A 144,179-nucleotide genomic window follows, 5' to 3' on the forward strand; every position below is an offset into this window, starting at 1 on the left:
AGGTAAGGATGATAAACTTATCCATATTTTGATCCAATTACAATCCATATTTTGAAACACAAGTGCTGGAAGAATATTAACTACATAAGTGTTAAATGTTTGATCACATGCATATGTTTGTATGATATAAAAATACACACATTATATGGATTTGATAGATACAGTACAGTAGATAGACAGATAGACAGATAGATAGACAGATAGATGATAAAGTTTTTTTCGCTCTCTTTCTCTCTCTCTGAATGTTTTAATGTTCATGTTATATTTGTTTCAGGGTTCATCTGGAAAATGAATGAACTAAACATGTCTGGATTGTTGGAGTTTCCAAGAAAACGTAATATACTCCAACCAGAAGAGATGCTGTTTTCATATTACTGATTTTATTTTATTTTATTTTATTTTATTTTATTTTATTTTATTTTATTTTATTTTATTTTATTTTATTTTATTTTAATGCCTATTTCTCTCCTTCTTTTTTTATTTCTAAGTGTTTATCTCAATGAAAGCCTGCAGATACTTCAGATCAGATTAATCATAAAATCTACTTTTTGATTATATATTATTCTTTTGCTTGTTTCCTTGCTACTGTATTTAGTGTTCATTTGATATAATTCTAAAAGAGACTTCACCGAGGTCAATATAATTCATTATTCTTCACTATAAAATCTACTGTATGTTGTGTTTAAATAAATTTGTTTTACACTTTAATAAAATGAAATCTAACACATTATCCGCAAAGAAAATTCTCATTTATTTTTTAGTGACATTTTTCATCAGTTAGCTATTTTGATAGCTTTTATTTTTGCTGTAGATCATTCGATAGAGCGTATGGCATTAGTTGTCAGATTTGATTCCCAGGGAACATAAATAAACTGTATACCTTGAACTGCTTTGAATAAAAGCATCTGCAAAATGCATAAATGTAATAGTCAACAATAACTTTCTTAGGACTGACAATGATCTCCCAACTGCTTTCAATCATGTAACAACATGGTAACTGATGTATCTAGTTGGTTATATCCTGTAGCTTAAGTGGTCTTTATATTCTCAGAGAGGCCCCCTGGTGAATACACAGCTGTTTCTAATCACTAAAACATTGTTATTAATTCTTTAATTGTACTGTTCTATCAGCTGAATAAAAATGAAGCAATAGAAATCTCATTGCGAGGGGCGTCGGACTGGGGGGTAAAACCAGTACTGATTACCGGGCCCCAAATGATGAGTGGGCCCTTGGAAAGTCTGGAATATATATTTTCAAGAGGGGGGGGGCATTAGGACTGGCTATGCATTTTGCCTATGCCCCTGCTCATTGCGCATATAGATTATCATTTATTGACTCCCATCGCTTAAATAATTGTATACACCAATCAACCCTTTTTCTTATAAATAAATGAATTTTGCAGAACTGTACCTGAACACCTATTTCTTGAAAAAAAAAAAAAAAAAAAAAAATATATATATATATATATATATATATATATATATATATATCCCAAAAAGCACCTCATATATATAATATAACTTAAACAATACATTGTTTAAAATAAAAATACAATGTTTTTAACCACTGCCAAATTAAAGTACAATTAATGAATAACTACACATATTGGATGTTAATTGTTTAAAAGTAATTACAGAAATGATAAGAGCAGTGAGGTTAGTTCTCAGAAAATCTCTACAGCTGTCTGCAGATGATATGTGGTTTGATATTTCATCATCCTTTTTTCTGTTTTGATTGTTTTTGGGGCCAAATTTGCCTATTTAATTATTATTATTTTTTTGTTAATTTTAATTACTGTAAAGATCAAAATGCACAATTAAATGCACAAAAATGCCCCTCAAAACAACTGAATTTCGGTCTGCTATACCTGCTGCTCAGCAGAGGCCTCTCTGGGTAACAGCTGGGAGGCCGCTATGGCTTTCAAGGTCTCAAACTGAAAAGGGGCCCCCAAAAACAGTGTACCATTGCCCATTATTAGCTGCTAGTTGTTGAGGTTTGGGTAATGAGATAAAACATCGTGTACTAGCTACACAAAACTAGAATTTGGAGAAGGTACCAAACTGACGGTTCTGGGTAAGTCTGATTTTTTTAAATTCAGAAATTGTAGTAGTAGATATGATGACTTGTTTGATTTGTGAAATGCAATAAAATGGGTCATATTATACGGGGAATTGAAAAATGGATTGAATACAGAAAACAAGAAGTGCATGGGCCATACAAAATTAGCTATGTAAAATGTTTATTTATTAGTTAATAAGTTAATGTTTATTTATTCAATAAAATAATTTGTTATTAAGCATGTGCTAATTCCCAATCTATTTTCAATGAAAAAATAAGGTAACATTTCAGAAGCAACAAATTAAGTCAACAAGTATGTACTTAAAGGTAAAAATAGAAGTATTTAAAATAAGTTACAGGTGTACAACTACAGAAAAACACAAACCAAAGCATTTAAACATTTAAATGTAGGTTTAAAAAAAGCAGCTTTATATAAGTTGTTCTGTGCATTTCTTTCAATGGAGACAGTATTCATCCACATACAGTATTGGCATAAAACATCCTTTTATTTCAAAATGCGTGAGAGTAACAATTCATGAAAGTGTTGCCGTGGTGTTTGCAATCATTGCAAATGTATGAATAAATAAATAAATCCATCAGCCTTTGCTGTGACTGACCAATCGAAATAAAGCATTTCATTAACACATGTTATAATTACAAGGGTAATTACATAGTAATTGATGCAAATTCATCATCCTAATTTTCCGCTTTCCTTCTCAAGCTGCAAACGTCACTCTACCTAAAGTCAAGATCCTACCACCGTCTCCAAAAGAGATCTGTTCCCAGGACAAGTCAAATGATAAAGGTTTAACTTTAGTGTGTGTGGCCTCAGGCTTTTATCCCGATCATGTGAGTGTGTTTTGGAAAGTGAATGGCGTAGAGAGACAGGACAGTGTATCAACTGACACCTCAGCCCAACAGGACAAGACAACATTAATGTACCATATCAGCAGCAGAATAAAAGTCAATGAAACTGACTGGATGGATCCCAAGAGTAGCTTCACCTGTACCATCAAATTCTTCAACGGAAAGGAATATGTCAATGTCACGAACACCATAACCGGTCAAAAAGGTTTGTGAAAGTGCACCAAATGTTCTAATCAGGTTCAATAACTGCATAAAGTTTGATAACAAGTGTGATTCAGCGATAATCAGCTCCAGCTCTGAAGACAGTAGATATCAGTAAACATATAGAATAATACTTTTGCAGATGACACTTTCTTTAAGATATTTATATGTTGAAGTGCAACTGATCGTGCCTTAATAGTATTAGTCTGAGACAGCAGATTACTGATAATTTAGTTGTCTAATTTGATAGTCTTTGTATTCATGTCTTTAAGTGCTGTATCTGACATGCTTGTTTGTCTGTGTTTTTAGTGAAGCCAAAAGGATTGAAACTGCTTGGCTTTGGCTACATCCTATTCCTCAGCAAAAGCCTGCTGTATGCGCTGGCTGTGGCTGGTATGGTGTGCAAACTAAAGGTAATCCTCATAACTATTATGCGCATCTCACATATCAAATATGCATATACAGTATATTAATATATAAATATAACTGATATAATAGATCATGTAACATGATGTGAATTTATTATCCTACAGCGAATTAAGAAGAAACAATTACCAGAAGACTGAGATACGTTGAAAATTTGTCACAGGCCAGAAGTGACTTTCTTTATTATTTACAAGCTGTGTAAAATATCTGTGTATTGCCAGTTTCCTAGATTCATGTGTCTTATATATAAAAATATATATATATTTTCAAAGCTTTAAAAGGGGTTAGTGACTTGTCCAGGATTGTACAACTAACAATAAAATGCAAATTATGTAGAATGATATAAACAGTTTCGGGTTCTGTTTTTGTGCTATGACTAAAACATTCTACATTTACGTAATTCTGAGGCCTTTGGTTTATGAGAAACAGGATATTTGCATGTTTTTTTTTTTCAGTGGAAAATCAGCACCTTTGGAAAGTGTGTGGGTTGTTATCTCAGTTATGTAAGAATCTTCCACTGCAATAAGAAAAATAAGACTTTTAATGTGAGACCTCTACATTTCTCATAATGAGTTTTGAAGCTTTTCTACAATTCCTGGAACAAGGCATTTATAAAGTACTGCAACTGAACAATGTGACTGCACCTCCAAATAACAGCACTGTCTTGATTTTGTTAATGCATTTAAAAAAAATTTTTTAATAAATAAATAATAACATGTGTTTGTTTTCTGCTTGAAAATGTGAAGTGTTATTCTACTTTGAATGGTGTATGGATCATTTTAAGTGCTGTACTGCTGCAGGTTGCTGTAGCTGAAAGCAGGATGTGGTGGTGGAGGTGTTGGGGAGGATGTGGTCAGAACGTTCTCGAGATGTTCGAGCTCCATCCTGCATCTTTCACACACCTGCTGCTGCACACAAGCCTCAAAGCTCATACACATCTTCAGACGAAGCCAATAAGAGCAAAAAGAGCTGTTGAAAACTGGTGCAGAAACGGGTGATTCATTCGAGACGCATGTTTGCAGGTTATTCTGTCAACAGTCTGCACCACACACCCCCACATCTGTACTGTTTTTCTGGAACGTTGAACGCATGCATCATGAATCAGTTGCTCAGTCTGAGTAATCTAACACATTAAAATGTTGTTAGTTTTTCCAGTAAATGATATAAAGCAATATCTAATTTTAAAATCTAATTCTGTTATTTCCTTGTTTGATAACAAGGAAAAGCTCCTGTTAATCCTCATGAAATATGTAAAAAAAAAAAAATTCATTCTTAACATTTTAGAAATGATTTCATTACTTTTATCTCATTGTAATGAGAACTGATTATAACAAAATGTCAACATGTTTCAAAAGTCCTTCTTTCGCTGCAAGATGCCAAATGTATATTTTTGTATAATGTATTTTGTACACTGGGGTCGAATGTATAAAAATTCTGAAAAAAATAAATAAAATTTATTATATATATATATATATATATATATATATATATATATATATATATATATATATAGTGGTGACTGTCAGTTAATGTACATATGACAGAAATGTAAATATACTTATATAAAAACATTAAACTCAATCTTCAACACAAGGGATACATTTTACAGATCATTTTCACACCTCTTTCAATCAAGCAGCTTCTAACAGGGCCTCAAATGAACCGATCTAGCCTTCAAATGAACTCAAAAAGCAGTTTTGGTCCCTGAGTGTTTTTGTACAGCTTTCACTGTTGTCTGTTATACTGTGGGGACTGGCTGCACAGAACCAAACAACAGAACCAACATCTGTTACACTCTTGGACTCCAGTACTATCAGAAGAAGCCCTGGTCTGTTAGATGAAAAATCCCCCACTTTTTCTGGATCCACATTTCCTCTACCGATAGAAGTGAACATCAGCTTGAAACCATCTGTCGGGGTCCAACGGTACCAGTAGAGGTTTGGGTTATCCGTGCCTGTGATGGAGCAGACAACCTTCAGTGCTTCACCTGGTTGAAGAATAAGCTCTAAAGGGTTTTGGTTTACCTGAAGACCTGCGATGAAAATAAATGTTATGAGTAATTTAGGACTTAAAACATTGTAAACCTGGTTTTTAGCAAATCAGCAGCTTACACATAGTGGCAGGCCATTGTAAAGATGCAAACAAAATAGCAAAATACAACTCCATCATGAATAGCTGAACTTAGCAAAGTTTTGAGACTTAAATAATAGTGGTGTGCCTCTGGAGGAGGGGTTGGGTGGTGTAGCTCACTGGATAAAGATCTAGGTTGGTAACCAAATGGTTGTAGGTTTTCACCTAACGGGGGAAATCCATCAACTATGAGAACTTGAGAAAGATATTATACAACTAATAAGAGTGTAGTTGTTTTATTAACTAACTAACTAACTAACTAAGTTAAACAGAGGCATCTAGCATGTTCTACTGCTTAGCCTAAGCAGTTATTTTGTCATGTTACTTTGGTTATATGTTTCAGAAATAAATAAATGCAGGTGTCCAAACACCATATATGCAATAATCATAAATGTGTCATAACAATCCATGATAGGTAATGTGCCATAATAATAATAATCCATGACTAGATAAAGAACGCAGGACACAAGCCATGTTTGCTTTCAGTGGTTTGGAGAGGAATAATGGTTAAGACTGGATAGAACTGGATCCATGAGGTTACAAAAAAATCATGTGACACTATGTTTCTTCAAGTAAGACGTTAAAGAGACATTCGAGGTCTGAGAGCTGCCGGCGTGCTTATTATATCCGTAATATTATAAGCTAGTGCCATCTGCTGGGTTCATGTTTGTATTACAGTAATTACTAAGTGATATTTCAAATAAACCTTCATGGTTGATATGCATGATTACATCTATCTATCTATCTATCTATCTATCTATCTATCTATCTATCTATCTATCTATCTATCTATCTATCTATCTATCTATCTATCTATCTATCTATCTGTCTGTCTATCTGTCTGTCTGTCTGTCTGTCTGTCTGTCCGTCCGTCCGTCCGTCCGTCCGTCCGTCTTTCTGTCTGTATGTCTGTCTGTCTGTCTGTCTTTCTGTCTGTCTGTCTGTCTGTCTGTCTGTCTGTCTGTCCGTCTTTTTGTCTAGATGTGGAGTTGGGTGGTTTGGATTTGGGTTAGGGTTTGAGTTAGTGGTGGAAGATCTTGTAACTTTATTATAAGCATATTGTGTTTTTGTGTAAAACACTAAACCTTGACTGCTCAATAAAGAACTGTCTATTGAAAAAGTGTTTTACTGTACGTCACTTTAGATGAAATTCGGAGGAAAAACAAGTATCTAAACGTTGAGATAAATCTCTCTCATGGCATTTATTTATTATTAAGAGATTTAGTTTTTCTTTCTTACTGTTTGCTATGTCACACTATAGGACACATTTATTATAAAGTTCAGTAAAAATAAAAAACAAAAAAAAAACAAAAAGAAAAAAACACATTTTGGTGAAGTTAGTGACCATTTATATTTCTCAAAGATAGGACTTCACACTACAAAAATATATGCATTTCTTCTTTAAAAGTTTAATTTGATAAAATAAGCATTTTTAATGGCTATTTGTCAACCCATAGACATCATGTACAATATTAACTCCAAAACTGATGTAACCTGAAGTATGTTGCAGAATAATCAGTTTAAAGAATATATGTATAATGATGTTTGTTCTCTGACTAGATTAATAATGTCATAATAGGAAAGAAATATAAATACAACAGAATACAAATGTCAAATACAGAAAGAAAGTAATGCGCACTATAATGGTGAGGCACAGGAAGTGACATCACAATGACATCACTCTTTATAATAATAATAATTAATGACAGATTAACATACAATATTTATTGCAAATTCAGTTTAAATGTAAATCTTAAACATAGTAGCAAGCAATCTTAGTGATACATCATGAATAGCTTAAAAAGAGAGTTTTGAGAGTGTAAACGTGTGGCTAGATGTGGAGTTTGGTTGGTTTAGTCTAGTGGAGAAAGATCTTATATATTATATATTTATATATTGACCTCCCCCACCCTACAGGAGGTAATACATAAAGTATAAGCACATCGTGCCCTCGAGAAAAACTCTTAACTTTAACTGATTGACTGCCTGCGACTTTAGATGAAAAAAAAAAAAAACTAATTATGCAACAAAATTCATTAAGGAAGTTTAGGAAGTTAGGGTTTTTGCACAGCAGCACAGTCAGTCTGTGTCACTGTGTTTACTCACTGCACAGAAATACACACCACTGTCTTCAGGCTGCAGCTTCTTCACTGTGAAAGATCCACTCTCAGCTATAGTCTTTTCAGCTGAGTATTTATCATCAGAAAAGTCACCAAATTCTGGGTTGACATTTGGCCTTGTGAAGGCAATGAGTCTCATTGTTTCTCCCTGCCGCTGTCGAAACCAATACATATACAAAAAGAATCCACCTTTAGTATGACTGCACTCCATTCTTGCAGATTCACCCTGTGAAACCCATAATGTTCCTGTCTGTGTAACATCACTGGATTCTGCAAGAAAATAATATTAGTTACATATTTTTTCCAGTTAAGTCCAAAACAATAATATACATTACGAACAGATATCTTACCTGAAATATGTTGCAGAATTATCAGTTTGATGATTATTAGTATAAACATGTTAATTCTCTGGCTAAAGTAGACGTGCCATAAATGCAGAAGCAAACCATGAAAGCTTTAATGATGGAGCACAGGATGTGATATCACTATGACATCGTGTAATGTTAAGTTGACATCATATTACTCATGTCATGTACACCAACCAACCAACCAAATGTTTATGCAGAAATTATAAATATATTATAATAATGATAGCTGATGGTGGGTCACCAGTTACAGAGTCACATGACCCTGGTGTTCATTTAGTCAATGGCTTGATCAGGAACAGCTGAATATATATATTTAGAATTTAAAGAGAATTGTGGCACCAAAAGCCAAACCTACAGTAGCTGTATGTACACATAAAGGGTCCACAAGGTTACTTTCACTTGACTCTGTTTGATGAAAGATCACAATCGTACTGTCACACAGTATGTGAGACACTTCTCCTGTAATATACTATACATGTTAGCCTTTATCACCATCTGCTGGATTAATTTACTATTGTAGCTCAACCCTAGTCTACTGTGTTGTTCAGTGCTGCAACAGCTTTTTGTAAATGCTTTTTTGAAATTGTTTTTATCAGTGAAGCAAAAACAGATAATGTGTATTACATTTAAGTCACTAAATATTAATTCTGATTATTAAACTGTTTGTGGAGTCATGCTACCTCCACTGAGTCCTGCAAATAAGGAATTACAGTAGCTGGATTGTGTGATATTGATTATAGTAGTACTAAAATATGGCCATAATGCACCCTTGTGAAAGTGATATTGCTTTTCTAATATTAATAAAGTGATTTTGAGTGTAATTTAACATAAAATTGTTACTATGATGAGTATTTTGTTCCTGAAATATTCAGTGCTTTTGAACAAATCAGTTAAGTAAATGATTCAGTGACTCGTTTATAAACATAGCTGTTGCCATGGAATTTGCGGAAAGAGTCACTACCAGATTATTTTTGAAAATAAGATAAGGAATTACAATATTTATATGGAGTTGTAAAAAAAAATTAAACATCATTTCAACAAAATTTCTTAATCTTTATTAACACCTGTCATAGCACCTGTTCTGTGTTTACGTGTTTAGGTTTTTGTACAGCAGCACAGTCAGTCTGTGTCACTGTGTTTACTCACTGCACAGAAATACACACCACTGTCTTCAGGCTGCAGCTTCTTCACTGTGAAAGATCCACTCTCAGCTATAGTCTTTTCAGCTGAGTATTTATCTCCAGAAAATTCACCGAAGTCTGGCTTCTCATTTTTCATTATATAAACAATGAGTCTCATGCTTTCTCCCTGCCGTTGTCGAAACCAATACATATACCAATAGTCTGGACCCTTAGTATGACTGCAGTCCATTACTGCGACTTCACCCTGTTCAACCAATAGTCTTGATGTCTGTGTAACATCACTGGATTCTGCTAAAAATAAATAAATAAAATGAGTTAGATTTGTTCATTAGTTACAACAAGTCCAAAACAATAATATACAGTATGAACTTAAATCTTAACCTGAAATATGCTGCAGAATTGTCAGTTTGATGATTATTAGTATAATAATGTTAGTTCTTTGCCTAGATCTGACATGGCATGAGTGCAGAAACTGTCAAGGCTTTAATGGAGAAGCACAGGATGTGACATCATTATGACGTTCGACTGTGTGATGCATGGCATTCCATTTCATTTGCCATTATTTTTCCAATCAACTCAGTTGGTTTAGCATGTTAATTGCTTAATGTATTAGTCTTGGCAGGCTAGATCTGCTACATAGCATGTAAGGACTTGCAACTACCAATGGAGTTATTTTTTTTTATTTATTTTTTTTACCTTACTGAATTTGCATTTATCTGAGTTTCCCTTTCAGATGCACAATTTTTGGGAGGAGATTATTGAACGTCCAAAAAAGCTTATTGTAAACTATTTTGCGCTTGAAATTGCAGAAATTATTGTTGATAGGAGGAGGCACCACAGAGAACAGAAAGTGCGTGGTAGAGGGGAGAGGATTTTTCCACACATATTAATTTATTTTGAATGCCAGAAGAACACATTGTCGAAAACATATAGTTTGTCAAGAAATTTTATTTTTAAATTTGCTTCAGAAAATAAAAGACTTGAAACTCTCAACTAGGAGTAACGCAATTCCAGGTCTATCAAAGCTTCTAGCAAACCAAAATTTGTTGTCCTCCGGTTCTTTTCAACGTGTTGTGGCTTCTTTATTTCTTTACAATTTTTTTTGCAACTACGCTAATTTGTGTTGCGCATGGTATATTGGATTAGTTTGTATGTAAATGAGATGTTGCATCTGTGTTCATTAATTTGCTCCTTGTTAGTGAATCACTCGCAATATTTCCCCTCCCATTGGCACTTGTTTGGAATTGCGCTCTAGCTAATTTGTCCTGAAAGACAGAAAGACAATTACAGTCTTTTCAGCTGAGTATTTATCATTAGAATATTCACCAAAGTCTGGACTGTGTTTTACTAATACCAAAGCAATGAGTTTAATTTACTTTTGTTGTTGTTGTCGGAATCAATACATCTAGAAATAGGTTACTCCCTTAGCATAACTGCAGTCCACTTGTACAGATTCACCCTGTGGAACCCATAATGTTGGTGTTTGTGTAATATAAGTCTTCTGCAAAACAATCATAAAACAATTAACATCAAACTATGTGCATAGCTTTGACTATATAGACCCTATACCATCTAAGCTACTAAAAGATGTGCTTTCAGAAGTCATAGATCCTCTTCTGAATATTATTAATTTGTCATTATGAAATTACCCAAAAACCAGTGTTTGACCCTAAAATTTGGTTAATTATATGCCTCCTTTTCTGTCAAAGATATTAGAAATTGTAGTATTTCTTAGAGAAAAAAATTATCTGTGAGGATTTCCAGTCAGGATTTAGACTGTATCATAGTACTGAGACACAGTTTCAAATTACTTATCATCCAGTCGTGGTTGTATCTCTCTCTGAGTACTAATGGAACTGCTACTGGCGCGGTGTTCAACATTATTAACCACAACATTCTTTTAAATAGACTAGAAAGTTATGTTGGCAGTACTGGAAGTGCATTGGCATGGTTTAAATTTTAAATATCTGACTGTCATCAATTCATGGTAGTGAATGATGAGGTATCACACCGATCACAAGTGCATTATGGAGTACCTCAAGGCTCAGTACTAGGACTGTTGCTTTTGACTCTTTACATGTTACCCTTGGGAGATACAGTATCATCAGAAAACATGGGGTTAGCTTTCACTGTTATGCTGATGATACACAGCTTGTGTGTCATTAATTACTTAATTTGTTCTCAGGTGTGTCCTATTATGACATGTGTTTAAATAATGTTCCCTGTGTTGAGTTCCTGCATCTCCTCACTCTTTCCCGAGTATAACATGACAGAACAGCAGACCCCACTGTAAGCAGTACCCTCTCTCCTTGTTTATTTTCTGTTTTTTTGAATGGTGTTTTGGTTTTGTTTTCCTGTGCGCTCCTCCACATCCCCTAATGGAAGAACGAGCAGTGTTCATCTCACTGGCTTATGCATTCCCGAACCCTCGTGGTACTGTTCTGGATTGGGATAACTTACCATCATCCCGCGGAACTCCCAGCCACCACCAACCTCAGCTGGAAGGAGGCAATCATCCGGTTTCTGGAGAGTTTCTGATCCTGAACCAGTCAACCAGCATTTACCAAGTTCAGTCATCCGGAAGTTCCCAATCCATTGTTCAGCCCTGGAGGGGCTCCCAATCCACAGTTTAGCCCAGGAAGGGCTCCCGTTCTTGATTGTAGACCACGGAGGGTTCACGATCCCCAGTTCGTCCCAGGAGGGGCTCCCATTCCAGAGTCAAGACCAGGATGGGCTCCTGTTCCCTATTAAGCCCAGGGAGGCCTCCAGATCCCGAGTTCTACCCAGGAAGGGCTCCAGATCTCCAGTCAGCCCCAGAGCTCGCCCCAGTGTCGGCTCCAGTGCCAGTGTTGGCTCCAGCCCCAGAGTGCCCATCAAGATATCTAGTTTTCCCCAAGAAGATTTTTTTTAGGGGAGGGGCGGCCGCATGACCTTGGCTGAACTGGCTAAGGCCACGGAGGATCCGACATGGCCTCCCAAGTCTCCTGATCCGCCCTGGCAACCCGAACTGCCTGCTCCGCCATGGCTTCCTAATCTGCCCTGGAGGTACACCAGCACAACCCTCTGTGTATGCCTGTTGATGGTGAAATGCTATATTTTGAAGAATTCTCCTGTGTCTCCTCACTCCTTCCTGAGATTACCGTGACACCTATCCTTTTTAATGTCAAATTCAGGAATTTTAATGTTTTCATGACCTCAAGGTTAGATTATTTTAACACTTTATTGGGTGGTTGCCCTGCATGCTTAATAAACAAACTGATTGGTTTAGCTCGTCAGCACTTGAGTGACCTCTTATCGCATTATAGTCCTCCCATGTCTACTGCATTCTCAAAACCCTGGTCATTTGATAATACCTAGAATATTAAAAACAACTGACCATTTAAACTCTGATAATTTGATACGTCCAATGTGTTCTCAGAAATCTAGTCATCTGATAACACCTAGAATGTCAAAATCATCTACAGATGGCAGATCATTTTCCTATTTAGCGCCCAAACTCTAATCTAATTTAAAAAAAGATTAACTTTAATCCAATGTAAAATTTAGATTTATAGACCCACCTCTTTAACCTGGTTTACACAGAACACACCAACACATATCTATTAATCAAATCCATTAAGTGACTGTTAGGGTGCATAAATTAAGTCAACTAGAACAAGGTAAATTTCCCATGACACCTGATGTACTTGTTACATCGTAAGAAGAATGGCATCTATGCTAATATTAGTTTGCTTAATTCTTGTTCCATGGTCACCGTAGCCACCCGATACAGTCTGTATCCAGATCAGATGGTCACTGCAGTCACCCGGATCCAGTCCTTATTCAGTTCAGATGGTGGATCAGCACCTAGAGACAACCTGTCACGGTTCATGAATTCACTGTCTCTCTCTCGTCTAGTGTGCTGTTGTGTGTGTCTGTGGGCGTGGTCACTGATCAGTGGTGATCAGTAGCGCCAGCTGGATTCTATTGTTTGTTCCCTTTATAAGTTCAGTAACCAGTGTCTCATGTTGTCAGATCGTTGTGCTTCCCGGTGTGTTCCTGTACCTGTTCCTGTGTCTGTCTAGTTGGATTGGATTCCCTGTGTCGTCGTGTTCTTCCCCGGATTATTACTCAGCACTGATTCACCGAGCACCACCACGAGGGTTTACTACACTGACCGGAATACCATTCAAGGGATCATCACTGGACTGAGCACCTTCACCAGTTGTCCACCAAGGTCCCTGCATCACAGTTCCATCCTGCGTTGTGTCCGCCCGCCTGTTCGGCTGTGCTGAGATCTTCATTGTGCTATATTCTGACTATTGTGCTGAGTACTAATAAACAGCGTAATTGCATTTACATCCTGTTTCTGTCTTCCGTAACACAACCAGGACAGTCCTGAAAGTCAGTGGAGACCATGACAACTAGATGACCACCAGAGACAGATCCCTAGGAAGGATATTTTTGCTCTAGATGTCCATCGGCACAAAGCCACAGGACCCAGATGAGTCTTCTGCACAATCTGACTTTGTTGAAGCCTGGAAACAAACTGCTGGTTTAATCTGGCCAGAGGAGAACGATGGAGAACCACAACTCCATCGTTCTCCTCTGGCCAGATTAAACCAGCAGTTTGTTCAACACCTTCAGCACTCTATTTTCCTGTTTAATACTGACACAATCTTTATTGTAAAAAGCGCTATATAATGATGACTGTTTACAGTAGGAGTGCTTATTGCACTGAAGTACACTGCATTGTCACTCGTTAAGGATTAGAGACCAATACTAGCATGAAACTCTTTTTAGTTAATTTTGTTTAAATTTGGTCTTTTTGCATTTAGCACACTTAGTGAGATATCTAAACATTTGCTTGGACTGAGTAGTGTTGAGCAAAAGCTTCATTCATAAAGCATCAGCTTTAAATTTGACCAGATTGGCTGCTATAGACAAGAATGTAGAAAATCTGGGAGACTGCTGCCCAATATTCTACATTAGTTTGCGGTTCAATGTTGCAATATTTTACAATATATCGTGAGCTCCCCCTATCTTTTTCTTTTAAAATTATAAGTGTTTTTAGTAGTAGGGGAAATTATTTGCAAGGAAAAACAAAATAGAGCACTACCACTACTACTGTAAGTCATGGAGCTTTGATGTATTTAACAAAAATGTGCAGCAATCTAGGACAAACATACAGTATATCCAATTTATTACAGATATGAACTGGTTGGGATTTTTGAATAAGGTTTTAGTTTTGTTTTCCTATTGTTTTCCTACTTGCTGAAGGAAATAACTGAAATTGACCAATAGCATGCAGGCATTGTACATAATCAGCATAATCATGGCATCCAAAACATAATGTACAAGGACTGTACTGAGCACTTCAAGTGTAGAAGAAATCCAAAACATCAAGAAGCAGAAATCCCGGGCAGGGCATATCCAGGAAAAGAGGATGTGTGGTCACCCTACGTACCCTAAGAAACAGCACACAAAGAGTATCCCACAATTTGGAATAATAATGTTATTGACAACTGAACTGGTAATACAGGCACAACTCTTTCTTTACTTAATTATGTAATTGTTATATGTGACACGTTTTACAGTACTATGTCAGGTGATTGCCTGCATATTTTAATTAGATAATTAGATATAACAAGCATATGACTAAGTGACAGAATATCCTCGCGAAATCTGAAAGTTTCAAATGGTTCTCATTACAGGACTATGAGGGACTTTTAAGAAACACAGCTATATTTTACAGGTCTACTTAATTGAGCTGTAAAACTCTGTGGCTTCTTTCGAGTGCATTTCATTTTTCCACCATGAAGAGTGCGTTTGTCTTAATATTATTTTTTTATGGGTTCTGCTAACAAGAAACTCTCTCTGTTCTTGTAATCTTCTAATTACCTCATAGTCAACATGAAACAAGAAATCAATTCCAAGATTTTCCTTGGAGTTCACAAGATGTCCTCAATGTCATGTCCTTAATATTCTCTTTTACAAAGGCTGTAATGAAATTCACCTGACCTTTCCATTTTTTAGGGACTCTGGATGTTTATAATTTTGTTAAGAAAGAAAGGAAAATAAAATGAAATAAAAACAATGAGAGAGACGAATTAGAGCAATATGTCGCACTACTTGCTGAAGTGAAACAAAATGCTGTAATGCTACTACTTTTATTTTATGTTTACAATCATATTCACGTTCTATCACCATTTAAATGAGAAATGAATTAAAGAAAAATTAAGCATACTGCAAATGTCTCAGGCAATGTTTATACAGTGAACACAGATTGCATGGTTTTACTTACAAATGACTCCAAAGTACTGTAGTTTCACTGTTAATATACCTCTCAATGTAGTCAGTCAAGTTGTTTGGTAGTATGTTACCTTAAACTTGGCTTGCAGCTTCTATCATAGATATCTGGCAAGAGTCTACAAACCAGAGAGTTGTGAGCTTTCACAGTGTGATAAAAACTTGCAAAGTTGCGAAGACTCAACAAGGTTGTGCTTTTTCAAAATAAATGTTAAAGGTTAACATTTGTATGAGTTATTCTATGCAGGGTCCTTAATACTCTTCATTGGTTTTGTAAACACACCAGTTGCATTTGAGTTGATCACTGTTGGTCTTGTTAACCCAAAAGCCGAGCGAGATCAGGGAAATGTGTTAAATGTGGTCTTGTTATGTAGTGGAATGCCCTCAGCCCCACGGAACTCAGCCACAATGTCATCAAAAGTGCGTCCCTTGGTCTCAGGAAGACGAAACATGGTGTAGGTAAAGGCAATCAAGGCCATACACATGAAGAGGAGGTAGACATAGGCCCCACACATGTTCTGCAAACAAGAATTTGATGCATTAAAGTGAACTATATTATACCACATAAATGCTCAAAATAGATCTTGTGTTGATCTTCATGTTCTAAAAACAAGAGATGCACATACCAGAAGAGGTGGAAAGAGCATTGCTAGTAAAAACTTCCCTCCCCAGTTAAGCATGCTAGTGAAGGCCATAGCAATGGGACGGGCTGACTGGTCAAAAAGCTCAGCGGCAATGAACCAAGAAATTGGCCCAGGCCCCACTTCATAAGCTGAGATCAGGACGAAAATCACCAGTACCTGCATATTGCGAATGTCTGGAACTATGTCCTGGAAGGAGAAAAGAGAGAAGAAAGGAGAGGAGATGTAGAGAATAGTAAGGAATTTGGACCTCATTTCTGGAGTATGAAAAAGAATATTCATTTGCACCATAATGGAATATGTGATGGTCATAAGTAGGTTGCAGAGAGCTAGTGACAGAAATCCAGCAAGCAACAGTTTCCTGCGTCCTGCTCTCTCCACCAAAAAGAACTGTGGAGAAAAGAGAGAAAAACAAATAAAATTTTAGTTCACTAATAAAAGTCTTGTAAAAAAAAAAAAAAAGTACACAAAGTAACCTTATCCTCAATAAAAAGGAGAAGCAAACATCTATTTTCATGTATGTGAGAGACCTAGAAATTGTTTTTATTCTAAAGTGGATAATCTGAATCTGCCTCTTATTTGTTTTACTCGCATGTACAGTAAATGACTGTGTAGACCAGTACTAAAAAAAATTAAAAATAAACCTTTGAACAAATTCAAATATTAACATATAACACTGACTAGACTGAACATGAACATCATATAAGGAATACTCACTGCTACTATGGTGAATGCCACATTAACGGCCCCCACCCCTAGTGTCAGATATTTGGCTTCATCAAAATTGGATTGGGCAAACATTTTTGTTGAATAATTTATGATCTGGAGGAAAAAAATAAGAGACATGGTAAAGTGTAACCAGGCAGTGTTGTATTCACAAATCATTATAGAGGAAGCACATTTATCCTGTTATAACATGATATTTTTTTTTTTTTTGGTGTTAAAAGTAGTGGTGGCAAACTTTAATTATGTCTATGTTAAATACAAGTATTTGTTCATTTATGCCAATGGAGAAAGGACCCCCTGACTGAGCTTGGTTTTGTCACGGTTGGTAAACTGTGGCCTCGGCTTTGCACTATGTGGGTGGAGTTTGTGTGTGTCTCGCGTCAGCACTGATTGTTTCATGTGGGCGTCTCCGTTAATTGTTCATCTACACCAGCTGCAACTCATTACCCGATCCCTACTTATTGCCCTGTCATTCATTTTGTGTTTGTCAGTGCATTGTATGCAGTCCCTGTGTTTAATCCTGGTCTCTCGTTCCTGTTCTCTGTATTCTTCTTGTCGTTGGATCGTCTTTGTCTTCGGAACCCCATCCACTCCTCACCTTCCACGGATATCACCTTTCACCTCCACGGCTCGCTCATCTCAGTTCCTGTTTCACGCTCTCATGCTGCCTCTCCTCACCACCACTTCCTGGATCACCATCGGACATTTTCATTACCAGGATCACTATCAGACTTTGTCACACCTACCTATCATCCTGTCTTCATGTTACTTGTTTGTTTGACTGCTCATTAAATTATCATTTAACTTGCACTTGCTTCCTCCCCTTCTTCCACCATTACAGAACGCTCTGACCCAACACGGAAGCACCAAGTTCCACGTCACTCTAAGATTTCATTCTCCACAGCATCTCCAGCATGGATCAGCAGCAGGAGAGCATTGTCAACACTGGACGCACTGTCCAAGCGCTGGTGACACAGGTGTCCAAGCTCACCCAGCAGATCCAACAGCTGGCAACTCCCACTGTGCCACCCGCACCGTCCATCCCCCGGGCCATCCCCGAGAACCACTACCGGCCGGAACCATGCCTTCCGGTGCCGGAGAACTACTCTGGTGAGCCCAAATACTGCAGAACATTCTTGACTAAATGTTCCATGCATTTCTCTCTGCAGCCTCGCACCTTTGAGACTGAGGAGTCCAAGGTGGCGTTCGTTCTGACTTTACTCTCCGGAAGAGCCGCCCTGTGGGGGATGGCGGTGTAGGAGAACCGAGACCAATGCTGCGCCTCGTTCCACTTCCTCTCTGAAGAGATGAAGAGAGTGTTTGACCGGGCCGTGGCCGGCAAGGAGGCGGCCCGAGAGCTCGCGGACATTAAGCTGGGAAATTCACTCCGTGGCGGACTATTCCATCCAGTTTCGCACCTTGGCGGCTGCGTGCAAGTGGAACGAGGAGGCGCAGTGGGATATGTTCCTGCATGGGTTGGCCGACCGTGTGTACAAGGAGATCTACCTTCTCGAGTTGCCAATCAGCCTCAACGGACTTATCGACCTGGCGCTCCGCGTGGATGCTCGCCTTGACCGACTGGGGGCGCAGGCCGGTCACACACGTCTTCCAGGCATCCCTGGGAGAACACGGTCTGTCCTGTGGACTATGCCTGTATTGCGTTGGCTCTGGACATCCTCTGCTTTCCTGCCCGGTAAAAGAGTAAGCCCGGTAGTAAGATTGAGGCTACTATCGGGTGGGATCTCCGCCGGGAAGTCCTCAACATCATCAACTCTTCTTCCGGTGAAACTGAGGTTGGCCAAAAATACTCACACCTGTCACGCCATTCTGGATTCAGAAGGTTACTTCATGGACACCACCCTTGCACAACACCTGAGACTTCCTATCACTCCCCTTTCACATCAGATCACATCACCGTCAGTGCACTCAATGGCCAGGAACTGCCCCACATCACCCATGCCACAGGACCCATAACTCTCCTCACCTCCGGCAACTACACCGAAACCCTTCCCTTCCTCCTCATGGATTCCCCTGTGGCACCCATCGTCTTAGGTCACCCCTGGCTAGTCAAACACAACCCACGAGTGGATTGGGGTTCCAACACCATCACTTTGTGGAGTGAACGTTGTCATAAGTCTTGTCTGGTTTCTGCTTGTCCTGCTGTGTCTGTTTCTGTTTTTCAGGAGGAGGCTACGGTTCGGTCAAACGTGCCCATGGAGTACCTGGACCTGAACGAACTGTTCAGTAAGTCTCTTGCTGCTTCTCTCCCTCCGCATCGTCCCTGTGACTGTGCCATAGAGTTAGTTTCAGGTAAGTCCCCACCTAAAGGCAAGCTTTACTCTCTTTCTGTTCTGGAGAGGGAGGCCATGGAGAAATATATTTCTGATTCTCTGGCATCGAGGTTCATCCACCCTTCCTCTTCTCCAGCGGGGGCGGGATTCTTTTTTGTTGGTAAGAAGGATGGTTCCTTGTATTGATTACCGAGAGCTGAACAACATCACGGTAAAGAAAATATCCTTTGCTGTTGATGTCTTCAGCTTTCGAGAGGTCACAGGGAGCATCCGTCTTCACAAAACTGGATTTACGCAACGCTTATCTTTGGGTCCGCATTAGGAATGGGGATGAGTGGAAAACCACTTTTAACACCCCTAGAGGGCACTTTGAATAATTGGTGATGCTGTTCGGGCTCTCCAACTCGCCAGGGGTTTCCAAGTACTCGTTAATGACGTGTTGAGAGACATGGTTGATCAGTTCATATATGTTTACCTGGATGACATACTGATTTTTTCCTTGTCTCTCCAGGAACATGTGCAACATGTCAGACGAGTGCTCCAGAGATTACTAGAGAATGGGCTTTTTGTCAAGGCGGAGAAATGCGTACTTCATGCACAGTCTGTTCCCTTCCTAGGTTACATCGTCTCATCTGAGGAAGTACGTATGGATCCTGACAAAGTTAAGGCTGTGATAGATTGGCCAAGTCCAGATTCCCGTAAGGCCCTACAGTGGTTTCTGTGGTTCGCCAATTTTTAACGGCGTTTTATTCGCAACTTCAGCCAACTATTCTCACCTCTGACCGCCTTGACCTCCCCCAGTACTGCGTTCAGGTGGTCTAATACAGCCGAAACTGAAATTTTCCAACCTCAAGAGCCGCTTCATTTAGGCTCCCATCTTAATAGCCCCTGATCCCACACGTCAGTTCGTGGTGGTCAGAGGTGGGAGTAGCTGCAGTTCTTTCCCAACGTGCTACCTCAGACGACAAGATGCATCCGTGCGTGTTCTTTTCTCATCGTTTATCTCCTGCCAAACGTAATTATGACATTGGTAAAAGAGAGTTGTTGGGCGTCAAATTATCATTGGAGGAGTGGCGTCATTGGTTGGAGGGGTCGGGGGTACCTTTCATCATCTGGACCAATCATAAGAACTTAGAATATATTAGAACTGTCAAAAGACTCAACTCCAGGCAGGCTAGGTGGGCACTTTCTTTCGGTCGCTTAGATTTTTCCTTATCGAACCACCCGGGTTCCAAAAACGTCAAACCCGATTCTTTGTCACGTCTTTTTGATCCTTCCGAACGCCCAGTGACTCCCGAGTGTATTTTACCTGAGAATATAGTCATTTCTTCACTCATATGGGAGGTCGAGTCGAAGGTCAAGATGGCCTCAGAAGGGGTAACGCCTCCGCCCGGGTGCCCACCGAATCAGTTGTTCATTCTGGAGGAGTTATGGTCCGATGTTATTCAGTGGGGTCACTGCTCCAATGTTGCTTGTCATCCAGGGATAAGCCGCACCAAGTGCTTAGTAAAGCAATGATTCTGGTGGCCACTTATGGCTCGCGACATCCACAATTTTGTTTTGGCCTGCTCAGTTTGCGCCAATGGTAAGACGTCTAACTGACCTCCGGATGGGTTATTTCAACCACTGTCTGTCCCTTCGAGACCCTGGTCCCACATCGTTCTAGATTTTGTTACCGCCCTCCTGCCCTCTAATGGCATGACGGTCATTTTGACCGTAGTGGACCGATTCTCGAAGGTGGCACATTTAATTCCCTTGCCCAAATTACCCTCAGCCAAGGAGACAGCGGTTACTGTAATTGATCACGCATTTTGGTTACATGGCCTCCCGGTAGATGTGGTTTCTGACAGAGGATCCCAATTTGTGTCCAAATTTTGGAAAGAGTTTTGTAAATTATTAGGAGTGACGGTTAGCCTGTCTTCAGGTTATCATCCACAGAGCAACAGTCAGTCTGAGCGGGCCAAAGAGGATTTAGAGAGAACGTTTGGATGTTTAGTCTCCAAGAATCCTTCTTCCTGGAGTCAACAACTCTCTATGGTTGAGTACGCTCATAACTCGCTACCAGTGTCAGCCACAGGCCTCTTCCCATTTGAGTGTAGCACAAGTTACCAGCTACCTATCCTAGTTTGGAATCTGAAGTTGCGGTCCCCTCCGCCCACGCTTTTGTCAAGAGGTGCCACCGCACGTGGACCACAGCCCGCGAGACTCTGCTCCAGGTGAGGGCGTGCACCAAGGCCAAGGCTGATCGCCACTGGTCTAAGACTCCTGTATACATCGTGGGTCAAAAAGTGTGGCTTTCTACCAACAACATTCCGCTCCGTTCCATTTCTAATAAGATAGCTCCCAAATTTATTGGCCCGTTCCCTGTCACCAAGATTATTAGTATGGTGATAGTTCACCTCAAATTACCCCCGCCTTCCATGTGTCCAAAATTAAACCTGTGTTTTATTCACAAATTAACCCCTCCCACCCCGGTTCCCACACCGCTGCGACTCATAGATGGGGAACCCACCTATTTGGTCAATCGTATACTGTACTCGAGATGGAGGGGGTGAGGATTCCAGTACTTGGAAGACTGGGAGGGTGACGGTCCGGAGGAGAGGAGTTGGGTACCTGCTAGGGACATACTGGATCACTCCCTGATTGATGATTACAATCGACAGGTAGGGTCGTCTGGGAATGCCAGGAGGCGTTCCTAGAGGGGAGGGTACTATCACGGTTGGTAAACCATGGCCTTGGGCTTTGCACTATGTGGGTGGAGTTTGTGTGATTGTTTCATGTGGGCGTCTAAGTTAATTGTTCATCTACACCAGCTGCTACTCATTACCCGATCCCTACTTATTGCCCTGTCTTTTGTCTTGTGTTTGTCAGAGCGTTGTATGCAGTCCCTATGTTTAATCCTGGTCTCTCGTTCCTGTTGTCTGTGTTCTTCTCATCATTGGATCATCTTTGTCTTCTGAACCCCATCCAGTCCTCACCTTCCATGGATATCACCCTTCACCTCCACGGCTTGCTCATCTCAGTTCCTGTGTCATGCTCTCCTGCTGCCTCTCCTCACCACCACTTCCTGGATCACCATCGGACATTGTCATTACCCGGATCACTATCAGACTTCGTCGCACCTACCTATCATCCTGTCTTCATGTTACTTGTATGTTTGACTGCTCATTAAATTATCATTTAACTTCCTCCCTTTCTTCCGCCGTTACAGGTTTCCCTCAAGGTTTTTTCTTTCTTTTGTTATTTGTGTCATCTGATTGATTTTGGCTTCCTTGTCACTGTCAGTTTTTGTTTGCTTAGTTAGGGTTTAAATGTGAATTACTATTCAGTACTGCTAACGATTTGAAATGAACAGAGCTGAATGATTCCACTATTGTCTTATATAGAGCTAAGTTGAATTTGTTTCATAATTTATGAATTTTGCAATCTTGCAATGTTATTGTGTAACATGAAGTCAGAGGCGTTCGGATCCATATGCAGTATGTTGTAATAAGAGAATAGTCAAACAGGCAGAGATCAGAAAACAGCGTCAGGTATGTCAGGGAATATCCAGAATCAGTATCAGTACAAGGCAGAGGTCATGGGAGGCGGCAGAGAATCACAGGTGCTAACACAATCCAAAATCAAACACGGAAAGAACAAACACTAGGGAAATGCTCGGAAATGCCAGACAGAACTAAACACGTCTTCGCAATCATTGAGAGTCCAAACACAGTATATATATAGGGGAGTGGTAATGGGGAACACCTGCTGGTAATTAGCCCTAAGCACGGGATTATGGGGAAATGGAGTAGGGAATGGAAATGGACACCAAATACAAGAGTCCTGAGTGGAGTGCCCTCTACTGGAGTTCATGGGCACTCCAGCTGATGATTGTGACATATTGAAATAAATCAACATTTGAGCTAAATAATAAAACAATAGACTTCTGTGGAGCTGCTTATAGCTTGAATTGAAATGGTTTCAGAACTGATGCACTTTGTGCTTATTTAACTGATTTTAGCTCAATAATGAAACTATTTTCATTATTATGACACTATTGAATGTTGTCACATTCTCACTCACCAGCCCTCTTACCAGCTCAGTTACCAGCCCAGAAGAACTACATTTCCTAGGAGCCTGTCTGGTTCATACCTATACCCTGTCCTTAATCAGCACACCTGTTACTGATCACCTCATTTCCCCATGAAATATAAACAGTCACCAGTCACATCACAATTGTCTGTTCTTGTTGCAATTTTTCCAGTTCTTCAACACTGCGTTTGTTCACTTCACCAGTCTACCTACCTGCCAAATACATTATGTATGGATGGTGAAGTTTTATTTCTTCTGGAGTTTTGGTGAACCTCAACCTGTCTACTCATCTGAAGTACTTACCTAGGATTCCCCTGCTTGCCCTTTTCATCTGTCCTCATATTTACCTGCAAGGGAAAAGGAACCCAATTATCATGAAGTCATTTGAACTCTTTATGAAATATGGACACTTACCTGAGTTGCTGTTTGAAATTCCCAATTGGATCTTTCTGTTTGACTATCCTGCTAAAGCAACGACTGTCTAAGCTGTTTTCCTTTAAGTTATGTGATAAATGTCCAGTTTGAACGTACCAGTCTCAGTTTGCTTCTGCTAAATGAACAAACACATCCCAGTTCACTTACCTGTGCTTCTCCCGGTTTGTTTTGTGACAGAAGACAAGACCATAACTTCACAGCATGAATAAAGACCTGGCATTCATCAATCTGCCTCCTCAGGGTGGCGGTCACAACCAGTCGAGAATCAACACATTCATTTTTCAGAAAGACTTGAGAACTCGAACTCGAGAACTATGTCCAATTGACTACATTCCCTGGGTGGCTGGGGATGACCTCATTTTAATGGAGGGCTTTTGGATCTGGCTTGCTATGCCCATGGCTGATTTCATGTTGGATGCTGGAGTCCTTTATCAACTCCATCCTCTGGATAATTTAATCATAATTCACCATAGATGAAGTGGCCGCTGACCTTGAGTCATCACCCATCATGGCCACGAGTATTAAGTCATCACCACCCATTGCTGCTGGTCCTACATCCTCGCTCATCAAGTCTGCTGATCCCAAGTTATCACCTGTCATGGCCACCGACAAAGAACCTTCTCAGAAACTAACCACTGTCCGTCGATTTCATTCTAATTTGGCTGCCTCTCTAGAGACCATTCCAGGTTGTCCTTTCACTACAGAATCAACTTCTTTGTGTAATCCTGACCCAAAGCTCATTCAAGTCCCTGTGTCAGTTCCTGAAACTTTTCCAATCCCAAGTTTGCTCTTTGCTTTATTTCTAACTTACAGGAAGTACAGGAGTACAGGAAGCTAGTCAAAAATTTTTCACTGGTGTCACAAATTTCTCCAGTTCTCAAATTTCTCCAGTTCTTTAACCTTGCATTTGTTAACTTCACCAGTCTACCTACCTGCCAAATACATTATGTATGGATGGTGAAGTTTTATGACTTCTGTTTTTTTTTTTTTTTTTTTTGGTGAACATCAACCTGTCTACTCATCTGAACTAGGATAGGCATCCCCTACCTGCCCTTCTGCCATCGGCAGTTCATCCGTCCTCATGTCCTTATACCTGCAAGGGAAAAGGAAACCAATTATCATGAAGTCATTTGAACTCTTTATGAAATCTGAACACTTACCTGAGTTGCTGTCTGAAATTCCTCATTGGATCTTTCTGTTTGACTATCCTGCTAAAGCAAAGACTGTCTAAGGTGTTTTCCTTTAAGTTGTGTGATGAATGTCCAGTCTGAAATTACCCACCTCAGTTTGCTTCTGCTGTATGGATAAACATATCCCAGTTCACTTACCTGGTTTCTCTCGGTGTGTTTTGTGACAAATGTTAATTTGTCCCATATTTGACTGAATTGTCATCATTGATTCTGTTATTTTCCACCTTTATTAATGCGAAACTGCTTCTTTATTATGTGAAGCACTAGAAAAAGATAACTTGAATGCAGTAATGGTAGTAATGCCTTACAAGTTATGTAATCAGATTACATTTTGAAATTAACTAGTGAAATAACTTACAATGAAATATGAGATTTTTTTTATTAAATAAATAAGCAAGCCAGGTCCAGATGACAAAAGTATAAAAAAATGAAAGCAATGCATTACTTTTCATAAAGAGTTACTAAGTAACATAATTAGTAATTTTTTTTATGGAGTAATGCAATAGTGGATTACTTTTAAAAGTAACGTTACTAAACACTTTCCCCATCTTTTGAATTGTCACTACCATCATGAAAATACAGAAATATTTTTTCAGTTGAAACACCAACCGCATTGAATCCAGATAACTGGCTTCCCAAGTTTATGATAAGCACAAGTATTATCGGCTGCCGGTAGCGTCGCTTCCTGAGGAATTCTCTCACAGTCACTCCTGTTTCACTGTGGGCTGCTTCCTCTCTCATCTCCTCCATCTCTTTTGTCACCATCTCTGGATTTCCCCGAAGTCTTTTCAGGGCTGTAATGTAAAGAAAGATGCTGGATCAAACTCCTTGACACAGTACGTTTTACATCATTGAGTCATAAGTCAACGTTCTATCCCAATAATGTTCTTTAACTCACCCGCCTCTGCTTCTTTTTCTTTTCCCCTGTTTATGAAGAGGTAGCGTGGGCTTTCAGGGCAAAAAGGAAGGCTCATATACTGGAGTGTTGCAGGGATTAGGGACAGAGACAACATCAGGGACCAGTATTTCTCTGTGCCCAATACCGTTTCCAACCCCACCACCTGAGATATACACAGAACAAACCATCAGGCATGAGATCAAGGCCTCAGTTTTTTAGGATTTCCAGAACTACGGACAAAGTTGGAAAAGGATTGGGAGCAAGTATGTCTCACCATGCCCAGCAGAATGCCTGAGGCGAATGACACCTGGTTCAGAGTTGCAAAGGCACCGCGGAGGTTTGTAGGCGAGACGCCTTGGATGTACAGAGGGTTCAGGCTCATCACCAGGCCACAGAACAAGCCAAAGATCAGCCGACCCACAATAAGTACTTCAAATGATGCTGTGATTTTGCTCATGAACATCAGAGAGGCACCAACCACTGATAAGACATTCACTATCAGAATAGCATTACGCCTGAAAGGAAATGTATTGATAGAATTAATGGCCCAACTCTGTATTAGGTGGCCTTAACTACTACGTACTATCATCAAAAAGTAAATACAAGGTACACTTTTGTTGCTGTTGAGGTGGGACACGGGTAAGGTTATGGACAGGTTTGGAGTTATGGGTAGGTTTAATGGTAGGTTAAAGTGTAGATGGGTCAACAGTGCAATTATAAATGTAATTACAGAAATTAATTACAGATGTAATTACATACAGGTATTTTTTAAATATAAGTACAATAAGTGCAATTTAAATATAAGTACATAGTAGTTATTCCCACCTAATATAAAGTAACTGGGTGGGACACTTTTAGGAATAAGTGCTGCTTTCAAAACTATTAATAAGCTTTTCATGTTTAATATTTCTGATAACATATTGAAGAACATATTATTAAAGTGTCTTTAAATACAAAGAAAAATTATCTTTTCATAAGTTCGTATTTTACATAGCTTGTGTCCGTTCATCCATTTATTCGTTCGTTCATTCATTCACTCATTCATTTACAGAAAATACAAACATACTGTGTATATATATATATATATATATATATATATATATAGTAAATAATGTCACATAGAGTATCAATACAGTGATGCAGTGCAATTTTCTAGTTATTTACCTAAAGAAAAAAACATTTTAATATGGTTATTTATTAATTAATTCTTAAAAATATTTTAAGTTAAATGTTGCAGTGCATATATAACAGTGTGGTTGATAACAGTATAATCATAATAATAATTAATACACCCCAAAAAGCTAAACAAACAAACAAACAAACAAACAATAAAAAAAAATAAAAAATAAATTAATAAATGGCATTTTGTGTGGACTGGGCATCTGTGATATAAAAATAAATTTCTCACCTCCCGAAGGTGTCAGCAAGACCTTTGACCCCCAGTGATCCAAGCAATGCTCCAAAGTCCTTAATACTAACAGAGAGGGACCACAGGAAAGTGAGGCTGTGGTCTGGTATTGACTGATTGTGTCTGGATCTCCATGTCATGTTGAAAAACTCCTCAATGACCTCATTGAAGAAAAATAAAAGAATATTAATCATGCTCACATAAGCAGTTTATTATAATAGATATACATCGCAAACTCCCAAGGTCATACTTGTCTCAGAAAAACTGTTCTCCACAGCCATTAAATAAAGCCATTCAGGTTTAAAAATATGAACTGCATCTTAATTTGAGTCTGAGTAATGACTAAATGAGTCAGTAATTTCAGACACTACAACACTACATCAACAAACAAACAAACAAACAGCATACATAATGCTAATGTGGCCTCAGAGCAGCCTGTAATTTTAATACTTTACTCTGAAAATACATTTCACCAGCTTGAAAGACATGACTAATATCTTGAGACCAGTCCCAATGTTTTCATATTGAAAAACTGACCGGAGGGAACTGGACTATATCCACAGACAGACGATAAATCAACACAACCTAGACATCATAGCTACCTGTGCGAAAATATGAAGCCTTCCAAATCCAGCGCTGGCTGAAGAGAAATATTCTCTGACTTGGTAAAGTTTATTCAGTGTTTTATGAGGGCCCTGAGAAGTTTGAATGTAAACTGAGAAACCATGCTAACCAGTGCCTGGCCCCCAAAGTCAACTCTACTCACTCGGGCAGGGGCGTTGATGTTGCCTGTGTGGTATCCTATCTGGAGCGAGCCGAGCACCGCCGCCACGATGGAGGTCAGCAGCGGGACGGTCAGCTGATTCTGAGTGCAATGACGTGTTGCAGTTAACCAATTCAAAAGGGCAATCACATAAGGCTTGCTCAGTGTTCAAACTGTATAGCTATATTGTATATACACAACAATATGCAAATATTTTGTTTACAGTGTATGATGAAGGATGAAAGAATGGAATAACGGAGCTGCTGATATGCACTAACCTCCTTCAAAGTCATTGCCCTTGAATGAATCTTAACACCTGAGTGAAGGGAAAAAGATGTTTTTACATAGATTTTTTGTAAAGAATTTATTCACTTGCTTTATACAATTTTAATGAATTGCCTTTGAAACTGTTGAACCAATTTTATGTTTCTCAAGTGTTCAGTGTGTGCTGAAATATATATATATATATATAAACTAAACCATTTTTTTTACATGTCATGCGACATGTAACATGAGCATCAAGAGCACTGTGTAGTCAGTACAGTTTCAAACTATTCAAACGACTAATATCACTGTACTATATAATATATAGATGCTGTATTTTATTCTAACAATGATCAAGTGAAGTATCTGGCCAGTTCTCTTCAATAACAGAATGACATATCACTTACCGGTATATAATAGTCAGGAACAGTTGCCAACTGCTCTGCTCAGAAGTGTCTGACGGCGGCTCAAAAATGTCCTCACTGTTCCCTGGCACCTCTTGTGAATGCCTTGACTTCATCCATGAAATTACACCTCACTGTTCACTAGCACCATCAGAGACCGGCGTTCTGCAGAATGGCATCCATCTATCCCAAACTGTCTCTGAAACCCCCCACACCCAACACATTCCCACGACTTCTCATTTTCCTCCCCTTTCACCTACTCTGAGCCGTCCCTCACACCCCTGCACCTACCAGGACTCACACCAACGTCTCTGGGACCCCTGGGAGCCACGCTGAACTCACACTGGCCTGGTGAATTTGAGCTGGGTCTGATGGAATTGCAGCGATGAGCTTTTGCTGCTCAATGAGCTCTGGGCCTTTTACCAGGGGCCAGCATAAGAGATATTTTCCCATAGAATTCATTTGATGTATTTTAGTGTATTTATCACTGGTTTCCTTTCACTGGTTTGCACTCTATCTGCCATGTGCTTTGTACTGCTTTATTTAATTCTTTGTATGCATGTGCTGTACATGTGGAAGAATTGACAATAAAGCAGACTTTGACTTTGACTTATCAGTATTACATTCAAATGCATTGTTAACATAGATAACACCACTTAACACACAAACCTCAAACATTAACATAAATAAGTACAATAAATAACTAACCCTTGAAAAAACTACAGCATAAATAAAGTCAGAAAACATAAATAGATATTACTACTAAAAAAAATTAAAGAAAGAAAAACTGTCACGCACACATTACATTTTCATGCTACAGTGCATGCTACAGTTCATGCAGGGAGTGTTATTATCAGCAATATTGTTTTGTGTGGAGAGACAGAATCTATTAGTTGGGGTCTAATGTTCTTTTGCTCAAAATAAAGTTACATTTCATGTATGTGTCATTTAAATGTTTATTTAACTTTATTCAATGCAATGAAATAGAGACAAAATAATGGAATTTAAAAACCTGATGATATGACTTTATAACTTACAACAGTTAATTTTTAAAACCTAATTAATTATTATTATTACAGTATTATTATTATATATTTTTTTTATTTAAATCGGAAAAAGATGACTTTAAAAAAGTTAACATTTTATTTTAAGCAAACTAAATCATTTACTTAAGCGAATCAAATTTGTGACCAATTGTGTTTAAATAAAAAAAGTCAGTCAAATAAACAAACAAACAAATGAAAGAATGAACAAACATACATACAAATAAATACAAGTTTTATTTGAATATTCTTATGTGCTGTATAACATAGATCATCATTTTTTTTTGTTGTTGTTGCTAACATTAAAAGTAGTCATGTAATAATAAATTATAATATAATATAATAATTTCAAGTAGTATAATTTTTAATTGCATGTACATACATGTATAATGCATTTATATAATACATATGTAAATATAATGATGTAGATAATAATATAATAAGCATTTTATTAGTGCCAGACATTTTCATACATTATGTGTGTGTGAATGCAAGATATTGTCAATGGTTGGCTCATATTGCTTAGTGCAAAAGAACTGACATGGCTGTTTGAATCTTCCTTTTCTAGAAAAGGCAGTATCCCCCAATTATGTTCCTTCTTAGAGAATGTGAGAAGTGAATTAGCATGGTTCAAATCATATGTATCTGACCACCATCAACCTGTATCAGTGAATGAAGAGATATCATATCTATCAAAAGTGCAGTATGGAGTACCTCAAGGCTCAGTACTTGGGCCAATACTTTTAATGCTTTAAATGTTACCCCTGGGAGATATCATCAAGACACACAATGTTAGCTTTCACTTTTATGCTAATGACACTCAGCTTTATATAACTTCGGGGCCCGGCAAAACATAGCAATTTTAAAAACTAATGGAATGCATAGTTGATATAAACAACTGGATGACAAGTAATTTCTTACAGCTAAATTAAAAAACTGAGTTGTTAATAATCGGACCTAAAACCTCTACCTAGAACACTATCTAACACTTTTGGGCTGCTCTGTCAATTCTTTGTCATTAGATAGAAACCTAGGTTTGTTATAGCAATCTTTCCTTTGAAAGCCACATTTCTAGTACTGCATTTTTCCATCTCAAAAATGTATCTAAATTATGACATTTGCTCTCAATGTCAAATGCAGAAACGTTAATTAATGTGTTCATGATCTCAAGGTTAGATTATTGTAATGCTTTATTGGGTAGTTGTTCTGCATGCTTAATAAACAAACTCCAGCTAGTCCAAAATGCATCCGCTAGAGCTTCTTACTAGAACCAGGAAGTATGACCATATAAGCCCGTTTCTGTCAACACTGCACTGGCTCCCTATTAAACATTGTACAGATTTGAAAATCTTGCTTATTACTTATAAAGCCTTGAGTGGTTTAGCACCTCAGTATTTGAATGAGCTCACTGACACACTATTTTCCTATTTAATACTGTAAAGTGCTTTGACACAATCTGAATTGTTAAAAGCACTATATAAATAAAGGTGAAATGGTTCCGTTTAGCATTGCTGTAGCAACTACATCACACTCAGCGAGGAGAGCTGTATGGTTAGTGCATATGCATTATCCTGTGTGAGTGAGTCAGCCCAGGTCTAACACATTTCACAGGAACATGTAACAATTCACAACCTTTAGGGTATACTGTGGTTCAGTTTATGTGTGAGTGTTTGAACGGCTTCAGTATATGCAAATGTTTCAAAGCTGCTTTCAATTTAATGCAGAGTGTTTCAAATTTAAGCACCATTAAAGTGCTAAATTAAATGTCAATAGCATCAATTCATGTTGACTAATCTCTCCGTTTTTAATTAGCTGCAGTTCTAGACAGATGAAGTTCTAGTTATGCATTACCAATGTATTTCCTGTGGGTGGAGTTTGCTCCTTGTACACAGTACTTTACCATATTCTGTCCCTTTTTTGTATTTTTGCCCATATCAAGTGAAAATTTGTGAATTTACCAGTAGAATTATTGGATTATAATTTTCTATAGTATGCAACAGTGATATTAATCTTATTATTAAAGCGATAAATAAAAGAAAGACATTCTAAATTTTTTAAAATAAAGGTTCTTTTATATTATATTTTGTAAAATGTTCTTGGTTATTTTAGGAACTGTTCACTGAAAGGTTATTTTGGGAACCAGAATGGTTCTTCTATGGCATCACTGCAAAAACACCCTTGTGGAACCTTTATTTTTAAGAGTGTAAAGCCAATTTTGTATGTTACAACTGACTGGATCATAACAATTTGAAGGTGATTAATAGTAAATGTAAAGTAATGCACCACAAAAAGGTCAAAGATATTGTGTATTTAGTATGAACTGTAAATGGAAAAGAGCCATATGAAGATTGTACAAAAACTCATTTTGTGTTCACGTAAAAAAAAAAAAAAAAAAAAAGGATATGGAACAACATATTTTCTGTAACCAGCAGTACTTGTTGACAGTGAAATAGATTCAAATTAAAACAACAATTTCAGATTTAATGAATTTAATACATAATAATAATAATAATAATAATAATAATAATAATAATAATAAAAAAAGTATTAATAATGAGTAATAACAAGGCTCAAAGTTCAAGGCTCTTTGTATAATAAAAGAGAAACATGTTTTCAAATGCATGAATTTACAAACTTTGATCTCATTCTACACTTTTACTGGTCCCACTTTTACCATTTAATTAAATTTTAAATATAAGACAAGCAATCCTCTCAGGGAGCTACAGTGTAAAACATACTTCTACAGAGAACAAAACAATTTAAAGTGAACATGTGGGCTGTTTCAACTGTAGCCAGATTTACCTACTCATTAAGACTTCAGAACATGATTTACTGTACACTTCATTTGCACTGAGGTGAAGCCAATTGGGAGGCAAAGAATTCCCAGGGTAGTTTACTTCATATGTGCAGCCAATCCAAGGGAATAAAAAGGGGAGTGGAGTAATGAACAGAGGTGAAGAGGCATTCCTGCGCACAGACCACATCACAAGTGGGCAGAAAACAGCAAAACAATAAAACTGGGTAAAAACACTTTAAAGTTAAAGTGTCCTCTGTGTGCCCTCGGGCCTGCTGAGTTCCAGGTAAACCAGGCCGCATTGCAGCTCTCCTCACTCAAGTATGTGACTTATTGCTTTTAGCGCAGAAACAACGTCATTTGGCTGTTTCAATGTGTTTAGATCACTTGAAATTAAATTCAGATTAAACTGTCTCACCGATTTCATTTCAAGGGTTTTTAAGAAAGCTGGTATTTTAGCGCAACATTACGTTGAATTTATTCTCCTGTCACAGGCCAACAGTAAAATTGGACTCATGTTTTTTCAATTGTTGCCCAGCAGGGGGCCCTCGTTCACACAGAATGACTTACCCTTCGATAAATACTGGCATGGATGTACAGTAAAGGTTGCTGTTGTTTAATTTTAATAGACCATACATGCATTATATTAATTGGCTTTTCTTATTTATGAGCTTTAACTATAAAAACTAAACCCCAAACAATTATGAATGTATGACTTTAATCTAGAATTTTTTGTAGTACTCGTAGTTAGAATGAGGCTTGTGGTTAATGATTTGCAAAGAAAGGGGATTACGTGAACAAAAACTTCTGGCCATATACCCAATATATCTTTTTTTTTACAACAGAAATGACTGAAATTCACAAGCAGGAAACTTTTCCCTTACTTTCCAAACTGGCAGCGCTGGTGAAATTGTTGATCCATAGCCATAAATGGGGAGTTAGGAGTCAATCAGAATACAGTCTCTTTGAATCCAAACTTTAATAAAATACAGATGTTCTGAAGCTGATTCCAAAGGAGCATGAAGTCCCAAGTGAGTTTGCATTAAATGTACAAAATTAGCTCTCCATCAAAATCAGATAATTTCTTACCCACATTATATTTATAAGACAGAGAGAGCTTTAGTCTTGTACACTAAAGTAAAGTACTTAAAGTACACTGTCCAGAGTATGCAAAATTATTTATACATATACACTAATGCCAACTACCAAACGCATAAGATCAAAAATACAGTTATATTGTGAAATATTATTACAGTAGCTGTGTTCTGTTTATATATATATATATAAACAGAACACAGCTACTGTAATAATATTTCACAATATAACTGTATTTTTGATCTTATGCGTTTGGTAGTTGGTCATTAGTGTATATGTATTTGACCTATATATATATATATATATATAGGTGTGAGATTAGTTAAATACCAAAATGTAATATTATATTCAACTTGACCTTTTATTTTCATTGTGATGAATGAATCAAAGAATTAACACAAAAGTGACACATTATTTGGCTGGACTAAAGAATTACAATGTTTATTTTTATTGTGTATAAAAAGATAAATATATTTTATTTGCAACCTAGCTGGAAATTCACACTGAATTATGTGTACATAATGAGGTATAAAAATGTTTTACATACTTTTAACAGTTACTTTTAATATACTGTGCTCTACACAGTGAACAATAGTATTTTATTCTGATCGAGATGAAGGGTAAAGAAGGGACAGACACCTGCCCTGATTAGTCCAGCTGTGTTCTCAATCACACATGCCTGTCTGAGATTTGACCTTTGACCTCACTGCTAGGCCTCCTGGCAGGTGACCCCTGGCCATGGAGAGCATGGCCTGTTTGGCAGGTGCTGCTCCAGACAGACAGCAGTTTGTTAGACACAAATGGCTCACACTGCAAGACCTAACAAGCCCCTTTCCAATTTCACATGCTATTTTGCTTTAACTATTAAGGGCATTATTGTCTAAATGACTGCCCTTCATGAGCTCTAATGTGCTTTATAATGGCTTGCAGAGGTTTGCACATGTGCAGAACGGCTTATGCAAGATCCTCATTTCACACAAGGGCTGAAACTAGTAAATCACAACATTTGGACTGAATCTGACAAAATAATGCATACAACACATGAAATGGCCCATTTCTTTTAATCAAATCTGTTTACTTTTTTCCCCTCAAAAGGAGTCTTGTGTACCATAATGAAAGACTTTTCTGTAGATCATATAATAGACTGCTGAAATGCATTTAGTTGTGATAAAAAATAAATAAATAAATAAATGCTTTGTTCATTAATAAACATTCAGTATTGAACTAAGAATTGTTTTTAAAACGTTATTTCAGTTCCTGAATGGTACATGTACTGTACATATATAAGACTTTCAGGTTATTATGAAAGAAAGTAAGAAATTAAACCAAAAGTCTTGTCAAAACTTGTGCAGCACTAATTAAATTCTCTGAATTGTTTATTTTATTTTATTTGTCATTAAAATTCAGTATCCTATGGTGTGTGGCAACTTTCATTGAAATGCAGAATTATTTATTGGAAAAAAACATTATATTTATAAACACACCCCCGCGCACACACATATACACACACACACATGTATATATATATATATATATATATATATATATATATATATATATATATATAATTTTTTTTATATATATAAAAGTGTAAAAATTAAAAAAATAATTAAGTGGTTTTAGTTTTGGTTAATGATAATAACCCTGGCCGTCATGTGACATGTACTGTAACATGAGAATATATATATATATACATACACACACATTGTGTTGAGTGTAACTAATTACTAATTGCAATTTAATTGTTTTCACCTTGAAAAAGTAAAGTAAGGGATTACTCTTTAATTTTTGATGAATTTAATTAGTTACTTCTTATGCAATTGAACTTAATAGAATATTAATACACTATACTATAGAATATACTGTAGAATATTAATACATTATACTATAGTGGATTTAACATCAAGATTTAAAGTTTAACCTTAAAATGCATGCTTTTTATCTACCAGTCTCACTTTAAATATTTTGGTGAGTTTATCATACTGGTTATCTCTTATCTACTATCATACTGGTTACTCTTTAGTGTCCATTTCTCACTATTAACTAGTTGCGTATTTGCAGAAATATTACTGGGATATTGACTGTTTATTATTACTTAAAAAACACGTTTTAATGTCTTATTCTGCAAGACCTTATTCTAAATGTTTAATCCTACCCAATTCTTAAAGTTAACAATAAGGAGTATTTTGAGGCAAAAGTCATAGTTAATAGTGAGTTAATAGTGAGAAATGAACCCTAGTCTAATGTGTAATCATTTAAGTATAGTAAAAAAAAAAAGATTTCATGACTATCTTTGTCTCATTAACTTGTCGAGGTTGATATAGGATTTAGAAAAAGTAATTAGTAATAAGTAATTAAATACATTTCAGAGAGAGAGAGTAAATTGTACAGTAATCTAATTACACTAATGAAGATGTAATTAGTAACTAGTAATTAAATACTTTTTCAGTGTAACTTACCCAACACTGTATACATGTGTGTATATATATATATATATATATATATATATATATATATATGTGTGTGTGTGTGTGTGTGTGTGTGTGTGTGTGTGTCTATGTGTGTGTGTGTGTGTGTGTGTGTGTGTGTGTGTGTGTGTGTGTGTGTGTGTGTGTGTAATCAGAAGGTTGCTGATTCGATTCCTGCAAGCAGAAAACCAAAAGGGTCACCAATGTGAGCCTGTAATGAACAGAATTCTATGAATAATTAAGTCTACTAAATGACTACTTACAGCAAACATTTCTGTACTGTTTTCCTTCATTACATGAACATGTTCATACTCAATCACTTAAAACTTAATTTACTATATTTTAATGAATAAAGTAAGGCTGAAGTTACTTAGCACAGCACGGAACCATTCAACACGACATTCTGACATCTTTTGAGTCAACAGATCTTTAAGAACAATGGAAATCTATTATCCTCCTCCACAAAAACACCCGCACTCACGCTCTTTCATGTACACATCCCTAAGCAGCTGCGTCATTATACAATTCTTTTGAACTTCACACTGAAAGTCAAATGCCACATGCGTCAGTGTTAGACACATGTATCCCAGCTGCTTTACAACCCTTATTTCATTTCTGCCAACCCCCAACTCCATCGCCAAAATCCTTGACCCAACCTCTGACACTGTCCTTGTCCTCAAGAACACTGTGCTCCTGCTTCAATGGGAAGATAAAACGTTGGTACCTCATTGCTCTACTGTATTTCAACAATGATCTCATGTCCTCTTCGGATCAGACCTTGATCGATATGTATCACTAGACATCTGACCAGTTATGCACCTGGGAACAGGGAGTTTCTTGCTTTCATTGCCATTCCATACATTCTGAACATGTGGCCTCATCTTTACTGCTGCCGAAAAGGCCATACTGGAATGGTGACGGTTTAGGTCAATTTTCTAGGCTTAAATACCTTTCTTTTGAGGCACCTTCTGTCTATCTGTGATATTAACAGTAATCTGTGCCTCCCTGCAGATTGGTTCCCTTGTTTGACTGGCCGTGATTACAGCTCGAACAATTTGAAACATTTAAAATGTGATGAGGCCTCAGCTGAGGTCTGGAAGTACTTCAGGGGACACATGGACCTGCGTTTCAGGTGGGCGTAAAAGAGAAAATGGGCGGCAGCTGTGAACAAGGGTGTGTTTACTTCTCTGTAGTTAAATTCGAAAACGCAGTCGTCCCAAGACTACTATTGACATACCCAATTTCTGAACCATTACTGAATGTGAACTGTTAATTCTCAGATCAGCATAAAAAGATTAAATGTACTTAAAAGTGAAATGTTAGGGTAATACACTTATCATATGAGTCTTTCATGAAATGTTGCACGTTAAATGCATTTTAAAGCAAACAACTCAACAGAAGGCATTGCAAACTTCAGATGTTTCCCACTCTTCCAATTTCCTTATGACCTTTGACTTCAGATAACTTCTATAATAAATTGAGACAAATATCACACAAAGCTATGTGTCCTGATGTTATCTAACACTTTTGATACATATGTGCTTACTTGAACTGAACGTGCAGTTCTAATATGTGTGTGTGTGTGTGTGTGTGTCGCTATATAATACAAAGTACCTGTGAGCACACCTTTATGACCATTTTAAAATTGATATTTGTACTATCAAATGAAAATTTGTACATTAAAGTGTATCAATAATCGTCTTAAAATTGTCGTGCTTAAGACAATAATGCATTTTTATTTAATTGCAAATGCAATTAAGTGTTCAAAAACATTACAGTCAGTTCACACTTAAGTATATTATTTTAAAGTATATTATATATGCAGAAGTCTTTTTAAAAGTATGTTTTTTTCCAAATGAAAATATATAATTTGAATTACAATGAGCAAAATATGTACAACATCAGGCCAAAAAACAAACAAACAAGCAGACAGTTAAGATTTTGTATGTGTGTATTGTCACTTGCTGTCATTTCTACATTATGATGGCGCACATAATCAGGAAATGTTAAAAGAACAAGCAGACAGATTTTTTTTTCTTTTGTGTATTGTCACAGACTCTCATTTTTACATTGTGATGAGCAGACTTAAAAACAAAACAAAACAACACCAAAAAAGAAAAATAAATTTTATGATTTGTACTGCCTACTAACAATTTAATCAATCTAATCTGATGCCGTCATCACCTCCAGAGTTTGCTAAGCACTGTTTTAAGAGTGAAATGAAGAAAAAATAAAACAAAAAAGCACTTACATTATGATAAATATTTACAACTTGACTAATTTTTAAGCCGAAGTAATGGCTTCCAAGTACATGGCAACAAGCAAACACACACACACACACACACACACACACACACACACACAAAAAGATAAAACACTCCGACACATACGTACATGAAGGGGGTGCAGGGGGTGGACCAAACATAAAGAGCCACAAAACAAATATTTCCTAAAGTGGAAATGTATAGTCATCAAAATAATGGGTAAATATACTTATATCTCAAATTTTGTTTTCTTGCAAGAGTTGGAAGTTTCACTTTTAGAATCAACAAGAAATTACCATTATCAAAGCCCAGTCAATGATGACACAGAAGTTAACTTTAATCACAATTTGAAAATTTACATTTAAATCAATTACCCTTTTCTAATGGTCATTCCTGTAACATAAGTACAGTTGATTACCTTGGCTGAGAAACAAATCTTTGCTACTAAACACACTCCAGCTAACACAGATTAACAAACATCTTAACAATAAATCACACCAGACAGGACATAAGCTCAGAGACTTTGCAACATATTTTTTTTACACTGAATTATTGTAAGACCTACACAAACCTCCTGATTTATACAATTGTCTTCTAGCCAGAGAAGAAAAATGGAATCCTACAAAAAAAAAAAAAAAAAAAAAAAAAGCAAACAAACAAACACAAAAACATTGTGGTAATACCATGGTAAAATACAGTGGCACTGAATGATTACCATGCTATTTACAAGCCATTCCCAGGTAACTCAAAGAATACCATTGTACATGTCCAAAAAGTGTATGCAAATACCCATCTCGGAAAGAAGTAATAGTGATAGCACTTACAACAACAATATTTACTGTAGTATTTGTAATTGAAGGTTCAAGATTTGATGAAGGCATTACGAAAAAAATAAACAATAAAAAAATAAAACACCAACAACAAAAGAACACAAGGTGAGACACACCATGTACTTATTGAATAATCCATCTGAAGCTAGTAAAGCTAAGTGAAGTGTTTTGTGACATTTACAAAACTAATTTTGCGTGATAGTGTTTTTGACCTCTGACTTCTAAACAAACCACGTGGAACTTACTGCTAATTCTCAGGCGATGGTTATGTGTACATCACCAGTGTACTGAGGTGCAGGTCTGAGAGACCGTAGCTAATGTTTGTTGACAGAAATGATTTCGCTCCATTGCTTTTTCACTATCAATGCTCCATTAGTTCTGTTGCCAAGGTGAACAAAGGAGCAAACATACTGGTTGAGTGGACATTATCAAAAACAACAGCTATCTGAAGAAGAGGCATTTAAAGACAAGCTAATTTAAAAAAATAATGCTTTTTTATGACAAATGACAACACAACTATAATACTGTCTGGATTGAGCGTGGGTGTGCTAAAATGTGGATGGAAGCAGGTAATCATTCACTCTTACAGTCTGTTCTCATATTATAGTCATATTAATAAGACGTTTACAACACAAAGAACATAATAAAATGTCTAACAATGGGAGGAGAAAGTGCAAATATTTTGGCTCCATGATATCATTTTCGTCTTTTTTTTTCTTCTTTTTTTTCTTAAGGAACCTCTTAATAATTTCTCAGAATCCTTCGTTGTAATCTTCCAGCAGTGAACAGATGCCTTCCCACCGTGTTTTGTGCTACTGCCTCATCTTCTGGAACTCTCTGACTTCAGACCAGACGACCTACTGGAAAACAGACACTGTGGTGAGATAGGTGAGCAGCGAAGTGTCTCAGCTCAACTTAGCTGGCCTACAGATGCGGCAAAACACAGCAATAGCGTGACAAGACAGCAGCATTCTTGAGATTATCTGCACTCATGCATGCACAAGTTCACATATGAGCACATACATGCACTCTAGATCTTGTCTGCGATCTCTCTCTCTATCTCTCTCTCACACACACAGACACACACACACACACACAAAATAGGAAGAGAGATATGGGGCAAACAACATGTTGTTCTGGCATTGCGGATGTGTGGGCTTTGTCTGAGAGAAGAACATCTCCAGATGCACCAAATGCATTCAAGATTATATGTTCAATGTCAGCTCAAATAATGCACTGGCTTTGTTTGAAATATGCAGTGCGTATGTGAGCATCTTAATGTGGATGGTATGAGAGGCCATGTTTGTTCTCTTTGCAAACTCATGCCTGAAACAGATCCTTCCCCTGCAGCTGATGTGTGATTCTTTTTCTACTGCTACCTCATTGTCTTGAATTCTCTCTTATCCGTTCTGCCTTTTAGGTTTGGACATCTGACATTAGATCACAAATCATTAAGAGTTTTATGAAAAATCGCTGCTTTACAGTATAAAAAAGGTAATTTTCATAACATAAACCCTACATGTGGATCAAAGACAGAGTATTTAGTTCACACCATGTTCTGTACAGTAAAACATAAAGGACTAGTGTGCTGTGAAATCGGATCATGATGGCATTGGGAACAGGGACATTTGGTGTCTGCAGTTTGGGCCATAAGACTCCTTTTGGGGCTATCAATCAGAGAGAGTCTGAGGAAGTGGGGAGATGGGTAAACCGGACAGATTGCTTGCAGATGGCTGCTGTGAAAGGGAGTACAAGAGTTCCATGGGGGAAGGGTCTGACAGGCAGAGGGGGGTCCAAGGCCCTGGAGAGTCCATCAGATGTGTATGTATGTGTGTGTGTGTGTGTGTGTGAGGTCAACAGCAGGCATTAGGGGGTAGGGAAATGCAGGTGGACACTCAATCAAAAGGACCTGTTGTATCAGCTATAGTATAGTATAGAATTTACCCCACACACAAACTTAAGTACAATTTTTACTTCAGTTTTTACTCCAAAGTTCAGTTTATGTGTACACCCGAATACGTAGCCTGCAGTGTCTGTTCTATCTTTTTCTAAAAGTAAAACCAAAACTATCCTTTTTTCTCCAGTTTCCCTTCACTTCCGTCAAGACGTCTTTTTGATCGAGAAGTTTAAGGAGACCAAGACTCAGCTGCCTTTAAATCCTTCATTCCAAAAAAGGTCCAGGTCTGAGCCTGAATCCGTCACGATCTAAGGGTCAAAGGTAGGCACAGAAGACTAGTGTTGTGACTCGCACCCTCCCTGCCTTCAGCTAACAGGCCAGATTTGAGGGAGGTGATCAGAGTAAAACTTGAGCCATCTTCTCACCTCACTCCAAGTGTATTAACATCTGCTCTTATCTTCCTCCCCTTAATTCCCCTAAAGCCACCCACCTGACCAAGGTTAGGTAGGAGCCTCCTGCGCTTGCATTACAGTTTCTCATGCTTGACCTATGATGTTTTTGGTGCTTTTCTATCTCCCACACAACCAACTACGGATGGTAAGGACCCACTCGTCCTGAGGGGTCTCTTGAGATTTGAGTCATCCTCTCAACCATCATGCACGATCTCTGAGCTAGAGCTCCTCTCGCTGAGGTGTTGAGTGGCTTAACACTCCTTAATGATCACCTATGTGCACACCGGTCCCAAATTGAGCGTCTGAGTTCTTCTCCTATTTTGACAGCTGGACCTTGGCTCCATTGAGCTCCGGTCAGCAGTAATGCCAGGTTGCTGAGCAACCTTGTGCCTTCCTGGTGGGTTGCTTTTGAGTGAGCTAGCTGTGCTCTGCTCACCATGGATGGTCTCTAGAAATCACACCGCTCCCTTTTGAGCATCTGAATCCCTCTCATTTGAGAGTCGGGTCCTTCGCGCTGTGATCTCAGCTGGTTAGCACATCAGGACTCTGCCTTCCTCTTAAGCTGCTCTCTTGGTCATCTCAGCAGCGCTTCCCTCACCCTAGAGGGTTATCTATGAGCCAGTGATGGAGTACTCGAGTCCTGGACTCGGACTTGAGTCCGACTCAGGTCACTATTCTTTAGCCTCGAGTCCAACTCGAGACTCCATTCTCTGTACTCGTGACTCGACTTGGACTCGCGGACTGATGACTCGTACTTGGACTCGGACTTGAGGATATATAAAATCGGACTTGAGCATTCATCACGTTGTTTTTGACTAAATATGTTATAAAAAAATATATAAAGGTGTTACACTTTTCCTGTTTCGTGTCCAAGACCGGCCGGGATCAGTTTTTTTCCCTCACAGACTCTGCTACCGCTCGCTCTCTTTGCTTGACAACACACTCACTGACGTCACTCACTTTACGCTCGTGCATGATTCTCGGGCTAAATGTTCACATTTGGAAAATGCAGAAAGATGTGCCTCGGATCGTGAACTTCGCCTACACGGATTTTGCATCTAATGCTGGAAAGAGCAGCGCTAAATGTTGTGTGTGTAATCGCACAATTGAGGAAAAGACTGGGACACATTTTTTTTTCTGTTGATAATTTACTATTCACTGTGTCAGATCAGATTACATGATTTTTTTTTGTCTGTTGCAATGGTCACTGTGTGTCGTGGACAAGAAACATGTCAGACTAACGTTACACGTTGCTTTCTGACCAGTCGCGTGCCGTCACACACACACATTCACTTGAACACATACAAATGCACTCACGCTAAATCACTCGGTCAGTCACACACAAACGCTCTCTCTCTCTCTCTCTCTCTCTCTCTCTCTCTCTCGCTCTCTCTCTCTCTCTCACACACACAAACGAACTCACACTAAATCACTCGGTCAGTCATACACAAACGCTCTCTCTCTCTCTCTTTCTCGCTCTCTCTCTCACACACACAAACACACACACACTCTCTCTCTCTCTCTCTCTCTCGGCATATCGTATTGATTTTTACGTTTTAAGTATCTTTAAAATACAGTGTCCTGTAAAATGCACGTTTCTTTTTTTCGCATATTCGTGTATTTCTGTAATACAGTGTTAAAGGATTAGTTCACACACAAAAAAAGAAAATCTTCTAATCATTTACTCCTCCCAATGCCATCAAGGATATCCATGGCTTTTTTTCTTCAGTGGAAAATAAATTATGTTTTTTAAGGAAAACATGTCAGGATTTTTTCTTCATATAATGGACTTCAGTGCCTACCAATTCAGTTGGTTGCTATTGTTTCCTCAAAAAACTTAAAATCTTTTCCACTGAAAAAAGAAAGACATGGATATCTTAGATGCAGCATGATTAAACATGCAATTTGTAAATTTTCTTCGCTAGTTCTCAATCACAAGTTCACAACAATGGAAGTAAACACATGCTTTTGATGGCGTCGTAAAGTTTCAAAGTGTGTTGCAAAGTGTATATGTCAAATCAGTAAATAAACTCCCTTTGCAATCATGACAGTGGTGTCAGTTTTGTTTAATGTAGAACCTCTTTAATACATTTTATCAGTTCTTTGAAGGTCCCAGAGTGGAGACATGTAGGCACTGGGAGCTCGAGACTCGACCCTGACTCGAATACGGGACTCGAGACTCGACTCGGACTTGAACTCTGGTAATGGTGACTCGACTTGGACTTGACTCTGACTCTTCTTTGGTGACTCGGACTTGGACTCGGACTCAAACACTGGGACTCGAGACTTGACTCGGACTCGACAGTTGGTGACTCGACTACAACACTGCTATGAGCACACTGCTTCCCATTCGGGCATTGGTGTCCCCCTCTCAGTCTGAGAACTGGGTGCTTCGCCGTTTCTAGTTATGCATGAGCAGAAGCTCTGGAGTCTGTTCTGTGACTGCTATGGTTGAGTTGTAAATACTCCCCTCACATGGAGGGTTTTTCTCTGAGATATGCCATACACTCTAAAAACGCTGGGTTGTTTTTTCAACCCAAATGCTGGGTTGAGGCCGCTGGATAGGACTTTGGGATGTTTTAACCCAAGTTTGGGTTGAAAATTGTTCTCCGTTTTAACCCAGCGGGGCTGGGTTGAGAACGCGGACGTGAAGGAGAGCACGCACGTCACATCAAGATCGTACGTCTCCAGTGCGAGCAGCCGGCATTTTCTCAGCGTGAAAGAAGCGAGAAGCGAGTGAAAGACTATGATAAGTAAATATTCAAAATGTAAAGTTATCGTTTATTGTTTACCCGGTTGTATGAAAGGCGGAAGGTTTTATGAAAGGCGGAAACAAAGAAGCTTAACGTTATATTACAACAACAACAAAAAAAAACGTACGCGGTTTTCGCCTCAGACACGGAGATCTTAACCGCAACATTTAACGTTACTGAACGGAAGAGGTAATTTTAATATAACGTCAGTGAATGTATTTTGTCATATTTACATAAGATTTTACATTATCTGTACTTTTTGAGGCGTTAATAGACGGTTATGGTCACGGTTACACTCATGTTAATTTGTCTTTTTTTTCGCGGTTAAACTGAATGTATGTTTGTCTCCTAAAGGAAACGGCATTGTGTAGTAAAGACTAGCATAATTATTTTGAGGCTGTTGAAGTGGTAACTGTTAAAAGTATGTTTTGCATGTAATATTTCAGACTTGTCGAGCTCATGTCTTCATTGTGTCAGCGCCGTGCACAGAGAGTTAAAGACACAGAAGCTGTTTGTGTGAGAGTCTTAGACTGTGAGGAGGAGGATGTGTTCTTCTGAAGAGAGGGACAGACTGGTTTAAGGAAAGTAAACTTCAGAATAACAACGTTATATTTATTTTTCTAAGACTAAAATAATGTTTGTTTTTGTAGAGGTTGAAATCCAGAGACAAGATAACTTCATTCTTTTGAGACTGCGAGTTATTTATTTATTTATTTATTTTTTTTGAAAATTCATATTTCTGTTGTGTCCTCCCTGTTTAATTCACATTTTGATGCAACAACAGTGTGATCACATGTTCATATTTTAATGAAACCATTTATGTCCCTCTTTGCAGAACTCAAACTAACTGGAGTTAAGGACACAGAAGTCTGTTTGTGTGAGGAGGTGGTTTTCTCAGCTTTTTCTGAAGAGAGGGAAAGATAATTTAAGGCAAGTAAACTTCATAATTTCATGTTATTAGTTGTTGTTGTCTTTTACTAAGAGTAAAATAATGTTTGTTTTTTGTTTTTGTAGATGTTAAAAGCCAGAGACATGGGGGAGCATCATTCTTTTGAGATTTTATGCAAGTTATTTTTAGAAAATAAATGTTTCTGTTATCTCCTGCCGGTTTACTTCACATTTTGATGCAACAACATTGTGATTACGTGCTCATTTCATTAAAACCATTGATGTCTATGTTTTTCATTGCAGAACTCAAACCAACTTTGGAGTTGTCTTGTCTGATTTGGAGAGTCATCATTCTTGGTCTTCCCTCTTAAAGGTAAATTTCTCACAAAAAATCATTTACTTGCCCTCATGCCATTCCAAACCTATAAGACTTGAATATATTGAAATTAATATATTTTTAATTTTCTCATAATTTTGTTAATCCATTTATAGTCTAGATAATCAGTATTTTAAAGCCTCATAAATACAGTTATTGTAGAAGTAATTCATTCCGATATTTATATATGAATAAATCTTAAATTATATGATAGCAAACATGTATGTTCAAAATAAAATACTGGTCTCCCAGACTAGCAATGGAGGACACAAATTAAGAGAATATTAAATATATTCATTTGTTTTCCAAAAATGAGCAGAGTTTGTGTGGGTCTGGAACAACATGAGGGAGAGTAAATTATGACCCTTTTCATTATTTGATGAACTAACCGTTTGAAGAGCAGCCACCTAGGTACATGAACATTTTGTGAGGTATGTGAATTAGGGGTGTGCACGCATAGTCGAACATTCGAATATTCGTTCTGCTCTAATTATTTGATAAGTAAAAATGATATTCGAATTTTGCAAAAAAAAACAAAAAAACAATTCACAATAAAACCTAAGTTGGTCACTTTCTGTGATTCTCCACGGCATATTTGAAGATGTATGCAAGCAAAAAATAATGAATTAGGGGCTGTTCACATATCGCACCTAAAAACGCATGGAAAACGCTAGGCACGCCGATTTCTCCTTCTTTCCAAGGCGCTCGGGCAGAAGCACTCCTGGGGCGTCTGCCAATGACGCGCTCTCTCCATGAAGACGCAGAAATTTCAGCAAAGGATAAATGGATTTGCAGCACAAAAAATCGCTTTTAGTAGCTCTGCTACTAAATTTATTTCAAAATGGCAATCCATATACAGCTATGATCAGCTGTTCCTTCATCTTGGCTGAGCTTTCAATGTTGTTACAGGAAAGGATGAAGCTGAATGTTTAGTTCTTGTCACATGACCTGCGGTGCGCTTGTGGCATTCAGAAAAGTTGAGATGTTTTTAACTCGATGCAGTGCGGACGCGCCTGGAAAAAACGGGCGTGTTGCACCGCGAGCGCATCGCGACCGCGTCGCTTCCATTATGAGCGTTCCTACATTGGAAATAACGAACTTGAGCGTGCAAAACACGCGATAAGTGAACGGCCCCTAAGAACTGCGGTCTTCTACAGTACCTCAAATATGTCGTGGAGAATCATAGAAAGTGACCGAATTCAAGAACATTGTTGCAGCATCTCTCAAGCAATGAATAAACACCGCTACTTTGGAGAATGCAGTGAAAACTCCTCTTCTCGCGTCTGCCCTAAACCCTCTGCACAAACATCTCAGGTTCCTCGACGAAAACATGAGAGAAGTAGTAAGAAAAAAACTTTTTGAACATTATCCGAATATTTTCCTTAATGCGAGTGGTGCGATGAAGAGGATGCGGCAATGCCCACTCGTCGGAAAAGGCTGAGCCAGTTCTTCAGCGATGATTACAGAGAGTCCAGCCGAGACGAGTGGGAACAGTTCTTGCTGGAGCCATGTATTCCACCAGATGAGGATCCCATTCGGTGGTGAAACGAAAACACGAAGCGCTTCACAAAACTTGTTCGCTTAGCAAACCGTTATTTGTGAGTCCCGCCAACGTCTGTGCCGTCAGAGCATGTTTTCTCCGCGGCCGGCCTTATTGTTAACAGACTAAGGAGCCGACTTTCCCCCGATCATGTTTACATGCCCGTATTTCTTAAAAAGAACATGTAAAACAATAGAAAAAAAAGCAAAAAAGATTTGCTGACAGTTTAAAAGTTTCAAAGTTAAGTGTAGGCTACGTTCTACAATAGCCTAATTGCTGCAGGCTGCTTTACGTTTTTATCTTTGTTCAATTTTTTTTTCTTTGTTCACTTTTTTTTTGTTGCTTTTAATCTACTTTTGTTTGCACGCATTGTTAAAGGTTTTCAGCTACAAAACACGATGTGTAATGTTCAAGCTTATTGTGTGTAAGCTTGTTCAAAATGACGGAAACAATAAATGTTGTTGAAAAATAACGTCTGTCTCATTAAACTTAATTTAAATAAACGAATATTCGAATATTAGTTTTTTGTGAGCTCAAATATTCGAATGTGATATTTGCGGAAAACACCCATCCCTAATGTGAATGTCATATCTGTTTTAATGATTCAGTAAAGAAGCTTTCTGAAAGCAGTATATTTATCCAAACAATATTATGTGCCCTCACACTAGTGCTGCCATTATAGCATTCTGGAGCGCTGTGGTGGACCGAGACATTAAACAACCTCACAAAGTGTTGAAACTTTAACACAGATTATTTACCTATCCTTACGGATGCGAATACACCTCTACCTGAAAATGGATAGTTTAATAAAATGTTTTATTTTTTCAAATGTGTTTCTCTTTCTAGGCCACTGATGAAGAACAGGCGGTGACTGGATGAATGCTGGTCAAAGAAGAGAACGTCCTTTCCCCTAAACTGATGCAGCAGTGGTTTTAAAGGAGGACGCTGCCCTGGATGATGTAGAAGATGTCACATGCTGTGCTGATGGGGCTTCTTCATGACTACATCAATTATGCTAAAGAGATCATGAAAATTGACTGTGATGCTTGATCTGTATTCATGGACTATGAAACAAACTGTAAGTGCATAATTTGTAAAAACAATGTTAAATGCTTTTTCTGTGTTGTTTAGTAGAAGAGTTTACACTGTCATTCATACACGTGCTCACATTCTTTCACACACACACACACACACACACACACACACACACACACACACACACACACGCGTCTGTTAAATGTTATAATATCAGAGTTAATGTTGTGATTTATTTGTGTACTGTCATGCCAGAATAGTTGGTAAAGAACCTAACTAATTGTAAACTTATTGTATAATAGTGTTTTCGTATATTTTTATACAATATATACAATTGAACAAAGTCCAATTTGATCTTAAGTTATATTCAACGAATGTTCAATGCTTTATTAACTGTAGCTGTTAATGCCACCCTTTTCTGCATTTCTTCTTACATGTTACTTTTTGACTTTACTCTTGTTTTTAATAAATATTTTCCTGTGATAATTATTATTTGTGTGTAAAAGTGATATTTAAAATGAACATTATTTGTAGGTTTAATGCCTAGCTCAATTTGGGTTCATTTTAACGTAGCATGCATGGTTTCCCACATCCTTACACTCAATTGGTGGCGGCACTCTGAGAGTTAATTTACTGCCAGCAGGAGGCGCTAAGCGGAAGAGGTAAGGGTTTTCGACGGTAACGACTGCAAAGCGGCACTGAGCTCACAAACGCTGCCTCATCAAGCATTACATGCGAAATGAATTTGTATATAGTATAGTAATAATATAGTAGTTTTCCTTCTGAAATACAGTGATAAACACCCGCTCTGGTTTTTGAAACCCTGCAATGTAGTCATTTTAAACCATAAAAAAAGCAACCCAGCAGGTTGGGTTAAACATGATAACCCAACTGGTTGGGTTAAAATAACCCAGCGTTGGGCTCGTCCCTTTTTGACCCAGCGCTGGGTTGCCAAAATAACCCACATTGGGTTGTTTTCAACCCAGCAGTTTTTAGAGTGTATGCACTCTGAGCATGTGGTCTCCTGCTGGATTAACTCTCACTCCCTGAGCATGCCATAGTCATGTAGCGTTCCAAGGCTTTTCTAAGTAACAGCTTTCCAGATCAATTTCCAGCGATATCGTTGACTTGTTTGCACAGATACTATTTAAACTGAACTGAGCTGGATGATGACATCACTGAATCCAATGATGAACTGCCCTTTTGCATTATTGACACTATTTTCCTAATAAAAACGGTTCAGTTTCTTTGACACAATCTGTATCGTTAAAAGTGTTATATTAAAAAGGTGCCTTGACCTGACTCCTTAGAAAGAGTGTTTCTAAATCCATGCTATGAAAAGTACACATGCTGAAATTCTGTAAACTTTCTAAATCCACATTGTGGTAATGTGCACACTAAACATTCTGCACACTATCTAAAATCCTGTATGGTAAGGGTTGCGTGCTGTCAGCCTCATTCCCTTTCTTTGAGTTGGTTAAGGTCCCGGTTTTTGAGCAGGGTGTTGCTACCAAAAATCTGTACAGCAAGTTCTTTGAGCAAGCTCATTCAGAACTAGCACCCTAGGTGACAGGCCAGGGTCTGGTTTGGTTTTTAGACACCTGGCCGTATCCCCTCAAAGGAATTTATTTTTCTGATTCCAAGCCTTTGAGCTCTGCCCTAAGCTCGGGCTTCCCAGCCCAGCCCTTCACAGGTAAGTTGTTAAGGGTATGCAGCTCAGACTCTTGGCCTGGGGGAATAATGTCACTGACAGCCATTAAGGCATCCTAGGAGCAACTCCCATGGTAGAGTTGGTACTTAGTGCTCACTATGGTTTCTGGCATGCACTCCCCTCAGCATGGCGGCATGGGTATACTGTTCCCCAACGCGACCTCTAGAGTTCCCTTGGTAGTTAATGTATTAGGTTACATATGTAACACGTGTTAATTATACACTTTGTCCTCAAGCTTCCTTGCCATGCTTCGGATACAAGCTTCAGATGAAGAAGCAGATGACGTGCTCTACTGGCACCCTTTTATACTGTGATCACACTGGGTAATGACAACATAGGCTGTTGCTGGTCAATATTATTGTTGTGTTTATATGTATGCTTTAGACACCTGAAGTCACACTGAAAGCATTCCCCAAAGCGGCCTCTAGTGACAGCTGTCAAGGCGTCCTAGGGACAAGTCCCATCGCTATTGTAGACACAGTGTCTCATTCCCTTCTCAGGGAACTATGGGTACATACAGTACATAACCTGAGATGCTTTTGCAGTAGTGTACTGTTATTTGTTTTTTAACTATGAATATCGGTCTAGGCGAGTGTTGCCACTTTATAAACTGCCTTTTTAGTGCAAATAAAAATCAAGACGTAAACGTGAGTTGAGTATGAACATTTAAAATTAAAAATTAAAAACATCAGTCTGCACACACAGTGTGAATGATGAACAGTTCATATAACACAAATTGTACACATACCCTAGCACCTATAGCAATTACCAACCTTTTTATTTTTGGTTGGAAAAAAAAAATATATATATTTTTTTCTTTTTTCTTTTTACTGGCTGGAAATTTCTTCACACCCTGATAGGAATCAATAATTAATCAAAATGTAAAATATATCTATTGTGAAAGCCTCAGGACTTAAATATTTGCCCAATCAATGCATTTGATCCCATAGGATGTCATACTTGTCTGTTAAACCTATGTATTTGCTTACAGGGCCTAAAACTAACTTTTTGCCACACCTGCCAATGGCCGGTGACGTGGTAAAATTTACTGGCAATTTTTTTTTTATTTAAAAAAATAAAAACAGGCAATTACTACTGAAATGACTAAACAAATGTATAGTGTTTTTAATTTGCCTTTACATCACTTTCTAGAAATAAAAGATTCTTGTTCGACAAATGGAGCAGGCTATTGTGTAATACCTGTTTCACACATACTCAGTTTGCATATTGCATTCCATGTTAACAGATTAGATGAGGGCCGCATTATCAAACTTTACAGGGGGCCAAGGGGGAGGGGGCTGTCCCGATCTCTTTCTGGGGGACCTGTAAAATTTAAAATGAAATTGGAAACATTAGTGCTGTTTGTCAATCGATTTAAAAAATAATAATAATAATAATTATAAAAAAATTTTCTGTAATTTATCATGAATAATCTCATATTTATTGGTCACAATTTCACACGGAACCTCCAAATTAATGTAAAACCAACAAACATAGTACTGTATATTTTAAATATGTTTAAATGGCATCTTTTTACTAAGTACTATATTATTACTTGAAGTATTGACACTAATACTACTGGTTTCTCTAAAACAAAAAACAAAAAAAAAAACAATTCAGACATTATAGCCATTCAACTTTACAGTATTATTGAAAGACATTATTTTTAACATTTAATAGGCTCTGAAATATTAAGTGATTTAAAAAAAATCTTCACATAAACTATAAGTTGTGTATGCATGAACTATACATATTAATCTTTATTCAAGCTAAAAAAAGTTAATCTGCCACTAGAGCAGTCGAGTGATTTCTCTTTTTCATTTGTTCTTTGGTTTACATCAATGGCAGACTTCAGCAGGTGTTACTTTAAAACCTGATGAACATGATGTGGAGCTGACACATATTTTCTTTACAGTAATTTAAGACTTTATAACTCATTTAAGGCTACAGTTACGAGGTTACTTGCCAAAACTGCGTATTTTGACATAACTTTGTTTTCGTCCATTGGAGCGCTATTGGTGACACTGTTACATATACTCACCAACGCTGATTTTTACTGTTAATTTTAGGCCCTGTTTGCCTACCTCTGCACAACCAATAGCAAGAGTTTGGGGCGGGGCTAATGTAGCTGCCAAAAGACACAGAGAGTGACAATGGGGTGATGAATGAATTGTGCCATAGCTTAACAGGAGACAAAGGTATCGCACACATTCTTAAATGGTCTTTCTCTGGAAAAGTCTGATTCATTCTAGTGAATAGTTTGCATGTGTAAATTAACCAATGAAAATGATTTATAATTTCGAGACCCTGCAGAATATAATTAGCAGCAAAACTATTAACCAAAAAGTATCAAAGTGTTGGGTAAATGTGGCTGTTTACCTCTATGTCCACCTTAATGCCTTTCAAACATAGCTAGTATTTGTGTGGTCACAACTTTTAAAGCTTATGGTGATGTGGGGCAGTTTTGGGGCAAATCTGAGAGGTTTTCTTGTTTGTCTGTTAGTGTGGAGAATTCTTTTAGCTCTCAGTGTCTGTGTACTCATTCTTCTCAAAAGCCCAATTCCCTTCGGTAATTAACAGGCACCAGAAAAAGGGTCCACTTTGGCCTCTACTCTTTCAGAACAGGTAAAGTGATGAAATGACTGTGCCATTAAGGACACAAAGCCTCTCCCTTGGTCACCCCCGTCCCCCTCATCTGATAAAGGCCAGGGAAACCAGATCCAGTGTGTCTGAGAGCTGCCTTACCTGACTGCTGATCTCTGATTAGGCTGAACATTGGAGACCTGGAAGGGTAGGCTAGTGCACGGTGGCAGAAGAGGTGTGCAACATGGTATTACTAATCCTGATTCAAATGATGATTTCTACAACATTAAGAAGGGTACTACACATATTCTACAAAAATCAGGCTCTCAGATTTGCAACTTGCTATTCTGGATCACAACCCATTAGTTGAGAAAAAAAATACTGAGCAATTCAAAACAGAGGAAATTGAAAGCAAATGCTATATAATCTGAACATACAATAAACCTAAGTTAGACTTGTGCTTGTATACAAAAGGCTACAGAAAAGAAGGACACTTAAAAAAAAAAAAAAAAAAAAAGCGAGGGCGATTCACTCCCAGTCAGTGCCAAACTTCCCAAGCTAGCAGTCTGCTTCCTTTTTTACATACTCCATAGAAAGCTTCACCATGATGTCATCCATAATTATCGTAAATGACTAAGATGCAACAAATCAGTGTGTCTGCAACATTCTCCCGGCCAGATGCTTAAAGCTTCTTGTTCACAAGGCTAATGGCATGCACACACAAAGCCTCTTTCTTGAGCCAGAAATAAGAGTCGAGAGCGAGTCAAGCCTCACGTCTGCTGTCAAAATTAAAGCAAACAAACTGACATATTTTCCAGTGCACTAAAACCTACTTTTTGTCCATCTTACATTAACTGGGCATTTTTACCACTGAATGCTTGAAAACAATTCAGCGGCATGCATGCTATATTAAATATGCTTCTAAACACTGCATTAATGAGAGGACGTTCCAAAATAAGTGTTCCAATGAACTGGTAGAGTCTGCAGAAATGTGCAGAGCAGGTGGGCTCATATAGTGATATTAGTCCTTAAACAATTAGCCTGGAAGGATGGCCCACCCCTGCTTTAAGAGCGCTCTTAATTGCCAACAAAGACATAAAAGCTAAGGTGGATTTAGTTCTGTGTTTCTTGCCTATAATGAAAAGAATGCCTGTACAATAGATTTCACACTTTTTTTTTTTTTTTTTTTTTTTTTTGTGGGATCTCACTACAGTAACTCTAAACAACTACACTTTAACTGTCTTCATTTCCCAGCTAGAAAAGGATCAAATGAGTCAATGCAACCTGATAGTGTCTTTTTCTGACACAAGTTTAAGGCGTAAGTTGGTGCTTCAACTAGCAATTATAGTGTCTGTGTTTGAGAGGTCTAGTGCTGACCATTCAAATGAGCCAATGGTTTTTAAAAAAGCTGAAAAGAATGAACTTGAAGAACTTGAAGACCATGATTGTTTGTTTTTATCAAACAAAGTGTAAACTACTCCATTGCAATATATTGCAATGTAAGAAGAAGAAGAAAAACAGAAAACTAACTTAAATTTTATCAGTCTGCTTTACTTGTTTTAACTGGTATGGTTTGGTTTGCCATACATTCATTGTCAAACAGCCCCAGCCAGATGAAGGAATGTCTATTGGCTCTCATTGTGTCATAGATATTTTGGCAGCGCATGGTCCCAAATCACGACTACATCAGACTAATCAATTTTACTTCCAGTACACTTAAGCTACAAGACATAAAACTGTCTTTTTGGAGAAGCTAGGCCCAATTCATCAGCCCTCGAGTGTTTACATGGGAGGGGGTGTTGAAAAGCAAACTTTTTGGCTGTGGGTAGAAGAAGCCCCCTCATCTCTCCAAACGAAACAGCTGTTTATCTTGGCAGTGCTAGTCACGACCCACTGGGCCTGAATTTCTACCCACTCCCAGCCACTGTTTTTAGGTTGAAGTGGGCAGTGCCAGGGTAAACACATGAGCTCAGCCCTCGCTGGGACCTTAGTGGGTTTCTGCTTGGCTACAATAACCCACAAGGCAGGGTAAACAGCAGCTACTTGACTAATAACAAGGGAATCCCACTGGTCGGAGAGCGAGCTGGTGAGAAATGGTGCTAGTGGGCTAGCGAGCCTGTCATCAAACGCTAAACACCTAACTACGAGCAAAACATTATGGCTGACAAAAACAGACCAAAGTCAGATGGTGAGCGTGAAGGAGCGAGAGAGTGACTTGTCATCGTGCTATGAGACAGAACGTCTATGCTTTCTGCTCTGTGTCTCTGTCTCCGACACGGTAAAAAAAAACAAGAGTAAGACAGTCTCGGTCTCAGAGCAATTACAGTTGCCATCATTTCAAATAAGCAGTCGTGCTTCCAAATAAGTGTGGTTTTTTTTCTTTCTTTGGCTCTAAAGAAAATATCACTGAAGACTACCACTAATCAAATGTGAAGTAAATGGTGCCACAAAGTCTTATTCAAACCAGTTATAAAGTTGCGCATGACTCCTGAGCATCTACACACAGGAGCCCAATGAATTAAACCCCACGCTGTAATTTAGCAAAGAGAAACAGGTGGGTCTGGACACAGAATTATAGCATTTAGATAAATATTTTCTCCACTTTAGAGAACCACAAACCAGAGGAGGCCGACATGGAGAAGCACATCAGGATTAATATTAAAACCTCACTTTCCTTCTCATAACCCGGTAATATAAAGCAAAGTCATGACAGCTCTCTCTCTCTCTATATATTTTTTCGATATAAAACGGAAAAGAGAAAAAAAGCTTGGGGTCGTGACTCCTGGTGGTTACTTTGGAAACTGTATTCTCCTACTAGATTTATGAAGTTGGAAACCTTTTACAGTCCTACTAATGCACTTGTCATTGCTTATCTATGAAGTAGAACAAATGATGTGTTCGAGAAGAAGCGAGTAACTCCAAACCTGCAACTTTTGTCCAACAAAAGCCATTAGACGGGATGTCTTCTTGTAATAAGTAACATAAGTAGCTAGTTTTTTCGGATTGTGATGGAGTGACAAAACTTCTGGTGCAGCTAATGATGGGATGGAGCGTTATTTTAACTCGATCAGCGGAGGATCAGGTGGATTGTGGGCTGCCGCACCATCCGGACCAGTTATCTGAGGGAAAATGTTGCTTCCAACTCAGGGTCATGTTTTGGCTGTTTAACATGGCCCACTTAGTTAATCTAACCACTCCATTCTGAGGGCAAAAATCACATTTATTTAGACCTTTTATAGTATATTTAGATATAATCAGTTTAGGATAGTCAGTAGTGAAAAGCTTTTCATTATATCAAAATCATGAAAATGTTTGTTAGTCTCACTAATAATGAAGTTGAGATGGAAAAATTTGCACCATGACTATTATTAACCTTTTAAATAAAACACTGCTGATGAAAATAATATTGCATTCGATTACAAATGCTTGTTTGTTACCAAATAATACACATAATCTGTTGCACTTTTTTTGCCAACTGAAAAAAAGAAAAGAAAAATCTACAATTAAGTGCATATGAGCAAAGATCCATATTTTCCTAACTGAGATGATCGCTGTTCAGGCTCTAGGAGTTGAATGTAAATTTTCCACTACATTACTCTCCATGATGTCACTTTCTTTGTATCTACTGTTTTTGTCCTTGATTATTCTCAGAGAATAGTTCCCTTCTGACTCAATTGCATACAGCACTCTGACTACAGTGTAAAACTATGATTAAAGTAATCATCTATTGAATTTAGCTCACAAAGGATACATGCACACACAAAAGCAGACACAATGTGGGTGGCCATATGGATGCACCAGTCATGCCATATCCATAATAAAACGGCAAGGCATGTATTGTTCACTACAATGCTTGCACTCTATTCATATTGTTAATATATTATAATTTCTGCTCTCTGCAACTGCTGAGGCAAATGTTAGTGTGAAAGCATTTAGTCAGGCCTTACTGAACAAATTTGTCCCTTGCCTTGTCCCCTGAATGCTGCTTGTAGTGCTACCTGTAAATAAGAAGAAGATACAAGAAAGACATATGTTAATTATAAGTAAAGGATCTGGCTAACATGTTTTTCCGACATTTTTCCAGTCGACAGTAACTACTGACTCATGAAAAATATCACTGTGTCAGTATTTGACTCATTTTGTACAGTCACTGTTGTTTGGGGTTTGAGAAAGTACACCAAGCCTGTTTCCACCAAAAAAAAAAAAAAGTAGATAATTTGAACATTTTTGTATAAAGAACACTGTGACTTATAAAATTGCAGCTGTGACAATTAAAGTCACATTGTGAGTTAAAAAGTCATATTGTTTGACAAAGTCACAGTTATGAGAAATTAAGTAGCAATTTGCAGGATGTGTTACATTGTAATAAATAGTCGCACCATGAGATATAAAATGGTTTCACATAAAGTAGCAAATATGACAAATTATGTCATAATTTGAAAGAATAAATTACCATTGTGAAATACGCAGTCACATTTTGAGATATAAATTTGCAATTATGAGAAACAAAATAGCAATAATAACCTGTTTTCAAATCTGAGTCTGAAATGGGATTCTGTATTTAACAGAAACCTAAAGAAAGTTCATGACTTTTTCCAATCTTATGGAAACTTACTGTTAATAAATTTAGCATTCAGAATAATCATCAATCATGTAACACAAACGTATTATGTCACCAGTGTGTTTTGGCTGGTGTCAGTTTGATGCCAAAAAGACACATTGTTACGGTTTTGGATAACAGTCATATTTGCAAAAAGTACATTTGTATATTGTGATAGTGTAAAAATAGTATGTTGTAAAGATATGCTTTAATAATATCTGTCTACTGGTTGATTAGAGAAGAGGAAAATAGAAGTAAAATAGGAAACTGGTTGAAAGTTGGTAGGAACACCAACTTTCATTGTGCATTCAATGAAACAGGAAGTGCCCAGGGAAATTAAGTAACTTCTATAATAACGTCACAAAATATGGATCCACCCAAGCACAACATCACTACTCCAGCTCCTTTAGAGTACCAAATCTAATCCATCACCTTTTTTTATATCTTAAATGCATTAAAAAAAAAAAAAACCTGCACACCCTCTTTATTGACTCCTAGGCATCCTTTGAGTTCTTGAAGGGAGATGGTCTTGTCCTTGTTAAGGTCGCAGTAGTCGGTGAACTTGCGGGCGCATCGTTTAGGTTTGGCTTTCTTCTTCACATAGCGCTTGAAGGGCTTCATCTCCTTCTTGTTGATATCATGACTGCCATTATTATCCAGCTGGGCAAAGTACCAATGAACCACCCGTTCCTCCAGTGTGTGGCTTGGGTCAGGCTCAGCAAACCTGGAGCAAAAACAATCCCATTTGGAGGGGTATACTGTATAGTACTTTCAACACCGGCAAAACATATTATCCATTTAACATTTTTATGTCGTTTGATTAATTGGAAAGAGAGAAGACAGACAGCAAATATCTAGGAGAAAGGATACAGTATATACTAAGAATGTCAAAGGATGGCAGCATTTTAATTCAATATTAAAATAATAATACTAATATAAAATAATAAAATTTAAATATAAAGTCACAATGTTCTGAGAAAAACCTCAAAATTAAAATTCCAACGATTTATAAGCACTAAAAAAGCTATCTAAACATTTTTCTAAAAATTATACAAATTTATGAAATGTATAAAACAATTTTTGCTGTTAGATGACAAATTTGTATATAAAATATTACTTTATCAAATTCTTACCTCCCACCACCAGAGGGGGTTGGTGAGTTGATAGCCTGCACCATGTCAGTAGTAAGGGCATCTAACAGGCTTGTTATGAATTCCACTTTCTTTCCTTCTGGACATCCTGTAACATTTAAAGAAAGTCTGGTATAACCACAAGTATTCCTATTTAGGCTTGCAACAGGACACAAAAGATAGATTTCAACATTACAATATTCTCAACCCAACTTGTTTTCAATTATGCTCACAGTGAAGTATTAAGCTGTCCCAAAAAACAGCATAATGCAATACATTGGTATTTTTAATATAAATTACATTTGATCTTGGTCTTAACATGTTAGCTGTTCAAAGACCCATGCATAATCAACATAAAATACAGTGCAAAAGATGTTAGCATTTCCAAAAGCTCGAGCACATGTGTGAAATGTAAAGTAGCAAATAAGTTAGAGCGACAAGGTGACGAGGGCACTTTCAGAGACCACCGCAGCCCTGTTAACTTTTATGACACATTGCCGAGCACCTTGGGTAGCACATTTTTAACTGTCCCAGATGCTTGGTTGCAATGGTTTGCTTGACTTGGGTCAATGTTTTGGCCTTAATTGTGTCTCTTAAAGAGCAACTTAAAACAGGAGTATGCAATAAAATAATCTAAGTTTACATTTTCACTTTGGTTCATTTTCGATCTCTCAAGCTGTACCCTCTAACTTTCTTGGTTTTGCTGGCTCAAGGCAGTATGGGAGGTGGGGCCCTGTTGCTAACCAGGTGACTCCAATTAGAATCTGTATGGTTTGGACAAGTGTGATGACGTGCGGGCTCAGTGCTTCTCAGCCCAAGTGTTAAATCAGAACATATGGAATCAGACTCATCTTGACAAACTTCCCATACTGTATCCGGCACATGAAGACTTGTTGGAAGACCTGATGTAGATTAGCCCTGAGTTTGTTTGTTTGCACTAGCATGATGCTACAGGTAGGTCTTGTAATGGAATTTGGCCTGTGGAAATGGTTGTGCATCTATCCAAAAGTTATTTTTTCTGTGTTGAAAGGATGAAACCAAGATTCTTTGTTTTGGTTCCAGGTAGCACTCAAGTAGAGTACATAAAAATAATTTCCCTGAAGTCCCGAGGCATTGACAGCGCCTCTCGGACCCCTGCTGCTGTCCTCCCCAGTGGTCCACACCGTCATAAACTACACCACACATCTGTTGCCCAGTTAGGAGCCATGTTTTACTCTGTAAACTTACCAGATGGGGAATTAAAAAGGAGTTACAATGAAATTCTAAATGAAAGGGAAAGAAGCGAGGAACCTAGGAACGAACTGCAATGAGCAAAAGCCTAATATTTCAAGGGAAAACAACCTTTAAATGGTAACATGTGGTGCTGCATGTTCTTGTACTTGTCCTGTAATCCTGTAACCATTTGTCAAACATCATTAGCAAACTAACAAGGTACTTTTTGGACTTTTTGTAAGCAAAATAATCAAGAAAATATACAATAAAACACCTTAACTAACATTAACTAGCAATCGGGAAAGGAATCAAAATATTTTATAAACAATATGTATATAAACAGAGTGACAAACCAGAGAGTCGCACCTAGGCTGTGTTGTGCCAGGTGCATGATAGGGACTTAGATTTTTTCAGAGTACTTTCCTTTTTAAATTAGTACATCATCTGGGCATTGAAGTACACTTCTTGTTGGAATTTGTTGATCAAAATGATCTTTTGATGACTTGCACTGTTTATACTTCCAGTTGGTGTAGAATAGTGTGCAGGTATGCAAATTGGGACACAACTCATCAAGTGTTCTGCTCACCTGTCAGATCTCTGTCTCTAAAAAGATCTTCCATTTCTGAGTCTCGAGAACGAGCTGCACTGTCACATTCTGGTTTCATATACCTGATGGAGAACACAAACATGAGGCACTTAGTTACAATGCTTACAAAATTCTCCACTTTTTTTTTCTCCAATATTTACTAAGCCATATCTGGATGCCAGAATATCACACAGACTTTGGACTCTTATGGATTCTTCTGACTTGATTCAGTAGGCAACCAACAAGGCACAGCCTCCTAGAAAATGCTTAGAAATGTGCCTACAACCACTAAGAAAACTATAGTGACCCCATTGTATCAACTTTTTGGACACTGAAGAAGTTGACTTGGAAACCAAATCTTCATGAACAAGCACCATGCACATTTTCTTTGTTATTTATTAGTAGAGAGTTCGGAACTTGGCATTCACTGTTACAAGTCCTCAAAAAAATTAAAATAAATAAATAAATAAATAAAAAGAGAACACAGCCATACAAGTCCAGTCTTGATTAACAAAGCTATTCAAACAAATGAAGAAATTACAAACTCCAAGTAATCAATTTCATTGTTTTGATTAGATTTGGTTCACAGGTTTTTATTACACAAAATTGCACTCAAAATTGAGTGAGACAGACATAAGAATGCATGACACTGCAGCCTCACACAAGAACATAACATAAAAAAATAAAAATAAAAAAAAACCTAGTATTTAACGGAAATTACCAGAACATCTATCCAAAAGATCAAGCTGTCTTAGCATGATACAGAGGCAGCATGGGCTCAGTGCCTGAAGTCAAATTGCAAATTTCGTTCAGCTAGAAAAAGTTGTTTAAACCTTCTCAATATTTCCAAAGCAAAAAGAGAGCAATCTACACATTCAGAGCACATCTTCTAAAGTGGAAAATAAATCAGGGCTCATAATGGGTAGAAACACACCAGGACGTGTCACACTTTAAATTCAAGTCATTTTCTAAACAAAATTCAGCACTGACAGCTTTGCTCATGGAAAAATAAAAACTTTGTGGTTTGGAGGGAAAGCCAATTGTCATAACGTTCCACAACTAAACTAATCGGTTACAATGGATTGCATTACTGATGACTGCAATACTTAAAGCATTTTGAGATGTTTAGAGCATGCAAGCTCATCCAGAAACATATAAATAATGAGGTTATAACAGGCACAAATAACAGGCAGAGGCAGCGCTAATGGTACCACTACAAAATTTGTCAGAAGAACAAAATTACTCCATCTTACCTTGCAGAGGTTCCAGGTATGGGTCTCCCAGTGTCCACCAGCACACACCAGCAGTAACCAGTGGACTGATGGCACTGGACCGGCTTGTAGAGGCCCTGCAAGCCACAGTCAGGGATGAAGATGGCTTCCCGCGGGTTCTGCTGAGCCTCATCTTGAGCGGTCTGCCTCTCCTGGTCACAAGAGGGAACTTTCTCTAAAACCATGAGAAACACACTCAATACACAGAAATAACTTGTATCAGGCAGTATACTGATTCCCAGAATATTTTGTTAAACATGCAATACGTTTGAATACCTACATAAAGAAAGAACAGAGCCTATGATTTTAAACAAAATAAAATGTTTTATTCTAGCTTTATACATGTTTTAAATCAACTCTTGAATATTGGCAACTGTCATATTTTATTTTATTTTTTTTTTTTTTTTATGAAAACAAGAAGCTGAAAAAAAATCATGTTTTTGTCAAAGACTGTGTCTGCTTCGGAATCAGATAGATGATAAAAACATAGATGATGTAGATCAATTCCATTAACACCCTCAAAGCTTGCACAGTCCTAAACCACTTCCTGTGTTGACATTTAATGCAGCAATGTTAGGCAGTTTTGACTTATATTCCTTGTAATATTTGGTGATGATCGCTTTATTTTACATATGCATCTGCCTACATACGTAGGCTGACTACTTGTTTCTGTCTCTTCACATTGTTTTGATTTGGGAATTCAAAACTCTTTCATAAAATGTGCCTCCTACACTATAATAGTTGAAATTCTGTCAACGTCAGGGTAATAACGGTTTTTACAACTATAGTCCATCAATATTAAGCAAGTACAAGGTAACACAGTCACTAAGCAAAAATAGAGACACCACATGGAAACTTTCCAATTATGAGAGGAATAGCATAAGGCATAGCAACTGTCAATGTGATTCCACTCTTTCTGTTAGAGATATCAATAAATTTATCCTGTAAGTATAGTTCTCTTACGAGAGCTCTCTCGTACTGCGTCTTAGCTAAGACGCTACGGGAAAAGTCTCTTTCCACGAAATACTGAAGCAAAAAATTATCCTTAATTTTGTATTTTTGTAAAGCGCATTTGCAGCAGTACACAGCCATAGGCGAGACGGCTCGCTCGCTCATTGGCTTGTTCTGCGGCAACTGCACAGTCTATCGAGCGCAGGCTGATGCAACATCAGACCAATAAGGGCGCTTTGCGCCATTCTTGCCACTTCCCGCCGAAACGGGTGTGGCCCAACCTATAAAAGGAGCTCGAAAAGGCTGACTCACCTGATTTTTCATCTATTCAGCGAAGCTCACGCATCGCTGGATCACGGAGGAAGCAAGCGCCGTCTGAGAAGCATATCAGCGGGACGAGCCATTCTGAAGCTGCTGGCCTCGCCGCCTTCCACTGCCGTTCCTGCTGCGCTGTCCGGCGCCTATATCCTTTGTATCCTTATTTCATATTCCTGTGTGTGTTCGCCCTGCGACGCACACTCACAAAAAGAGGCTGATGCAACATCAGACCAATAAGGGCGCTTTGTGCCATTCTTGCCACTTCCCGCCGAAACGGGCGTTCCTGCTGCGCTGTCCGGCGCCTATATCCTTTGTATCCTTATTTCATATTCCTGTGTGTGTTCGCCCTGCGACGCACACTCACAAAAAGAGCTGCGTCTTTTTAAAGATGCCCTCGTGCGGCTCGTGCAGAGTCCCACTCAGCGAAGGAGATCGTCACGTCGTCTGCGTCTCCTGCCTGGGTGAGGACCATGCAGCGCTCGCGCTCGTTGACGGCGGCTGCCCTCATTGCGAGCTAATGCCTATGGTGACTCTGAGGACTCGCCAGGCGTTCTTCTCGAAGCCTGCATCATCCGCTGCGCCGCAGCGCCGTAAGAAGCGCCGCTCGCAGCGTCTACCAGAACTGCCTCCAGCTCTGCCGAGCTCGTCGGTTCCCTCCGCTTCGCCGGCCTCCCCTGCATCGCTTCCCGATGGTCAGCGTCCGCTGTCTGCCGACGCGTCATCTGAGGAAGTGGATCTCAGGCCCGCGTCGGAGGAAGAGGACACATGCTCTCTGCTTGCTTCGGGCAGTGAGGGTTGGGCGAGCTCCGTGGATCTCGCGCCCTCCGCTCAGAGGCCCAGCAGACGGGCGGATATCGATAAGGAGCTGATGCGAGTGGCCTCGAGTGGTCTGCACCAGCGACCCCTTCCCGTTCCCGGCTGGATGGTAGCTTTCTCCCGGATGAGCGTTCTTCTCCAAGCTCAAGGCACGCCCCCTTTCTTCCTGAGCTTCACGAAGAAGTGGCGAAAGCTTGGAACGCTCCATTTTCGGCGAGAGTCCATTCATCTGTTTCACCAGCATTCTCCACAATGGACGGTGCTAAAAACAGAGGCTACCTGTCACTTCCGCTGGTGGAACAGGCTATAGCAGCGCATTTTTGCCCGCCCTCTGCTGGACAGCAGACTAAAGCGGCGTTGCCATCCAAAGCCTGCCGCATGACGTCATCGCTGCTCGCACGGATCTTCTCTACTGCTGGACAGGCTGCGTCTGCGCTGCACACCATGGCCACGCTGCTGATTTTCCAGGCCGATCTCCTCCGCAAGCTGGATGAGATGGGACCTGAAGCAATCTGTCTAGCGGATCTGAGGAGTGCTTCGGATCTCTCCCTCCGCGCTGCTAAGTCCGCTGCACAGGCCATTGGACGGGTTATGGCTTCCGCTAAGGTGGCTGAGAGGCATTTGTGGCTGACGCTTTCTGACATCAAGGAGTCTGAGCGCGCTGCATTCCTCGACGCGCCGCTGACTCCTGCTGGCCTCTTCGGATTATCAATCAACGAGTTTGTGGAGAGATTCGCCGAGGACCAGAAAGCTTCGCAGGCGTTCAAGCACTTTTAGCCGAAGCGCTCCGGTTCTGCAGCTAGCCGCTCTAGACCGGCCCCACAGAGCTCTCAGTCACGCCCACCCCCTCCAGCTGCGTCATCGCGACAGCGTCAGCAACGCAGCTTGGGACCCCGTTCTCACTCTTCAAGCCATCGCCCCGCGCCGCGGGAGCCGCGGCAGAGGATTGCGGTGAAGCCAGAAGCCCCGAAAACGTCCTAGCACTGCTAGCAAAGCGCCGGTGTACGAGTTCCGCTGCGGCCGAGCTTTCACCCAAGCGCGCCGCTGTTGCAGTTCCAGGAATTGTGACTGCCTCAGCGTCTTCTGCAATGCGCAAGCCTGCACGAGTGCCCGTTTGCCTGCACACAAAAGCCGTTATCACGGCTACCCAGATGTTTCACGAAAAGAGTGTTATTTCTGGTGTTCCGGCCACGGCCGATGGTGCTATAAATGTAGTGACGATGCCCACTCCTCAGTGCCCATCTCTACATGTAAGCACAGCCCTGCACACAGGGCACGCGCACATAAGATCGACACAGATCGGTCGAGCGCGCCGCATAGTAAACGTGCCCACTCCTCAGTGCCCACATACACTATGTCACATACGGCGCGTGGCTTCTGTAAAAACGAGGCCCGTGCACGTATGCTCTGCACAGGCAGACAACGAGTTGAAAGTGGTAAATGTGCACACATGCAGCCCACGGTTACTCGCAGACATCACGAGTCCCACGGGACCCGCTCAGCCCTCCCCCAGTCGGTTAAGCGCCAGGACGGAGTCGAGGAGGAGCGATCTGCCCACTGTGATCAGCGCATCCAGCCCTTAGCCATCTATGCAGATGCATGGTCAGCGCTTCCAGGGGTTTCGGATTGGGTGCTAGGCATTATAAAGAGAGGCTACTCGCTACAGTTTTGTCGATGCCCTCCGCGCTTTTTAGCGTGCGTCGAAACTACGGTCAAAGCAGAAGTAGCAAACATACTTCGGGCCGAAATATCAAAACTGTTGAGCAAAGGGGCTGTAGAGCCTGTGTTTCGAGCTCAAAGCGAGGGGGGGCTGTACAGCAGATACTTTCTGGTGCCCAAGAGAGACGGGAGTCTCAGGCCCATACTGAATCTAAGACAGCTGAACAAGGCATTGATGAAACGCAGTTTCAAAATGCTTACGACCAGGAAGCTCCTCACGCAGGTTCGCAGAGGGGACTGGTTCATGTCGATAGATCTGAAGGACGCGTATTTTCAAATACAGATAGCTTCAAATCACAGGCGATATTTGAGATTCACCTTCGAGGGCCAGGCATACCAGTTTACAGTCCTGCCGTTCGGCTTGTACGTTTACGAGGTGCATGGATGCAGCACTCGCTCCTCTCAGACTCAGAGGCGTGCGAGTGCTGAATTATTTGGACGACTGGCTGGTTCTGGCTCGATCACGAGCGGAGCTCGTGGAGCACAGGGCCGTTTTACTCGATCACCTCGAGAAGCTCGGTCTCAGTGTCAATCGGGCTAAGAGTTCGCTGAACCCCAGTCAGACGATTCTGTTTTTGGGTATAGTTCTGAACTCGTGTTCCATGACGGCGCGGCTGTCAACACAACGCGCGTTGGGCATTCAGCGCACGGCGAGTTCTTTCCGCTGCGGCGCGACCGTGTCGCTCAAGCACTGTCAGAAGATGTTGGGCATCATGGCCTTAGCATCTCCGGCTCTGCAGCTGGGCCTGCTCCGCATGCGCCCCCTGCAGTTCTGGCTGAAGGCGCGGGTGCTGCGCAGAGCATGGGTGTCTGGCCGGCTGCGTCTCAAGGTCAATCAGGGCTGTGTCGCAGCCCTGGCACCCTGGACAGCAAACGGCTGGTACCGATCAGGTGTAAGCCTGGGGACTTCCCCGAATGTGAAGATGGTGTCAACGGACGCCTCCACTTCGGGATGGGGAGCGCTGCTCGAGGGCAGACCGTCCTTTGGCCTGTGGTCAGAACGGGAAAAGCTCCATCATATCAACTGTCTGGAAATGCTGGCAGTGGAGAACGCGCTGATGTGCTTTTGTCCCCAAATCAAGGACCACCACGTCTTGGTCCGTTCGGACAACATGTCTGTGGTGTCCTACATAAATCGTCAGGGCGGTCTCGGGTCCCGAAACCTGTACAGGCTGGCGGAACGCCTCCTGGTTTGGGCTCAGCGCAACATGTGTTCGCTGAGGGCAGTGCATGTGCCTGGGCTACAGAATCTGAGTCCAGACAGGCTGTCCAGAGGCAATGTTCCTACGGGCGAATGGTCTCTACACCCGCAAACAGTCCGACTGTTGTGGGAGAGATTTGGCAGGGCAGAGGTGGACCTCTTCGCGTCCCACGAAAACGCTCACTGCCCCGCGTTATTTTCCAAGAACGAAAGCGCGCTGTCAAGGAAATGGCCGTGCTGCCCGCTTTATGCTTTCCCTCCCGTCTCCCTCCTTCCGCAGGTGATAGAACGGGTGAGAGAAACGAGATGTTCAATACTGCTTGTAGCACCTCTTTGGAAGAACCAACCATGGTTCCCAGATTTGATGCAGTTAGCAGATGTCGCCCCGTGGCCAGTACCGTTGAGGAGGGACCTCCTCTCGCAGGCCAGGGGTTCGATTTGGCACCCTCAACCGGAGTTGTGGTCCCTCCATGTATGGGCGCTCAACGGTTACCCGCTGATCTCGCAGTGGGAGTGCTAAATACCATCACTCAGGCTAGAGCTCCGTCGACACGACATCTGTATGCCTCGAAGCAGTCGGTGTTCTCCAGCTGGTGCACAGCTCGAGGATGTTCACCCCTTAGTTGTGAGGTGACGGAGGTTCTCTCCTTCCTACAGGAGCTGTTGGATAAGGGCAGAGCCCCATCCACGCTCAAAGTTTATGTGGTGGCCATCGCAGCGTTTTCTGAAACAGCGCTCGGTCAGTCAATAGGAAGGAACGATTTGGTCATCCACTTCCTTAGAAGAGGCTGAATCCTCCCAGACCTCCGTCAGTCCCTATGTGGGACCTCGCGGCGGTTTTGGAGGCCATGAAGGTTCCCCCTTTTGAGCCTATCCAATCAATTAGCCTTCAGCATCTGTCGTTCAAGACAGTATTCATGTTGGCTCTCGCTTCAGTGAAGCGTGTGGGTGATCTGCACGCACTCTCGATGAGCCAGTCGTGCTTGGAGTTTGGGCCAAATGACTCAAAGGTCATACTCAAGCCTAGGCACGGTTATGTGCCGAAATCCCTCAACACGCCGTTTCGGGCTCAGGTTATTGCCCTGTCTGCCCTGCCAGTGTCAGGAGAGGATAGAGACCTCTTATGAGCGAGACCCTTATGTGTCTTGCTCTGCTGCCTTTCGGCAGACGGAGCAGCTGTTTGTCTCGTTCGGTGGACGTTCCAAGGGAATGGCTGTTTCGAGACAGACTCTTTCCAGATGGATAGTTGACGCCATAGCGTTAGCTTACGCTTCCAGGGTGCCTTCAGTGCCCGCTGGGCGTCAGAGCACACTCCACAAGGGGCGTCGCCTCGTCATGGGCGTGGTCTAGTGAAGTGAAGTGAAGTGACATTCAGCCAAGTATAGTGACCCATACTCAGAATTTGTGCTCTGCATTTAACCCATCCGAAATGCACACACACACAGAGCAGTGAACACACACACACACTGTGAGCATACACCCGGAGCAGTGGGCAGCCATTTATGCTGCGGTGCCCGGGGAGCAGTTGGGGGTTCGATGCCTTGCACTGTACATGCACTCCCCCCACCCACAATTCCTGCCGGCCCGGGACTCGAACTCACAACCTTTCGATTGGGAGTCCGACTCTCTAACCATTAGGCCACGACTTCCCCCGTAAAGTGAAGTGACATTCGGCCAAGTATGGTGACCCATACTCAGAATTTGTGCTCTGCATTTAACCCATCCGAAGTGCACACACACAGAGCAGTGAACACACACACACACTGTGAACACACACCCGGATCAGTGGGCAGCCATTTTTTATGCTGCGGCGCCCGGGGAGCAGTTGGAGGTTCGGTGCCTTGCTCAAGGGCACCTCAGTCGTGGTATTGAGGGTGGTGAGAGAACTGCACTCCCCCCACCCACAATTCCTGCCAGCCCGGGACTCGAACCCACAACCCTTCGATTGGGAGTCCGATTCTCTAACCACCAGGCCACGACTTCCCCTCTACTGGGATCTCCTTGCAGGATATATGTATGGCGGCAGGTTGGGCCTCGCCGTCTACATTTATCAGGTTCTAGAACCTGGAGGTTCCCGCCTTGCAAGCAAGACTGCTGTCGGTATAGTCGAATCAGGGCCCTGAGGGGAACTCTGGGTTCGTGAGCGTTATGCGCTGCCGACTGTTATATGGGCAGTATTGCGTAAGACCCGCATTGCCACATTGGTCAGGCCTTGCCTCGGCTTTGTGATGTCATATTGCCGCATCTACGGATGTTGCTAGATATGGGACGGAGGGCTTCCCCCCCTTCCTGTCCTGGATTCTCTGTGAGTCCCTCAGGTGACTGTGCACTGTAAATCCTGGGCGTGGCTTCAGGTTTATTGGTGTGTGATCCCTGCGCGCACGGCATTTTACATTGGGTTCCTGTAGCGTCTTAGCTAAGACGCAGTACGAGAGAGCTCTCGTAAGAGAACGTACTCGGTTACTGAACGTAACCTCGGTTCTCTCTAGAAGAGCGAACGAGTACTGCGTTCTCTGCCGTGTGTACGATTCACTCTGGTTCGCTTCGGCGATGAAATAAATCAGGTGAGTCAGTCTTTTCGAGCTCCTTTTATAGGTTGGGCCACACCCGTTTCGGCGGGAAGTGGCAAAAAGGGCGTCTCGCCTATGGCTGTGTACTGCTGCAAATGCGCTTTACAAAAATACAAAATTAAGGATAATTTTTTGCTTCAGTATTTCGTGGAAAGAGACTTTTCCCGTAGCATCTTAGCTAAGACGCAGCACTCGTTCGCTCTTCTAGACAGAACCGAGGTTACGTTTAGTAACAGAGTACGTAATGTTCCTTTCTGGCATCCTTATGTGATTGCCCCTAGTGGCCAGAATAGACAACACCCTTTTAGCTGCAATAAAACTTACCAAATTTGTTAAAATTAACCGAGGCAGAATTGACTTAAACACTATCAAGAGGTGTCTTTGCCCCTTTCTGAAGTTCTCTGAGCCATTAGTATTCAATTTCCCTGTATTTATTGACACAAAGGAAACTTGAGAGATGTCCTATTAAATGTTTTAACGCCTTGTCTCATAAATCTCTATTTATGCTGAAATCCATTTAGTACATTGCTCACTTGTATTGCACTGTGCCAAGTATAACAGCACCACATGTTGAGGCTAATCCAGCTAGCGGGGTGCTGAAGAGCTTTTTAGCACTACTGATTTGTGTTATTTTTAATCAGATATTTAGTCAATATCATGCCGCAAGAACAGTTATCAGAACCACCGTTCCCCTCAGCACGACGGCTTGGGACACTCAAGCTGTTAATTATTAGATTGCACAGATGCATAAGCTATACAAAGCTCTCTGAAGTCTCTTTTCTTTCTTCTTCTTTAATTTGATTTCTTATTTTTGTAATGTTAAAAAGGGATGTAAATTGAACAAAAATATACCTACCTGCATTCTTCAAAACTGTACCATTACAACAGTTCTAAAACATTTTAATACATTAATGCTATGAATCAGCTCCATACACCATTTATAGCTATTCTTATGTAGTAAACTTGCTCGGTAGATCACCTGGTACAACAACAACAACAACAACAGCTTTTGTATCCCACATTTGCTTTCATTACAACTATTGTTTAGATTTAGTGTAAGGTTTTTTCAAATGTAATAGAGCATTTACATTTTAGGGACACTCACTGGACATTTTATTCTCGAACTACCGTAATTCATACAACAAATGTAAAATGTAGCCCGATTCGCATTCATCTGTTTCAGATTGAACTGAATGTGCTTTAATGTTACTTACTGGACATTTCACTTTTAAAGTGTCGCAAAATGTGCAAAAAGCATAATATCATTCTGCAGAAATGTTGCCGCAGGCACATATTTCCAATTAGCCTGGACTGGAAATAACAATCTTCACATAAATAGGAAGTGAATAAGGGATCCTTCATCAAATGTGTTATTTTTAATGTATTAATTGACTATGTACTGAGATGGGACAAGATCTGGAGTGTAAGAGAATTAAACAGAGGAGAACGGCACTAGCCAGTCAGGGTTCGTCTGAACCTCCAAATGAAATCCATGAGCTACAACCCTGTTCAGTGTAACCAAATCCTGCTGTTTTTGCTTTTGTCTTCATTATAAATACTTCTGGTAAGAGGACTGACAGCGTTGGCGTAATCGGGAACAAGGCTTGGTGTGTTTTAAGTGGAACCTGACTGCAACGACAAGGAACGAGGAAAAGTTAGCCATCAGAGTATTAATATGTCCTCTTTTTTAGAGATGGGCTCACAATCCGCACTCAAGTGTTCACGGCAGAGTCCATGACTCCTGTGCTTCCCGCCAAGGTTCCTTCATATCTAAATTTTTTAGCACTGTTTATTGTAGCGAGGGTATACTGGCGCCAAGCAGCTGGGATTCCCAAAAGAAAATTGTTTTTTACTCCCTCTCGCTCTCTCTCTCTCTCTCTCTCTCTCTCTCTCTCTCTCTCTCTCTCTCTCTCGCCCTAATACAATAAAATAAGACAGAAAAGGAAGGACAGTCTCAGATCCCATTTAATCCTATTTGTGTCACGTTTTTGTTATGCATTCATTTTTTTTTAAATCTGCACGTAAAACTTAACCCAGTCCCTCCTCTCTTTTCGGAATACAGTCATTTTTAAGCATTCTGTCCCTTGTTGTTCCAAGAAGTGAGTTGCATGAGTTCTGTTTAAACTAACAGACATAAGTGAGAGTACAGCCGAGGTGAGACCTCATTGCTCATTGTTCCTCAGAACACTTTGCTGTGGTTCCCTCTCAGTGTTTACAGGCTGGTATTGATTAGTTTATTCGTGGTATGTTGTAGGTAAACTCTGCTGATTTCCTCACTATCACGCTGAAAATCAGAGCCTCATGCATTTCATCGTGCCAAGATCTGGCCAAACAAAATAGCTTGAAACTCAAACTTATCAGCCTCCTATAAACACAGCTCTCTCTCTCTCCTTCTCTCTCTCTCTCTCGTTTTCTCTTTAAGATGCATATATCTCACTCTCTCTTTCTTCTGCTGTCCCTCCAATTGTTTTCAGCTGTGGGGTAAGTAATCACTCCATTCTTGGATTTATGCATTCGGAACTCATAGAGTAACAGAAGAGGGTATGATGGGCCAGAAGAGGAAAGGTGGGCACCATGTTTTTTTTATTTTTATTTTATTTTAACATTCTACACAAAGGGGATAGAAAGGTTTATACTGAATACAATGTCAAACATTTCCTCATCCTTAGAAGTATTCTAACTTCATCACTTTTATTTGCTTCAAATTAATTTGCCAGTATTGGGTTTTGATGTACATCATATCAAGAAATAAAATATGTTGTTTCTCCAATGATGCATAATCATTTAAGAACTTCCTGTGCATGTGCCATGCATTGGTTATTTGCCATATAGCAGATGCTTTTATCCAAAGTGACTTACCATATTGGGTCATTCTGAGAAAACCATTTGTGCTTCATTTGTGTCTCCTTGACTTACTACTTACACAATTAGTAGGATACAGAGCTTAGTCATACAATCTGGAGGAAAACTGTCTCAGGTTACGAATTACGAAATACAGTTCCCTTTCGAGGAAACTTCGAACTGCATCCTATAGGGGTCGCTTTGGGGAACAGTATACCCAAGCCGCCATGCTGAGGGGAGTGCAGGCCAGAATCATGGTGAGCACTAAGTACCAACTCTACCATTTCCACGGGAGTTGCCCCTAGGACGTTAAGACGGCTGTCTGTGACAGTACCCCTTACGGCCAAAAGGCCTAAGCTACATACCCAACTTAATTGTTGGGGCCTCGGCCCAGGGTTGAGCAGAAGGCTTGGAATCAGGAAAGATTCCTTTAAAGGGATACGGCTAAGAACCTAGCATTTCTACCAAGTTTTGCCTGTCACACAGGGGCTACCGCTAGCTTACGCATAAGCTTGCTGAAAGAGCTGTCTCAACAGTTCTCTAGTTGCAAAACCCTATTTAGATAGGTATCCGAGGATACATAGGTGGAGTGGCGCCCAAGATGAACGGGGCTTTTACCAACTCAAGAAAGGGCACGAAGCAACCGCGCAAAGCCCTCACCATATAGGATTTTAGAAAGAACGCAGAATACTAGCGTGCGAACTTACCACAGTGTGGATTTCAGAAAGTGTGCAAAGACTTCACGTGCACACTTACCATAGCATGGATTTTCAAATACTGTTCTAAGGAGGGGCTCTCGTGGCACTCTGATAGAGCAGCTCATAGATGAAATGTTGCATCTCAAAACAGTATGATTGAGAGTCTTCCACTCGATCTATGGAAACAATATTGGAGCGTTCTGGGGAAAAAACAGAACTCAGTCTCATGAGAGGAGAACTCTGAGCTCAGAGTAGCGCGCTCATAGGCGACCCTTTTTTGGAAAAAGGGGAGCACTGCTAAATTACCACGAGAATCACCCAAATAGCCCCTCATGTTGAGGGAAGCGATGCTTGAGGTATATAAACAAATACACACTGGCTGAATGGAGCCCAAGGAACCAAGGTCTAATCATCTCAAAAAAGGGAACGAAGCAAAGCGCGTAACCCTTATCGTACAGGATTTCAGAAAGTTTGCAGAGACTTGCGTGCAAACTTACCACTTATGTAGATTTTAGAAAGTGCGCAAAGTGTTCACGTGCACACTGACCACCATGAGGTTTTGAGAAAGTACACAAAGCTTAGCGTGTGTACTTAAAGGTTCCTAAGCATCGTAGAGGCGCTGAATCGCATGGGAGGCAAGCTAAATTTTACAAACCTCAGGCGAGGGGAGCATCACCTGAGGCAGCATATACAAGAAGACTTCTGTAACTGACACCTCAATTTCCCGCTAGATGCGATTAAATACATAAGTATATACAGAGAGGGTTACATTTACTCACCCACCCTCCTGTGCTGGTGCCCCGCTCAAGGGGCGCCTCCTTTTAGTCTGGACCATCAGTAGGGTGGTTGCTATGAACGTAGAACCATAAAAAACATTATAGGTCCAGCATAGGAGATTGTTATGCGAGAGGTTTCCACCTAACCTCGATCAGGTGGAGAGCTGGTGGTTAAAGGGGAATTAGGAAGGGGAGGATAAAAGCAGAAGTTAACCCTCTGAAGTCGATTAATGCATATACACGTTATGAGGCATTTTCTCCTGATAACCTCTTAGACTCCAGAGGGTTAAAAATCCCCAAAAGGAACAAGTAGATACCTCGGTATCACTCTGATTCGGACGAGAACGCTGCCTCATCTAGATCCCATCCCTTAGGTTCTGCTTACCTCCTCGTGACCCATGATTCCTCTAACCCCTGCCCGCAGGTGGGGGAGGAGCGCGAGTTGCGACACTAGCATTTTGTGCCCGTCTTTGATCCTCAGATCGAGACAGGCCAGGACCCCTATGATGTTCGGGCTCAGACCTGGACCTTCGTGGAACGAAGTATCTGAAAACAGCAGAGCGCGCCTTCATCTCCCTGAACTTCTCAAATGGCCGTCTCAACGGAAATACCGAAAAGTTCAGAAAGCGAAACCTGAGCATCAAGAAGAAAGCCTTTTCTTTCCTCCCGATGTCTGCCAGGTTCATCCACAGATGTATCTGCCACCATGGCCACCATAGTCCTGCCCATGGCGGAGGCGACCTGCATGGTAGCATTGAGAGAGATCCATGGTGCGGCGCAGCTCGGCTACCTGATCAGAAAAAAGGCCTCTGCCTCTATCCAGGTCTCTTAGCAGATCAGTCTGATATGCTTGAAGCACCAGCATTGTGTGTAATAAAGCCACAGCCTGACCTGCTACTGCGTATGCCTTGCCACTTAAGCGAGATGATTTTCTGAAGGGGCTAAGATGGCAAGGAGGGAGATTAAGAGAGGATGTTTCCCCTGCAGAAAGCAAATTTTTTTTAGCTCTTTCTACAGGGGACATCCCCTCATAGCCGCTTTCACGCATCACCTCGATGTCGGCAGATTACTTTCATGCCGAAACCAATGGATGCGAGAAGAAAACGGCATCTTTCATTTCTTTTTGATCTCTGTATGGAGATCATGCAGAAATGAAAGGCTCACCTGAGCTGGAGGGCTATGATCAAAAAGCTAGATAACCTCTAACAGCTCTACATACGCAGGGCAGGAGAATTGAGAAGGCTCAGCCTCAGCTTCTTCACCATCATCAAATATCTCCTGCTTTTCCTGGGTAAAAACCTAGTAGAGCACTAACCTCTGTATCAGAAAGTATTAAAGATATAACATCATCCTCCCGAGGCTCTCTCTCGTCCACGGCCATTACGAGCGCGAAAGGGAAAATCCCTCTTTAAACCATTCAGACAGATCCACCTGTATTCTCACGAGCTCATTCTCCTCCGTGCCTCGGCAGCGACAGGTCCTGAACCGCAGGAAGCAGATGGCTGCCTTTTTTTTCTTTCAGAAGAGAGACGAACAAGAGCGAAGCTCTTTCTATTGAAAAAACGCTCACAATGCACGCAGATTGCCTCCTCAAAGACATTGCGTGCGTGCTCTTCACCCAAACAAATGACATAAAGATCGGGTGTGTCATCGGGTGTCAAATAACGCTGACACGGATGCACACATTGTCTAAACGCTTGCTAGTTGTCGCCATGATAAACAGAGAAAGATTGCTCTTACTGGTTCTTTCAGATGCACACTTCAAACAAAACAGTCAGTGAAGACGGAGAAGATAATGACGTGCTCTCCTGGTGCTTGTTTATAGTCGCGCCGGTAGTGACGTCGGAGGCTGTCGCCGGCCAACAAGTTGGTGTTTTTTACAATGTATGCTTCAGACACAGGTCACGATAAGGTGTTCCCCAAAGCGACCCCTAGAGGACGCAGTTCGAAGTTCCCTCGAAAGGGAACAATTTTGTACAGATAAAAATAACTGAAAGCGAATGACATTAGAAACCTTGCATGTTAAAAAGCCGTGCCCACTCTTACATTAAAAATACGGTGGATAGTTAAGACTTTTAGATGCATACAGCATAATAACTATGTGGAAAATTCTAAGTTTTTTTTTTCTTTTTTTTCTTTAAATATTATCCATGTCCCCATTTATAATCATTACATTTTATAGACTAATAATATATGTTTCTTATACACTGGAAATGGTTAATACAACCAGAATTCCAGTTATTTATTCAAATAATAAGTAAATCCACACGCTGACTATCAGTAACAATGCATAAGGATTACAGCAGGAGTTTTAGCTTAAGGGCCTATAAAGTGTTTGTGACCCTTTGCGTGAGGTTGGAAATTATTATTATTGTGCTGTCATTGGTGATCTTTTTAAATGATGTGATTAAAAAACAAGTTTTCTTCAGTTCAATCATTTTTAGGCACAAAGAGCTATGTGATGTTTGTGGAAAAAAAGTCCACATTTTGTTAAAGTCACCCTGGGGTTGAAAGCCTTTTTTAAGAGTCCTGTGGTGTCTCTGTAATTCTACAGATCTGTTTTTGCCAAGTGTTATCTGTATTTGAAGGCACAGAGACATATGTATACAGTAGCTAGTTCAAACCCTTAATATCACCACCCCCAAATCTAAAGGGACACTATGATAACCATGCTTGTTCTGTTTAATGGAGACCATAACCACAATTACCATACAAGCACACCATTTACCTCACCTTAGATGAGCATGTTCACATTTATAACTGCATGAGTTGATGTGTGAAAGATCTAACTGATGCGTACCACCCACAATGCAACGAGAGATGGAAACTTGGCTTTCTCCGAGATTTACTTTAGCAGCAAAAGCAACATCCCAGTGTTTCAATTTACTCCAGATCCCAAACACGCTCCCAAGAGCAGCAACGGTGGAGCCCAATGCCAACTCCGTCGCTTCTGCACCAAAAGCACCCATGTGATAACCGTGGTTCTGCTTTTCTTGTTGAAGAGTGTTGATGTGCAACAGATGCTAATTGGTCACAGTAGGAGACTCTGAAGCGTTCCAAAGACTTGTCAGAGTAGATATACAACTTGTCTGCTCAAGGTAAGTGTTTCCTTCAACACAGAAAATCTTTTGTCAAAATTTTGTCCTTTTTTTTTTCTTCTGGTGGAATAAATAGATTATTTTTCAATGTCTACCAATTACAGGCCACACAGGCAATAAGTACACAAAGGAATACCACTGGAATACCACTGCATATACACACACAACACACACACATTTCTCTGCCCTCGGTCATGAAATGTGCTCTCTTCCTGTGCTACAAAAATTCTGATCCCTCTACCTCTCAACCACACTGCCCAAAAACCTCACAGAGCTTGACGGAGTTGGCTGAGCATGCCCAGAGGGTGCTCGACTCATTTGAAGGAAATTGTAAAGGAGACACAGAAAGCTAAACAAATTACACAGAGGAGAGTTGAGACAAACAGAGAAAGAGGGGCGCCGTAATTCTACTGGTGTTAGGTTTCTCGTCCCTGGACACGCTGAATATTAAATCTAAAACTGGAACAGAACTGTTGCACAATCAAGTGAGCCTGAATGCACAGACTTGGATGCTGCAATGGCGCTGCTTTGAAATATTTCTGTAGTTCTATGTAGGTTAGCCAGCAGACTTGTTGTATATGTCAACAAAGCTCTGCTTTGAAAATATTTTTTTGGTCATTGCTGCTCTGTGAAGGAAATAGACTTAAGGGATTTTCTTTCCAATTGTATGTATAATAAATCAAATCAGCTGTAGACAGGCATGTTTGTTCTGAGACAACTGAATTTGACATATCAGAATATCAGATTTACACATGGACGATAACCATAGAAAGACAGACAGACAGACAGACAGAAAGATAGAGATTCTGACCTGGCTTCCTACTGCTTGAACTGTTCTGTTTGTTCTCTTTGTACACCAGCTGCTTAATCCACAACGTTGGAGCTGTAATCTCTGTTTAAAACACAACATAAAATTGATTTGCACTTGTATATCAGTCATATCCATAAATGCAAGACTCATATTTTGTTTTTGTGTTGCCTGTGTTGTTTATTTTTGCATGGGGTCCGAACTTACCCTCACCTTCTGGGACAACATGCGTCTCCATGGTTGGTGTGGGCTTGGAGCCATCATCTGGATTGAGGGTGAGAAAGAAACGGAAAGAGACTACCATTATTGAGGTTAATACAATCTACTCTCCACAACTGTTGAATGATTGGGATTTGCACATGGCCCGGCCAATAGCACAGAAAACAAAGTGGGTGAGGGATAGAAGATACAAAGTGAGGAAATAACAAGTGAGAAAACACAGATAAATTACAGTGTTCATCCAATCAGTAAAAGACACACACACACACATCTATCAGAATGCATAAATTTGCTTTCACACACATATTGTTTAGATAAATGGTAATTCAAATGTATAAAAAGGCAATAGTGGATTATTTTACACTCAAAGTTCTCATGATAAATGAGAAATGTCAAATGTCCTACAGTACTTACCCACTTTTGCTCTATTGCATTCTGGCTGATTCCCTTGTGGCTCACAGCATTGTAGGCCCTGGCAGTCGAGGGGCCAAAGCCACAGTGCTAAAGCCACAATAAGGTGGCAGTGAGAGTGAGCGTAAACACCTGATCGGATTGAACCACGAAACTGAAAGGACTGCGCATGTGCAATGACGTAGAGATAACGTAATGATGTATGATGTGTGGAACAAGCGGTTCTTCATTTTGAATAAATGCATGTCCTGTCATTATAAAACTCCTTTCGCTCGGCAACTATGAAGTGGAGCAAGACAACCTTGGTTTGGATACTCAATTTTTTTTTTTTTTTTTTTTTTTTGAGTTATAGATATGAGCAGCATGGCACAGCAGTTTATATGTAGCCTATATATAAATTGATACATATTAATTCTGCTGTTTAAAACAAATAAAGAAATCCTGTAGGAGAGTGGTAATTTTGTGCAAACAGTGAGAAACTATATTTGTACAGTGTGCGCATGTAAAACAAATTCGGAAAGCTTCCGATTTGAAGCTTGAGACATACTGTATAAACACTCACATCAACTCGATCACTTTATTTTTGCGTTTATGTAAACAATACAATCAGATTCATCAATTGGAATGAATTCAGTCCGATTGAACCAAAAATTGTGTGTGTAAATGTAGCCATTGAGAAATATATGTTCAAAATATGTTCTTTTGCATTCAGACAAGCTAGACTAACCAACTACAAGTGATTTTGTAGCTTTAAAGCATAAAATACAATAATGATAAGAATCTTTACCTTTAACAACCTCACAACTTATTGTAGGTATTTCTCAAAAGGTTTATAGTTCTGTCATGACAACTCTCTGAGAGCCAATACATCCACAGACATGCTGCTGTGAGCATGTAAAAATTCTGCACATATAACATCCATAAAATAACCCCCATTTATTACATACATGAAATCACCCCATTGCAGATCTATACAGGTGGAGCTGGGGAAGGTGGAGGGTTTCTGAAGCACACTGCAACTGCTACAGCAAGCACTATAGCCAAGTATTTGAATGTTAAGCATCAGGCTTACTGGCTGCTGGTACAAAAAGAACCAATCAGCTGCACTGTGTAAATAATGATGTGATTATATCAGATTGAGTTAGACCTAGAGTTTCATGACAGAACTTTGTATTTATTGCTAAAGATCAATTACGCTATCAAAAGTGTGAATGGCATGTATAATCCTAAACCCTACAGTGAATATTTGAGACTCACATACAGTGGCACACAACCACCGACCACCTGCTGGTGACATAAACATCTGTTGCACATGCACTTTGTCTTGATTGCAGCCCAGTGCAGAAAAGGTGAAACAAGATCTGAAAAGAACACAGGCAAACTCCATACAAAAACCCTATCTCACATTCGCAACACAACCTTCTCCCACCCCAGCGATACTAACCTAAAGGTACACTCAAACCCTTATACACAACCCTCGGGACCTGTAAATGACAATCTGGCTTTCCTGAGTTAGGGCCCAAATAAGTAGGTGCCTGCCATTGCTGCTGTTAACATCTATATTAGCTGTTTGAGATTTCACTGCTGTAACAGAGACTGGTGGGGCTTTAGCGAAGCCCAGCCTTTGATGTGTGCTAAGTTCTTACACTGGCTGTTAAATGGAACAACTGGAATAGGTTTTCATACTCTACGGTCCTTAGAGAAACTTCAGTCTGAAGTAAAAGCTTGACAGAAAGTTGAATCAGAGTCAGGGCAATGAACATGTCAGAGAAATATGAGGCAACAGTTGACATCTTTTTGAATGTGCGGACACATTTAACCTACATAAATAAAACGAGGCAAGAAACGCAACATTTAGTAATAGTGCAGGTTAATGTCCTGATTTGTTAGCTTTCAATATCTCTCATACATAAGCACACACACTCACAATCCTGCGAAATTCAACTCACCTTTTCTGCCAGAGCTAGGAGGTCCTGGTGGCTTATCGGTTACTGACCCTTTTAAGAGAGAGCAGAATGTTTACTCGGCTTTAGCAATGCATTTCAGTAACCACTTAACTTTGGGAGAACAGGTTAAAATATGTACAACTTGCACTTGTAGGAACACAACATGCACTAGAAAAGTCATACAAAAGATTACAAAATGCAAGTGATACAAGGGATACAAATGACATCTTAACTTACACATATAAGAGAAACAGGAATCAGTTCAAGAACAAACAAATAAAAGACCTTCCAAAAATCCAACAGACCAGTCTGAAACCACATTTTCACTGCTGAAAAGTTATTATCTAGAAATTAAGTTTCCTGTACTGTCAACCCCATGCTATTCCAGGTGTTGAGTGCATTCGTTCATAGCAGATTATTAAAAATAATAATAAATAATAATAATAATAGTTATATATATATATATATATATAAACCACACACAAGGAAAAAATGGTGTGCAATGCTACGTAATTTTATTAGGTAGTGAAGATCACCACAAAAATGGTTACAATTACTTAAATCCATTATTCTTATCTCATTTTTATTATGAATTATATTACTATTAATTAATGTTATTGTTATTGGCAATAATACTGTAGACACACCTTCCTGCAGAATATAGTTCCAACCTTGTTCTAACACACTAGCCTTTAAGCAATTGATTTGAGCATTTATATTGTAATTGTACTAGAATATGTTTATTTTTATGTCATGACAAAGCCCCCTGTGTAGACATCAGTTTAGATATTTATGATAAGCTTGTTGTGTTTAATTTGTATTGAAACTAATTTCTGCAGCAAGACCAATCTCCAGGATTGAGAATCCATGAATAAAACACACTTTAGTGTGACACAAAAAAAGATTAAATGCAGTGAGGAGGGGGTAGTTATGTATAAACAATCAACAATCACATTGATCCAAATACGTGCAAACGCTCAGGATTAAAGGCATGCATAAATTCAAGATTAGATAGTCAAACCAATTAAAATGCTGGAGAGAAAGACAACTTTGTACAAAAGGGCTATTTGGAATGAAATTTACTACCTGACAATCCACTTGTCCCAGCATGAGTTCCCATAAATTCACGGAAGTTTCCTGCAAACGTGTGCAAGACATTTCACTAAACTGGTGATTCATGGGATTCACTCATTTCTGGGACAGGACTGGTCCATCTTTTGAACATTCATGAGATGTAGAACACTGAGCCAAGTTTGAAGCCAAATAATTCATTTGGGTGTGATGTTATTGCAAAACACCACTGGTTGACACTTCAATATAAATCACTTACTTTTGAATGATACAACATTAAAATTGCAAAGCAGAATCTTATGCAGGACAACAAGCAACAAGGGGAAAATCTAGGAACATATTAAACAAGTATTAGACAGTAAAAAACTTAAAAGTTGATAAATTTTGAGATACTTTCCATAATTCCCTCAATAAATGCTGAAAGTGGTTGTTAACAAGTGGCTTAATGGGAATTCAGGGACATTAAAGGGTGAGTTCACCCAAAGATGAAATTCTGTCATTAATTACTCACACTCATGTCGTTCCAAAACCGTTAGACCTTCATTCATGTCCGGAACACAAATTAAGATATTTTTTATTAAAGCTTTCTGACACTACATAGACATCAACACAACATATAGGTCATAAGGACATTATTACAATAGTCCATGATGTGTTGCTGTCTATGTAGGATCAAAAAGTTATCAGATTTAACCAAAAATATCTTAATTTGTGTGAACGAAATGTCTTCAGAATTTTCATTTTTGAGTGAACCATCTTTTTAAACATCAACAAGCTGAACAGATAAACACATCTACTCACTTTTACAATGTTTAAAACTGCATTCTTGCAAACTATTCTAAATCAAGCTTTCGCAAAAGACTGGAAGAGTTGTCAAAAATTCTCCAATGGGAAAATATAATTGGGTTTTCAGAGGGAACCAAGGTGATGCTAACTTTGGGTTTGCTTACAAAAATACATAAAAACAGCAGCACTCTATTATTTCTGGTTTAATTCTCACAAAGGAAATGATAGGTAAAGTTAGGTGCATTGCGGTGGGGCATGTTATACTGTAGTATGTTTGCAAGTGTAATAGTAATCCATTTTATTTATTAAAGTTAAAGTATACTGTGCACACTGCATACTACAGAAAAAGTAGTATGATAGCATGTTATTCTAATTGAAGCCTGTGACTCTGTGTTGCTAATGACATATTGCTGTCAATCTGAGTGGCCTAATATTATAACATTGATTTAAACAACATCATGGACTTCCTGTATATCTATACAATAGAATGTTTGGGAAATCTCTTTGGAAACCTGTTTAGTAATTACATTTTGCAATTCTGTTTGGTGCCACTAGTGGTGCAGAAATACTAAAAATTGTCAAAAAACAAAACAAAAAAACAACCCTTACAAGTGACAGCTGGACGGGCCATCCAGAAAGCTAGGTGAAATGTAGCATCAAAGTTAGGTAAGCATAATATAGCATGTAATCATGTAATCATAAAATGTCAAGACACTCAAGAAATAAAAGGAAAAAAAAAAACTACAACCAGGTGCTCCAATCATAATGTGATCCAGTTCTGGCAGGAGACGGTGGTGTTATCTCCAACAGAACAATCATGGACATTAGAGCAAAGTGTTCCCATTCATTTAAGAATAGAAAAGCTCCCTCATTCCAACCCTCCGCTGAAAGCAGTTATACAATGAAGAGAGAATGAGAACGCAATGATGGAGAAGAAGGAAAAAATGGTTGAGAATGAAACAGATGAAGACAGAGACTGATTGAATGTGCATTTGGAAAGAGACAGAAAGAGAGAAAAGCAGAAATGCAGAACCTGAAAAGTAGAGAGAGAAATGGATGAACTTTCGGAGTCAGTCTAAGTCCTCCAGGATATTATCCATCACCTCTTGGTTCCATGCACAAACACAGTAGAAGTAAACTAAACAGAGTGGTGGCTAGAGTTTAACATCACGCTCGCTCCATCAAAACAAAGAGCACAATTTAAATCAAACAAAGTCTAATGGCTTTGAAAGTGATGGACTACAGGCACAACTCCTTGACCGAGGCACCTGATGGCTTAGCGGTTCTGCTTTTCAGCACGACCTAAACACAAAGCGATAATCCAAGCAAACCGTCTAGAGATGCTATCTGCATACATACAGTACCTGAACACACTGGTGTTTTGTTCTGGACAGAAGAGCCGCTGACTGGCTTGCCATCTGTCGTCACGCACCAGCAGTATCCTGTGAGGGTGTGACATTGGACCTGGAGGAGATACAGACGGATAGAGGTGAGAGGAAATTCCAGTAACCGCTCTTGTATCTCCTGGACGACCCACACAAAACGTCCCAGTGCTTGCGCTGGGGGAATACAATTATTCAGAGTGAAAAATGGCTCTCATAAACGATGAGGCATTAAAAGCTTAGGCGGACTGGATGATCGTTGTTTAACAAAGTACAGCGCAGGTGAAATAGAGGCTGCGAGTCTATAAATGCGATTTAATGTACACTTTCCATTCAAATTCCCTATATGGCCGTACTGATGAGAAACACAGGGAAGTGTGATTTTTTTGGACGCTGGGGAAGATATTGGAAGGCTAATTTGTTCACTAGGTAGGTTTGCTTAAAGATTTGTCGATGTCAGAAGCAACACATAAAGTGCAGCGGTCTGGAACTCTGACAGACCTGGGCAAATGTTCCATCGTCATTGCATTCTGGGATAAAAATTGATTCCTGTGGCCTCTTGGCCTGTTCCAGAGCCTGAATCCTCTCAGTCCGACATTTCGTCTGGCCAGCTTCTGTAATATAGATACAAATATGTCTAATTACACACACTTGACATTCACAACATTCACAATATTTGCTATAATACGGACACTTTTAGTAGATAAGTCTAGGGAATGTCAATGGGAATGACATGGATTTGATTCTGAGAGAACTTTTAATAAAATATACCTTGAATTGATTATATGTTGCTTGGGGGTGGGGTCTAGGGAATGCATAAACTGTATTGTATATAAGGGAAAATCATAGGAAAATCACATACAATAAGACACTGAACACACTCCCACACTTTTCCCATACTTTTTGACCAATGAACTCCACTGAGAATAGGTATTTTGAATGTCCTTCAAAAAATTATTTTACAGAAATTTAACTCACAGATACCAACTACTGTATATTTTCGATCTGAACAACTAGAAAAAGTCGATGGAAATTACCATACCATTTCCATGACCTTTTAAAGATATTATTAATGTACACAAGTATTACAGACTTAAAAATCACCATTTTAAAATAGCTTGATATTTCCATGACTGCTGAAATCCTGAAAACAATTAACACAAGCATTACTGAAGATAGGATTATTGGAAAATTCATCACATTAAACAGCCTTCAAAAGAAACCACATCACTTGCGGTAAGAAATGCATCATGAAGATTCTTAATCTTGAAACTTCTACGGATGGAAAATGTGAAGTTTGAAATGTCAAAGCTGAGAGTCGTGTTCCAGCATGTAAGCACTTGAACGTTTTGTATGAAAACAAATATTCAGTCATTATAAGACAAATAAACAATGCTCACAAGTTGGACTTCAGTGTTGGGCTGCACCCAAGATGTGGGGAAGCTAAAAACCACGTAATCAGTTTTCACACTTTTGTCTTTTAAGCCATTCACATTTAAGTCCTTAGCACAGACTTACAAAAAAAAATAAAAAATTTCAAATACACACAACCCAGACAAACGTAAGCATATTAAAAACACAAAGACACAAATTACAAATCTGTCCTGCATGTCTGAAAGCAGATGCGCTAAAATCATCCATGATGCAGAAAATAAGAAACACCTGTTGAATCTGTAAAGTCTGTGACCAATTGGCTGAGAGAGGCAGGTGGGCTACAATCCACCCCCCCCCCCCCATTTATATATATATATATATATATATATATATATATATAAAGGCATCCAGACAATTTATAATATTATTTTACAAATCAGTAATTTACTTATTAATCAAAATCAACACTTTACTGCTAAATGTACATTATTTATGGAACAAAATATGCATACATTATTGATAATTGACCAACTTTGTAAGTCTGCAGCCCCAAGAAGCCTGACTTTCATTTTTATTTTTATATTTGTTTTGCTGAAGAGGTTTTTGGTTTGTATATAAACTTTACATTTAGTAAATAATAATGCTTTAACAGAAGTTTCTATTCAGCTGTATGCAGACTGGGTTATCTAAAAACAGTGACAACAATGATCATGTGTAAGGCTGGGCAAAGCTTAGCCCATGTCATGGCCACAGATCCGAAATTAACAGGGGCTTGGGACTAAAATGCCCCTGCATAATTAAACAATATACATTATGGCTGTCCTGAATGAAATGATAATGAAACAAAAAGTGTTGATTGCAGCAATTAATTATGATCTGCTCGTGGCATCATATTTCTTTTTACATGCTTTTTACAACGTTGCACATTATAACTAATCTTATAACCAATCACACAATATTCTGTTGACTTTATGAATGCAATGGCCAATCAGAGGCATTCAGATTAGTCATCGCTGTAACATTGAGTTTTTTTCAGTCAGTGCGAGCACTAACTCACTCAGTTCTACACTCTTGCATATTCTCTCATCATTAACAACAATGTTCAGATGTACATACCATGTGGTAAGAGATACATAGACATATTGAAATGAACGAAGCTTCATCCTTTACAAAGCTTAAATTTGCCCTAGACTGAAGTCACTAATATTTTTTTTTTTTTTTTGGTTTTCTCTATTTTCTTTTTTCAGTTTGAATAACATTTGAAATGAAATAATAATTAATAACTTGTAATAACTTCTAATTAATAAGGTTTATTATGATGATTATTATTATTATTATTATCATTGTTATTACATTATGCAAACGTGCAATATCTTTGTTCATCATTGGAACACAAATTAAGATATTTTTAATGAAATCCGAGAGCTTATTGATCCAACATATACAGCAACACAACTACCAGTTGTGTCCAGAAAGGCAGTAAGGGCATCATAAAAATAGTCTATGTGACATCAGTGGTTCAATAATTTTATGAAGCCACAATAATACTTGTTTTGTGAAAAAAAATAAAAAATAAATAAATAACAACATTATTCAACCATTTCTTTCTTTACCATTTCAGTCTTTGACAGTGTGTTCATGAGAGTTCCACAATGTATTTAATGACAGAATTTTCATTTTTGGGAGAACTATTCCTTTAAATACAAATTCAGTCATATTAAAAACATTTTACATGACTTCCATAATATCTGGTGCTTGCCTAAAACAACAGGTTTTTTATGTGTGTAGTTAATAGATTATACTAACAATAGGCTACTTTTAGCCTTATCCTGGAGGTGGTTCACCCTCCGTCTATGATTCCTGGCACTTTAAACTGACCGCTTAACACAATCCAGTCTAAGAAATTGATGATCTAGGCTGACCTTGACTTAAAGCCAGTCAATCTGTCTTTGAGCATGTGAACATGGGCTGCAAAAACTTACATGCATACCAGTGGGCATACGTGCTTCCTAGGTAGTTTGCTCTAATGCCCCGGGGACTGTATATTCTCTCTAGACTGACATGCACACAGATGTGTCCTGCTGCCTTGATTTGAGATCGGCCACCTTCATGCCAACACATGAATGACAAAACTGTGTCCCAATTCAAACAGAAAAAAAGGTGTTGAAAAGAGATGGAAAATTTGAGACTGCAGTTTTAAAAAAATAATCTAAAAGTTAAAAGTATAAATAAAAACTTTTATACAAAGAAGTGAATAGTACTTAAAAAATAAATAAATAAATCATGTACACTCACATGAGATGAAGACTCTAGTCATTTGAGTAGCCTTATAAAACCTGTTTTATTTTACATGGAGTGGATCACCTCACGGGGGCAGACATATTGAAATCACATGACCAGATGAATACTAACCACTTTATCGTTGTAAACCCCTGTTAAATGATGACTTATTGCGAATGGGATGAGTTAATCACAGTTGAATGCATGTAAACTATTTACATAATTAGCACTATGCAATGGCATTTGTGAAACTCTAGCTTTAGCATGATGCTACATACCTGTCATACAGTCTTAATCATACTTTCTTACGAACTCTTGAGCTACTAGTAAAGTAACAAATTACTTTTTAATTTACAAGAAAATATAATAAGTTTCTTTTTGCCATTTATTGACTGACAGCTCTCCTGTCCCCATGATGAGAGAAATCAGTAAAAGTAATGTAACTTTCCATAAAACGTAACTATAAGTAACGTAATTAGTTACATTTTAAAGAGCAACACAATATTGCAATGCACTACAAGTAACTATCCCCACCAGGGGATAGGGGTAACTATCATTACTTGAGTGCACAGTACAGAAATATAAAAACTGGAAAGCAGTCGCAGGGTGCAAAGTTGGAAGGATCTTGTGTGTGTATGTAGGTTTCCATACCTTTCATACCTGTCAGCTCTTTGACCTCTGAAACAAGTGTGGGCGCAGGAAGAGGCTGATCTATCCTCATCCAGTTTTTACCTGAAATTGCAAAATAAAGAAATAAAAACATATCACGTAACAAAACTACTAAAAAGAACAGACAAGTTGACAGTAACTTATGGAAAAGTACCTAAGTGATCTACTACTTCCAGCACATCCGATGAACACTTTACTATCCCATGAGTCCACAAGAGAGGAGTCATGAATGCCACGAAATGGATAATGTCACATGGCAATGGCAACATGGATTACGTTAATACTACACACATTCATTCTACATAGAATGATCGAAGAAGTTTTTTATTACATATAATACCCAGTCAAACAGTATGTGATTATGGATGAAGCAAAGTTTCTTTCAGAATTAGTTTTCTTGACAGGAATGAAAATGAGGCTGTGAAGTTTAGAGGTATATTGTGTTAAGTAGACTGTACACTGCTTAAAGGGATTGTTCACCAAAACATTTCTCAAGTTGTTCCATTGCCTGACCTATCCCTTTAATGTTTCAACATGCATGAGATAATAAGGCTTGTTTCCATATAATACATTTCTTTTTTTGGAAATTCTCACCCTACAATGTCTGATGTCCACTGACCTTTGCATCTGCCCCTGTGGGCGAGGGTGAGTGTGCGGTCCTTGCATTTCGCCCTCTCCAGGTCACAGTTGGTATCATAACTGCGTCCGTCTGACCCACACACAGGCTTGCCGTGACTCCTGGAGCACGCAGGGGAACATGGGCTCTCTCTGTCCCCTATAAGCCACTGCACACACACACACACACACACACATATATGAAGTGTGTTTAAAGAGAGCACTGAGGACACGAGAGTATAATAAGCTACAAAGCACAGAATACCCTAACTAGATTCTAATGAGTGTGCAATAAATTAAAGAGTGCTGCTGAGCTGAGCTGAGCTGAACCTCAATGAGTTTCACAGATTTTAGTAGCAGGAAGACTCCATGAATCATGAATCTGAAAATAGCTGAGCTCAAATAACATATAGCCTTAAATAGACTCTTTTGAGTTTTCAGAACAAAGACATTAGAATTAAAAGAGGAGATCTAAACATGCTGCACAGACTTCTGTCTGTCTGTTTCTCTTTCTGTCTGTCTGTCTGTCTCTCTATCTATCTATCTATCTATCTATCTATCTATCTATCTATCTATCTATCTATCTATCTATCTATCTATCTATCTATCTATATATATGTCTGTCTATCTGTCTGTCTGTCTGTCTGTCTTTCTATCTATCTATCTATCTATCTATCTATCTATCTATCTATCTATCTATCTATCTATCTATCTATCTATCTGTCTGTCTGTCTGTCTGTCTATATATCTATCTGTCTGTCTCTCTTTCTGTCTGCATATCTATCTATCTATCTATCTATCTATCTATCTATCTATCTATCTATCTATCTATCTATCTATCTATCTATCTATCTATCTGTCTATCTGTCTGTCTGTCTGTCTGTCTCTCTGTCTGTCTGTCTGTCTGTCTGTCTGTCTGTCTTTCTGTCTGTCTGTCTTTCTGTCTGTCTGTCTGTCTGTCTATCTGTCTGTCTGTGTGTCTGTCTGTCTGTCTCTCTGTCTGTCTTTCTGTCTGTCTGTTTGTCTATCTATCTATCTATCTTATAGAAATAAATTAATCTATAGAAAAATTTGCCATTAACATTCCTTCAACCTTAAAACACAACACAATGCAATTCATAATTCAAAATACAGGTATAAATCAACAAAAAAAATCTTAATATTAACAGTACAGAGGCCCATATATATATGTGTGTGTGTGTGTGTGTGTGTGTGTGTGTGTGTGTGTGTGTGTGTGTGTGTGTGTGTGTGTTTGTTTATTTTAATGGACAATGTTACCAATTTGGTCTATTATACAACATTTATTATGTCAAGTAGCTCTTCCATATTATATATGTCATTCATTCATTCAATTGTTCATTATTTTATTTTATCCAAATAAGACTACATTTAAGTACTATTAGGAATGGATTCAACTGTGAAAATAGCCACTCCATACCAGAATGGAACCCCCTTTTTTTTTCAAAGGAATAATTATGTATTGTGCACAATTAGACCTGGAACATGCATCACAAAGTAAATGGATCAGTTTTGATTTCATATTGCATATTACAATATAAAAATATAAAACTTTAGAAAAATACATATAATTAGTATAACTATTATAAAAATAATCTTATTATTTTATTCTCTCTTACATAAAAAATATATATATATATATTCCCAATAAATTATTGTTCCAATTGATTAATATTCATCAGTAGTATCTTCTTTTCTTTTACCTTATCGCTTTTGTCATGCAACCAGACACCTCAAATGTACAAAATCATTTATGAATTTTCACAATTTCAGAGAAACACATATTGGCCTAATGTTTGGGAGGAACAGAAGCATCTCTAGAGAGGTAAAGAGAAAGGAAAGCAAGTTCCGCATTCAGTTCAGCATTCAAATTCACTGTAGATTGTGCCATAGCTGCTGGCCCATCATGCATTGTGGCTTCTGACACTGCAGTGGTCTCACAGCACAGCAGGCATACAAAACTGGAGAACCTCTACTGGAAAAAGGGTAGCTTTAGCCAGAAACACAGGGCACATTTTCCATTTTAACATGACCCATCTGAATAACCAAAGCTGACCGTTTCTGATCACACACACACACACACACACACACACACACACACACACACACACACACACACACACACACACACACACACACACACACACACACACACACACGTCACGCACACACACATGCGTTTGTTTTTGTGAAAAGTGGGGACAACTCATAGGTGTAGTGGTTTTTATCCTGTAGAAACTGTATATTCTATTGCCCTTCACCAACCTAAACCTAACCCTCACAGGAAACTTTGTGCATTTTTACTTTCTCAAAAAAACTCATTCTGTATGATTTATAAGCGTTTTGAAAAATGGGGACATGGGTTATGTCCTCATAAGTCACCCTCTCCTTGTAATACCTGTGTCATACCCATGTCATTATACAGAGTTGTGTCCTGATATGTCACAAAAACAAGAGCACACACAAACACACACACATATATATATGTGTGTGTGTGTGTGTGTGTGTGTGTGTGTGTGCGTGTGTGTGCGTGTGTGTGCATGTGTGTGTGCTCTTGTTTTTGTGACATATCAGGACACAACTCCATATATATATATTAGGACATACTTGTGGATAAATTGACCTGAGTATGTATTACAATCTAATAACAGTATATGTATTCATTTATAAGTTGTATAGTTTGTATAGTACGGCAATTTATAAGCAGCATATAGTACATCGTAAGGGTGCCAGATTTAATAATGCCATACTTAGCTGAAAGGAGGGGGGGGTCTGGTTTGTCTGTCATCAGGCATTCAGACTGATTCAGTCCATGTCTACTATATTAGTGACATCATTTGGTTCCATTTGCTTGATTGCTCACCTCAAGAGATTCAGTCCTGAAGCAATGGTTTGTTGTTTGCTGTGTGTGTGTGTGTGTGTGTTCACACTGTATACTTCTCACTTGGGTAAATAATCCAGAACAGTCACAATAAAAATGAATGCCCATAAGCAAATATTTAGTGTTGTTTAAGACAGCCAAAATATTCCTGGTAAGAGCTGCCCGGTCTAAGTAGCACAATAAATGTTGTATCCAAAGCAAGCTGTTTTAAAGGTGATTTAGAACTGAGGACACATCCAGATGGTGAGTTGCCTATTTGTCCATTATCTTTAAAGGAAAACAGGAAAAAGAAAGCAACAGGGGTCCCACTTTATATCAGGTAGCCTTAACTACTTGCATCTGAATTAATCTGAATTAATTAATTTGATACAATGCACTTGTTGTGTACATACATGTTTTTACATTGTAATTATATATATATATATATATATATATATATATATATACCTGTATGTAATTACATCTGTAATTAATTTATGTTATTCTATTTATAAATACACTGTTGACCCATCCCTAACACCTTAATCCACACTTAAACCTACCCATACCACCAAACCTGTTCCTAATCTTACCTGTATCCCATAGCAGCAAAATACATTGTACTTACCGCAACAGGAAAAGGTTCCATAGACAAGCAGTATTATAATTCATCTTGACTACATGAATATTTCAATGAACTGTCTGATGACATTTATTATGACAGAAGGCATAAACGATTACTACTCAGTTGTATAACCTTAAGTGCATGTCTTTATAGTCTAAGATTCATCTACAGGAGCTGAGAAAGGTTCACAGATAGCCTAAAGGGTCAGAATTAATAAGATTGCATTTAATATTAACTTAAAATATAGCATAATACATTTTAATTTTAAATTGCAATTAACATTGAAATGAATTTTCAGGCACATATTTCCCAACTAACACTAAGTACTTACTCACATACTTAGTTTGCACATACACATACACATACACACACACACATATCCAAAATAAGAGATCTTTTAAAAAGTAGTCTAAGTGTAGATTTCAAGTCCAACCAATACGCTTGTATAGGTCGTTTGTCCAAATCCCTGAAATACGACCCATCAGAGCGTATACTACAATTCCGCCCCTATCGGCAAAAGGTCGTTTTCATATTAATGTTTTGTACTGTTTTATTTGCCCTCTGGTTTGCGTTTCGTGTAGCTCAGTTAGTAGATTATTGCGTTATACCTTGATATGTAATCATGTGCAAAAAAATGTATATGCTCAATAAATCATAATTTAGCATGATTTCTGTGAGGGTTAGGTTTAGGGGTGGGGTTAGGTGTGGTCATTCGAACGAATAAGCCACCTAGTAAAATATGTAGGAAATACTGTGAGATCGGTGTACAACGCCCACACATTGCATTTAAATAAACATGCGTTTTGATTGGTAATGACGTTATACGTAAATTAATGACGACAGACACAACGCAATGCTGTCATTATTTTTATGCCCGCTAGAGGGCGCTTAACTTTAAAACGTAAATATAGGTCATAATAAATGCATTCACAAACTAACTATATGGTCGTTTTTTGTTGGAGGACAGGCTCATTACATACACTTACTATATGGGTAGGGTTAGGATTAGGGTTTGGCTTAGGGTTCTTTGCATTTAATTATGCATACTTTATTGTTATTATGATAGTAAGTACAAATAACGTAACAAGGACACCTTAAAATAAAGGATAAATTTATGTATCACCTTGGACTGAAAGCATATTGATACAGGACTAGGTCTGTAAAATATGTGTTTATTTGTAAAATATGAGTCTAACTGTTTAACTGTATAAATAGAAGTGAAATGAATCACACACATTCTGTCAGCTTGTGTGGGCAGAAGTTTAGTTAACATGGAACATAGAGGAAAACAGAAGCCTACACACACCATACAAACCTTCTGTCATTCTCACTTTTAACAATATACAATGCCTTAGAAAGTATTTGGAGATTATGGGACACTTAAGTAACACATTTTACAAATGCATTGCACTCAATGTTTAAAAAGTGCTCACAAAGTACTCAATGTATAGATGTAGATACATGTAACATAAATACATTTATTGTATCTCTTTTGTTTAAATCCTACTAGTTCCCTGACACTGCTAAACTCAAATATAAATCATTAAAAACAATCCTTTTGTTAAAGAACCAATATGTCAAGCATGTTTTTCTAATTAAATGTGAACTCCAAAAAGTTTCTCATTTTGCAGTTTGGGATTTATGACAAATGTTTCATTTTAACACTCTTTTTTTGAGAAAAAAGGGTACTCTTAACCTTTGCCTGGACTTCTCACAATAAAGTGAAGATTTCTGGACGAACTGGAGACACCAGAGAAATCTCATTGCACAGATGGATTTTTATTCTTGGCAAGCATTCTGTGTTTGTGTGTGTGTGTGTGTGTGTGTGTGTGTGTGTGTGTGTGTGTGTGTGTGTGTGTGTGTGTGTGTGTGTGTGTGTGTGTGTGTGTGTGTGGTATTCACGAGGAGTGCCAGAGCTACTCTCTATAACGTGTGAAGCACTCGTTACCTTTGGAAAGAACAATAATAAAAATAACGGGGAAAAGCAGACTTCTGATTGGCTGCCATAGAATTAGCAGTCCTGGTCAAGTGTAGCTAGCGCCCCCAAAACGGTTTTAAATTAGAACTCAGTTCCAAACGGGAATTTGCACATTTTCAACTTACAATGCATATACATAAAATCTATAAAAAGTGATCAATATAGATCATGCTTTTTTATATGCTATCAACTGTGAGTGCATATATGTGAATCTGGAAGCAGAGAGAGTGCGAGAAATTGGTTATGCATACTTCAAATCCCCTCCTAAAACAGCTTTGCATGATTCAGTAATGAATGTCAGATTTCACATTAAGAAGATTTGAAATCATAATCCCTCTTCTCTGATCATTAGACTAATTAAATCCAGACTAACAGGAAATCTGCTTCCTGAACTTCCTACTTTGTCACTAATGATACAGCTTGGCTAAAGAACAGTCATGTTAGATCTTCTGGGGAATCTCACTGACTGTCTGATCAAAATATATATATATATATTTTTTTTTTTTATATTTTATAATTATTCTGTATTTCAGGCCTGAATGTGAAAGGCCTTTACCCAGTCCCCTTATCAGTTAAACTATTAATTCAGTTATTCCACCCTTTAACTCTGGGTATATTAAAATGTACATCCCGTTTCTTTGATTGAAAAAACTGGCTCTACAGTAGTTCTTGGTTAAGCATAATCTATGGAGTCCTAGGGGTTCTGATTTAGCTCTGAGTCTTGTATAGTCTGTATTAACTCAACTGCATAAAGCACAATAGTGAAGTCACAATCGAAACAGAACTAATTGACCACTGCCGAAACAACATAGGATGGCTATTATTAGCCATAAATCCCTATTTAAGAATGTTTGTGCATTTTCTTCTTCGTTGGAGAGAAAGTCATACTTCTGGTTTGTTAATCATCACTTGTAAACAGCCGACACTATTGAGATTCACTAATTTCGTTAAAATGCCAATTCTAGACCAGCATCCAAAAAACAAAACTATCAAACTTTTCTGACATTCTTTGTAGGAACTTAACCAAATGCTTTTGGTTATTTAACCTCAGAGAAACAAATGAAAACATGCAGACTAAATAACCAGTAAAGGTTGTTTGGCTATTGAAGTAGCACAATAAGTTCTGAAGGCATAAACAAAACCCACAGTGGAGAGAAGATTCCACTTGAGGATCTCGATATGGCAAAACATCAGTTGATGAAACCTGCCATGTCATGACTAATGGCTGTCCGGTGTGGTAAAAGACACTACTTTTATCGGCCTGTAATTGAAACCTCTGGGAGGCTGGTAATCTCTGGTATTTTCCCAGAGAAAGCCGTATCATTAAAAGTTGATAGCCACTGCTATCTCTCCACAGCAAAATGCCATAGCACAGACCCAGAACGCATTCTCTGTCAGAAAACCTTCCTTATCCAAATCCCAGCTGTCGCTCACTGTATATCAAACACACAGCGCTGCTTCTGGCCCACACAGGGAGAACAGCCCTTTGTCCCTTGACTCTGTCTCCTAACTTGTTCTCTATCTCCCTCACACACATATTTTCCCTCTCTTGTCTATCTAGTTCTCTCTTGCTCACACTGTCTCTCTCTCTGTCCATATCAGTCCTTGTCGAACTTTGCTGTCTGCCTTGTGCAATTTAGTCTGGAAACAAAGCACTTGTACACACACTAGTGGTGCGCAACAACATAAAGGTTGCGCAACAAATAATTAGTAGTCATCGCTTTGATGGATTGAGTTGTATATTTGTCTTGATGCTTTATTGTAGCGTTTGGTGATTTTAATGTGACGTAAATCATTTTTCCCCAACATTGTGGAAAAGAAACAGACATTGTGGTCTTGTAAATTGGCTTTCGGATTTATTAAATAATATCACATGAGTTATTCCATTGGACTACTGTTGGATCTCTCGTATGTCATCCTGTCTTCCCAATTTGGTAAATGACAGAAAAGAAAATCAGTAAAGGCCACCTCTGGTTGAATCAGTAAGTAAGTTCTGCCATTAGTCAACGTCCTAGGACTGTCCACAGACTGTGTTACAGTGTAGCTGCAGGTCATTAGTTTAGTATGACAATTTGTAACGAAAAGTGAAAATAAAATAAACCCAGACCACTCTGCTTTCACACAGAATGATATAAGTGAACCATATTGGCGCTGCAGATATCTGCAGCCGGGCATACGATGTGCAATTTCAGAGATGTTTATGTAAGATAGTAGATACTAACTCTCACTGTAGTAAATTGCATGCCATTTAAAGTCAAAGCTCACTTTATGTGCTCACAATATAGAGTCACAAGTGATTTATGTGATCACACTATTTGAGAGGGGAAAAACATAAGTTCTGGGCAATCAGGATGTAGCCTTGCTTCAACTGTGTGATACCCTCATGATGGTCCAACATTTCTGACATGTCAGAATCATCTGATTGCCAGTCAAGAGAGGTTAATTGCCTCTCGTTACCCCCTGTGCACTGCACAATAAACTGCAAACTGACTCATGAAAAAAAGGCCTGATTTAAAAAAAAGTCACATAGTATATCTCCGGCCTGAGATTGTTGGTATTCACAAGCCAAAAGCTTGAGCCACCATGAAACCAATCAAGATTATAGCAGTGTGTCTTTTTATACAAAGTCCAAATACCCCACCTTGTTGGCAAAGGTTATTTAAGCTAACTCTGACCGCAAAATTACCAAACAAACCGATTTTGGTAACAAGAGCTGTGGTGTGAAGAGTAGATTAGCGTAGACATTAGCTTAATTTCAGCTAAAAGTCTTGCAGTGCAAAAAGTTCTGTTATCTTCAAAGTGTAGCGATGTAAGAAGTATAGCTCAAACAGACGTCACTTTCAAACCGAGCAGTTTTATTTTGGTCAGTTTGGCAAATTTGTGAGAAAAATTTTTTTTGGGAAAACCTGTTTGGTGAAAGTTTTGACATGTACACAAAATTCCAGATCATGCAGATTTCTATTAAACTGACTGCAATAATTTGCTTTAAGATTTGAAATCACTCAGTCGGTAGAACGCAGTGTTGGGGAAATTTATAAGTAATGCATTGCAATATTGCGTTACTTCCTAAAAAAGTAGCTAATTTCGTTGTTTAGTTTCTTTTTATGAAAAGTAACGCGTTATGTTACTTTTTAGTTCATTTTGAAATCTGGGCTGGGCTTGCTTGTTTGTTTTTAATATAAAAAGTTATTATACAAATGTACAACCCGAATTCCAGAAAAGTTGGGACGTTTTTTAAATTTTAATAAAATGAAAACTAAAGGAATTTCAAATCACATGAGCCAATATTTTATTCACAATAGAACATAGATAACGTAGCAAATGTTTAAACTGAGAAATTTTACACTTTTATCCACTTAATTAGCTCATTTAAAATTTAATGCCTGCTACAGGTCTCAAAAAAGTTGGCACGGGGGCAACAAATGGCTAAAAAAGTAAGCAGTTTTGAAAAGATTCAGCTGGGAGAACATCTAGTGATTAATTAAGTTAATTGATATCAGGTCTGTAACATGATTAGCTATAAAAGTTTTGTCTTAGAGAAGCAGAGTCTCTCAGAAGTAAAGATGGGCTGAGGCTCTCCAATCTGTGAAAGACTGCGTAAAAAAATTGTGGAAAACTTTAAAAACAATGTTCCTCAACGTCAAATTGCAAAGGCTTTGCAAATCTCATCATCTACAGTGCATAACATCATCAAAAGATTCAGAGAAACTGGAGAAATCTCTGTGCGTAAGGGACAAGGCCGGAGACCTTTATTAGATGCCCGTGGTCTTCGGGCTCTCAGACGACACTGCATCACTCATCGGCATGATTGTGTCAATGACATTACTAAATGGGCCCAGGAATACTTTCAGAAACCACTGTCGGTAAACACAATCCGCCGTGCCATCAGCAGATGCCAACTAAAGCTCTATCATGCAAAAAGGAAGCCATATGTGAACATGGTCCAGAAGCGCCGTCGTGTCCTGTGGGCCAAGGCTCATTTAAAATGGACTATTTCAAAGTGGAATAGTGTTTTATGGTCAGACGAGTCCAAATTTGACATTCTTGTTGGAAATCACGGACGCCGTGTCCTCCGGGCTAAAGAGGAGGGAGACCTTCCAGCATGTTATCAGCGTTCAGTTCAAAAGCCAGCATCTCTGATGGTATGGGGGTGCATAAGTGCATACGGTATGGGCAGCTTGCATGTTTTGGAAGGCTCTGTGAATGCTGAAAGGTATATAAAGGTTTTAGAGCAACATATGCTTCCCTCCAAACAACGTCTATTTCAGGGAAGGCCTTGTTTATTTCAGCAGGACAATGCAAAACCACATACTGCAGCTATAAGAACAGCATGGCTTCGTCGTAGAAGAGTCCGGGTGCTAACCTGGCCTGCCTGCAGTCCAGATCTTTCACCTATAGAGAACATTTGGCGCATCATTAAACGAAAAATACGTCAAAGACGACCACGAACTCTTCAGCAGCTGGAAATCTATATAAGGCAAGAATGGGACCAAATTCCAACAGCAAAACTCCAGCAACTCATAGCCTCAATGCCCAGACGTCTTCAAACTGTTTTGAAAAGAAAAGGAGATGCTACACCATGGTAAACATGCCCCGTCCCAACTATTTTGAGACCTGTAGCAGAAATCAAAATTGAAATGAGCTCATTTTGTGCATAAAATTGTAAACTTTCTCAGTTTAAACATTTGCTATGTTATCTATGTTCTATTGTGAATAAAATATTGGCTCATGTGATTTGAAAGTCTTTTAGTTTTCATTTTATTAAAATTTAAAAAACGTCCCAACTTTTCCGGAATTCGGGTTGTAAAAACCACACCAAAAGTGAAATGAATACGCCTCGGGCTGAAGGAAATGTAAACTCATGTCTATACAGTATAGGGCGCAGCTCAAACAAACTGCATGAAGAATATAACACAGGGGAAGAAAGTTCAACACTATTCAGCAATAACAAAAAATGAACGATTAATAAAATGAGATTAAATACATAAATCATATTTATGATCATAATTATTGCATGATTGCATAATATTCTGAGCTTGCATTTGACTATTTTTATTAATTTTTTCATTGTTTTTTGTAATGTGTTACCCCCAACACTGGTAGAACGAATAGCCCCTATACATTTATACATTTATTGCGATCTGCAATTAGTGCAACAATCCTCTGATGAAATTATAGTAAGTCTGGCATGATTTTTATCAAAGTACATGTCACATTATCTTAGCTGCACGAACATTCTATACAGTCACACACTTTCTGTCAACACAGTGTCAAACTGCAAAGCCCACTGATGCTGCACAGTGTATCGTGAGTCATTTTATATCAGGTAAACAATGACCACTGACTGGTTGACTACTTCTCTGGACTATAAGATGTTAAAATTAAAAATAGTACTCGTGCAAAACACACAGAACAATCACTCTTTCTGAATGCACTCAGATAAGAACCTGTATATACATGATTCCCACATCTCCCTCTCACCTGCAAACACACAACACTAACACCTGCATCACTGTCATGTGGGCTGCTGCAATAATAATAATTTTTTAAAAAAGCAGAGAGGAGGAGGGCAGGGGGGTTTGGCGCTCATACGCCGAGTTGGGAGAATGTTGTCTTGGCATGGAACTTGTACTTGTCTCGCTGTGTTTGTTCTTTTCGTGACTTTACGAGGTTTCAGCGATGCACTCGACCAGGTATGCTGTATACAGCGCTTCCTCAGGCCTCCTCCATGTATCCATTTTTCAGTTACTCATGCTGGTTAAGTTCATTTTTGTAGCTTGACCAAACTAGCATGATATTTTGTTTGTGCGGATAGCTAATTCTGAGAAATGAATGCTGTGGGAAAGCTTACGTCGTATCATATTGAAATGCTAAATGAAAACAGATTAGACTAGGTTTTTGTCATGTGGGAAAAAGTTCACACTCTATTAAGTCCATACTTCAAAGGGAAAGGAATATTCAAGTGTTCTAAATAGGTCTCGTCTGAATCATGAGTGTTCTCTTTAAAGTATGTTTGAAGAAAAAGCCTTTAGAAAACATAAGAAGTTAAAGACTAATGTGTCTTTCACTTAACCCAAATCTACTAAGGACAAAAGTGTATATTAAAACCTTGTGTTTTAAATCATGGTTTAAATCCCCTTAACCAATTTAAAATTACTGAGTTGCTCATGATTTTATAGAATAACATTTTCTATAAGTAGTTACAACAATTAAAATAATATTTTAAACATGCAATTATTCTCTCATAAATAATATAGTTATATTTATCAGGTGAACATTAGGCTATTTACCTAAACAAGTTAACCATGGCATAATAAAACAAATGTGTGATCACAGATTTATCTGTTTATCTTAGTTCATATATATATATATTCTAATATCCAAATTTATCAGTACATAATATGTTTACCAGTACAAATTCTAAATAAGTATGAACTTTTGAAAAATGACATAATGGTACACTTTCTGATCTGCACTACTGACAACTGTTATCATACTCAAACAAACAAACAAATATGGATGTTTATACAGTATCTTACACAGAAAAAAAAAAAAAAAACATTTTTGCTTAAAATGTGCTTTACAGTATGTGGCAGCATCAAAATTTAGTCAAAAATATTATTTCGGTTCAGTGAGACAGACCTGACCTACATGAGGTTAAACAAATGAATAAATAAGTAACTGGGTCAGGTAGAAATAGCTTTTTATGGAAACAATTTATAGTCTAAAAATATTTTTTTCTTCACAGCTACTAGTCGGTTTTCTTGGCTAAATTGGCAAAAACATTGACAGAAGTTTAACTGATTGATTTTTCAGATAGTGTCTAACTCTGCCAGTTGAAATATTGCATGTCTTTATTTTTTATGCTATTAATTTTGCAGCTGGGTGCCTTCTAAACTGGGGTTGAGTAACATCTTTCAAGGTTACGGTACACCATATGCTCCACATGCAGTCCATGTTTTGCAATAAATCAAAAATGCTGCTCATGTTACAAAAAAAAAAAAACTCCCACTCCAACAATACAGCAAATCAGGTTCAGTCTATTTGTACTGTAAGAAAAGAAAATCAGATCACACCAATTAGATAAAACATTTCAAACTTGCATAATGCTTGCTTTTGAACACTGTGCATTACAGGTAGCTTATGTTTAGAGCTGAAACAACGAATCGATTTAATCGATAAAAATCGATTATTAAAATAGTTGTCAACTAATTTAGTCATCGATTCGTTGCTAAATAACTTTTATTTGCCGTAAGCGGCTCATTTCGTGCATATTTCAAATCTGCGGTGACCAAAGTGTGGCAGTATTGAGCCACCGGAGGTTTTACTCAGCCAGTACAGCAGGAGAAGTAGCGAATAGCCAATAGCTGGCCTCGTTTTATGTCACGTGCTTCCCGAACAGCGTCTCTGCAGCATTTAGCGGGATGTGGGAGACTGGGAGTACTTTACTTTGAGCCTTCAAAAAAGAAGAGTAAACTCTGCACTACTGAACTGTTTAAGGGGACGTTCACATATCGCGTCTTTTGCGCGCTCAAGTTCATTATTTCCAACACCGCACCGCATCGAGTTAAAAACATCTCAACTTTTCAGAATGCTGCAAGTGCATCGCGGGTCATGTGACAAGAACTAACCAATCAGCTTCATCCTTTCCCGTAACAACGTTAAAAGCTCGGTCAAGATGAAAGGAACAGCTGATCATAGCTGTATATGGATTTCCATTTTGAAATAAATTTAGTAGCAGAGCTACTGCAAGCGATTTTTTGAGCTGCAAATCCATTTATCCTTTGCTGAAATTTCCGCGTCTTCAAGGAGAGAGCACGTCATGGTTGCTTAGCAAAGGCAGACGCCTCAGGGGCGCTTCTGCACGAGCGCTTTGGAAAGGAGAAAGCGGCGCGCCTAGCGTTTTCCACGCGTTTTTAGGCACGATATGTGAACGGCCCCTAAGACTTTTATTTGTGCAGATTCTCCAGTACAATGTTGTTTGCAAATGTTTAGTCGTGAAAGCTGATAACATTGCTTTTTAACAGTTAACATTTAAAGCTTTACAAACATGTTCTCTGATCAGTTTGTCGTTTACCAGTTCAAAATTCAGTCGTGCAGCCTAATTATGACTGAATGAGAGGGGTAAATGTTTAAAGATATTTGAAATGCACTTTTTTTCTAAGTATTCACTGCTCTTTTTCACACAGCAGGTTTTTTGTGTGTGACTGTCCAATTTTTTTTTCTGGACAACCTTCTGATGGATTTTACTTTAAATTGTGAGTTCCATTCAGGTTTCATGCCACTGGCACTTTATTCGAAGGATTGTTTACAATTTCACAGCAAAAGCTATAAAGCTGTTTCCCAGTAAATAATAAAATACAATGCACTGCAATTTTATTCTGTTTTATCCTTATTCTTCGTGAAAATATGTTCTGAAAGATTCCTTAATAAGCTTCGTTCGGGATGTTAAACTACTTTAGGAGCTCTAAGGACTGCCATGGTGAAAACATTATTTTAAATCTCCTTGTGAAATTTGCTAGAGTATGGGTCAGTGTTGTGATTGCAGAAGAGTTCGACAAAGGATTACTAACACAATAAAACAACTCCAGGTATATTTTTGATGAGGATATGACAGTGCAAAATGGTTAAAATCTCTTAAAAATCTATGCTGAAGGATAAAGACCATTTATTAATAATTTACTTGGGGAAAAAATGGGAAAAACTAAAATATAAGTACATAAACCGATTAATCGATTAATCGTAAAAATAATCGACAGATTAATCGATTATCAAAATAATCGTTAGTTGCAGCCCTACTTATGTTACATATCCAGTAGTTTCCATCACTTAATTCAGTATCATAATCTGTATCTGTATCATAAAACTTTCAGTTAATTAAGTTTTTTTTGTCCTTTACAGATTGTGCTTGTAATAAAAAGACGATAATAACATCTTACTGTAACTAAGTCAAATCCATTACCGTTTTTAAGACTAATAATGTGACCTACTGTACTTTGCAATTAAACTACACTGACAATGTGTTGCATACTGTGAAGTTGTATTGCTGTTTTGTCTTTAATCCATGCTTATGTTAGGCTACCATGAGGATCAAGTTTGTCAGACTGTTAACAGTGAAAGTTCCCAGTGACCTTTGCACAGGAGCTGTTTAAAAGTGAAGTGCATAATTTGTTCAATGTTAAAATACACTGACAAGACAACACAAAAGGTTGATACACTCCACAGCAATATTGGCCCAACCAATTATGGGAGTTTAGGGAATTTTAAGATTAATCGTCAAAATAATGCCTACTAACAGTCAGTGTATTCACTGCGCTCAGACGCATCGCTACATGCTGACAGAAGTAAATCCTCAGAAAATATTATCTTCTAAGTCTGCGGCATGCCAGAATTGGCCAGGTCGAAGAATTCAGAATTACTGTGACTGGAAAAGTGTGCTAAATTCATGTTAAATGTGGAAAGGGAAACCTAAAATCGCTCTACTGTGAGAAGCTTCCTTTCTTTCTTCCTTTTTTTTTTTTTTTTTTTAATAAACCCAATCACCCAATTGGCTTTGAGGAAGAAGCTTGATCCTGTTATTGGCCCAAATATGTCTTCCAGCTCAGCAGAGCAGCCATAACTCCTCATGAATCTTTGGGTTCTTGGAGCTGACAGCGTTTGGAGATAAGTTTTTACAAAGGAGGCACAGAAGGGAGTATAACTTTTGAAGCATTTAACTTTATTTTAAATCGCTTTTTTAACACAACCTTTCTGGCCTCCTGTAATGATTAGATGAGGGTGATGGAGGATGTTTAAACATTGCGGAGATATTTCTACACTGTTTAATGCTGTTGAGCACAACAAATCACACATCCACACAAGCTCTGTATAGCTACTATTACAGTTCATTTCAATCTATAGAGCTCTTGTCAAAATAAAATAAATAAGCAGATATCATATCACAGGAGATAAAAGTCAGGGAGAGTTAAGGGAAAGTAAATGAGAATCATGCAGAAACACAGTAGGTTTATGTTCACAGTGGTCCTTTTGTCACAATTGTTTCTAATCCAGAATTAAGAGATAAATGTAGATTGCTAAATCTGTGTGATGTGACTTCATGAACCGTCGATTATTTGAATTCCCAAGGAATTTATTTTAATACTCTTTTAAAATCTAGTTATATATCTCCATTAGGTCCAATGTGTTCATCGCAGATTAACTGGTTCTGAAAATATTTCCTGAAGACAAGGATTTTTTTTTTTCTTTTTTTTTTGTGTACCTTGCTGTTAAGACTTTTATCAGCAAAACAATTCAAATTCAACTTCACTCTGTTCACTTTTGAAGATGAACACATTTTTAGTTTTAATGTGTATGTGTGTGTGTGGGTATCATAGATTTTTATACTGACCACCCCCTCCAACCACAAGTATGACAATACCTCAGCAGCATCCACAGATTTCTCTGTTCTATACTCTCTTTCTGATTTGTACTCTCAGTGGTCAATCTCAATGGTCTCAGAGCACAACCGAAAGGACATTTACCAACAAGAGCTCAGAGGCAATCTTGACAAACCATTCTTCTGTCTGAATTTCTCAAATACTTGAGGAAAATAAAAGAATGCTGCGGCAATTCGATTTCTGGGGCATGTTTTTATGCTTGGTTTGTGTTATTAGTCACTCAGGTAAGTTGCATTAATTGCAGTTTGTTTAAACTTTACTACTAAAACAAGGCTATTAAGGCAAACAGTTAATCACTTTGATGCAATTTTTCTCCCTTATAGATATCCAGACAGATCTATTTGCATTTTCCGAGAGGATCATTATTTAAAAGACATCATAAAGCTCTGCTATTCAACATTGTCTGCAAACTGATTCAGCCGCAGAAAGAAATACTCCACACAGTTGTCTTTGTTGAAATCGTATGAAATGCTGCATTGGAAAGGCAATGGTCCTCTTTTCTATGGGCACAGAGGGGTGCACAGGAAGCAAAAGACCGTTATGACAAAAGGTCAATGGGTGTACTCAAGTCTCACTGACAATGTGCCTCAGCAAGCAAAACCCAACTATTCAGCTGAATCACTAAAAGATGCTCTGATGTTGGGGTATTATGCATTCAGGAATGAAAGATCATCTTTATATGAACTAATATGTATAAACTATAAGTGATGACAGAAAATGTAATACACTAAGGTATATTTTAATTCAGTGTCACCAAATGAGGTAGCAAAAAGAAGCTGTACAATTTTCAGTGGGTTATTTTTTGCATTCCAGTTTTTCAAGAAAATCTATGGAATTATATTCCGGACTTTATTCAAAAGGAATTGCAAATTGTATTTGCAATTGCTTTTACAATTTGTGGACGCATAAAATGTGACATAATCCAAACGCAAATGCAAATCGAGCATTACCGTTTGTATTTTCGTTTAAGCGAACGCACAGTGTCTGCCAAATTTAAAATGGAAATGCCAAGTCCATTTGCAATTGTGTTTCCCATATCTTACGAGCTGTGAGCCTGTCATATTTAAATAGCAATATTAATTACCACATTTGCCTTTTCACTCTCTCTGCACTGTGCATGTAAACTGCCAAAACTCAAATGGAATCGCAATTCCTTTTGCATTTGAATTTTCAACGTCTACACGGAAACCTGTCAATCAAGTGACAGGGGTGGGGCCATTTTATTGGGCGTGTTTGCATTGGAAAGTGACATCACTCACAGTCTACGTAATAAAAGAGGCAATTGATATAATATTTAGTTTCATTTGTAATGACTGTATATATACACATTTCCCTGAACTAAGTACATTTCTGCTGCTATTATTATGTTTAAATAAAAAATGAAAGGAGGCAGTGGAATTTCATATCCTTTTTGTTTTATTGTAAATATACAGTGAGGAAAAATTCAGTAGTCAATGTGAGCTGACTGAAGTTATCAAGTACGCTGCTGTTTGCAGAATTACCGAACCTGCGTCCTCGCAGACATCACACTCCCGAGTCGAATGCACAAAGTCTGAACTACCGAGGATGCAAGTCCGAAATCAGCATACTTTGTATTGAGAAACGCGCGCAGACCTACGTCACCAGTCTATTTGCCTAATCTTCCCGGTGTTACGGTTTAACTGGTTACCGTGTTATCTGGTGACCAATTTCCTGGTTCAGGTCTCTGCTGCAGATGTGCTGGAACGACGGCAGCAGACTCGGCGATTCTGAAAGCACAAACTGACGCGATATTAAGTGTTTAATAAACGCAGACTTGCTCATTGCATGATTCAGATATTCTTGTAAAGATTACAAGTTATTAGTATGATCGCCCGTTTTGCGGCTGAAATAAGTAGGATAAACAAAAAAATAAAGTCTGTGTTGGCGCGGGTTTCGATAACGCGCTAAAAGACGGCGTGCCGCGCGACGAGAGTCACTAACCACCGAGCTACCGATCTACACCGAATCAGCTCCAGATCTCTCGATTGAAGATAGGACTCTTGGCGGCACATAGTGCAGCTGCTGAATCAAGGAAATGTGACAGTGTTAACTTGTGACCTGTGTTTACCTATTATGAAAATAAACCATAGCAGACCACTGACTACATTTTATGGTTCATGTTAAAGAACATTTCATAATGTCTCAGACAACTGTACATTTGTGGCTTCTGTGGTTTAATTATAAACACTATCGATAACTCATATTTACCATAGTAAAACATGGTACATTTTAGTATGATCGAAGATACAAAAATTCTTCCAGAACAGACTTATATGTGCATTCCCAGAAGAGATGAGAAATGGATTTGTGTTCTGCATCACAAAAAGAGCATAAAGTGTCAATATCAGGAAACATCTTTTTTAAGTAAAGCTTCACAGGATAGAAAAGGTGAAGTAATTTTTAAGACACATCCTTAACCTTATTGGTTATTAAGTATTTAGATGACAAAGTCCACACTAATTAATTAATAATTATTTATTACCGTCGACTGTGAGTGACGTCACTTCCCAATGCAAACACGCCCAATAAAATGGCCCCACCCCTGTCACTTGATTGACAGGTTTCTGTGTAGACGTTGGAAATTCAAATGCAAAAGGAATTGCGATTCCATTTGAGTTTTGGCAGTTTAAATGCACAGTGCAGAGAGAGTGGAAAGGCAAATGTGGTAATTAATATTGCTATTTAAATATGACAGGCTCATAGCTCGTAAGATATGGGAAACACAATTGCAAATGGACTTTGCATTTCCATTTTAAATTTGGCAGACACTGTGCGTTCGCTTAAACGAAAATGCAAACGGTAATGCGCGATTTGGATTTGCGTTTGGATTATGTCACATTTTATGCGTCCACAAATTGAAAACGCAATTGCAAATACAATTTGCAATTCCTTTTGAAAAATGTCCAGAATATCATTCCATAAAAATCCTTCCTAAAACTGATATTTGTAAACAAGTATTGCATGAGCATTAAAGTACTGTATATATTTGGTGCGATTTGCATTGTGTATTGAAGCAGATATTTTCATAAAATTAAATCACCTGTATCAGGAAGATTTATCTGTCACACTGACAAGCTTTGAATGACGCACTGAAGTTATCCGATACGTGATACAAATACGTGAAAGTGTGCAGCTGAACACATGCGGCGTTACGCACGGACTTACCCGAGGACCACTCGACTTCTGCGCTGAGGCTGGTGCCTGGCACATCATCATCAGTAGCGTGAGGGGATACAAAAATACAAAAAGGACCAGATTGTGGCAGTACATTCTGTCTGACGTTAAAGTGTTAAGACAACTGACAGCCTACGGGATAAGATTAAGTTTAGAATTGGCAGCGGTCCCGAAATTGCAGGAAATTCCAAAAGTTTGTTTCCAAATAAATTCGTCCTCAGCGGGCTTCTTCTTTACGCGTGTACATTTTCATAGTGCCAGACAAGATGATGAAAATCGTAATGATGCACTCTTTCCACTGCGTGGGATGTACTGTCCTTTCCAAAGCTACAGGTTGAATAGTTTTCCTTACACTTTGGGACGCGTTTAAAACCTAAGGAGGTGGGATTTTATGACGTGACTGACAGTGTGGACGTCCAATGACAGTGCACTAAAACAGGGCGAGGGGTGCAAAAGACCGCGGATTAATCATCAGGCCACTTGGTTACCGCAAGAGTAATGACGCACAAAGCTCTACGACTTTCTTTAACCCAACACTCCTACGATAGCTACACTTGACAAATTATTTATTTTTTTGTGTGTTTAACCGTGGTAAAAAATGTATGTGTATATCTGTATTTATTTGGAGACTAGGGCAAGCAGTTAAATTGTATTTATTTATATTATTATTACTATTATAAATGCAATTTCAGTTTCATGATTCAACAAGCAATTGTTCTTTTGTTTAAACATTTGTCTTAAAGCCCAGAATATATAATATAATATAATATAATATAATATAATATAATATAATATAATATAATATAATATAATATAATATAATATAATATAATATATAGACATGTTGTAGATTTTGTTTACACTTTACTTTAGGGTGTCCTTTTTACAGTGTTATTGTACATTTAAGTTCTGAGTAATATTAACTATTTACTTTCTATATGCTTCGGGTTAGGATTATGGTTTGGCTTAGCGTCACTTGCATGTTATTATGCTTAATTTATTGTTATTATAATAGTATGTATATGTAACGTGTAACAAGGACACCCTAAAATAAAGTTACATTTTAATCTAATCACGGTTTCTTGTCAAATCAAGTGACAATAAATGGCAGGTTCGCATTGTCTACTTACCCCGCCAATCGTTTTTATTAGATTTTATATTATTTTATTTCCCTTTATTATTATTGTTTATACTTTAAAATTATTTTATTTTTACAGTGGTGCACATTTGTATTTTATATTCTCATTTCTTATATGATATTATCATTTATTATATTTTATTTATTAGATTATAATGTTATATTTTAATATTATTATTTATATGTGTATATATAGATAAATAAATAAATACTAGTGAGAAATATTCTCTAGACAAGTGAAAATTTATTACAGGTTGTGTCTGGATATATAACCTGATTATTAGCTAACATGATTGTTTGCCATCCCGTTTATTTATTGTATGCATAAAAAAGAGAGGGAGAGTAAAATTATTAATAGATAGATAGATAGATAGATAGATAGATAGATAGATAGATAGATAGATAGATAGATAGATAGATAGTTTTTTTTTCTTTTTCTAGTTTGTTGATAAAATTACATTTGATCCACTTCCCTATCTTCTTTAAAAAATATTTTTTATTATTCTACCTTTTAATGAAAGGCATTTTAAGGAAAAAAAAAAGGAGAGAAAGAGAGGCTATGAGACGCAGGGTTCAGGCCTGCCTCCATGTGGTACAGCTCTCAGTGATTATTCTGTGGATGTGCCGTTAGGTTTCCATTGGAATCTCTCCGCAGGGTTCGGTCGTGTTGCAGCGTTCCACACCACGCCAGCTGCATGGTCTCTGCCCGGCCGGGACTGTGTGAAGTTCTTCTGCAGGGAAGGGAGGGGTGGGGGGGTGGACAGGAGTGTCTAATGGAATGTTAACGAGATCACTTTATGTCCTGTATCCACTTTCCTCCTTCCCGCTCCTTTAACCATGTCCTCGTACAAAACAAAGCCGCTTTCTGGCGTGTGAAAAAAAAAATTGTTGTTGGAGAAACGTTGACCAACACAGACGGCTGTTGTCACTTGGCTGGACTTGAAACAAATGTTTGACAAGGCCCAGAGAGAAAGGAGAGGGCAAACAAGCTGAAAAGGGCTGTGCTGCCCAATTATCACACCGACCCTTTCCACAGATCCTCAGTGGCGGTTCACTGTCTGTTTATAGCAAGCAAAGCCGACAGAAAATTAGCAGGTGTCTGTAGACAAGACCAGCCAGCCTAAACCAGCGGGCACCCCGCCGACTCCAACGCAATTATTGCCAGGCTATGCACATTTCGTGGCTTTAATCAACACATCAGTACAGTGGAGAGGTCTCTCCCCCCACCCTTATCTTATTATGATGTCTAAGATAGCCATGACAGGGCCGCTTCATGTGAAGTGTCCTTAATACCTTTGTACTTTAAATTGTGTGGTTCGAACTGCTGTTAAACCCATTTACAGCTTTTATAATTAGACATCTGGACCAAGCTTTATTGTGGTTTTACCAGCTTTCAGAGACGGTAAAGTTTCTACGCTAGTCCTTAGAGATTCCTTCAGCTAATGCCTTTGACAGCAATTGTCTTCTTCAAGGCATAGATATCCTCACCAGATGTCTAATTAAACTATGAAATATTTCTTTTTTTTTTCTATTCAGAAATGTTTGGTACTCTGAGTGTTAAAAAAATATACTATTTATTTATTTGAGTGCATGTTAAAGGAATATTTCATGTTCTGTACATCTCACAGTAGTTAAGTGCTTCACAGTATTTATTTCAATAGGATGAGTTGTTTATTTGTTTATTTGATAATGAACACTAGGCCACAAATGCTGTCGATTGAGCTTAACTTGTAATAATTATTTAATTTGATAAAATTACAAAATGAATGGGTAACAATTATTTTAAGGTGATGGTGTTACACATTACATGCTGACTTAAATATTGACTTTAATTATGCATAATTACAAGCAATTAACCTTAAACCAGACCCTAAGCATAACCAGTTAGTACATGTAGTTAATTAATATTATCAGTACTTATTTATGTAATAACACTGGAACAAAGTCATAAAATAAAGTGTAATCAGTTCATCTAAATAAACAATGTGAATAGCTGACAGTGTAATCTCAATGGAAAACATTTCTCAGATCTAATATGTGATTTCACATCGCTACAGGTGTGTGTGTGTTAGTGTGTGTGTGTGTGTGTGTGTGTGTGTGTATTCCTAGTAGCTCTGTCGGTGTTGTCATACTTCAAGATGAAACATTGTGAGTGTAGGGACTCATAGAACAAGACATTTCAGATCTGAGGATTGCTCAATACATCTTTGTCCATATTTCTCATGCATTTCTCAAGTGCCTGTTTGACCTAATCGTGGAAAAATGAAGAAAAGACATGGACAGGGAGAGGACTTCAAACAAGAGAATGTGAGGTCAGATGCAGAGCCCTTTCACTTTAAAGTCCCTCATCTGGCTTTCATTTGTTGAATTCCATGTCTTTTACATGTACTGGCTGCAATTTTCACAAGCTCCCGTATCTGGAGAAGTCATGTGATTCCAGCCTGGCCGAAGAGTTCAGAGTCCAGCCACTGACTTTTTTTTTACACTTTCCTTGAGGTCATCTTTGAAGAATACTTCTCAACACACACGCAAATATCAATCGATCAACCTCATCAATTTATCCTTCAACCACGATAAGCTAAAAAAAAAGACGACTTTCTGCCAAGACTCCAAAAAAGAGAACGTTCAGAGGAAAGCGGGGTGTGAAAAGAACCATTGATACAGTGTCCAACGACTAGTGTGTCCAACACCTGCAGCGCCTATTCACCCCAGTGTTTACACAATGTCATCCACAATTAATGGCTCTCAGGGGTCTGCTGGGGCCCCAGACCCTTCCTGGGCCCTTATGAGTGCCTAATTGAGCATACCACCCTCCTGATTGAATTAACAGCTTGGTCCCAGGGACCTTCACCCCACCGAAGAGCCAGCCCGATGGGGGAGGTGGGGAGGGAGCAAGGGGTCGAGAGCGCAGAGTTGTCAAAATGTCAGCAAAGCGTGGCCCTTGCTGTTGGCAAAACCAAGCTAGAAATGTGAACTGGGGGCATTCAGAGGTCCCGGTCTTCGCAAGGACAGGCCTGCCAGGTGGACGCTGGGTCCTAAGTCTGGATGTAGTTCATTTAATCAAAGGTGACAGTAAAAATTACTGTTCATAAAAAGAGTACAGAAAAGCAAAATGTATCAAAGTTTCTATAAAAAAATTAAAAAAAGTAAAAAGTAGTACTGGGCAATGATTATTATTATTTTTTAAATCGCGATTAATTGCATTATTCTCTGTGATTAATCGCGATTAATCACATCGTTATGCACAAAACTAAAAATGCATTCAAAAGTAGTGATTTGTGCACTTTTTTCATTTAAAAGTAGGCCTACTGCTTTATGAACAAAAGTGTAATAACATTTGGTTTGTAAACACTTTAAACAAATAAGGTGCTTTTTACAGCATTGTTCCTTTTACATAGTCACAATATTTATTTATTGTAGCCTGAATCTCAACTTATAACATTAATGTAATTAAATTAAATATAAAACAAGCCATTTGTCACTGCCAGGACAAAGTTTTTATAGAAAATATTTTATAGTTTGTTGTAGAAAAACAAGTTATGCTCAGAGTCCAAACCCTCGATCATAATATTATAACAGGCACCTTAATATTAAAAACCTGCATGATCGCAGGACCCATCGCAGCAGAGTGTGGCGCAGGACAACACTTGATGGGTGGGTAGAGACTCGTGTGTGCGGGATGTGGGAGAATAATTAGGGTGTGCTCATACTAGGCAATCTTAACTGTGCCGGAGCATGTTTGAGCCAGTTAGCAAAGGACTTTCATAATAATAAAAAAAAATTGTCGGCATTAATAAATTAATGCGTTAACACGATAATAACATGTTAACTTGCCCAGCTCATATATTTATATTATACACCACAACTATTTTGGACATTTCTAATAATACTAAATGTTTATATTGAAATAACATATATTAATAATAATAATAATAAAAAAATCTAATAAATGCAGCTTTGGTGAAAATAAGACTTCTTGACAAATAAAATAAATAAATCATATATATATATATATGATATTATATATAATATTATTTTTATTTCTTTGTTTTCATTTTGGGTTTTTGTCATGTTCTTGTCATTCACCCAAAGAGGTTGATGAAACAAATTGTTAGTGTACCTGCAAGCAATTTTATTTCCTTACATTATTGTTCAAACACTGTTAAATCATTATTGAAAATTTCAGCGAAGAGGAGGAAACTTGGGTTCCTTTGCTGTTAATAACACAAAATATACCTTATTAATAGCTGAAGGGAGCTTGGTCCTTCAAAACAAATCAAATTCCAGTAAGCGTCCTAATTATCCAACTGCAGAAGACTTCACGGTGTGGACATGCTGGGCTCCGTTGGTTACTTTTTATCCAGAATAAAGTCCTATGAGGAAGGATAACATGTTCTTATGTAATAATCACATTTGTATGTTTACCAAATACAGTGTATCATTTCAAATAATATTGACCAAAGCTGGATTATCTAGCCACAATGCACCATTTCTAAAATCCAATAATCAATATTGAGTATAATTAATTGCAATAAGCCTTTGATTACTAGATTATGTGAATAATCAAAGTTTAAAACCGAGGCATTCCACTCCAGTATGTCAGGTTTCTATTTATTAGCAGTAGTTTAGACATGACATCATTGTTCACGAAGGAGATGTCATTCCATCAGCTTATAAGTGAAATGCAATCCAGATGAAACATTTTTTAAATAAAAATTGCAACAAAAACCTGTTAGGTATTGATTAAGGCATAGAGACTTTTCCATATGTCTCCATCAGACATAACCCCAGTTCCATCGTGATACCATGCAACTCACCTCTCTCTGACCCCAGCACAGTTTTGGGGGCATACTATTGTAAAGAGTGAACTATATCTCCCATAAACCCCCCCACCTCAGATCTCATGCCCTCAAATGACAAGGCAGCTTGCACGTTCCTTGATGTCACCCCATGCTCACAGCTTTTCTGATGGGAGTCCACGGACGGGGTCAGTTAAACTCGCTCTGGGTCAGAAGTTTAGTGGGTCAGCACCACAGACTCCCCCTCCAGTTATCTAATCCTATTCTATAAAAAGTCTCTCTGGACGCCCACAGAATCCAAACGCATCCTGAGTTTGTTTTCGAATTTCATTTAGCACAACAGATAATGGAAATATTTGTTATTATTGGATGAATCTCATGAAATTTGGCAAGATTTCTTTCACTGTGACATTACTTTCTGGACAGTTAAGAAATAGTTTACCTAAAAGTGAAAAATTCTGTATTAATTACTCTCCTTCATGTCATTCCAGACCTGAATGACTTTATTTCATCCATATAACAAAAAGTGGATTGTTGAAAAAAAGTATTGGCCGTGTTTTCCGTAGAATGAAAGTGAATTAGGGTTAGTGCTATCAAGATACAATAAGAACCATAAAACTATCAAAAGTGCTATAAATTACAGTATTTTTTTATATACATTATATAGACATTAGACAGTAGACAGTATGCTCGGTATGTTTCTAATGCTACTAAGTTAGTTAAAATGCATTGTGCATCATCACCAGGCCATTAGGATTTCTATATTTTACATAACAGCAACACAATTATGGATATAATGATGTTCATAAATTCCTGTGGCGTAAAAGTCAATGAATGGAAAGTTGTTTTCATTGCTCGTCTTACAAGTACTTGGACATTTGTTTTCAAAAAGCTGTACAAAACAGCCATAAATCATCTTAAATTCCTCCATCATGGTTTGATTTCTCAGCTTCCCTATATAACCTTATACAATTAAGATACACTTATAGATCTATGATTAGATAAACTACCTAACCAAGTGGCATTTAATTGTAGGCAAACTGTTTTTAATCAAAACATTTCACACTATCTTGGGACAAAAGACAATCTGACCCTTTTGGATAAAATAGGGTTCAGTAAATATGTGAATAGATAATGTCCCGTCTTACACCTGGTTGCTGGTGAACTGCTGGGGAACTTGTACATGATTTCATAAACCCCAAGTTGGGAACAGCTGTAATTGCAAAAAAAAAACAAAAAAAAAAAAAAACTTGAACTTAGTTCTGAGGAAATGTGGTAATCGATGTTTGCAGGTATCATTTGATTTTATATTTAGTTTTCTAATGCAAAATGCACACGTTTTTAAGAGTAGCTTGAGTGTCCATGTAGGGTTCATTAAAAACCTTCGTATATATCTTTGTGCATATTGCGCCCCCTAGTGTATAGATATACTTGTTACATCATTGAACAGATGCCGCGACAGAATCATTTTCTCCAAAATAACCGCTGCTGAATTTCAAAGTTTCATTTGCAAAATAAGCACCGAAAAAATAAATACATTCATATTATAAGTAGACTATTATTATTGCTATTGCTCTTTCCCTTGCAGAAACAGTAGGCTATAGACATTGTTTTCTAGGCTATGAATACAACACCGATATACATTATTGAAATACACAGCACATGCCATCCATGAGCATATTCATCATGACAGCAACGCAGAATCGTTCATTCTCCGTTCATATGGTCATAACAGAGGGACAAAGGGCTGAATGTGTACGGTATAGAGCGCAGTCACACGGAGGCGGAGCACGGATGCTTCACGGCCAAAGATGCGAGTGTCAAACAGCAGGTGGAGACTGACTGCTGAAGGAATAACCATACGAGAGCCGTCCATAGAATCTAAAACACATTTGATGAGGAAGAGGGGAGATATCAATGGCCTGATCCGCCCTGAATGAGTGGGCCCTAATAGCGGTAAGACTCTTTTATAGTCGTGATTTTTTGGCGATATCGTCGTGACCTATGTTCTTGTGGGCAAATGATTCGTAGCGCATTCATCTAATCATATATCATTGCGCTGGATGTGATAGGGACCGCATACTGTATGTAAGATCAAAACATCTTCTAGAAACCATCTGCGAAATGAGAGGAGGTTTTGAGTATATGTGTCTTTACTTTGAAATCAGCGTTTCTTTACTGTTATAAACAACATATGTCTTATTGGGGCCTATAAAACAATGTTGTTTATCGAATCTTGCGATACACATAGCCTACACAAGAATGCAGTGAACGAAAACAAATATTACATAATTTTGACATTAAAATTTGGCATGTCATTTTTTTTGAGCCAGTAACTGCATTATTGAGGTTTAGAGGCACAAGATAGATAGATAGATAGATAGATAGATAGATAGATAGATAGATAGATAGATAGATAGATAGATAGATAGATAGATAGATAGATGAGTGCAGAGATTAGAGATATTGAAATGGTTTTACATACATGCATGACTGCATCTGAATCACAGACTCCAAAAATAACAACTGCATTAGTTCTTTAATATTGCCCAGCATGCATGTGTAACCTTATGTAATTACCCTGAGGCAGGAACTGTCATCACATACAGAAGCCGAGCGTAAAAAATATGCATGCATGTGCAAGCTTTGTGGCATCCCTCAACCTTAGATAGCACTCTTAAGCCTTGATCTCTAGACAGAACATAATAATCTCTGTGAATCCACAAATCTGCTTTTGGGTTATCCAGCACTGTTATTGAAACACACTGCTGTATTCATTTTTGTGTGTTCTGTTTTTTATACAGTGAACCATGGTGGACCCATTGGAACCTGATGACCAGAGTAAATTCAGAGGGGCCAAGTTTGAAAGCCCCGCTGCAGCCTCTGAAGCACCATGTCTACCTGAGCCAGGTGATGATAGAGAGAAAGATATTAGTTGTGGATTCCAGCCCACAGACAGAGCCCAGTAATGAACCTGAACTGAGCTCTCAAGAACCATGCCAGCAGCAAAACAGTCAACCAGAAGAGTTAAAACTACACTTGGACCTTTACAATTTTGACTCACCAGCTGCAGAAGGCAGTCGGTATGTACTGACAAGCCCTCGCTCTCTTGAGGCATGCGCACGATGTGGACTGAAACCTGTGGAGCTTCTGCCTCGTCCACTGTCTGATTTTGCCCGTGAAGCACCCGGCCGGAGTATGCGTGTCGCGACAGGAATGTTTGAGATATATGAGCGTGATAGACATGCTAAACTCCGACACTGCAGAGAAGAGAGAGAGCGGATTATCAGAGAGGAGAAGAGGCGAATTTTGCAGGCAGCTCTGAACAATAATGCTGGTCCACTGGCTTCAGAGAAGTCAAAGGAAACTATAAATGTTGGATTGTCTCAAGAAACCAATATCAGTTTAACAAATCCATCCCCCAAAATAACACCTACTTGCAGCGGTTCACCCCCAAAACAATCTACTTTAACAGTCCCTAAAAGCACAACAGCAGTGTCAGGACAAGTTACTACAGTGTCCAGATCCAGCTCTCTTTCCATCTCAAAAGCCAGTCCAGTGAACTCTGCTCCTACTGCTAAAGGAACTTCTGCAAAAAAGTCTAAGCCCCTTGAAGTAGAATCTGTGGGAAAACTTCAAGGTCCAGAACCTTCAATAATCCAACGATCGATTCAGTCAGCTCCAGGAAGTCAGGGCTCAAAACAATCTGCCAGTGCTCATAGAAAGGCTCCAAACACTTTTCCCAGATCAATACCAAAACCTTCTTCGTTTCCAAGGACACCAAGCTCACTTGCCCCGAAAGTGTCAAAATCTGCTGTCCAAAGCCCTGCCAATGGCATTACAAGTACGTTTGCACAGCATAACGGGCACATCATCTCCAAATCAAAGGCTAGATGCAGAAGCCACTCACTGGAGTCTTTGCAACGGAGGCGTGACACGTTTTGTTCCTCTTCTGCTTCAACAACAAACACTACAACCACCACATGTACCTCCTCTGAATCTGCTTCCTCATCCTACAGCTGGGATGGGCCAAGAGATCACTGGGCTAAGACATCAAGCCCTCGTGCCCGCACTTTAGCTACCTTTAACTCCCTGATGGGTCGTAGTTTGAGCTTGGGAGACCTAAGCCATTCTCCACAGACTATGCAAAAAGTGGAGCGCATTGTGAAAGAAGTGAAAAGGCGAGGACTTAAAGCTGTTCCAGAGCGTGACCGAAAGATTGCTGCACTAATGCTAGCCAGGTACCAAGAGGAGGACATAATGAGCCAGACACGCTATGTAGCACACCTGCAATGGGACAGTGAGCGGCGAATAGAGGAGCTACGACGGGAACGGGAAGAGCGAGAGAAACAGAGAGCTGTGCAGCAGTGCCAGCGTGCATGGCAGTCACAGGTTTCTACCAGGCAGCGCTGGCTTAACCAGCAAGAGCGTGAGGCTGCAGAAGCAAAACTTCGCCAAGCATTGGAAAATGAGGAGCGCTGGAAAGACTTGGCCGAGCAACAAGAACGTAGCCGGTTGCAGAAACTGCAACAGGCCGCTCGTGAGGAAAAACACAAGAAGGCGTTACAAGAGCAGAACCTTAAAGCTCTTGAGGAGGAGCGAACTGCTATTCTTGAGCAAGAGAAGCTGCTCCTTAAGGAGAAACTGACCATCGCTGAGCTGAAGCGACAGGAGCGAGAGCACCAAATTCAAGAGGAGCGTCGTGGACTCAACCGTGCCGAGAAGAGGCGCCATGCAGCTCTTATTCAAGAGATTGCACGTCGAGAAGTGGATGAGCGTGAAGAAGCACGGAGAATAGCTGAAGAGAAGCTAAGTAGGTCTTTGGAGAACTATGAGCAGATACAAGAAAAACGTGGGCAAGAGATAAAGGAGAAAGCTAAGCGAGAAGAGAAGCAGATACAGAAAGCAAGACGGGCCGCTGAGCTACGTGAGCAACAGCAGAAGGAACAGATGGAGGCAAAGGCTAGGGAAGCCGAAAAACGAGCACAACAAGCCGCTCAAGTAGCTGAAGAGCGGGCACGGGAGAAGGCCAAACGAGTGGTGCAAAGCCGACAGGAAAAAGAAAGACTCCAAAGGCTTAACCGTCAACGCGTAGAAGAGGAGGAGAAACAGCGCCGCCTAGAACTGTTGCAGTCCATTGAGCGCAAACTGGAAAAAAGTGAACAAATTTTCAGAGAAAAACGTGCTGTGTTGGAAAGTGCCCGATCTGTGGCGCGTGCATCTTTCCACGTGCGGGATCGTGTTCGTGAAGAGACAAACATGCGCACCTTTGACAAGATGGCCCTGGAGGCTCAGTTAAAAGCAAATATAGTTGAGAAGTGAGCGCTTCAAGTGTGCAACCTAATTGCTTTCTCCATGCACATCTATCTAGAAATAAGCTGTGCTTGAGCCTACATGCTAACCTCATCACCAAACTACAGCAACAATATTGATGGTCATGCCCTCAAGATTTATTTATTCCTGATGCTGGATCATTTTCATCATGTCATTTAAATAAATATTTTTCTGTATTTATATCTTTTAAATGTTAATCTGAGAACTTTGTGCTTGTGTATGAATGATCATATGTCGGGGCATGATTGTTTTTTTGTAACTTGGCAGCAGTGTTGCTTTTTAGAACTGTCTATAAAGAGTTCATTGTTTACAAGGAAGTTTGGCACTATGACAACAGTGATGGCTTCTTTCTGAGTGTGGCTTTATTTCTAAAAAGAAGACAAAGAAAAGGGGACATGATGCTTCTCCCGGAGTAAATCTTTTGAGGGAGACTCTTGTTTTGTTGAAATCTAGGCCGCAGGAGAGTGAGCCATGACTGTGTGTAAACTAAACTCTAGATAAATGCTGACCCAGCATTACATCCTAGAGTCAGGACATGACAAAGAATGATCTCAGCACAGTGTGCTGATGATGGCTGATGAAGCACAGGAGTCTTTGTTCAGCAAAAGACCCATCAGGGCTCAAATCCATACTGACACCCCCTGCATTCCTCCAGGTGTGCTAATTTCTTTCATGCTAATTTCATTTTTGGTATTCTACTTCTCATAGGCATGTTCAGAATGGAATACTAGCTTATTATTTACAGTGCAGTATACACTGTATACTGTCAAGGCATTAATGCAAACACTATTCAGAAATATTTGACAACTGAATACAACTGATTCATTCAGAACCATTTTTTTTTCTTTTTTCTGAGGGCTACATTATTGTTTTAATGTGAGTAGGCATAAGAATATTACATATAAGACATAGGACGCTATTCACCATTATACTAAAAATGCCATTTCATGCTTGTACATATCTAGACGATGGGATTGGAGGCGAGCTCACATCGATATCTGGGAGAAAAGCACTGCAGTAGGGATTTCAATTCCTTTGAGAGCTTAACCCACATTGATGCTTGTCACAGCAGCCATCTGTCACAGGCTTTTTTGTACTGTACAGCAGTCAAACAACCTGGACAAAAACTGTTTTTATGGCTAGCACATTTTGTCTCTATGTACAGGCTCTTTAGCTAATTATTGCATGATAACTGCACAACACTATTCTGTCAAAATCATGCCAAATTTGTAATGCAGGCAAGTCTGATACTGCAGCTTAATCATTTATTTAACAGACTGTAATGCAAAGTTTCTCTGCAGTAATTGACTGTTATCTGGTTTGTCTCTTCTGACGCAGGTTTGGGAGTGGAGAAGATGATGATGTTGACATCTGTGGCCTGATTCAGTAAAAATAACCCCCAAGAGACTGGAGGTTTCACTTTGATCACAGATCCTTATTCGCTTTCTGGCAGTGACTCAGCTAGGCATGAAGTAATTGGAAGGTTTAATAAACACTGAAGCCATTTTAATTCCAGCATATCCAGATGGCACATCGACATCACTTTTAAAATCATAAAAGCCCAAAGAAACAATTTCATCTTTATACATTATTGTATCATGAGTTACATTTAAATGGAAGCGGAATCGTGTTGAATAATAATCAAGCTAATAATCATGAATATGGACAAAAAGGATTCTGAATGTAATTCATAACAAAGCTTCTTAGGGCTAATGACAAAGCAAGTGTTAATTGCATATTAGTAAATAACAGATTGTTTCATTAAAATAGCCATTTCTGCATATCAATTTTGTTGCAGTGAACTTTGACAGCAGTGAAATGAACATGATTGTAGCATTTTATGTGTAAAAGTATATCTCATCAAATTATTTTTTTTTAATTCTAATGAAAATATGCTTTATGTAGGGTGCAGGTCCTGTATTACTAGTTTATTATTAAGTGACATGCAGGGAGATTCTTTACTTGAGAAACAACAATTCAGTTTTTGAAAAGGACATACTATATTTAAATAAATAAATACAAAGTCAGAATTATTATGTTGTTTTATGCTTCTGGACATAACAATTTTATATGATTTTACAAGTTTTTTTTCACAATTACATATTTTGTCAAAACTTGGTTCTAGCTTAAATCCTGTGATAGACAGGTTTGGCTCAACTGTATCATAGAGTGCGACAGTCCAGTTCCGAAGTAAATATGTTATTAATTTCTCCATTCGAAATGAGATTTTTAAGGATAACTTATAAACCTTTGAAAGAGTAACGGAGTCAGTCTCCCTTCACTCTCAAACTACATAAACAACTGTGTATATGTATACTTTGCAATAAATATAAAATAGATTGTTTAGTTCATCATTGTTCATTTGATTATGTAATTGCAATGCTTCATGGGATTGTAGTTCTTTTCCTCATTAAAGCTGTTGTTCAGGCTTATATAGCCTTCTACTGTAGTCTTTTTGTCTGATTTTCAAATACTTTTTTTGTTTCAAATCAAAGTTTGTTGTGATTCACCTCATGACCGGTTGGTTTGGTATGTGGCTTATAACTGTTTAACAACGATTATTATTATTATTATTATTATTATTATTAATCCTTATGGGAAAAACTACATAAATGCTCTATTTGCTCTATTGGGTGTAAAAATATCAAATAAAATTAAAATGCTGTGTTAGATAAGGTATTGTATTCTCACTAAAACACATATTTGACATTTCATATAGTTTATTATCCTACAGTGTTTTACATTTACATGTACTCAATAAGAAGGACAAACAGTCCTAAAGTATGACAGCTCATTGCATGTGCAGATTTCCCTTACTGACTTATGAACGCCTAGCTTTCACCAGAAGTTGCAAACTTGGACAGCATAGAGCAGGATGGCTAAACAACTTCCCCTCTCTCCATCAGTCAGAACACTGTTAGTCCTCGGACTGAACGCTCTTCTGGCAGGTGATGATCTTGTAGGCCCGCTGTCTCAAACAGCTCTCTGAAGTCAGACGCCGAGCAGTTTCTCTCAACTCTTCAAGACTGGAGGAGACACCGCGAGAGGAGGCGAAGGATTGAGAGTGCTTCACTGCACACAGGACAAGAGAAGGTAAAGTCAAATTATTTAGAGTAAATTTCACCAAAAATGTAAGCCTTTTGTGCCACTCCAAAAAATATGTGGCATCAGTGTCTATCATATTATATTTGTAAAAACAACAATGAGTAGCTGATGGCAACTGTTACTTCATTTTAAACACATCAACACAAATCTAATAACTTTATTGTAATAATAGTTTAATATTTCGTTGTCTTTCAGTATAGTATAACTACTGTAAATGCACAGGTCAGCTGAATACACTAATGGTACTATTTATGTTATCATTTCATCATGCGTGCATCTACATGAACACTTACACCAGTGCTGTCTGGAGGCCCGTCTCTGGATACGGCAACTTTTGATGCGTCGAGCAGCAGCTTTATGCAGATACACTGCGTTCTTCATGATGGACGGTAACTTGGCCTCAATCTCCGATGCACAGATGCATTCCTCAAAGAACCCTGGAGGTACAACACACAACATTAAGTTTCTGTGCAATTTAGTAAACTTTAAGAAGCCACTGCATTTTGATCAAGATATATGAACATCATAAAATAATTTAGATAACTGGATTTAAATGGCTTATAAAATTGAAAAACCCTCTCACCAGTGCAAAAAGGAGTGCTTGTTGAAACCATAAAGCAAAAAACATGAAGCTGTAGTCTGTGCGGTCTTGAAGCTGGTTCATTGTCTTATCAATCAATGCTTAAACCCCTTATTTGTAAGGATAGTATTACAACATACTTTATGACATGAATTCTGGAAGGCTTTTAAACGGCACTGAATGAGTTCCTAGGCATGCTGGGATGTTGGCTGCCTTTCCTTTAGTATTCGTTCCAGTTAAGAAAAATAAATGAATAAATTAAAATGCTAATTTTGTAAAGTTCAGTGCATCCAAACCAGGTTTACCAAAAGCAATTTAAATTGGTACTGCATTTCCTTTTCCCTGAGGACCAACTTGACATGGAAAAAATAGTAATTAGTTTGCTTTTAAATGGTAATGTCCATTTATTTTAGGCATACAGTGTTAAATACTTCTTAAGTTTGGCTGAGAATGAAATGCAACATCTAAAGGGATAAAATTTACTCCTACCTTCAAGTTTCTTCCTTCTGCTGAACACAAAAGAAGATATTTGATTCCCAAACAGTTAGGTAGCCATTCACTTCCATAGTATATACTTTTTTTCATAGTATGGAAGTAAATGGCTACCGCTAACTATTTGGTTGCCAACATTCTTTAAATTATATACAGTATCTTATTTTATGTTCAGCAGAAGAAATAAACTTAAACAGGTTTGGAACAACATGAGGGTGAGTAAATGATGACTGGATTTTCATTTTTGGGTTAACTGAAGTGAAGTGACATTCAGCCAAGTATGGTGACCCATACTCAGAATTTGTGCTCTGCATTTAACCCATCCGAAATGCACACACACAGAGCAGTGAACACACACACACACACACTGTGAGCACACACCCGGAGCAGTGGGCAGCCATTTATGCTGCGGCGCCCGGGGAGCAGTTGGGGGTTCGGTGCCTTGCTCAAGGGCACCTAAGTCATGGTATTGAAGGTGGAGAGAGCACTGTACATGCACTCCCCCCACCTACAATTCCTGCCGGCCCGGAATTGTGGGTGGGGGGAGTGCATGTACAGTTCTCTCTCCACCTTCAGTTACTTAAACTGTCCCTTTAAGTAACAATGAATGTTGTTAATTTAGCATTTTTAAAGTTAAAATTAAGATTTTTTTTATTATTATTTTTTTTTTTACGAAAAACTATGATCGACACATACACACAAACATTCAACATACGGTAAACACAGTCAGAAACTATTTCTTCACAAAACTTAAATTAAAATTCCCCATTCGTATGATTTTTTTTTCTTTTTCTCGCTTTTATTACATGTTTGGACCTTCTATGTTTGGTAAACTGGACAGAAACCTCCAAGGTTTCATTAAAAAATAATTTTAGGGTGACCCAACTCTTTTAATATTGACATGATAGCAAAAATCTTCTACACAGTATAGAGCACGGCTAATGGAATGCACTTACTGCGGAGATGGCTGACGTCTCCTTTCATTCTTTCATCCCTCTCATGGGTGCGTTCTATTGCATTTAGACCCTGCTCTAGATCTTGCAGAGCCTCCTCAGCCAATTTCAGCCTACACTCCAGTTCCACACGAGACTCCATCTCTGCCTGTTACACACACACACACACACACACACATGTGTAATGTATATTATGAAGACAGAGTCTAAGGGAGATTCATTTTAGAAATGAGGTATGAAGGAGGAGACAGGCATGGGCTTTTATAGAATTTCAATTGATTTTTATATCAGTGAAAAGTGATAGTAGATGTGTAGATGATCCAGAGATGCATGAAGAGGTAATGTGATATATATGTTCCATTATAACACTGTCTATTAGATCCAAAGCAAAAATATTATAGCACACTGAAAAGAATAGTGAGAATTTTTGAAATGTTCCACAACCAGATTTAGAAAGTAGTTTTCAGCACCTTCAGCTCTTCCTCGGTGTGCTGTTTGTCTGCGGTGAGCTGTGTGAGAGACTGCTGGAGAGCTTGAGCCTGAGAAGAATAAAACTCCCTCTCCTCCTGCAGAACTTTGGCTCGCTTTTCATTCTCTTTCAGCCTGCAGGGGGCGACAGAGAGAAGTCTGGCTGAATGCCATCAACACAAAGCTATAGGAAAGAGAGCACTGGAGTGTAGTTTGTGAGAAGGTGCCATGCCAGGGATGCTATGTTTGCAGAGGATTGTATAAAAATAAATAAATTATTTTTCGTTTCTATTAGCATTTTGACCTGTACATGAATATTACAACAACATTTGCTAAAAAGATACATTTTAAAAATCATAATTTGTTTAATAAATTCAGAGTAGGCCTACAAATTGCTGCACACTACACAGTATTTACTAAATACTACCTATTTTTATATTTAAAACTACTCACAACTTTTTCTCAGTCGCTGTGGTGCATTTCTCGAATCATCCTTAATATTTGCTAAGAAGTATGTCCATTTCTTAAAACAATTCGTACAAACAGCACCACGCAATGGATTACCTGCAAAAGCCTGTAATTTACTCAAAACCTTTAGTTCATCTCTTAAAACTAAGTATTTATGTCAATGAACATATCAGTTCTTGTGTCATTGCTCACAAACAAGATCAAGTTGCTTAGTCATGGTTCAATATAACAGTGCACACTGTTAGTATGACCTGATGTAAACTATGGCAATGGTTTAGATAACGGTTACTGTACTGAAATGCAGAAGGCTGCACTTCTGTATGCCATATATCCATATATTCGAAAGTACAAATATACACATTACTGTATGTGGGATATTGATTGAAACAGACAAGATATAATACATAGTTACACTCTTACTTTGGTCTGACCAAAAAAAAAAAAAAAAAAAAAAAAAAAAAAATATATATATATATATATATATATAATATATATATATAGTGAAATGTTCTCTATTGGATACTGCACATGTCAGCAATAGCAAGTCAGCTATGTATTGCATGTATTATATATTCACTTATGAGCAGTGTACACACTACAATATATTTTGCAGAAATATAATGAGTAGCCTATATATTTAATCATATATTTTTTTAAAGAGTATGCAGCAGTAAACAGAAATGTAACTAAAACAATTTTTAAACTAAGTAAACAAAAATTAATGGCATCTCATCATGTTGTTATTTCTAAATTTGTTGTATCGTGCATAATAGATCATAGAGAAAAGTCACATTTATTTCTATCCTGCTCTTGAGGTCACTCATGCCCGCTAGTCAATCCACTCTCTGCCTTTTGTGCTTCATTCACATCTAATCAATAGACTGGCTTGTTTAGGGATCAATGTACATTTCCATTGTCATGGTCTCAAGAGTCCATTTATTCTAAAGCACTTTCTGGCCAAACAATGACTTTAGAGTGGTGCTACATTTCAAATCTTCAAATCTTGTTTTATTTGTATTTTTCTTGACCAGTTTTTCTCACCTTTCTTCTGCTTGTTCTTTCTCTCTGAGCAGGCTCTTCATCTGCTCCTCGATGTGCCGCAGGTTGCCCTGAAGCTGCACCTCTGGATTCTGAGAGTCTAAAGAGGCCCGTCGATCACTTCCTGTTTCAGCCGCATCCTGTCCTCTTTCTCGCAGCAGCTCGAGGGTACGCTTTTTCTCTTGGGATAACTCCTGAAGAGACAGAGTCAGACTTTTGTTATGGATCTTTTTTTTTTTAACCCCTCATGGATAACAACAAGCCAGAACTTCATTATAAAATGTCTTTCATACAATCCTATGCAGCCACATTCTTCTCACATGAAATAATTTGACCTCAGATCAGTCCTGCATGTTTATTTATTTGTTTGTGCTTCACATCTGGTAATGATAATTTGACTGTCCACTGTTCTTTAACTTCTAGATTGTTTTTTTTTTTTTTCAATATCACATTGTAAAATGTTTCTTTCCTGATACCTCTAAAGACTTCTGCAGAACTGTGGTAAGATTATGAAGCTCCTCTTTCTCATTTTCCACTCCTTTCAGACACTGAGCGGTACCGTCCATATCTCTACCAACACAGCAATAGACAGTGGTTCAGGGGATGTTCAGCATAGATTTTACATATTAATTAATAACTTAATATTTAATTCATACAAATGCTGGACTGTTCTCAACCCCCATTTATTACGGCATAACACATCTGTCATTATGAAGTAGATAACGAGATTATATAAAAAAGATAGATAGATAGATAGATAGATAGATAGATAGATAGATAGATAGATAGATAGATAGATAGATAGATAGATAGATAGATAGATAGATAGATAGATAGATAGATAGATAGATAATGGTGTCGTACAGTTTAATTTGATCTTGTTCTGTTCTCAGCTCTTGAACCACTTCCTCAAACTTCTGCTTTTCTTCCTCCAGCAATTGATTCAGTTTCTCCAGCTCCTACAAAACACAGATACACACATGGACAGACACACACAGACATATTTGCATATTTCTCCATCACTCACTTTATCAAAACATATCTCTGTACAAATCTACAGCACAATGCAACTGAACAGAGCATAGCTGGACATTGTTGGAATCATGAATACAAAGCTAACCGCCTTCTGTTCTCTTTGCAAGCACAGTTCTTCAGTCTCCTCCATGAGCTTATCTGACAAAAACAAAAACACAAAACATCACTCTTCATAAATTAGACATGTATGGAAAGAAAGAAAGAAAGAAAGAAAGAAAGAAAGATTGGCTAAAAGAAGAAGATGTGGCCATACCCAAGTATTCCTGCTTTTCTTTAGCCAGCTGTAGCCCCTGAGCTTCAAGACTCTCAATCATAGCCTCACCTAACTGAGCATTCTTCCAAGTGCTTTAATAAAAAAATAAAAAATTCACACCACCACACAAAAGTAACACTAATGTCACACACACTCTATAACATACTAAAAAAGCTGAAATTAAACCTTAAATGTGGAATTGGTTAAAAGCATGGTTGTGGATTTACAAGAGAGGCTTTAACTACTTTCTTCTTCTTTTTTTTAACAGAAGAAGTTCACTCACACTTTCCCTGACTCTTGAAGCATCTCCACCCATTGGCTCTGCTCTGGCTCTGATTCAGCAGCCAGGACAATGTTTCCCTATACAGGATAAGCAGAAAGATATTCATTAAGATTTAGTTTTATTATTATTAACATTGTTAATATTAATAATATATTATTTATATTATTATTAATATATTAATATTATTCATATTTTGAAGATTTTATTTTATTTTATTTTAAATAATAACTCAATAAGGGCCAGGGTTAGCTATCACCAATTCTAGTGAATCAGTTTGCACTAAACAGCTCTTTACTCAATATACATATATACTTTAATTTAACTAGTTCATCCTATATACCCATTTCTGATATAGCTTTGGAAACCCAACTGATTGTGGTGAATTGGTTTCCAACTGAATAGAATACAATAGAATACAAAAGAAGAAAATGCTTTTACTGTGAAGTCTTCATGATTGATAACCATAGCAAATGGCATGCCTTGATCTTCTCTTGGCTCGACGATGCATCCACCTAATGGAATCACCCCCTTACATTCAGAAAAAAAGATCAAAGACATTTCATGCTCAGTAAAAATGTACACTTGAACACATTGGACATGTTTTGCTTACATTACTGAATATGTAATTGCTTGGTTATATCATGAAAGTGAGCAGTCCTCACACAGCTGTGCTTTTATTCAGTACAACATTTGCACATCTTGCTCGCATGATTTTGCTTAAGTATGTTTTTAAAATTAAATACATATTCACTGTAACAGATTTGTGTAGTTTTCATTGCATTATAACTGTACATTTCACAGTATTTGTTTATTTATTTATTTATTTATTTTTTACAATGTACTCCCAGTTATTGTTAATAATAATAATAATAATGTGCAACTCTAAGAAATGTAAATGTCTGTGTACCTTGGGGTGAATGTTGAAGTATCTATTGGTCTCAAAGCTTTTTTTCTCGTTCTCAGAATAGTACAAAAGAAAACTATCCTTGATGATGAAGAATCTGTTATGAAAGCATAAACAGCAACAAGAAATTCACTAACACTGCACATTCTGACCATTAGATAAGCACTACATGAAAACCCATTCACTGCTCCCTTCACAAATTCATAAAAGGCAAAATAACCATCACTTTTCACGTTCATTTCCTGGAATTGATCTGTCCTGGAATTGATGAATCCTAATGTACAAAAACTCACCGGCGGCACAGAATGTCCTCATGGATCTGACTTACTCAGCTTTAAAATCACATCAGTTCAGTTTATAATGACGGGTTACTCAATATCAGCTAAGCTATAAAGCTTTTAAAGTGCATTACACAACAAGGCACCACACAAAAATATGTGCAAAAATGAGCAAAAACACTAATAATACCACAGCTTGTTCTTTTGCCTCACTGTATCTAGTCTATAACATTATTTATTTCACACCACTTCATTATACTGACCAGAACAACAAAAACAAAGAAATACACTGTATATCTCCGCAGGGAAATTACACAATAATGAAAAACAGCAAACTAAAATACAATAACTGAAAAGATCCTCCTAATAAAATAATCGTACATACGCTTTTATTTTTGTTACGGACTGTGTAGGGCCCAATTTTACCTGCGGGACCACTTGGCTGAGGGCCTCCCGAAAGGTCTCTTCCACAGAACCCCATGCAGTTGCACTTTAGTGCTGATATCCAAAGCGTCCGAGTCAGCTTGATCCATGGAGGTCCAGGGCAAGAGTAGGGAGGGTTTGGACGAGGAGAACATAGCTGACTCTTTCACAGGAAGTACGAGAGGAGGAGGTGTGGTAAAAAAAAAAAGAAGTCAATAAAGTTAAAATAGTAGCATGTACACTGTCCAATAATCTTATAGAGATGCATCCAAACAGACAGAGCTTGTGATGATATCCTCCAGTTATTCAGCGACGTGGAATGATGCATCTGTCAATAGTGACATCAGCGGGTACTGGATGTGGAAACAAAGTCAGAGAGGGAGGGAGGAATGGATGCAAGAGGGTTAGGGAAGAGGCAAAAGGCTGTGTGTGTTTTTTTTTATTTAATTGATATTTATTAAAACTAACAAATCACCATTGCAGAAATTGTAGAGAGGCAATTATAGAAACAGTGTTCCTGGAAACTTTTGCCATGCCTATTTCATTTCTTTAATTCATTTTATGTGTAGATTTTTATCACTTAAATCGTATCCCAGACACAGGCTTGATATCTTACAGTAAAATATGAAAATTAATCAAAATAAATAAATACAAAATTGAATTAGTGCTGTCAAACGATTAATCGTGATGAATCACATCAGAATAAACATTGTGTTACTGTTTATTATGTATATACTGTATAAATACACGTTTATATATTTTAGAAATATATGTTGTTTATATATTTAATTAATTTAATTTAATTTATGATAGAAATAATATAAATATATATATATATATATATATATATATATATATATATATATATATATATATATATATATATATATATATATATATATATATATACATATACATATATATATACTATATGTGTGTATTTACATATACATACAAATATACACAATACACACATATATTATGTAAACAAACACTTTTATTTTGTATGGGACTAATCCACAATGTCAAACTTTGGCTATCCAACAACTCTTTAACTCTCAATGACTCTAAGACTGAGATTATAATTTTTGGTCCATGTGATGAATCTGAGTGTAATAAATCCGCCCTGGGCAAATCTGTCTGTTTTTAATTCAAGTTGTGTATGCTACCTTGATGTTCTCATTTATAGTCAGCTAGCTAACATTAGATAAACATGTATCCTCCATCATTGCCTCTAGAGTTTTCCAGCTTCGTTCATTTTCTAAAATGAAGCAGTTTCTGTCTGAAAAGTCTCCTGACACAGTCATGTTTGGATTATTGGAATTCTCTGTTTTTGCGGTAGCTCAACCTCAACTGGTTCAAAATGTTGCAGCTAAATTTCTTACAAATGGTCTCAAATATGACCATGCCACCCCTGTTTTGCAAGCTGTCAATTGGTTTTCCGTCCACTTCAGGATAGACTTCAATTTTTTTTCTTTTTATGTATTTCTTTTAATTTTTTTCATTCATTCATTTTTACTTATAGGTACTTATAGTCTACCTTTCATGTTGCTCAAGGTCACCTTACAAATCTCCCTATAACATCATCAATCAACAACAACAGCAAACCAGACAGACAATAAAGATACCATAAAACACTAAATTAAATAAACACATACAATCTTATATATGCCTGCTTAAATAAATGAGTATAAGACGTGAAGAATGTCGCTGTTACGAATGTCCCGAGGAAGGGCATCCCACAAGTGAGGGGCAGCATGACTAAAATACCTGGACACCATAATTCTCAGATGGACACGTGGTTGCACTAGAGAGATTAAAGAATATGATCTAAGAGTATGTACAGGAGTGTGACTTTGAAGAATATCAGTGAGATATAATGGAGCTAAGTTATTAAGGGCCTTATACATAAGAAAGCAGCATTTTGAAATCAATTTATATTTATTGGGAGCCAGTGTAAGAACTGGAGAAATGTGCTCTATGAAGTGCAGCTATTAGTGCAGCTGAATTCTGGACCAGCTGTAGCTTATGTAAGGCTTTAGAACGAATACCATATAGAACAGAGTTACTGAATGGCGCAGGTTACCTCATCAACAGTAGGAATAGTAGGAATAGACTTAAAGTAGAGAAAATGGACAGAGAAATATTAAGAAATAAGGGAATTATACAGCCGCAGCCAACATTATATGCAGGTATTTGCTTATGAATACTTCTAATTTTTGTATTAAAATAATCCATAAGAGAATAACATAAAGTAGTAGAATACAAGTGTGATGGTAGAGATTCAGTAGACTGCAAGAGCTTATTAATAGTAGAGAAAAGCATTCTAGTATTCCCTTCACTTGCGCATTAAATAAATTAACTTAAAATTCAGATTTAGCTGTAGTGATAGCTTACAATTCTTTATGCTCAGTATGACCAGTTCTGTTACCTTGTTCAAGGTTTATTCAGTGGTAGGTCCTCGACTGTGAATAGCTTAAAATTGACCCCTCTTCAGCAGTTTTTAAATCTCTCCTTAAAACTAATTTGTTCTCCTTAGCCTTCAGCATGTGTTATGTGTTGATTTTTGTTTCTGTTTTAAATTTGGTATTTGTGTATTCTGCTCATTGTTTTTTTTGTTTTTTTATACATTGTAATTTTTTATTACTTTTTACTTTGTTAATGTACAACACTTTGGGAAGTCTCTAGGCTGTTTTAAAAAGTGCTTTAAAAATGTTTTGTCTTGTGTGCAACTACAAATAACAACTTTCGCCCCTAATAAAGTTTTGTCAAAAGTTACTGTATTTGGTGACAGCAGTATCAATAAAAACCATACTAAATATAAAGTATGAGATGTGATGTGTAAATCAATTTGTATGTTGTTTTCAATCAAGCTGTAATTCTGACAAAATGCAAAATGTATCAAAACATTATATATATATATATATATATATATATATATATATATATTTTAATGGTAAATGTACTGTACTGGGGATGTCGTGACCTAGTGGTTAGAGAGTTTGACTCCTAACCCTAGGGTTGTGGGTTCGAGTCTCGGGCTGGCAATATCATGACTGAGGTGCCCTTGTGCAAGACAACGAACCCCAAACTGCTCCCCGGGCGCCGCAGGATAAATGATGAACACTGCTCCATGTGTGTGTGTGTGTGTGTGTGTGTGTGTGTGTACTTTGGATGGGTTAAATGCAGAGCACGAATTCTGAGTATGGGTCACCATACTTGGCTGTATGTCACGTCACTCAAATTGTTTATTTTATTTGATTTGATTTTATAAAAAAAAAAAAAAAAAATTCAGCCTTAAGACATATATAAGACATTTCATTCAAAAAATGTGTCCATAGGGACAAAAGTGACTATACTGTACTAACCACAAATATATTAGACAGGTGGGGAAAAGATATTTCAGAAGTTGTTCTTACATAAAAGAGCAATGTGTCCAATTTCACAGACAGATTAATATGCTGAAGAGCCATTTGGTGTTGTTGTGTGCATAAGTGTTCGGATTACAGATGTATTCCTGTCCAAACAACTTCACCAAACGCATTTTGAATCTATATACTTGTAAATCTGCCATGTTTACAGTGATTTGTCTTATGCTATCATTTATGAGTGTGTCGTTTGCTAATGGATCAGGGATTATGTACACTAGACACTTAACACAGCTTCCAGATCCAGTGGATTTATATTTAATAACACTTCATCAGTGACTTTACACATAGACTAAAGGCCATTTGCACAGTAAAGTAGGTATTAAAGGAATGATCTTGGTTTAACTCAAGTTAAGCTATAACCAGAGGTGCTGAAGATAATAAGTAGAATAACAAGTAGAAACTTTGTACTCTGTTGCATTACGTTATCAGAGGCGTTTACACAGAATTTCATCTTAATTTGAAATGACTCATGATGCCAATTTCTTCATACATCACTTTTCAAACATGATCGTCACTTACAATGTTATCGTGTTATTAAGCATGCTAACGTTAATTATTATTTTTTTACCTTTATTAGGGTAAAAACTGTTGTATGTGGGGGAAAGATACCTCAGAACAGCCATGACTGAGAGCTGTAATTTTTTTTACAAATCTTTTTTTTGACATAAATATTCATATTTATTTCTCGGCATTTGGATTACTTTATTTTTAACATACAAATCTTTGTATGAATAATTTCGATATTTAAGAGTCTATTATTAAATATGTAAAATAATAGACATAATAATAATAATAATAAAATTGCCTGTTTATTTCTTTATTACTGGACAATAACTCATATTTTTTTCATTAAACAAGTACTCATTGACAATTTATTTGCTTCATTAATTCACAAGTGAACATATTTCTCAATGCAATTCCAAATGTCATTAGACAGGCAAAATAAGGTACATCGTAAGATCTGCAGCCACAAAAAAAAAAAAAAAATCATGAACAAAGCATTGTGAAACCACAGTTAAAAAACTGTGAGAAAAATAAGGCATAGTCCTTTTTGTGGAATGATCACATAAAAGCCCAAAACATGGTATCTCGCCACATTGTAAAATCTCTGAGCTGTATGACCAGAAATAAGTCAGTATGGCACAATCTTTCATCTATCCAGTAACCATTCAGTTCCATTATATATCTGTCCCAAGTTTCTGGGAGGTCATGTCGTAGTATTCGAATGAGACTACGTTTATCTAGTTTTCCCTTTAAATGGAGTCATAAAAATAATAATTATACACAAATCAGCAGAAGGTCTCTCATCAGCGTTTCTTTCAGAATTTGAGGTTGATGCTGCACTTGTGCACTGTGGTAAGATGAGGGCGCTAGAGAGCTAGAAGCACTAACACAGCTTTCAAACAGACTGTGATGACGGTAAACCAGGACCACAGGAAGTTGGCCCCAGAAGTCTCATAACGTTTTCTTATTCAAGCTTCAGAGGCAACCTTTAAGCAACTTGGTGATGAACACAGCAGCTTTCCCCTTCGCAGATCAAAAACCTTCAGCCAACCAAAGCAGCATATATCTTTCCAACTGACCTCAAATTCTCAAAGAATAAGTCCCAAATAAAAATGGAAGTATCAACAGTCGTCATTTTAAAAACAATCTTTCCTTCCCATTCTAAAATGAGACTAAAAACTCCTTAGAGTGTCAAAAAGGATGTCGAATAGGGCTTTTTTTGTCATTTATACAAAGAATACATATTTACAGTACACAGACTCTGCTCGGAGCAGGCATCAAAGTACAAAACATCTGAATGACCTTTCATCAGGATTAAACAACCAGTCAGGTTTGAAAAATAGTTGGTAAGTCAAATAATAAAGCTGTACATGTACTGAACCAACAAGCCTTTGGACAACACATTTTTCAAGTGTCATTTGAAAATAATATTTACATGACATATGCAACTGTTTGAAATTAACCGCAAAAATAAAAGTACTTCCAAAGATTTGAATATTACTGGCAAAAAAAGATGTCATATTTGTCCAATAACCACACACATGATGACATTTCTGAATAAAGTACTATAGTTTAGAGGAGGGAAACAAAGCTCCGTACATCAGAGCATGTTCCCATATTAACTCAGAAGTAAAACTGTTAGCATTAATAAAACTACATTAAAAAAAGGGAGTAAAAACAAAGAAAACTTCGGAAATGTTCTTAATGAAAAGTGTTTTAGCTAACTAGCTTAGGCAAGGTGAAATTTGATCAAAGTTTAAAACAACTAACCAATACTGGAGAAAAAGAGGGACAATAAACTCAATCCATTTAATGTTTGTAAAGCATCTAGTCATTTATCATCATTGCAAATGGGCACAATTGTGTTGGGTTCATCTTTAAAAAGATTCATGGACAAATTTAATCTAAAAACCGATTGAATACCAAATTTAAAGCATACATGACGACCCAACAACAACCGAATCTTTGTAAACCAGCACCACTGAAGAAAACATCAAATTAAGAGGTGGACACATGATCGCATTTATTTGTGTATGGCCATCGTAAGCGGTCAGCCCACAGGGCTTTATGAAGGGACAGGGCAGCCCATTCCAGAAGTCCATAGGCGCTTCTCAATTCTTGATCCAAACGGCAATGTTCCTGCGTTCACTCCAACCGCCAACTTGAAGAAACTGACAGAGGCATGATTCAAACCACATCTGTGGCCAAGTCCGTTTACACTTTTCAGACCTTCTTCGATGTTGCTTCAAGTGAAGGACACTAGTGCTGGTGGCCGATGGACAGCACCAGAGGAATCAGACAGCCGAGAACCAGAGCTCCAACCTCCACTTTGCTCAGTCCCTTCCCTGCGCTGCCTCCAGGCGAGTGGCTGTGGCCGCCCATGCCACCCACTTCCGGGAGGACGTGCACTGTGGCTACGTACAGGAAGGTGCCGGCGGAAAACAGCATTGCCACGCCGGTGGCGTTGACGTCAGATAGTGCCTCTTTACTGCTCTGGATGGAAAAAGAGGAAAAGTGTTAGATGACGGGTGAATCTAGGACACAGTCGGAGTGGTAGAAACTTGTTTTGTTGCAGACATTAAATATTCAGTATTGTTATTGGGATGCTCGTTGGGTGTCCCAGCGGTAACACTGCATTGCTTTTCTGCATTTCAGTGATCGGTCTAAAGAAGCACACTTATGGGGTGTTTCACAGCAGAGAGCCAGAGGTGAGCAATCTTCACTCTGCCACCTCAGCCGTTCCCATCAAAAACACAGCATGGGTCTCCATGCTTGTTCTGTAACCCTGGCGAAGCATCTGAAGTTATTGCTGTGAAGTTATAAAACGGACACTAAACAGGGTAATTAGTAGATTACGGTTACGGATACATGCCTGTGTATTAGATGTGTGCAGGTCTTAAAGGAACAGTACTAAACATTCTTTTCTTGTTTAGTGAATCTTTGTTAATCCGATTAAAAGACAGCTGTTAATTGTTAATACAGCTCAGCTCACATAATTGTTAATTGCTAGCTCATGTTCGTTAAATAACATTAATAGAAACATTAAATAAGATTCATTATTTGAAGTATTTTTCATTGTTAGATCATGTAAAAAAATGGAAGCTTGTTGTAAAGTGTTACTTTTTTTTTTTTAATATACTTAAACATACCTGACTGAGTCCTACGTAGGTGAGCATGGCCAAAACAGGGGCAGCCAAGGCAAAGACTAACAGATGTTTCCGGATACGGTTTCTTTCTAAACCCGCATGCATGAGGAAAGAGACGAGTCCAAACGCAGCAGGGGCCTGAAATACAAGACGTATCAAGATGCTCCAGACTTAATCAAATTTCATGGGTATAAAATATCATTTAAAAACTACACTGTTCACAAAAAAAAAATAATAATTTTACAATTATCATTAGAAAAATACACAACAGTGCAATGCTTTACAGACATAGTCTCAGATAACATGCAAAGCTCCTGTTGGGAGAGTGTGCATGGAAAAAAAAAAAAAAAAAACAATTGAAGTTTGGCTGCTCATTCATAATTGTGTCAAGTTACTCAAAATATGTTCACTAGTTCTTTTCTAGCTTATTTCAAATATATTGAGTCTATGTTTTAAATATTTGTACAACTATTTGGAAACAAGCACCTTTATTTCTAGGTATTTCTAAACAAATCGATACATATATGGAACAGCACAAACAATTTATCAAAAGAGTCAACTATATTCACAGCACAATAACCTAATACACAATGTAAAGCAGAAGTAAATTAACTTAATTAAGATTGACTGTACCTTATGCAACATAATGGCCACGAACACAATGAGCTGGACGCTGGTTTGAGACGTGGACGCAGCCGCTCCAAGAGCAACACCATCAGCTGGAGCACAGAGAGAATACAACACGATCAGTGGTCAGATTTAACATATAAATAAGACACAAATACAACCTGGAGCTACTAGTAGAAATATTAGGATATTGCAACTAAAGATGTTTCATTCAAAGTACTTTTATTTTATTTTTCACCTGCAGCATGAACGACCAATCCAAGTGTGGTGGTGACCTTAGAGCTAGCAGTCCTTGCTGCTTCTGGATCTAAAAATGTGGAGAGAACTGATTTAGTCAGGTTATACCATTTGTCAACAGGTAATAAAACAAAAACACCAGCGTCCTACTGACCCTCAGTGCTGTGTATGTGAGAACTCCCGATCTGATCCACCAGCAGCATGAAGACGAAGCCCAGCACCAGAGAGACGCCGATATAAGCGTGGAGCTGCTCTTGACTGTGGCTGTGTTCAGCGCTTTGTCCCACGACTCCTTCTACAACCTTCGGTTCAGAAACTCCTGCTTCCACCTGCCCGTGGCCATGGTGGTGCCCATCTGAACCAAAACATGAGTGGGCACAGCTTTGGTGTCATTTATATCATCAGTAATGGGAACTAACTAAAGCTTTGTCAATACTAAAATAAAGTAGCAAGAAGCAGTGGTTTAGCACGACAAAACACTATGAAGTAGGGCTTTTAGTCACTTTTAGTTCGAAAATCGATTGCACAATCGATCGGACCAACCAAAAAAAGTTTCGAAAATGAAAATAGGGAATCGATTTTAACCAAATATGTACACTATTAATTAAAATAATTAAACAATTAAAAAAATATAGATCTAACAAAACTCACAAACAAGCAGAAAAAGAAAATAAAGAATTCCGAAAGTGCGGTATGCCTTGCAAAAGCTAGACAGAAAATACCAGCAATTTTACACGCCTATAAGACCCAGTGACGTCGAAAGCGACCTCTGCGTTCACACCAAGCGCGAATAGAGCGTCTGGCGCGAATGATTTCAATGTTAAGTCAATGTAAAGACACTTTTACGTGCGTCTGGAGGTCTCGCGACGTGGTAGACGCGAATTCGCCTCATTCGCGCATATAGTTACAGGAGATTCTGAGTTATGAAAAGGACCATTGCAAGCTGACAGCGACCGGCTTTTGTGATGGAAAATTGGCAGTAATACCCCCACCTTGCCTTGCCCTTGCTGTACCTGAGTGTCCCTGGGACATCAGTGCGGTCAGAGCGCGTCTTCTCAACAGCTGGACATATAGTGAATAAAAAACGCTCCACTCGGGACCCCGAAAATGTTGATCGACTTGTTTTCCTGTCCAATAAATGTGTAATGGCCTTAGCCTTTAATTATGCCTGCCTAGTGCTGCCTAGCCTAAGTGTCGGTTACGTTCAAAAAAAAAAAAAAACACACATGGCTTGTTCTCAAGTCCATTTGAAGTTTCATTTTTTTGAAAAGTTGTTTGAAATGGATCGAATCATTATTTAAAATAATCTTGGAGATTTTTGAATTGCCTAAATCATAAACGCAGCCGGGCTGAAGCCTGCAGTGATGTTTTTCTGTTGTTATGGCAGCCGTCCCCTCTGCACATATATTTTTTTCGAGAATGTTGCACTCCTGTTGCTGTTTGTTATTCTGCACGAAACTTCATACCAATAAATAAGAAATATTGCTGACTTGTGCGTTTCCAGCACTCTCTTTACTTTCATCCATTATTTGACGTTTAAAAAGGAAACGTCTTTTTTTTTAGACATGGAAAATCGATTTTACAATTGATTCAATGGACACTTATGTCTTAAAAATCGAAAATGTTTTTTTCACAAAAGTGACAGCCCTACTATGAAGCCATATTTATGTCACAATGTACTTGTGCACAGCATCATATCAAACCCGTCTCATATGAAGTGATGGACAGTTTGATAAATGATATTTTCAAATTAAACAAATACTGTTATTTGAAACTGCAATTAGTTTTCAATGTTACTGCATTTTTTTATCAAATAAATAGAGCCTTGGTGAGAATATGACACTTATTTCAAAAGCATTTTTAAAATGTGTTCAATGATGTCACTCTAATTAAGATTAATTTGTTCAAAAATCATTGATGTTTTGTGCCAGAAATGATACAGCTAAATTAGAATTTATATATTCAGATCCATTTAATAGCATACATTGCTACAAAAGTGCCAGCTATATTTTCTTAGTAGTTTATAGCACATATGCACATACACACACACACACATATATAGTCAGTCGTTTAGCTGATAGTTTTACAAGCCTCAGCAGAATGCCTACCACACATGAAAGCATTCCTAAAGATAAACATCTACATAACAGATAAGGATTTAGGAATGAATAACTTCGCCCAAAACTATGAAATATATTTATGCATTGAATAGTAAATAAATCTCACCTTCCAGCATTTCCTCATAGAGAGCATGAACTCCCTCTGGAATAATGACAGCCAGCGCAGTGCCACACAACAGCCCGGCTCCCAACACCGTCACCAACTTCAGCTTCTCCTGGAGACAGAAGGGCAGTCAAACACTTGAATATAGGTCACAAAATTATGTATTTAGGTGGGGTTGGTGTCAGGTCAACTTCGTATGAAAAAGCTGGATATCATAAAAAAAGGGTTTAAAATATATTAATCAGGAGAAGTATGCAGGTACAATCACAACTCACAGAAATCATAAACTCCTTATAGACACAAGCTTCATCTGGGTCAAACCCAGGCCCATAAGCACCACAGACAGAGCAATATTACGGCTAGGCAGATAAATGAACTAATATTTGGTTATTCTGAGAGGAGTATCAGCTTATATACAACATTAAAAGTCAATGATTTTTATTTTCCTAAAAAAAGAAAAAACAAAATGATGAAAAATGAAAATTGAATGATTTCTGGACAATTATGATACTGACACCTGAAGTTATAGCTGCTGTAAATTCCGATTTGTCAATAAAGAATAATGAAATTCAGAGCATATTAAAAACAGTTATTTTAAATTATAATAATATTTCACAATATTACCAGTTTGCTGTATTTTTGGAACACATAAATGTTGAGCTGATACAGCTCGTTTGTCCAGAAAATCAATCTAAAACGCATTTTAAAATCAGTTCCGTGTCAAAAGGTTAAAAACAAATACAGCGTAGGTGGCAAGTTAAACAGCGTGTGTCTTCAGTATAAACTTACGGTTGATATTCAACATTTAAAGCTTAAATCAAGGGTGCGCAAACTTTTGGAGATATCCAAGTCCTCAGCACTGCACATGATGGATGACTATCTTCTCAGAGTTAGCTTTCTGTAAAGAACTTATCGCTGCATGAAGGTACACTGAGAAACTATCAAGGACTGAGCACACCATAAACTATTGTAGACATGTTCAACTCAAGTTAGGGCTTACCTCAGAGAAGTTGACAGCCAGGGGGATTGTTCCAGCCACATAGCAGCCGACTAGCATAGCCAGAGACAGTAGACTGATGGAGCTGAAGTCATCCATTTCACCTCAAGATACACCGCTGTTTCAGTCTGAGAATCACGTTAAAGTTTAACAGCAGATCATGTACAATCGACCGATGTCTGGTGCCAGCAGATCCTTTTTAACGTGCTTGGATTGGGTTATTAGCTGGATAGCTGGTCAGTTTTATGCATGAATTCTTACAGGTCAGACGATTACACACGAGTATCCACTGCTGATCTGCTGTAAAGTCGGTTCGGAGCTGTTGGTACAATAACCTGGTCGATTATCTGAAAGCTGTTGCTCAAATTTAATCATACAGAATCACGTCACACTTAGCAAAGGCTAACGTCAAATCATAACAATCGGTCAACAGATTTATAACTTTTTTCATAATCTACCTCTCTGATCTCAGGCTGCGCTTAACGGCACTGTGATTTCTTAAAAGGCGACACTGTTTTGTCGCAGTAAACCCTTCTAGTTTGTTACCTATTCCGCAGTATCGACCAATACTGATCGTCAACTAGCCGAGTGTAATGTTGGCAGAGGACAAAGCACTTCCGGGCCACATCGCCGTCAAAACAAAAGCCCCCCACCCCCTTTTTAAATTACGACAATCAACGTCATCAAGCCGACAAAATACGTGTAGTTTAGCCCAGATCCTAGAGCAAGTCATATAAACATTCAATTTAGTGTATCTAATACATTTTATAGATCTTGCTACTAGAAATTAAACAATTCCCTGTTAAAACATGAAAAGGTTAAGGCTGACATTATTAGATTAATAACTCATTTTTACAACAAGGCTAAAAAGGAAAAATCCTACAACACTAACTGGGAATTGCTTAAGTTCGAGTCTGGAAAATTCTTGAGACAGTATGGAAGTTCTATTGCCAAAGCTAAAAGAGCAGAAGAAGATGAAGTCATAAATACAATTTCCTAATTTTATCAGAGACCACCCGAGGAAGTTTCAGAGGAGGATAGACTACTTCTTTTACAACTCCAAAACAAATTAGACGAATTATATCGACAAAAAGCATAGGGAGTCTTCGTAAGGTCTAGAAGAAGATGGCTGGAGGAGGGGGAGCTAAATTCTACTTACTTTTTCCATCTTGAAAGATACCGATCTAAAAGGAATTCCATTTACAAGTTAATATTAATGGGGTCGTTACTGATGATGCTAAATTAATTTAAGATTTTTGTTCGAAATTCTATAGCAATTTATACAGCACAATATATAATAAAGAAGTTACATCTCATTTTCTTAACTCCATAAAAAATGTAAGATTGACGAGGCAGACAAAAATTATTGTGGCACCTCTCACATTGGCAGAGGTCACTGATTCGATCACTCAACTTAAAAACAATAAGTCCCCCGGCACTGACGGGTTGACTGCAGAATTTTACAAGGCATTGTCTGAACTTTTGGCCCCATTTTTATTACAGGTTTTTATGGAGAGTATAGAGAATTATTCCCTTCCCCCTAGCCTCACTCAAGGGCTGGTCACACTGATTCCCAAGCCTAGGAAAGATCCGCTCTTTATTGACAGGTGGAGACCCATTTGTCTGCTAAACAATGATTACAAAATAATGGCGTCAATATTTGCCAATAGAATTAAAGAAACTCTTGTCACTATTATAGATGAGACACAATCAGGCTTTATGAGAAACAGGCATATTTCTATAAATATTAGACTAGTATTAGATATTCTTGACTACTCTGACTTAATATCTGAAGATAGCTTCATCCTCCTCTTAGACTTCTACAAGGCCTTTGATACAATAGAACACCAATTTATTTTTCTATATTTAGAGAAATTTGGTTTTGGGGACTTTTTCAGCAAAGCAATTAAAACCTTATATGCTAATGGCAATAGCTCTATAAAACTTAAAAATGGAACTTCCCCTAGATTTAATCTGGAATGGGGCATTCGTCAGGGATACCCAATTTCCCCTTATTTGTTTCTACTTTGTACACAGATTCTCACAACTTATGTATAGTGCTATACAGGGAATCTCTATTGCAGGTAGGGATATCATCCATCTTCTTCTGCTTATCCGGGGCCGGGTCGCGGGGGCAGCTGTCTAAGCAGAGAACCCCAGACTTCCCTCTCCCTAGACACTTCCTCCAGCTCTTCTGGGGGGACACCGAGGCGTTCCCAGGCCAGCTGGGAGACATAGTCTCTCCAGCGTGTCCTAGGTCTTCCCCGGGGTCTCCTCCCAGTCTCCTCCCAGTGGGACGCGCCCGGAACACCTTCCCGGGAAGGCGTCCAGGAGGCATCCGGAACAGATGCCCGAGCCACCTCAGCTGACCCCTCTCGATGTGGAGGAGCAGCGGCTCTACTCTGAGCTCCTCCCGGGTGACTGAGCTTCTCACCCTATTTCTAAGGGATCGCCCAGCCACCCTGCGGAGAAAGCTCATTTCGGCCGCCTGTATCCGGGATCTTGTCCTTTCGGTCATGACCCAAAGCTCATGACCATACAGTAGGTGAGAGTAAGAACGTAGATTGACCGGTGAATCGAGATCTTTCTACACGACAGACCGGTACATCGACCGCATTACTGCAGAAGCTCCACCGATCCGTCTGTCAATCTCCCGTTCCATCCTTCCCTCACTCGTGAACAAGACCCCAAGATACTTAAACTCCTCCACTTGAGGCAGGAACTCTCCACCAACCTGAAGTGGGCAAGCCACCCTTTTCCGACTGATATATGACAAATATGAATCTGGTGGGCAAAATCTTTTGGACTTCAATACTCTAAATAATAACTTTAAGATTAACTGGGCTAAGCATTTTCTTAAAAACCCCGTTTCGATTTGGAATTTTATTCCCCATTATGTATTCTCTCGTTTTGGTGGTCTGGACTTTATTTTGAATTGTAACTACAATGTAGAAAAACTCCCTGTAAAACTGTCCACTTTTCATAAGCAGGTCCTTTTAGCTTGGTCTCTTATTTACAAGCATAATTTCTCACCCCACAGGTCTAATTTGGAATAACAGAGATATTTTATATAAGAATAGGTCTTTTTATTTTGAGAGTTGGGTACGTAATCAGATTCTGCTGGTGGACCAGTTATTTAATGCAGAAGGGCGACTTTTCTCCTATAGAGAATTTCTATCAACATATAACATTCCTGTTACGCCGAAAGAATTCGCAATCGTATTTGACGCCATTCCATCAGGCACAATCATGCTTTTTAAGTATACTGGCAGACTTTCACCTACTTCTGTCTCCCTCCCTGATTAGTAAACAAGGTGAAAGAAGTATCTTTCAGAATAATTCACATATATTACCCTGCTAATCATTACATGATTAAATTTAAAAGGGACATCAATACAAACTGTTCTTTTTGTGAAGACCACCCTGAAACTGTTTTGCACCTCTTTTGGTATTGCCCATACACCAGAACATTTTGGCAAAACCTCATAATTGACCATATTTATAAAGACTTTGCCTTATTGTGGAAGGATGTTATATTTTGCTTTTATAAAAGTATAAGTAATATACATATACATACATACGTATATAATAGTAGCCTACATTTAATTTAATATATATAATAGTAGCCTACAGTTAATATATAGGCTATTTTAAATATACTGTAAACGTAAATCACAACTTTATCATTACAAATGTTTAATTACAGATGCATTTAGTACATCACACAGCCTACATATTTAACACTAAAGCATCCTTTGGTACAAATTTGGGGAAAATCTTTGTTTTCATTTATTTATTTTATTTTTTAACACAGTTGTCTTACTCTTTGTGGTATGAGTGCTACTTTTCCTAAGTTTGCCCCCTGAACACACACAATTTGTTCTGATGAGTCAACAAAGTTAAATGGCCACTGATACGAAATTAATGGGAAATACTAAAATCTAGAGCATTTTTTCATTTATTTGTCCAATAAAAATCAATAAATCCAACACAATGCAGATCATGCATACACAGAAATGAAGGGGTGAGCCTATACAACATTCTCAATGTGGTAAACACTCACTCACTCACTCACTCTCTCTCTCTCACACACACACACACACACACACACACACACACACACACACACACACACACACACACACACACACACACACACACACACACACACACACAACCCGAATACACAAACCCATATACAAACCATTGAATGAGCCTATAACACAGTGAGATTTTTTGTGTGTGTTTTCCACTCAGCCACTGTGCATGTGCACCTGCATACATGCACACGCATTCACGCACACACACTTCAAAATCAGATCAAAGTCCTACTGCAAGAGAGCCAAGATTTAGGTTTTGGCTCTTTGAACTTATTGGAAATTAAATTTTAATTTACTTTATATTACTGAAGTATAAGAAATATTAAATATAACATAAAGGTAAGCATATTTTACATAGAAATATGGTAATTTTGGAGGCAAAAAAAAAAAGCACAAAAAATGCGTAAATTTATAGTTTTTAATTTAATAATTTAATCGAAGATTTAAAAAAATAAATAGGATCACTGCTAATACTTTGT

General features: G+C 38.4%; 6 protein-coding genes and 3 long non-coding RNA genes across 13 annotated transcripts in view; 5 read left to right on the forward strand and 4 right to left on the reverse strand.

The window, feature by feature from the left end:
- The window catches only part of LOC132113024 (uncharacterized), a 427-nt gene extending 123 nt beyond the window's left edge, over nt 1-304 (forward strand). The window contains exons 1-2 of the long non-coding RNA XR_009425071.1: nt 1-2; nt 275-304. The exon at nt 1-2 is cut by the window's left edge and continues 123 nt beyond it. This is a non-coding gene — a long non-coding RNA (uncharacterized LOC132113024). The remainder of the gene's footprint in view (nt 3-274) is intronic.
- The window catches only part of LOC132113398 (M1-specific T cell receptor beta chain-like), a 19,776-nt gene extending 15,983 nt beyond the window's left edge, over nt 1-3,793 (forward strand). Inside the window, exons 4-6 of the mRNA XM_059521181.1 lie at nt 2,741-3,131; nt 3,437-3,540; nt 3,661-3,793. Coding sequence (XP_059377164.1) covers nt 2,741-3,131; nt 3,437-3,540; nt 3,661-3,693 — 528 coding nt within the window. The 3' untranslated portion in view covers nt 3,694-3,793. The remainder of the gene's footprint in view (nt 1-2,740; nt 3,132-3,436; nt 3,541-3,660) is intronic.
- An 11,622-nt stretch (nt 3,794-15,415) lies between these two features.
- On the reverse strand, nt 15,416-28,901 carry LOC132113286 (solute carrier family 2, facilitated glucose transporter member 1). Its single transcript, XM_059521101.1, has 11 exons — nt 28,699-28,901; nt 28,306-28,343; nt 28,031-28,129; nt 27,265-27,425; nt 26,131-26,371; nt 25,857-26,019; nt 25,568-25,752; nt 16,960-17,064; nt 16,531-16,632; nt 16,228-16,431; nt 15,416-16,119 (listed from the first exon to the last, which is right to left on the reverse strand). Exons 2-11 carry the CDS (start codon nt 28,318-28,320, stop codon nt 15,940-15,942), a joined length of 1,455 nt encoding a protein of 484 aa, XP_059377084.1. The 5' UTR covers nt 28,321-28,343; nt 28,699-28,901; the 3' UTR covers nt 15,416-15,939.
- Nucleotides 28,902-39,149: 10,248 nt separating this feature from the next.
- On the reverse strand, nt 39,150-107,230 carry LOC132113019 (SPARC-related modular calcium-binding protein 1-like). Of its 5 annotated transcripts, none has more exons than XM_059520806.1 (13): nt 87,140-87,216; nt 83,336-83,448; nt 82,817-82,916; nt 80,682-80,732; nt 79,599-79,646; nt 77,227-77,316; nt 77,023-77,103; nt 61,206-61,398; nt 59,953-60,035; nt 58,158-58,263; nt 57,504-57,748; nt 56,372-56,422; nt 39,150-40,046 (listed from the first exon to the last, which is right to left on the reverse strand). In XM_059520806.1, exons 1-13 carry the CDS (start codon nt 87,207-87,209, stop codon nt 40,033-40,035), a joined length of 1,245 nt encoding a protein of 414 aa, XP_059376789.1. In that variant the 5' UTR covers nt 87,210-87,216; the 3' UTR covers nt 39,150-40,032. The 5 variants fall into 5 exon arrangements, with proteins under 5 accessions (XP_059376789.1, XP_059376794.1, XP_059376790.1 ...); XM_059520811.1 differs by lacking the exons at nt 80,682-80,732; nt 87,140-87,216 and adding exons at nt 87,777-87,942; nt 106,876-107,230 and having other exon boundaries at nt 39,151-40,049; nt 77,227-77,283; XM_059520807.1 differs by having other exon boundaries at nt 39,151-40,049; nt 77,227-77,283.
- LOC132113287 (uncharacterized) lies at nt 45,469-48,198 on the forward strand. The gene is made up of 2 exons (XR_009425133.1): nt 45,469-45,552; nt 47,942-48,198. It is a non-coding gene; the product is annotated as an uncharacterized LOC132113287 (long non-coding RNA).
- LOC132113021 (uncharacterized) lies at nt 81,305-82,027 on the forward strand. Its single transcript, XR_009425070.1, has 2 exons — nt 81,305-81,921; nt 81,973-82,027. It is a non-coding gene; the product is annotated as an uncharacterized LOC132113021 (long non-coding RNA).
- A 7,342-nt stretch (nt 107,231-114,572) lies between the features above and the next one.
- On the forward strand, nt 114,573-120,263 carry LOC132113022 (coiled-coil domain-containing protein 177-like). Its single transcript, XM_059520812.1, is given in 4 exon segments — nt 114,573-114,777; nt 115,626-115,757; nt 115,759-118,139; nt 119,494-120,263. Coding segments are annotated over 3 exon segments (2,559 nt in total). The 5' UTR covers nt 114,573-114,777; nt 115,626-115,631; the 3' UTR covers nt 119,546-120,263.
- A 594-nt stretch (nt 120,264-120,857) lies between these two features.
- LOC132113288 (pleckstrin homology domain-containing family D member 1-like) lies at nt 120,858-128,723 on the reverse strand. Its single transcript, XM_059521102.1, has 13 exons — nt 128,439-128,723; nt 127,738-127,831; nt 127,269-127,358; nt 126,831-126,907; nt 126,548-126,639; nt 126,380-126,432; nt 126,124-126,218; nt 125,736-125,829; nt 125,263-125,453; nt 123,756-123,888; nt 123,289-123,433; nt 121,554-121,697; nt 120,858-121,227 (listed from the first exon to the last, which is right to left on the reverse strand). Exons 1-13 carry the CDS (start codon nt 128,588-128,590, stop codon nt 121,073-121,075), a joined length of 1,515 nt encoding a protein of 504 aa, XP_059377085.1. The 5' UTR covers nt 128,591-128,723; the 3' UTR covers nt 120,858-121,072.
- A 4,751-nt stretch (nt 128,724-133,474) lies between these two features.
- LOC132113023 (zinc transporter ZIP9-like) lies at nt 133,475-140,239 on the reverse strand. Its single transcript, XM_059520813.1, has 7 exons — nt 139,604-140,239; nt 138,607-138,715; nt 136,535-136,735; nt 136,382-136,450; nt 136,150-136,235; nt 135,520-135,654; nt 133,475-134,863 (listed from the first exon to the last, which is right to left on the reverse strand). Exons 1-7 carry the CDS (start codon nt 139,697-139,699, stop codon nt 134,630-134,632), a joined length of 930 nt encoding a protein of 309 aa, XP_059376796.1. The 5' UTR covers nt 139,700-140,239; the 3' UTR covers nt 133,475-134,629.
- Between the last annotated feature and the right edge of the window lie 3,940 nt (nt 140,240-144,179).

The sequence above is a fragment of the Carassius carassius genome, chromosome 32, assembly GCF_963082965.1.
Source record: "Carassius carassius chromosome 32, fCarCar2.1, whole genome shotgun sequence".
In the NCBI taxonomy this organism is placed as follows: domain Eukaryota; kingdom Metazoa; phylum Chordata; class Actinopteri; order Cypriniformes; family Cyprinidae; genus Carassius; species Carassius carassius.

What these genes read in the sequence shown, in the direction of transcription:
- LOC132113286 (XM_059521101.1), bottom strand. An exon ending in ACATCAACGCCCCTGCCCGA is followed by an intron (nt 27,426 to 28,030) that starts GTGAGTAGAGTT and finishes TTCTTCAATGAG; the next exon opens with GTCATTGAGGAGTTTTTCAA. An exon ending in TGCTCTTTCCACCTCTTCTG is followed by an intron (nt 16,120 to 16,227) that starts GTATGTGCATCT and finishes TCTTGTTTGCAG; the next exon opens with AACATGTGTGGGGCCTATGT.
- LOC132113288 (XM_059521102.1), bottom strand. Translation starts at nt 128,590, where the DNA reads ATGTTCTCCTCGTCCAAACCCTCCCTACTCTTGCCCTGGACCTCCATG. An exon ending in ACTTCAACATTCACCCCAAG is followed by an intron (nt 127,359 to 127,737) that starts GTACACAGACAT and finishes TCTGAATGTAAG; the next exon opens with GGGGTGATTCCATTAGGTGG. An exon ending in AGACGTCAGCCATCTCCGCA is followed by an intron (nt 121,698 to 123,288) that starts GTAAGTGCATTC and finishes TTGTACCTCCAG; the next exon opens with GGTTCTTTGAGGAATGCATC.
- LOC132113023 (XM_059520813.1), bottom strand. Translation starts at nt 139,699, where the DNA reads ATGGATGACTTCAGCTCCATCAGTCTACTGTCTCTGGCTATGCTAGTC. An exon ending in TGGCTGTCAACTTCTCTGAG is followed by an intron (nt 138,716 to 139,603) that starts GTAAGCCCTAAC and finishes TTCTGTCTCCAG; the next exon opens with GAGAAGCTGAAGTTGGTGAC. An exon ending in TGGCCATTATGTTGCATAAG is followed by an intron (nt 135,655 to 136,149) that starts GTACAGTCAATC and finishes CTTGTATTTCAG; the next exon opens with GCCCCTGCTGCGTTTGGACT.
- LOC132113019 (XM_059520811.1), bottom strand. Translation starts at nt 106,980, where the DNA reads ATGTACTGCCACAATCTGGTCCTTTTTGTATTTTTGTATCCCCTCACG. An exon ending in TCCTAGCTCTGGCAGAAAAG is followed by an intron (nt 77,284 to 79,598) that starts GTGAGTTGAATT and finishes CCCTCAATCCAG; the next exon opens with ATGATGGCTCCAAGCCCACA. An exon ending in ATACCTGGAACCTCTGCAAG is followed by an intron (nt 60,036 to 61,205) that starts GTAAGATGGAGT and finishes GTTCTCCATCAG; the next exon opens with GTATATGAAACCAGAATGTG.